This window comes from Canis lupus, chromosome 1 (genome assembly GCF_003254725.2).
Source record: "Canis lupus dingo isolate Sandy chromosome 1, ASM325472v2, whole genome shotgun sequence".
In the NCBI taxonomy this organism is placed as follows: Eukaryota; Metazoa; Chordata; class Mammalia; order Carnivora; family Canidae; genus Canis; species Canis lupus.
Genome location: NC_064243.1, coordinates 55,677,222 through 55,792,425, shown reverse-complemented (window position 1 = coordinate 55,792,425; position 115,204 = coordinate 55,677,222). Strand labels below are relative to the sequence as shown.

The following is a 115,204-nucleotide window of genomic DNA, read 5'->3' as shown; positions in this document are numbered from 1 at the left end:
CCAGTTGTCGAAGGGAGGCTAGGATGGTCTTCCACAGTGAGGGAGCCTGGAGGGGCCAGGAGGGGAGTGGTCCCTGGTTGGCTTCTGCATCCAGGGGTGTCAGCTCAGACCTCATCCAGGAGGATTTTGTGGGCAGGACAGCACAGAGAGTTGGGTCCTCTAGCCAACCCTGTGAGCGCTCAGGAGTCTCCTCCAGACACAAGGGATGAAGGCTGCCAGGAGCATGAGCTCCTCTGGGTCAGGTGTGGGGGCTGCAGACACAAATCCCTGAGCTGTTGACTGCGGCCGGCAGTTTATTCCACTGAGAAGTGTCGGATCAAGAGCCCCAGGGGCCCACTGCCCTGCACCATTCAGCTGGACACGCCCTGTGACTCCACGCTGCTCTGAAACCTACTGGGAAGTGGGACACAGCATCTTCAGCCCCGTAAACAGGCCTGGTGACGATACACACAGTGAGGTGTGCAGCCGGGATGCACGGGCAGAGGCTGGGCTTTGTCCCCACATTTTGTTCGCCCGTGCATGCAACAGATGGCTCCTTGCCCACTCGGTTTTGTAAGCCTACATGTCTTTGCTTAGTTTGCCAGGAGCAGACCCAGAAATGAGGGTTTGGGGGGAAGCAGTGAACTTGGGAGTTGGTGCCGGGAAACCCTCTCAGGGGTGCGGGGTGCACAGAAGCGGAAGGCAGGAGGGATGTGGTTCTGGGGTCTCCAGGAGCAGGACAGAAGGTGCCCTGCGAGCTACCCCACACAGTGGGAGTGGATGGGGACTTACATACCACCACCCGGCCCCGGTCGTCCTGGGGCCTGTCTCCAGCTGGGCCGCAGACTCCGCTGCTGCAGGACAGCCCCCCGGAAGCATGCAGCAGGGAGGGGCCTCCCCAGGAGGAACACCACCGTGTAATAAGCGCTGGCAATAACTTACTTTTCAGATGCACCTAGGATAGGAGATTAAAATACTTGGAAGAACAGAATAATATTTTAATCTATTTTATTTCAAGGGCAAGGACCAAACCTGTTTTTGATTTGTGGTTCCAGCAGAGGTTGAACATGATGGGTGTTTTTTAAAAAGTAGGTTAATCTGATGTGCCAGGTTTTTACTGATCCCTGGACGTGGTTCCAGCATGTTCCATCTATAACATCTTAGATTGATATTGGCCTTCGAGGTTGAGTTGCTCAACTCAGAAGTCACTTCCTGGGCAGGATCCCTGAGGCCACCCTGAGCCGTCCCGCGGGCCCTGGGTGGTCAGGCCTGGTGGCCGCTGCGTGAACACCAGCTCCTCTGAGGCCAGCAGCTGTCAGGGTGCCCAGCGGTCACTTGATGTATGTGCCGCTGAGACACAATGGGGCACACGGAGCCTATTTTAGCACGGTAAGTATACAGCAGCCATCTGAAACTAAAGTAAGGGTTTCCAGACATTTTTTTAGCCTCAGATGCAGATTCCTTTCTTCAAAAGAAATCTCACCCAGAAATGTAAACACATGCAACAGAGCATGGAGGACTGTCCCTCACAGTGGTGCAGGAGGCCGGCCTCCCAGACGCTCTCCCCAGGGACCTCGGGGCTTTGAGGGGTCCTGGGGGTGCGAACATAGGTCCTGCAAGCCTCTGGGGGGGCAGCCGCCCGGCCACACTAACGCCAGGAAGCCACCTCCTCCAGGAACCCTCGGTGCCCATCAGCCCTCTGGTGGCCCCAGCTGCCCACGGCCCAAGGCCACGGAGAATAGATGAGGGAAGGTGCTTGACCTTCGCCTGCACACCTCCTGCCCCTGCAGCTCTGGGAGGGCAGGGAGGTGTCCTTCCCCTTCTCCCATCAACAGCTGGCAGCAGGACCCCTGTCACGCCGTGGGCACTCGCCAGTGGCTTGTGAATTAATGAAGACAAGCTCGGGGACCGGGTCACTGTTACGTAACACACATGTAAACCCACATTTAAATTCACAATGTGGTATCCAGGAACCTCCCCAGGATGCGCTGGTGGTGGAGCTGAGAGGGCATGGGGGGACAGGGGTTATCGGGGGAGCGACACAGCCGAGGCCTCAGCACAGCTCACACCGGCCCTGACTCCAGATGTGAGCAGCGTTACAGTCAGCGGGAGGCCAGGATATGCCTGCAGGTGTGTCGTTTGCAAAGTATATAGGACAAGTCGCAACTAGACCAGGAAATGCACAAGGCTGAGCTGCTCTGCGAGGCCTGCAACACCAGGCAGAGGGGGGTCCGTTAGGAGCAACGATCCTCCGCAGGGCCGAGGCCTGCACAGGGTCTGTCTCTGCACCCCCTTTTCTCTTGGTTTGGCTTCATTACATGTTTGGATCCAAGGAACTGCTTTTGGATTCTGGGAATCAAAGAAATGCAGGAAGCTCACCTGGTTTTAAATCAAACCCGTCTTTTCTCCTGGCCTCACCCTCCCTAAACAGAGAGGGAGACCATGGCTCCCAATCGGGCCATAAATCAGCCCAGGTGCGCTCCCAGGCCCGCCAGCCTTCCCAGCAGTGCTGCCAAGCTGGGGCGGAGGCTCCCTAACGGGCTTGTGCATGGCGGGCCAGCCTCGGAGGATGCCGGAGCGAGGGGCAGGGATCTGCCAGCCAAGTGGGACCAAGTGTTGGCAGGCAGCCCCACGAGCCCCAGCCAGGTTTGGGGTCTTTGAGAACCTGAAACTAAGAATTGCCCTGGTTTCGAGAGGGCCACCTCCGCGGGACACGTGTGCCTGGCCCCCACCCCTGCACACGTGTGCGAACCCGGCATCGCCCGCAGAACCATGGCCTTCTGCTCGTGAGTGTGTGAGTTCCCAGTTCCGGGCCTGGGGCCCTCTGCCCCAGGGTTTCCAGCGGGGTGGGAGAACTGGCACGAGGGCGGTGCCCGACGCGCCGCACACCTGGCCTGGCACACCTGGCCCGGCACACCCACCTCCTGCCTCGGCCGGGCCTCGGAGGGTGGGGGGGCCCTCCACCCACTTCTCGGGTCCAGGCTGCAGTCAGAGCTGTTTCCTGCTTGCTGGGAGGGAGGGTTGAAATGATTTTCCCATAAGAAGGATTCTTATCTCTCCGAACCTGAATCAAGAGACTTTGTCTGGCTTTCCCTGGGGCTGTGCCAGGGCTACAAACAATCGGGCCTCCCCAGTGACCGGAGGAGATGCAAACTGGGTCTGGTGGGTTTGCTGGCGAGAACCGCCGGGGTGCTGTCCCCTAGCCCTGCCCGCAGAGCGAGGGGTGGCCACGGGCCCCGGATTTCCCCACAGATCTGCTGTGCGTCCGAGGGCAAATTCGGTGTGAGCCCCAAAATGTTCCCCAAGCTGGCCATCCCTTGGAGGCCACCATTCTGAGGCCAGTCCACCTACGGCACTGGGTACAGGGGTCACCTACAGCACTGGGTACGGGGTCACCTATGGCACTGGGTACGGGGTCACTCCCAGGTCCACGTGGGGTCCTGGGCAGCCACGAGCTTGGTCCTCCTCCTCTCGTCGTTAGGTGCGCCTGCGATCTCCATGAGGTTGCAGAAGGATTGTTCGGGGCCTCTCTGAAGAGGGAAAATCGGAAAACAAAACAGCCACTTTTATTATGGGTATGTTTATTTCCGATTTAGAATTATAAACTTGTCTCGCCGCTTCAGGGCGGAGGCCGCAAGGAGGGGGCAGCCCAGGCCCGAGCCCGGCCGCCCCCGCGCACTGGGGCACCCGCGCTGATGCAGACCGTCCGTGGCTCCTCTGCGGCCTCTGCTCCTCGAGCATTTCGCATGTTTTTCACATAACTTCGGTTTGATTAAAACCCCAGATGTATTTGGCCAACCGCATTTCCCTCTAATTTTTTAGCATATATTTATTTTAAGGGAAATATAAGCCATGCATTTCTGATTCACTCATTGTTCATCCACGCTGGCTGGCGGCGGGTGGGGGTTCCTGCGGGTGCCCGGGGCTGGCCCCGCGTCCTTAAAGCGAAGCAGCCACCCCACCGGAGCCCTGGGGGACCCTCGGGAGGCCGTCCTGCCCGGCGACGCTCTGACCACGCAGAGAGAATGTAGTACATGCCCGGCGAACATGTCTCCCAAATCTGAACGGGACAGAATTGTTGTTGTTGTAACTCAGAACCCGTGATTTTCAAGTGGTTTAGACTTGGAAAAGCATGTTTTCTCCACCCTGACAGACAGAAAGCTCAGGTCTGACAGAAGCATGTGGGGAGTGTGCCCCATGTCCCACACCCCGCGTCCCACGCCCCGTATCTCACGCCCTGCGCCCCCGCCACCTCCTCGTAGAGGCGTCTTCTCAGGTAACACCCACTCAGGAGGAAGAAGAAGGTGAACTTTTATTGAAAACGCTCAAGTTCGTGGAGCTGACACCCGCTGCAGGGTGAGGGTTGGGGTTTTGTGGTGTGGGAGTGAAGGCAACATCGCAGGCGAGAGAGAGATGTGTCCTCTCCCTCGAGCCCGGGACCGTGGCCACCACAGGGTGTGCTGCGAGGGTCCCCAGTGTTGGGTCCTCCATCACTGCTTGTCCTTGGAGGTTGCCTCTTCTTCAAGGTGAGGTTCGGGACCAGGAAATCCCCAGATGGTGAAGGGGCCGAGTCAGTGTCCAGGCCCTCCAAGGGGCCCTGGGCCGAGAGCTCCTGACAAGAGGACCACGGTGGTCCTGAGAGTGACCATCCCATCCCCTAAGAGGGGTTGCCACTTGCACACTCACAGCAGTCTCATCCTGTGGCCTGGCCTTCCCACAGCCTTCTTCCTGGACCACTGGACTTGCTGACTGGACTTGAGGGGCATTGCCCACCAGTTCCCCAGGGGAACCACCCTTGCCATTATTAGAATGTGTGCATGTTGCCAGGACGATTGCCATTGTTTCAGTTGGTCACAGGTTTGGTATTTGTACCATTCTGTGCTGTTATGTGAAAGTCACCTAGATGTCCCACTGATGCCAACATTTCAGCATCCAAACTCCACCTGCTGGGTTACTTCTTGTCCTTAGAGGCAAATATTTGGTTCACTCCCAGAGAAACTCACCAGGTGCCTTTCCTGGAGAGCTTGGCTCAGGTGCTAAGGGCTGAGAGACCCTCTATCCTCCAACACACTGACCTCCTCAAGGGATGGTCGCCCTACCTGACTGCCTGGTGACGGCTATCATCATAGGTTGATGGCAGGGGGGCAGGAGGGATGGATACTGAGCAATGCACTGTTTAAGGGTAGGCTACTCTGGTCTTTTCAGAGGGTCCAGGTCCACTCAGATGAATATTGGTCCCAGACAGCACACCACAAGCTGGGAAAGAGGGAGGTCCGGGCTGGGGCAGACCTGGCCTTGAACTTGGCCACAGGGCTCACTGGTTTGTGGTATCAAACAAGTGACTTATGCACTACAAAGAGTCTCTCTTCATTTGTAAAACAGGGTCAGTAACACCTACTCACAGCTCTAAATTATTAAATTCAGCAGGATAATGAATGTAGGGTACACAACACGGTTCCTGGTATCCAGTGGGTGCCCACTCTATGTGGATTGTGGCCTCTCTCCTAAGACCTCCCTCCCACCAGTGCTCAGTGCCCTGTTTCTGCATGCCTGGGCCTGATAGAGTCCCCACAGGGCACATCCGAGGAAGGGTCAGGCTAGTCTGGACCTGCCGCACCTCCAGAGGGGCCTCCCATAGCTGCCAGCAAGCAGCACATGACATAGGGGCTGTGATGGTCTATGTGATAGAGGCATTCCCACACAGGTGAGTTCATGGACCTCAGGTGAACTTCCTTCTAGAAAGTTGTCCCCCATTTTACCATTGTACATCCACTTGACAGGGTGGCAGACTTTGACCTTTACACATGGCTTTGAGGGTAAAGTAATCCCGAGCCCAGTCTGCAGATTCATTCTTGGAGGCAGAGAAGTATGGGACCCAAACTACAGGTGGTGAGCCACGCAAGCCCATCTCCTACCCGCCATGTCCCCGTTAGCCAAGAACTTAGGACACAAAGCCACACCATTCTATCAGAATGCCAGATTTCTCTCCCTTCATATTCAGTGCGTTAACGAATTTTGTTCCAAGCGCTAGCAGCATCCATATGTGTGTATGCACATATGTGCCCATGTGCACACACACACGGAGAATGCCGGCTAAGCATCAAGTAAACTTTACTTAGCCTCAAATCAAAGCACCCACTCGCTCACTCTTGCATTCATTCCTTCCCTGTCTGTTCTAGAACCAACCACCCAATGTTTACTGTGGCCAAGAACTCCTCTGGGTCCAGGGGTTATGAGACACCTAAGACATATTTCTCCTTCAAGGAGCTTACGGGGGGCCATGGTGCACAAGAATACATGCCCTGGAAAGTGCTGCCTGACCAGTGGAAGGTGAGGAACAAGTGAAGTGTTCTAAAATCTTACAAGAGGAAGTGGACACATCTGGGGGAGCAGTGCTGGACTAGGACAGGAGGAAAACCCCATGGAGGAGATTGCAGTGGGACTGTCTCCTCTCACTTACCCATTTATTCAATCTACCTTCACCACATGCTTCCTGGGAGCCAGACACCGGCCCTGGGGCTGCAAAGGAGAAAAGCCAGTGTACTCATCATGGAACACACTATCCATGGAGGGACGTGATGAGTGATACTGGCGGGGCTCACAATGCATGCAGAAGGAGGTGAGACTTTCCCCGAGACTGAAGCACAGTCAGATATCATTGCCATGAAGGGGAAGGCGTGGTGCTCAGGGCACCACCTGGGAACCACCCCGAGTACCAGAGTGCTGGTCGACCATTGACAGCCCCATGTTGTGCTGAAAAAAACCTTCCTACGGGTGGCAAGGGAACTATTGAGAGGCTTTAAGAGCAGGGGCTACCCTAAGGATGGACAGAACTGGTCACACTTCTGGGAGGAGAGAAGAACATCATCAAAAATAATCGGGCAGAAAGTTCCCATGGAGAGCTCAAAGGCCCGCTATGGCCAGGCCCTCACACAGGCCCCTGGCTTAGAGTCAGGTCTCCATACATCTACAGTAATACTTGGAGCTGTTACCTAACAAAGTGTTGGAAATTAGTAACATCACAGAGCAAGTGATGCAGCCCATAATGTTGGGACCCAAATGGGCAGAGAAGTTTGGGAGCCCCATGTACTCATCTATTTCACAGTGGGACCTCCACTCAGCCTTGCATCAGATGTCATTTTTGGTACAGCTCCAAATTTAAAATAACAACACAAAGTTAAAGACCCATCACCGTCCTGTGGAGGCATGACATATTTATGTGTGTGAAGGTCACATAAATACCCTTGGTAGTCATCAGGCTGCGTGCCAGGAGGAAACAGTTGGGGGCACTTACTAGCAATATTATTCATGAGCTCACTTCCTGCTCAGTAGCCTGCCTGTTTCTAGAAGGATGTCTGGTGCCCATGTGACCACAGCAAGTGATTTGTGGCTGCTTTATTTGATTCTTTAATTTCCTTCCGATGAATATCACTCACTATCATGCTAAGTACCCCCAGTCTAAACCTTGAAGGTGAGTAATTTTCTAATAAGAATCCTCAATCTGGCTTAATCCACTTAGCATGATACCCTCTAGTTCGACCCATGTTGTCACAGATGGTAGGATCTCAATCTTTTTTATGGTTAAATAATATCCCTCTGTGTGTGTGTGTGTGTGTGTGTGTGTGTGTACGCACAAGCACGCGTGCACACTATAGCTCCCTTATTCATTTGTCTGTCAGTGGACACTTGGGCTGCTTCCATATCTTGGCTGTTGTGAATAATGCTGCAGTAAAATAAATGAATGGACTAAACAGAAAGCAGAAACAGACCCATAAATCCAAAGAACAAACAGATGGTTGCGGGCAGGGAAGGGGGGCAGTGGGACATACTGGCTTCCAGTTATGGTGTGGATAGGTCACAAGGATGAAAGGCACAGTCCAGGGAATATAGCATCCTGTGGTGACAGATGGGAGCTACACTTGTGGTGAGCACAGCATAACTAGCCCAGGCTTTTCACATCACCACTGTACACCTGCAACTAATGTAATACTGCATGTCAACTACACTCAAATAAAAATACAAATTAAAATTTTTTAAATTAAAATTAAATACAGATGCTCAAACTTGGCTGGAGGCACCAGCAGGAAGAAGGCCAGTCTTTGGCAAGCCTCAGCAGCCCACTTGGTGACAATGGCTGTGAAGGCTGTGCTGGAATCTCAGTGTATGTGGGTGTCAACAAGACGTTTTCAGCTGTGCATCCCCTCAACATGAACACTGAGGCAGTAACTCACCCCGGGGGGGCAGAGAGAATCCTGACCACCCAAGGTGTCCACACCCTGATCCCTGAAACCTGTGAATATGCTACCCTGTGTGGCAGAAGGGACTTTGTAGCCATGAGAGGGTTAAGGACCCTGAGCTGGGGACCTTATCCTGGGCTGCCCTGCAGGCCCTCACTGTGACATCGGGGTCCTTACAAGACGGAGGCAGAGGGAGAGTTGGTCACCCAGTGCAGGATGAAGGGATGCGCTTTGAAGAGGGAGAAAGGGCCAAGCACTTCCAAAGGCAGGAAGGGCACAGACAATCTCCTGTAGCCTCCAGAAGGACCCACCCACATGCCCTCCCTATAACCCAGGACCCGGGTCTCAGACCACTGACCTCCAGGACTGTAAGGAAACATTTGTGCTATTCAAGCCCTCAAGTTTGTGCTAATCTGTTCCAGCAGAGGCCAGAGAGTCATACGCCCTATGTAATAGGAAGTCCACAGGCAGGAGGGGCCCAGGTTGCTGAAGACTGTGCCTGCCTTGATTTACCTGGATTTGCCCCATTTCCGTGTCTGTCAGGTCAGCATGACACTGCACCAAATTAGACAAAATTCAAGGGACAGAGGGAAAATCTCCCCATATATGTTTTCTAAGAGCAAAAAATCTTTCTCAGACCCTCTCCAGCAAACTTTCTTCATATGTCATTGCCTGACACGGGTCACTGGCATGTTCAGAAAGGTCTCTGAAAGGAGACTTGGCTTGCCATGGTCGGCTTGGACAGGGCTCCCAGCCGGGGTCAGTTCTGCCCCCAGGGGCAGTGCAGGGGCTGGGCATCTGGGAGGGATGGTTCTGGCACTAGAGGGTGGACAGGTTAGGGGTGCTGCTGAACAAGCTACAGCCCACAGCCCACCCCCCACGAGGAGGACTTCCCGCACACATGCTCACATTGCCTGGGGCGAGTCTGGAGCTGGGGCAGCTTCCTCTGAGAGACCCACTTGTACTCCAGGGCTGTCTGAGCAAATCCCACATCCTGGAGGATGGAGACAATGGCCGGAAGACCTGTCACAGAACACGGGTCCTCCCCTGGGTGGTTGGCTCTGGTTCTGGTGCTGGTCTGCCAGGCAGAGGGAAAGCAACCGGGAAGCAAATTTATCTAAGAGGACACACATGACAAGTTCTCACGGCCCTGGTTGGGGGGGGGCACCAGCAGGTGCCCTCGTCTTTGCCCTTGGGTCCACAGATGGCTAAGGGTCACCAATGAAGCAAAACGACCCCGCAGAGGTGGCTCAACTCCCGAAGTCCTGATGGGATTTGGCAACCCTGGCCAGGTGAACATGAGTAGGTGTTACTTCCAGGACAAGAGAAAGTCTGAAAGATGTGCTCATCAGACTGGACAGCTGGGCAGAGAAGGCTCGCTCCTCCATCCACAGAATGCAAGCCCATAGCCTGGCCTGCAGGGCATGGGCCCCACATGCTTCAGGGACCCTGTCCTCCAATGTGACATTTTGGAGCTGCCAGGCTGGGAGAGGCACTCTTGGGGGTGAAAGTCATGCAGACACAGGTTCTGCTGCATAAGCAGAGCATGTGGACGAGGCTTTGCTGAGCTCGGCCCAACGTGACGTGGAAATGAGAAATGTCAGAAAGAGCGTCTCGCCACAAGCAGCCCGGGGCGGGCACCAAAGTGTCTCAATAGTGGGATTCCAGGGCATACGAAGGCCTTGCAAAGGGGACAAATGTCATATTTAAGGACTTCCTGATTTTTAACTCTTAAATTTGCAGCTGAAGTTTGGCAGGATGAACAGCAAATACTGAGGACAAGCAGTAGAGTGATCCCCCGTGTTCCGAGGGACCTTGACTTGTCTGCCTCCATCCGTGGTGGAACATGGGGCTTCCCGGCCACCCAGGAGCCAGGAGCCATGGAGGAAAAGCTCCCCGCATGACAGTAGCAGGGTGTTGCTGTGTCTTCTGGAAACGGCGCCAGGGACTGTCCACTGTCCTCACTCCCAAGGGAAAGATGGGGTGGGGGGGGTGCTCTTCATTCCTAATTCAATCACATGTGCATGCTGTTTTACGACAGCCCTTTGAGAGTTTTCTTGGGGGATTAAATGGGTACTTGACTAAATTCAACAGATTACTTAGCATCTTGTGGTATGAAAACATAAAACCAACAACAACAAAAAACCCTAAGAGATGCCTTGATTTTACAAAAATGCATTTAACGATGTGCACATGTGCCAGGGCCACCTTGGTGGCACCAGCCTTTCATTTTTAAATTGTAACTACAGAGAGATTATAAACATCAGATTTTATGAGGCCCTAGAAAAAAAAATACATTAGCTTAGATATCCTAAATCATCAGTGTACGGACACCGTTACCTGATAAATGTAAGATGCTTACAAATAGACATATGGAGAAGAGGATTTTTAAAAGACGGGAAACCCACTTGTTTCAGCCTCTTTGATCACACTGACCTGCTTAGGGAGCCAAATGGGCCAAGAGTCGGGACGTGATGTCAAACCTTCCATTCCACGTGGCTCCCAAATTCAGGGCCACAGGTGTTCACACTGGATCACTGTGCTGAGTGAGGCCACATGGCAGAGAGAACCAGTCACACTTGAGGGCTGGGTGAGGCAGGTGAGTGCACCCCCGGGCCCCGTCTGGGTCACGCCACCCAGAGACAGCTCCTCCTTGACAATTTTAAAAGTCAGCACACGATGACACGTGGTTAGCCTGGCTTTTAAGACACAAAACTGGATTCACCTTCGAATCTTATCACTAACTACCCAGAGGACATTTCCCAGTAAGAATCCTCATTCTTACCCTGAGGATGGAGGCAAACCGTCCGTCTGGAGGATCCACCCTGGCTCCTCTATCACCTCTCCACATTCAAGCTCTTGCATGGACGTGAAGTAACAGCCATGGTGGCCATGCTACCATCAACCTTCCCACCCTGATGGATACTCCCCGGACATGGCTCAGTGTGGAATGTAGAGGCTGTAGACTCCTGTCACCCAGACCCCTGTGCCTCTGGCCTCACACTGCAGGATCCATGACCCAGGAGAGGGAGCAGGAGCCGGGGGTAGGCACAGGGGGCTCCTGGGGGTTCTTTGCTTTAGGAGATGGAGAAGGTTCCTGAGAGGGGCCTCAGGGGCTGTGACAGCTGGCAGGCATAACCCTTATCACCCCCAGCACCTGCGAGGTGTTTAGGGAAGCTCTCTCTCTAATCCACAGAATTCTGTGAAGGACCCGCTATTATGCTCAGTTTGCAGATAAGGAAATAGAACCTTCCAGAGATCAGGTGACTGTCCAAGTTCTGAAACTACAAAGCAACAGCACCAAAATTCCAATCTACCTGGTTTGACCCCACACCTGAGCCCCCTCACCTAGCCCAGCGACCTGTGTGGGACGGTGGCTCGGACCCATAGCCTGGGCCAGGGGAGGGTCTGAGGCCCTGTCCATTCTCCCAAGGAAGCTGGTGGTTTTGCTTGGCTGGCGAAGGGCCAGTCCGGGGTTCCTGCCAGCCCCGTGCTTCTGTGAATGAGCAACAGGCTTTCCGAGGATGCAAGAGCCCTTCACCCAATGGCTCACAGGGTCCTGGCACCAGAGTGTCTTGTGCAAGCATTATTCTTTGAAACCCCAATAACAAACCAGACAGGAGCAGAGAGATCTTGTTGGGGCGAGCTGGCCTGGTGGGGGCATGGCCAGACCTCTCCCAAGGGCCCTACCCTGAGACACTTAGGGAAATGCAGGAGTTCAGAGGGACACAGCTTGAAAATCTCCACCCTGGCACCCTGGAGCTCCGAGTAGCAGTTCCGGCCTCTCAGCAGCCGCCTGCAGGGTGTGCATTTGGTGGGCCGTACAGAGGACAGAGGAGGGGGCACACCCAGATTTCTGTTCTCACACCTGACCTGAGGAGAGATGTGCCCTAAGTCCCCTGAGCAAGAGTGAGGGAGGAGGTTCTCCATCATGGAGGAGCCGGGGACATGGGTTAGCTCCAGCAGACGGCAGACTCCAGAGGGATCCCCTTTCACAAAATCCCTCTGCACTGCAGCCTCTGAAAGGAGAAGGAGAAGTGCACGCCCTGTGGGCATTGCGGGGTCTGGAGCCCCCCTTGGTGGCTCTGTCCCCTGGCTCTGCCTGCCACACCCTGGTCATCACATGTCTGCCCAGCTGTGCTGGACCTGAGCCCCATCCCAGAGGCCACAGGAAGTGGGATGCAGGGCAGCTCAAGCAGCTGGAAGGACCAGGCAGTCGGTGGGAAGGAGTCGGGTTTCTCTCGAATTCCACTGATCTGGAGCGCACCCTGCTCTCAAGGCTCTCAAGGCCTGTGTTTGGTTCCGGTCCCGCTTCGGGCATGGGTTCAAGCCACGGGTTGCTTTATCCCTTCCGCTCAGGCTGAGCAGCTTCTGGGGAAGAGGCCATGGAGGTTCATCTGGAAACAGAGTGCGGTGTGTCCTGGGGCTGGAGCCCCTGGAGGGAGCCGTCCACAGGATGAGCCAAGACCCATCACCCTCCGTGTCATGCTCCCACACAGCCATATCTGGCGCCCCCCAATCCACAATGGGGGAATACAGGCCCAGAGCAGGTGGACCTTCCCGGCTCTACCCCTGGGCTTCCACCATGGCCAGTGTTGGTGTCCCATGACTCAGGCATGAGTGGCTCAGTCCTTCCCCACTGGGGACCCCCGCCCCCCACATTACCACCTGGAAAAGCCACAGAAGGAGTTCTGGACTTGAACAAATATGTGAGAAAGAACCACTGAAACCACTTCTCACCTAAAAACATTCTCCCAATTCACTGTCAAAGATGGTTGAGAAGCATCAAATTTCTGTTACCTTCATGCTTAGCATGTGTTACATTCACTCAGAGTATATTACCAAAGGAAGGAGAGGTGCTTGGTTGGCCAACCAGTCCCCTGTCCTCCTCGCCAACAGGAAGAGCCCAGAGTGGGGACAGACTCTGAGTCTCGAGGGCAAAGGAAGAGCCAACAAGTGGGGACAGACTTTGAGTCTCGAGGGCAGAGGAAGAGCCAACGAGAGCCGCCAAGGACAGAGGGACCTCAGAGCATCCCCCGCACATGGCGCAGGCGCAGGTCTCCGTGGAGAAGCGGGCAGGATCACACGAGCTGCGTCCACCCCCTTCTCCAGAGCTCTCGGGCTGAGCCACGATGGCTGAATGAAGCCACAACCCCAGTCATTTCCCTTGAAGGGCACCTTCATCCACGTTCCTAAATTAAAAAGGGAAAAAAAAGTTCTCTTCTTTTGATGCTGTCAGTTTTCCGATGAAAGGGGGAGCTCCGGATACTGGTCTTTCTGGGTGAATAGAACGTCGCGTTGCTGGAAAGATGAGTGCTCCACGTGGAACAAGTCAGCACAGGTGCCGGGTAACCGGGAGCAGGTGGGGCCGGGCTCTCCCTCCAGCTCCGCGCCCACCTGGGCCACAGCCCCGCCTGCTCCTGCTGGGGAGGAAGCGCCTGGCGCTCGACAGGTATTAAATCTTATCAATAACCGCCTGCGCGCCGGCTTACCCCGCTGCGGGCACCTGTAAAGCAATAAAAGGCTGTGGGAAGCGCCGCCTCCGCTGCACAGCCCCAGACCGTTGCTCAAGATCAACGGCGTCTGCTCGGGAGGAGCAAACATTCACATCAAAGTAGCTGCATCCTCCAGGAAACCGCACACTGGCCATAAAAGTGAGCGCGAGGGGTGAATGGGGCTTTGTTACCTGTCAGGTGCCGTGTGTCTGCCGCCCGTGGACTTTCAGCCGCTCTGAGAGAGGGGCTCGAGCTGTCACCCGCCTGGGGGGAGGGTTCCAGAACTGCCTGCCACTGAGGGACGGACGCAAGCCCCCAGACCCACACATCGGGCCCCAGGACAGCCGGGCCCCGCCTCCAGCCACCTCCGTGTCCCACAGGCCACAGCCCGGGGGCCTGTCCACACTGTGGTGTGCCACAGCCAGGATAGTCCACACTGTAGTGAGTGTGCCACGGGCCAGGACAATCCACACTGTAGTGAGTGTGCCACGGGCCAGGATAGTCCACACTGTACTGAGTGTGCGACAGGCCAGGACAATCCACACTATAGTGAGTGTGCCATGGGCCAGGATAATCCAGTGTAGTGAGTGTGCCACAGGTCAGGACAGGCCACAGTGTAGTGAGTGTGCCACGAGTCAAGACAGGCCACACTACAGTGAGTGTGTCATGGACCAGGATAGTCCATACTATAGTGAGTGTGCCACGGATCAGGACAGGCCACAGTGTAGTGAGTGTGCCACGGGCCAGGATAGTCCACAGTGTAGTGAGTGTGCCACGGGCCAAGATAGGCCACACTGTAGGGTGCCAAGGGCAAAGATGGTCCATACTGTAGTGTGCCCCCAGCTGGGGTCTTCTCCCGATGCACACATGCATGTGTGTGTGTGCACTGTGAATGGGTGCACACACGTGCATACACATGTGTGAGAGCAGTTGTGCACTCCCTGGCACCTGAGTGTCCCTGACTCCTTGGCTGCTGTGCCTCAGAGCAGTCATCGTCGACAGCCTGTCCCTGCAGCTGAGCGGGGCGGCTCCTGGCCCGGACGCGTCCCTGCACCCTGCTGGCCCCCCTGCTCCATGGGCGGATGGAGGGAAGGTGCCTGCGGCTCCCAGCTGAGCCCCGAGGGAGGCCCCCAGCCGAGAGCAGGGCAGGAACTGGCGCCCCCGCCACACAACCCTGGACAATAGTGCCATCTGGTGGCCACTCCCCCTGCAGGGCCTCCCCAGGTTCTGACCCTAAACCCAAGTCGGCACAGAGCCCCGCTGCCCCTGGGAGGGAGCACACGCCACCCTCACCTCTTGTGCCCAGGGCCCAACACAGCGCCCCTTACTTGCAGATAAAGGTGACTTTATGTGTGCAGGTGCTACCAAGGCAAGACGGGGCCATCGTAGAGGAGGGTGGACCCTAATCCAGTGACCGGCGTCCCTCCAGGAAAGGCCACGTGAGAGACGAGGGATGCGGCCACAGGCCGAGAGGTCCGGGGGCCACGCAGGGCTGCAGACAGCATGAGGGCCCCTCCTGGAGACCCGAAGGAGCACGGCTCGCCCCCCTCCAGAGCCGGGGGGCTGCGTTTCCGTGACTCAGGAGCTCTGTGCTCACGCGGGAGGCGTCCCCGTGGAAGAGGAGGCACACCAGCAGGGGCAGTGGGTGCACAGACGGGAGGACGGGGCCCCAGGGTGCGCGAGGGGCCTGGCCCCAGGATGCAGCAGGTGGGTGGGGGACGGCAGGTGGAGCACCGCAGCTCGGCGGCCCGGGAGCACGGTGCGGGCGTGAGCCATCCCCATCTGCAGCCAAGGAGCAGCCCGTCTCCACAGCAAGGTTCCGAAGTCTCCGGAACACCCGATCCTGCAGCTTGCTGTGGCTGTTTCCTCGTCCGGAAGGTGGGTGCCGGGGACGGCGCCAGCTCGCCTCCCATTCGTCCTTCCGAGGACCGAAAGGGCCCCACGCAGAGGCGGGCCCAGGCCGAGGACAGCGGGGCACGGGCAGCAGTCTCAGGACCGCGCACCCCTAAACCGGGGCCTGGAGCGTCAGAACTAAGGGGAAAATCCATGCAGAGCAAGACGCCCAACGTGGCAGGCTGCACGGGAGGGGACAGGATTCTCGTCCGCCCGGGCTGCCCCACGGCGCTGCCTGGCACGGGCCCCACGAGCTTGGAGGACACACGGTGCCTCCCCTTCACCAGGAGCACGTGGCAGCTGAGTGAGTCGCGCTCGGTGGCGGGCCTGGCTCCCCACGGCCATCCTCCCTACAGAGGCGGGTCCCCGGCCAGGCCGGCAGGTGGGTGCTCCCGGGGGCTGCGGTGGCAGGGAGCTGCCCATGACTCCTCGGCCGCCGCGGAGCCTGTGGGGCCCAGCGGGAGACGTCGCGGTCGGCCACCCCACGGGTCCCCCCCGGCTCCCGCGTCCAGATCCCTGGCGCACGGAGCTCCGGCACAGTGTGCAGTGCCTTGGGCCGTGCGGGTGACACCGTGGCCCGTCACCCCTGAATCCGCTCCAGATCGAAGGAGATTACAGCGACGCCGGGACAGACGGACACGGACATTACACTGAAATTCTTAACGGGGCCGATTTTGCCACCAAGCCCCGTAAACCACGAACACTCCGAGGATCCGTCACCTTGACGGCAAGGGCACCTGGCTGTTCCCAGGTGACCAAGGTCGGCCTGGGACGGGTCACATGACGCTCCTCTGAAAATCAGGTCCACCAGCAGTTTGCAGGGTGGCCTGCGGTCCTCAGGCTGGACCCTGCAGCAGCGGGCCAACCCGGTGACACCTGTGACCCGACCTCTTAGGGGGGATCATCCCCCTTCCCCTCCCTCCACCTCCCCCAGCCCTGGGCAGGCACAGGCAGGGAGGCTGTCGGTGAGCTCGGCAGCAGATTCACTGTCTCCCCGGGGCGGCTCTCCTGCTGAGGCCTGTGCTGCTGTCCTCTGTCCTCATGTCCTCTGTCCTCCTGTCCCTGTCTTCCTGTCCTCTGTCCTCCTATCCCCCTGTCCTCCTGTCCTGTCCTCTGTCCTCCTGTCCCCCGTCCTCTGTCCTCCATCCTCCTGTCCTCCTGTCCTTTGTCCTCCTGTCCCCCTGTCCTTCTATCCCCCTGTCCTCCTGTCCCCCATCCTCTGTCCTTTGTCCTCCTGTCCTCCATCCTCCTGTCCCCCTGTCCTCCTGTCCTCTGTCCTGTCCCCCTGTCCCCATCCTCCATCCTCCTGTCCTCTGTCCCCCTGTCTTCCTGTCCCCTGTTCTGTCCTCCTGTCCTCCATCCTCCTGTCCACTGTCCTCCTATCCTCCTGTCCTCTGTCTTCCTGTCCCCCTGTCCTCCTGTCCTCTGTCCTGTCCTCCTGTCCCCATCCTCCTGTCCTGTCCTCCATCCTCCTGTCCTCTGTCCCCATGTCTTCCTGTCCCCTATCCTCTGTCCTCCCATCCTCCATCCTCCTGTCCACTTTCCTCCTGTCCCCCGTCCTCTGTCCTCCTGTCCACTGTCCTCCTGTCCTCTGTCCTTTCATCCTTCCATCCTCCCATCCTCCCGTCCTCCTCGTTCATGACAGGAATGGGGTCTAGGCCACCTGGAGCTTTCTCACCCAAGGACTCCCAGCAAGCCAGCTTTGCAAAACAGCTTCATCCACAGGGTGTTTCTGAACCACCACGCCCTGCAGGTCCTGTGAGAAGCCCCAGCTCCTCCACCCCTGGGGACCTTGGAAAGCCCCCGCCTGCCCTGGGGCAGCTAGATCCCAGTGCCCCTTCCCTGGGCACCTGCTATTGGCAGGCCCAGGAGCATCCGGATCTCCCACCGCCTGAGGAGGGGCTTTGGCCGTCGTTTGCTGTGGGGAACTTTCCAACCGGAGACTGGAGAGTTTGCAGGAAGAGTGAGGAGGGTTGGAAAGGTCACCCCTCTTTCTACACGCGGTCCCAGCCCTGGGTCTGAAGCTGCTCCCTGGAGGCTGGTGGCGGCTCTGCATGACCCCACGCATGAATCGCGTGGGTCTTAAAGAACTTGAGCACAGTTGACACACAGTGTGACATTGTTTTCAGGTGTAGAACACGGGGATTCGACAAGCTTCTGCATTATTCTGTGAACCCCATACGTGTGGCTGCCCCCCGTCCCTGTGCACACTGCTGCGGCGTCCTCAGCTCTCTCCTCCCCGTGACTCGTTCACCCCACACCTGGAAGCCTGTGTCCCCCACTCCACTCCACGCACTTCCCCCACCCTTCGCCCCCTTCCCACTGACAACCATCCATTTGTTCTGTGTCTTTATAGGTCTGATTCTGCATTTGTCTATTCATTTGTTTTAACGATTTCACACACAAGGGAAATCACATGGTATCTGCCTTTCTTGGACTACTTATGTCCTTTAGCCTCGTGCCCCCCAGCTCCTTCCACGTTACCATAAGTGGCACAGCCTCGCCGCTCTTGGTGCCTACGTAATATTCTGTGTATGCACAGCACCCCTTCCATATCCGTTCATCTGCTGAGGGACACTTAGGCTGTTCCCATCTCTTGGCTGTGTGAACAACACTGCAATAAGCATAGGAGTGCATTTATCTTTTCAAAAACAGCTCCACACCAAAGCAAACAAACAATCCAATTAAAAAATAGGCAGAGGACCTGAGTAGACGTTTTCCCAAATGACCAAGAGACACATGAAAAGATGCTCAGCATCAATCGTCATCAGGGAAATGCAAATCAAAACCACAGTGAGAGGGATGCCTGGGTGGCTCAGCGGTTGAGCATCTGCCTTTGGCTCAGAGTGTGATCCTGGGGTCCTGGGATCGAGTCCCACATCGGGCTCCCCGCATGGAGCCTGCTTCTCCCTCTCCCTGTGTCTCTGCCTCTCTCTCTGTGTCTTTCATGAATAAATAAAATCTTAAAAAAAAATGCAATGAGCTATCACCTCACACCTGTCAGAATGGCTAAAATCAACAACACAGGCAACAGCAGGTGCTGGCGACGCTGAGGAGAAATGGGAGCCCTCGTGCACCGCCGGTGGGAATGCAAACTGGTGCAGCCACTCTGGACAACGGTGTGGAGGGTCCTCAGAACATTAGGACTAAAATACCATATGAACATGCATCTGATGGAGACTTCTGGATCCTACCACCTCCAGGCAAATATTTTGATGAATTATTAATGAAGCGATCACAGCCCCTCCGGAGCTGTAGGTCAGTTTGTGAGCACTGCAACACAAGATTTTTGAGTCCACGTTATTGAAACAATAAAAAAGTAGTATTTCTATTATCAATAAGTTAAAATAATGCCAAATATTGAACAGAAGGTTTATAGACAGAACAGATACCCGCTCATGTTTATGTTCATTTTCTCACTGCACGGGAAATGCTATCATGTAAATACATGAACTGCATGTAACCAGGTATAACATTGTATTAATGGTTCAGTCATATAAATAATACAGAATATATGCTGCTTTTAACTTTATAGTGTAGGAATGCAAATCAACTGCAACACAACATGTGAACACCTCTGTTCGGGGTCTGACGCGCATGATCTGATGAGGAGAAGTGTGGTGTTGTGTGTGCTCCGAGTACACTAGAGGAACAGGGGACCAACCCGTCCACCCCCAGCATCCCAGCAGACGTGCGCTCATCCATCCTAGGAGCCCCTTCCTGCTCTCAGCGGGAGAAGCAAGAGAACCAATAACTGTAGAGAGAAGCACATTCCCCGGGGCCTCCGAAAGTGCCAACAGGAAGCCGTGCTAAGCACTTGTCCTAATGGAAATCCCCAAGGAGGCCTGGGAAGAGCTTCTCCATCACGGAACGGAGCTAAAGGGCAGATTCGTGTCAGGAAGAATCTGGGCACCTCACAGCCCAGGCTGTTCCAGGCACAGGGGGACAGTAAGGGACAGACCTCCTGCATAGTGTGGGGGGGGGGGGTCGGTGAGTGGAGCCAGGGCAGCCTGCAGGGCCGGGGGCAGGGGTCTGGGCAGAGGGGGCCAGTGGCCACGCTGCTGGTGGACGGGAGAAGGCACCTCCACTGTGGTGGGAAGACTGGAGGGTCTGGAGAGCCAGCATCACGAGCGGGGAGACAGTGCCCAGCCCGTGGCAGCTGGGAGGTGGGCTTCACCTCGTGGCCAGAGGACGCGGCCCACGGAAGCCAGCTCCAGCTGAGAGGGGAACCACCGTCCCTGGATCCCTCCCCCCACGGCCATTGTAGGGGAGCAGCGGGGATGGCACAAAATGGGGGGACACTGGGAGCCTCTCCAGGCAGGCTGCACAGTACGATTTTGTTGGCTTCATGCCACGTGGCACTCTAGGGATTAAAAATCTATCCAGCCTGGTCCTGGTGGCAAAATTTTATCTAGGTTCTGATCCAGAAATCCAAGTGGATCCATAAAAGAGGAGCAGATCCTTTCCCACAAAAAAAGGGAAACGCTTCTAGTCTGTGTCTCCAAGCACCCCCCCAGGGAGACCATCTGCTCCGTCCACTGCCCCCAACAAGAGCCCCCAAACGGACCCTGGGAAAGGTGATCAGCACTGCCAGCCTGTGTCCACAGCTCCGTCTGAACAGGGGAACGCAGAGCCTTTGGGGTCCTCAGACCAGACAGCCTCCGTGGCCCCTGGTGCCCAGACACCTCCTCCTGAAGCCCCCGCTGGAGAGACACCTGTGGCCCGGCCACACGTGGAGAGACATCTACAGCCTGGCCCCATGGAGAGACACCTATGGCCCGGCCATGCGTGGAGAGATACCTACGGCCCAGCCACGCGTGGAGAGACACCCTGCAGTGCGGCCACATGTCTCCAAAGAGCTTGTGTCCTCGCCCACCTGCTGGAACGCTCCATGGCTCTGGGAGGAGGAGGCACTTCGTGCCCTGGGAATAAAAACTCTTGCATGATTCACATTTCTCCACCTCTCTCTTGAAATTCGAAAGGAGGTAGAAGAGACAGATGGGTGACAAACTCTTCTTCTGACACGGACGGAACAGGACCAGGGATGGTCACCGCTAACCCACAGACAACCGCACAGCCATCTACATCCGGGGCTCAGAGCCTCTCTTGCAAAACACCGGCCACTCCGACCCCACACTCACCCCTCGGTTTTCGTGGCAGTGGCCAGAAACTTGCCCCAAAAATAACTTAATAAAGCAGAATTGCAAAATACTTGGAGATTCACCATGAGCCAACCAGTCTGCAAATAATTTTCAAGATGAAAACTGAAAACAGTATTACTGTGAGTGGGGATGGGATTTGACTTAAGTGCAATTATAGTAAAAGGCCTGGTTTGCACCTAGAGGTTCAGACGGAGAACAGAATTTTAATTTGCACGGTGTTGGGTACATCTCGAGCCCCCACAGCATAAACTTGGTAAAGGGTATTGATAACCTGACGGAGCTCTTCCCGTGTTGGAGCCCATGGGCACGGCCATCACCTTGGCGGAGGCTCCCCACGCTCCTGGGTAGAAGGCGTCATGTTCAAAGGCGTGCAGATCTGTCGAAGAAGCAGCTAAATGCGAGGAGAGACCCTGTGTCACACGGCGAGACAGGGGTCGGGCCAAACCTGGGCACGAACCCCGCTTCCCTTCTCCAGCCTCCCGCTGCATGGACCGCCCGAGCACGGCTCACCTGGGGCGGAGGCCGGGGCCCGCGTGAGCACGAGCAGCCAGGCTAGGGGGTGACCAGGCTCGACGGCTCCCGCCCGGCAGCCCACCAGCTCACGAGCATGCAGAGAGGCTCCGTTCCTCCAGTGGCCTCGGTCCCCGAGTCCCTCAGACCCTTCTCGGCCCGTGTGCTCTCCCGGTGTGAGGGGTCAGCCCCAGGGGTGCTTCTGCATGGGGCGCCTTCGGGGGCCGCTTTCTGGGACGGGTAAGTGTGTGCCCCGCAAACAGAGCTCATGCAGGAGCCTTCCTCCTCGTGCCCACTCCCTGCAGCTCTGCAGCAGCGCACTTTTCTTAGAATAGCATTCACGGAGCAGGGCTCTAAATAGCTTACGTGTTAGAGGAACCTTGATTTTTTTCCGCACACAAGGTAAGTATGCATGTTTTGCAATAAAAATAGTCAACAGAGAAAGTGTAAAGGAAAGAGGGAAACAGCCCAAAGCCCCACGATGCGGCCGCCACCGAATAATCATCATCCTGACATATCTCCCCACATCTGTTGTTATAGACTTTTCCACCCAAATCAGATGGGAATATACACGCTTTTCGTGGCCGGCCTGACCCACCTCAGTGGAGTATGCAGACGAGTACGTGGCCATTGGGTGGCCGCTTGCAGGGTGTGTAGGGAGGTCTGCAACCAGCTCCTTGTGTCCTGGGCGAGTGTCTCCATCCTCAGGACACACACCGAATGGAGGAGGAAGGTCACCAGGTGTGGCCAACAGGTGACACCGCTCTCCGTCCCTCCTAATCTCATCCGTGGCACCAGGTGTCTCAAGCTGTTTGGTGCAGCACACTCAGGTGGGGCGAGGCGGGGCCTGTGCTGGCGGTGGCGGCCACGTGGAGTGTCGGGACGCACACATGGCCCCCCCCCACACACAGGCCTTCACACCCTTTCCACGTCCCTGTCTACCTTCCTGAGACCAATGAGGCCATGGGAGGAAGGAAGGAAGCCCTGGGGAGGGGCCTAGGCTCTGTGCACTCGGCCCCGGGTGTGTGCCAACAGGTCCACACTGTGCTCAGTGGAGAGGGGGCGTCAGGCGCTCCAGGGGGCACAGACTGACTCCTCCCGCTCACAATCCTGCCTCCCAGGCCCCCAGCTTCTGTCCAGGGAGGTAGAAGGTCATGTTGTCAAATGTGGAACTTCTGGATTTTCTTCTCTTCTCAGAGGGGCCAACAGTCAAGTGGAGCATCCAATGTTTGTCCGGAGGGTGTCTGTGCTGGCGGGTTTGTGCACAGTCCTGGGCCACAGGTGCATGCTGTTGAGCAGAGGTGAGGGCAGGCCTGTGGCTGAAGGGGGGCAGCAGAGGCCCTGGTGGGGGTGCACTGTGCTCAACTCTCAGGAAAGGTCAGAAGCCCTGTGGACCAAGGGGTGGTATGAGTTCTGTAAGCAGCCATGGAGTCAGGGCTCATGGAACACATACCTCGTCCCACCATCCACCCAATCACTTGTCTGTCCTGTGGAGAGACTGGGAGCATCCCGCCTCCTTGCTCCCCATCTCCTACCCAAGGCCACCCCATCCCCACCTAAGCCCACCCCCCTCTCCTGCCCAAGCCCACCCCTGCCCCCTGCCAGCCTCCCTCTGTTTGCCCAATGGTCGGCCCCAGGGGGTGGCTCCTGCCCTTTCAGATACCCTCTGGGATGGAACCCCCTGACCAGAGTCTGTCCTGGCCACCCCTCAGCCCTGCAGCCACACAGTCCCCCGGGTCCCTTCTCTTGGCTCCCACACACTCCCCCTGCCTCCCCCCATAGACCCCCCCCCCACATCACCCAAGGGAGTGGCATGTGGTCCCTTTGGGGGTCTTCCTGGGAAACCTTCCTTTCAGGAAGGCCAACCTGAAAGTACCCCGGGGGCCACGTGTCTCAGCAGGAGCCCCAGCTGGGACTCAAGAGACAGAAACCATATAACCCAGCATCCCCCATGGAGCTGGCACCATGGCTGTGATGCAACCTGGGCGCCCAGGCCCCATCCTCCCAAGTGCTCACTGAGAACCCCAGCCCGGCCGGAGGGTCAATGTGTCACCCCAGATGCCTGCTCCTGGCCACCCTCCATCCACACAGGACAAGGCTCCTTGTCAGATGCAGAAAACCCACTTACAGAGGTAAACAGATAGAAGCCTTGGGGACATAGGGGATAATTCTCCAGGAGAAACCAAGGGCAGGCCTGTAGGTGACTGCACCCTCATAGGGACCACCACTGCCAGCCCCTCTCCCAGCCAGGCCTGCCACACGTCCAGGAGCCTCCCTGCCTTCCCTAGGGAAGAAATTCCTCCCCATAAATCCTGGCCTCATCTCCCTATCTCTGACCCAAACCCAAAGAAACAAGCCAGCATCCACACAATCATCTCCAGGTCAGCCTGAAGCATCTGTGCTGACACCTCATGGGCTCCAGGCCTTCCGAGGAAGAAGGAGTTTGTTTACACCAGGATAGTTAAGGGTGCACATGGGAAGGTCCCTCCATAAAAAGGAGTGCCTTCCCGCTGAGATGCACCCTGTACTCCTCCCCAAATGCCTTCCCTGGGGTCACCATGAGGTCCAGTGAGGGCCAGAACCCGCCCTATTCATCCTTTCAACATATAAACCATCACAGATTTAGAGACAACACTCACCCTCTGAGTGCAGGACAGTCTCCCAGGACCACCCTCAGGATCACCTCCCAGTACCAGTCCTAGGACCACCCCTAGGACCACCTCCAGACCATCTCTCAGGACCAACCCCAGGACCACCCCCATCACCACCTCCCAGGACCATCCCCCAGGACCACCCCCAGGACCACCTCCCAGGACCACTCCCCATGACCACCTCCCAGGACCATCCCCCAGGACCACTCCCCAGGACCACCCCTAGGACCACTCTCCAGTACTAACCCCCAGGGTCACCTCCTGGACCACTTCCCAGGACCATCCTACAGGACCACCTCCAGGACCACCTCCCAGGACCACCCCCCAGGACCACCTCCCAGGACCATCCCCTGGACCACTCCCAGGACTAACTCTCCAGTACTAACCCCCAGGGTCACCTCCTGGACCACTTCCCAGGACCATCCTACAGGACCACCTCCAGGACCACCTCCCAGGACCACCTCCCAGGACCACCTCCCAGGACCACCCCCAGGACTAACTCTCCAGTACTAACCCCCAGGGTCACCTCCTGGACCACTTCTGATGGTCATTTCACAGGTGGGACCACATTTCAAGGGGTCCTTTCAATCAGTTGTTTCTAATGAAGGATGCCCACTCCCCTTCTGGAGATGGTGTGCTGTCTCTGCAGCTGCTTATACATAGTACCGCCGTGGACCCCCTCATAGCAGCCACTGCCTGCCCTCCCTCCCCAGTGGAGGCCGCACTTGTGTCTTCTGATTCACCCCAACTCGATCGTGTTGTGAAGACGACGGTGGTGGAGGGTGCTGGGGAGCCCTCTTCTTCACCCCGTGCCCCTGAAGACTGTTTCGTCCCACCAGCTCCCCCGCCAGCCTGTGCGAACCACCCCTTCCCACCCCTCCCTCCAGGCCGGGGTTGCTCTGCCCCCTTAGACTGCTTTTCAACACCACCAACCACGTTACACAAAGCTCGATTTCACGTGCCAGAAGAGCTCTGGCAAACAAAACATATTTGTATTATATAAATAAAGAGCATGTTCAAGAAAGTGTCAGGCCTGCCATCACCAGCGCCTGGATCCCATTTCCAATATTGGCTAAAATTTGAAACCATCAACTTTGTAAAAAAAAAAAAAAAAAAAAAAAAAAAAAAAGCTTTATTTTTTTTCACTCTGGGGAATGGAGTGGTTCTTGATTGTCCTCAAAGACTGCCTTTTAATATTATGTTAGAAACGTGCTTCTGAATCATGGGTCCTAGGCGTGAAGCACTCTCTGAAAGCATGAAGATGCAGTGAACTCCGTCTCAGGTACATGACGTGAAGTCATGTGGGCACTGCTCTGTCCCTACTGTGTCCACGTGAAGAACATGACCTGAAAGCTCTGAAACGCCCTGGCTTTTCTCACCGGCAGCGTCCGTCATTGTCTTGAAGGAGTCTCGGGACACGTGTGTCGCTCTGAGCGAACAGCAGCTCTCTTCAAGCTCCGGGATGGGAATGTGCTGATGTCTGCAGCCCCCACCCCCCGGCGTTCAGACGGATGTCTTCCTTTACAGAAGGAAATTCATTCTCCTCATCTCACATCCTCCCGGGCACCAAAGTAGACACAGAATTGCCGGCGTCGGGCCACCAGCACAGACGAGAGAGCTGCAAAGCCCCGCGGTGGACGTGAAGGCACGCAGGTGCACACGGGGTCCCCGTGAAGGAGACAGCACCGCAGGACCAGTCACTGGGGCCAACAGCCCTCCAGGACAGGCCACACGGGGCACAAATGATCTCCAGGTGGGAGCCACCAAGATAGGCACAGGGTCTTGGCGTCGGTGGCGGCCACACCAGGTTTCCAGTGGGGTCTTCACACCCCTATGGGCCTGGAGCTACACCTGGCTGCGTGACGGGTTCAGCCAGGTGCAGAGCATCAGTGTCTGTGCTCCTGAACTGTGTAGACAGCTGAGCCTGCTGTCCAGAGGAGACTACGAGTGGACAGCATCTTATAAATCACTAGCCGGCTCCTCCCACCATGTTCTGGACGCCACATGAGGACCAGACGTACAGGACGGCCCTGCTCCAGAGGGGAAGAGGGGGCGTACCGTAAGTGTGCATATGTGCACGTGGACACACACTCCCTGTTAGTTCCGTAGAGAGTTGATGGGAAAATAAATGGAAACTCCCTTTAAGAGAAGAAAAGTTTCCCTTTAGGTGCAGGAAAGGAGCCGGGCAGGAGGGAAGGAGTAGAAATGGGACTTTCCTGAGTGTTCCCTGTTTATGGCTTCAGCCGGAGAAGTATATACATTTTTACAGATAAAATGTAATAAAAGAAACTAGCAGTCGTCACCACTGAAAAAAAAAAATGGAACAGACCGTAGTCCATGTTGGACACATAACTATGGGAAATGACCACAGGGAGCTTGTTTTTTTTGGTGACTTTATTGGTGTACAGTTGACATACCACACATTGCACACTTAAAGTGTGCAATTTGGTGAGTTTGGCTGCATGGACCCATGCGTGAAGCCATCGACACGGTCAAGATAGTGAACTTCCTCCTGTCTCTCGGGGGTCCCCAGACAAGGATGGACCCACTGTCTCCCAAGAGGAGCTTGTGTTTTTCTGGAGGTTCATCTACAAGGTCACGCAATCGGTACTCTGTTTGGGTCTGGATGCTTTCGCTCTGCAGTTATTCGGAGGCCCCTCCGTGTCAGTTCAAGGGTTGATGGTCTCACAGATTGCTGATAGCATCCCACTTTGTCAGCATTGCACAATTTATTTTTTATACATTTACCTCCTAATAAGGATTTGGGGTGTTTACAGTCATTCGCTGTTACAAATAAAGTGGGTACACTTTCTGTGTCCCGTCGTGGTCTAGATAGCTCCTCCTCCTCTCTCAGGTGGGTACGAAGGAAGGGAATTGCTAAATCACAGGGAATTGCTAAATCACTTTAATATTTTGAGAAAACACCAACCATGCTCTGTGGCTGTGCCGTCCTGCATCCCCGCCAGCGTGTGAGTCTCGGCCCTCCACACCCTCGGCCCCAGGCGAGCTCATCCTTTGCGGATCTCAGCCTCTCTAGTACGTGTGTCGTGGCGTCTCGTCGTGGTCTTCCTTTGCCTTGCCCTGACGACCAACGACTCCGACCATCTCTTCACGTGCTTACTTGCCATCCTTCCATCTTCTCTGGAGGAGCTCACAATTTTTGACTGTTTTTCATCAGGTTGTTTGTGTTCTCGCTGAGCGTTGCGAGTCCCTTAAACACTCTCAAGATTCAAGTCCGTTACGAGATACAAGATTTGCAAATATCTCCTTCTTCCAGCAGCATCTTCCAAAGAGCAAAAGTTGAACAAGTTCAAGTTATCAATCGGAGTGTGTGTCTGTGGGTATTTTACTCTGAGATCACGCTCTGAGACCCTAAAGAACCTGTGCTTTACCCAGAGGTCTTAGAGATTTCTTCTGTTTTCCTCTGGAGTCCGTCTTCTCTGATTATACATTTATGTTTCTGATCTTTTTGGAGTTAATTTTTGTATGTGGTGCAAGGCTTGGACCAAAGATTTCTTGTTTGTTTGTTTTTGGCATCTGGATATATGATTTTTCCAGATTCTTCTTATTCCAGTGAATGGCCTTTAAAAGCTTTTCAAAAATCAGATGTCCATGTATGTGCAGATCCACTTCCACGTTCCTGAGTCTGTCCTACGGGTCTGCCTGCCGCCTCTCTGGCTGAACCTAGTGCTCTGCTCTGTTCACAGTAGCTCCGTAACAAGTCTTGAAATCAGGTAGCATTTGTTTCTCAGTTTTGTTCTTCTTTATTAAATTTGTTTTGTTGCTCAAGATCCTTTGCATTTCCAAACGAATTTTCGGATCAGAGGCAGCCTGGGTGGCTTAGCGGTTTAGCACCACCTTTGGCCCAGGGCCTGATCCTGGGGACCCGGGATCGAGTCCCACGTCGGGCTCCCTGCATGGAGCCTGCTTCTCCCTCTGCCTGTGTCTCTGCCTCTCTCTCTCTCTCTCTCTCTCTCTCTCTGTGTGTCTCTCATGAATAAATGAATAAAATCTTTAAAAAAAAAAGAAAGGAAATATACTAATATAAATAACAATGGAAAGAAGTAGAAATCCTAGACTTTTTTGTTGTTGTTGTTGTTGTTTTTACTTCATGAACATCTAATTTACTAGCTAGTTACAAACAGGAAAGAAGAAAGCTTACAAAAGGAAGAAGCCCGGCTGACAGCACGGCCGTCCAGTGATAAGAATAAACAGCACCCGCAGTGAGACGGGGAGACCGTGTGCCCCCGACAGGTGCGGCAGGAGCGCAGCGTCACGGCTCTGCCCGGAGGCCTGAGCCCAGCCTGGACTGAGGAGCATCGATGGCAGGATCCTCACAAGGGCCAGACTCAGAAAGCAGAGACAGACTACAGACCCGTTCCAGACTGAAGGACGGACTCTGGAAAGCGACACACCATCCCGAGGTTGCTGGGGCCTGGCTTTGCTAGAAAAGACACCACGGAGGCAGCAGGTAGATCTCGTCCCAGGGCTGTGTCTCGGGAGGCGGCGATGCCCGGGGGGCCCCGGCCCCCCGCCTGGTGGTTATGGGAATCACGGCTGCACGGAGCGCGGCCCGGGGGGCGGGAAGTACACACGCACACATCCGTGGGAGCAGTGCCAGGCTGGCAACGTGCCCCTTGTGGCTTTCAAGGACGAACAGTGCTCTGTACGGTGCTTCCAACTTTCCTGTAAGTTTGTCATTATTTGAAAAACAAATGGGGTTTAATTTTTTTTAAGATTTTATTTATTTATTTGAGACAGAGAGAGAGAGAACACGAGCAGAGGGAGCAGCAAAGGGAGAAGCAGACGCCCTGCTGAGTAGAGAGCCTGATGTGGGGCTCGATCCCAGGACCCTGAGATCATGACCTGAGCTGAAGGCAGACGCTCCAACGGAGCCCCCCAGGTGCCCCTCAAATGTGGTTTTAAAGAAGCCAGTTCATTCTATTCTCCCAAAACGCTGGGATTTCTGAGAGCAACTCCTTCTGTTCTAGGAGAGAGCCCCTCAAGGGCCTGCCAATGCTCTCATTCCAGAAGCAGAAGAAAGAAGGGCATGTCTTTGTGGGTTCTGGCGAAGGCCACCACACGTCTCCAGCCTAAGCCTCATGTGCCCTCTTCGTGTGGTCAGCCCCAGTGTACACCTGGTTAGACTGTCACGTCATGCCTTCCCTTACTTGTCTAAAGTCCTGCTGTATCAGGAGCAGGTTATGAGTAATTCCTCTGCCCCATCACGGGCTGGCTCCTTCCAAGTCCTCTGGGCACAACGGGTGCGCTGATTGCTCCCCTGACACGGAGGAGGGCACCTCGGGATGGCAGGGGGCAGGTGCCAGTGCCCGCACCGGACAGAAGTCCTTCCTCCGGGCAGCTGGGCTGCCCCGTGCAGGTCACCGGAAGGCCCCTTGTGAGCACTGAAAGAAGAGCTATTTTAAAATGTAGGTACCTGCCCTGAGGCGCCATTGGCCACCCCCAGAGCCAGAGTGGTTTAACGGAGAACCCGTGCCCCCCGTCACCGCACAGAGAAGGCTCCGTTCCCCAGCCGCTCAGGTTGGAGACGCCGGCTCACGGGATCTCTGCTCCATGAACCCGACGCTCTCCGACCTGCTGCTTCCCCCAGCTCCGCAGTCAGAGGTGCCTCTTTAAATTCCGCACGAGAGATAATTTTGTAAAGTAGACAACTAATATCATAAAGAATAATCTGTTTTCATTAACAGTGTGGTATTTGTTGCCTAGACTACAAAAACAACTGAATAGCAATAATCACCATTTAAAAACTAGATTTTTTTTTTTAAAAAAAGAACATTTCGCTGCGATCACCAAATTGTATATACAGGCAAATGAAAGAGGCTAATTCAGGTAATCACTGAATAAAATCACAAAACTCTCCCTTTGCATAAAATGTTGGCGTCTGGTTGGTGCACGTTGGCTACTTCTATCGACTGAGTTACCAGGCAGTTGCTGAGCTTTTATATTGGAACGACACCAGCCACCTAGAGGACACCACACCCCGAGAGGGTCAACCGCGGCGCCTGTGATCTGCTCGGAGCTTTGCTGGCCTCAAGGGTGTTCTCACGCGCGCCCGCTTAGGCCAGAGCACACATGAATTTCTGACAGCCGCGCTCCGACGGCCTTGCTGGGACCCGCAGTCAGAGGGGGGCCCCCCGAGGAGCGCCTGGAAAAGACAAATGCTTCCAGGAGGGCCTGAGCCGCGAAGGCAGATGGTGCCGGGCACGTCTAGGTTCCTAGACGTGCTTTGTCTTAAGCCACCACCGTGGGCGAAGACTCTAGATCACAGGAGGATGTGGGCCAAAGGAAAGACAGAGATTTTCGAAATATAGTTTTGTTTTCGGAAAGGAACAACAAGCCGGCCAGAGCGCCCTGGCCCCAGCTCCCGGCCCCCAGGCTGCCTGTGCCCCCACCCTCAGCTCAGGTGCAGATCCCTCACTCTTCCCCAAGGCAGAACCTGCACCTGCCACGGGTCTCATTTGCTGCCGCCCGCCCCCCCCCAGCCACTCCTCAGCGGAGCCGCTCCTGCGCGGCGTGTGCCCGGCCCACCAGCGTGTGGCAGCCCTGCCCGCGAGCAGAGGGAGCTGTCCCCGGGCCACACGCCTTCTCCAGCAGGGACCCGTCGGCACCGCTGTGTTCCACGTCTGCATGTTTTACGGTTTCATCCTCCACCCCACAGAGAGTGCTCCCTCTAAAGCGGTCAGGGACCTCTGATGCTGAGGGTGGTGACCTCGGCTCACTGGCCTCTTTCTTTGCCTCCTCCGACGGCACTGACCACGAGCTGGCCCCCCTTCTCTCCCCTCCTTCCCGTGGGGCAGACTCTCCTCTCCTTCACCGCACCCCCTCCCAGCCACCCCCTGCACACTGGCCTGTTCTTGCTGTGACCAAGGCTGAGCCGTCGCCTGCTCTGGGCTGATGGGCTCCAGATCACGTTCCGCACCCCAGTTCTCGAGCCTCGCCACACAGCCAAGCCCTGGCCAAGCGTCTGCATCTGCCTCACCCCCCCCCCACCAAGGCATCCCCGGGCACAGTCACTACCTTCTTCCTGCACCTTCTCTGACTCCGAGATCCATGACTCATTTCAGAAGCTGGAGACCCACGTCCTGCCAGTCACATGGGCCTGCCACCTGCCCCACATGGGCTGGGGCTTCTCCTGCTCCCTCACCCCATCCTGTGCTTCAGGCTCACCTCACCCTCCCGCTGTTGTCCGAGCAATCACCATGAGCCCCCCACGGCCTCTGGTTGTGCCCTGCCTCCCACTGAGAGCCACGCCCCGCAGGGCCCCCCATCACGCAGTCCCACCAGTTTCCCGTCACCCACAAGTCCAACTCCTATGCATGGCATCCTCTCTACTATGATATGCAAGGTGCAACTGGCTCGTGGTCTGCAAGGGTCCCTCACATCCTGCCCATGCTTGGGGTCAGCTCAGCCCCCATCTCCAGAGCCTGAGAGGTGAGCAGGTGAAGAAAGTGCATGGGTCCCCCCACCTGTGGACAGTGGTTGCTGAGGGACACAATAACCCAGGTGGGAGAGTCAGGAGTGACCACCCAGCTCATAACCATTCCCACGAGCTGGACTGTCCCTGCAGATACAACAGGACTGTGCTGAATCATCAGCAATCCCCTCTCGTGCTTGTTCCTCCACCTGAACTAACCTGTTCACACCTTAATTATCGTAAAGCAAAGGCAGTCGGCTGTAGGGACAGCAAGGAGCCACAGGGGCTGTGTCACGCTGCGTCCTGAGAATGCCTGCAATTGTAGTTTGTGCTCTAGGCCACCAGCATCTTCACAGGAATGACCGCCCTCCTGCCCCCGTGACTCCGATGGGGTATCCCCAGCCCCACCCCCCGCCCACATGCTGCAGGCCAGTGGACCCACCACAGCTGTGGTGTGTGGAGGGGTCTTGGTGACTGTCACCTGCAGGCCACCCCAGCTGGCACCCCCCCTCCCACGGGGGTCCCCAAAGAGGCAGACAGTCTGGAGGCCACAGGGAGAAGGACGCATGATGCACACTGACCTCTCCAGGCCCCAGGCCAGGCTGACTGTGGCGTTAACACACTGCAGTGGAGGAGACACTTCCAACACCTGCCTCACAGGTGAGGAGCAGGAAGCTAGAGGAGCTGAAGTAACTTGTCCAAAGTCAGGGGGAGTTCTTGCTGGGCCTGAGCGGGAGTCCTAGTTCTGCGTTCCAACCTATAGGGCGGAGGAGGGCGTGGGGGCAAAGACGGGGAAGGGAGGCACCAGCCGCCACGGCAGCAGGAGGGACAGCCTGCAGGTGCAATCAGCAGGTGGCTTCTCCAGAGGCGCCACCAGGAGCCCACGGGGACCCACGGCATCCCAACACTGGGAGGTGGTGCTCCTGTAGCCAGGGTCAGAGGTCAGAGAGCTTTCCCCCAATCTCCTCCCAGGGGCAGGTGCCCTGCAGCCTCCTGCGTGCTCACCAGGGGGCGCCATGCCCACGCTGACGGAGCTGACCGCAGGGCCACAGCCCACCCAGAGGTGAGCATCGGCCTGATTTCAAAGCAGGAGCTGCTTCCACGTGCTCTGCTTGTCAGAACGAGCCCATCTTGGGGGCTTGTCCCAAATGTGAGGTGCTCCCAGCTCCGTGAGATCAGAGCCAGCAGCAGCTGCAGAACTGAGGGGTGAGCTGTCCCGGGAGGAGAAGGAGGCCCTTCCAGAGGAGATGGGACGGCCCTCGGCTCACGGGACAGGGTGGAGGGCGCCCCAAGTGTCACGCCGGGTGAGATTCCTGGTCCATCTCTTTGCTCTGACTCAGGCCATTTATTATAACTCAACATGGCCTGACACCTGGGTGGCTCAGTGGTTGAGCATCTGCCTTTGGCTCAGGTCGTGATCCCGAGGTCCGGGGATTGAGTCCCACATCGGGCTCCCCGCAAGGAGGCTGCCTCTCCCTCTGTCTGTGTCTCTACATGAATAAGTAAATAAAATCTTGAAAAAAAAACAACAACATTGCAAATCAAGCAAGTGAGACAGAGTTTGCATCCAGGACACCAACTTTCACTCCTGGATCAGGAAAACACCACAGAATGCTCTCTGGGCCAGGACGCAGCCGACCTCACGTTCCTGAGGCCGGTGCTTTCACAGCTGGTTTTGGGAAGCAGCCTGAAGTGGGCGCCTGGAGATCCAGTCTGAGGACCCCAACCCGGAGGAAGGTCCTGACCAAGGAATAATCACAATATGTGAAGATGGTCGTCCAGGGCCTTCGCCTTGGTTCCTCACTTGTAACACGAGGGCGAGGACGCCCCCGGCTTCTCAGGGCTCACCAAGCTTTAAACGAAGTGATGTGGGGATTCCTGGGTGGCGCAGCGGTTTGGCACCTGCCTTTGGCCCAGGGCATGATCCTGGAGACTCAGGATCGAATCCCACGTGGAGCTCCCAATGCATGGAGCCTGCTTCTCCCTCTGCCTGTGTCTCTGCCTCTCTCTCTCTCTCTGTGACTATCATAAATAAATAAAAATTTTAAAAAAAATTTAAATGAAGTGATGTGTGTTAACGCTCTCCTGAAAATGACCCTGACACCCAGAGAATATCACAAGCAGGAGATGTGAGCACGTTTTCCTGTCTGGGTGACAAATACTAACTCATTTATTCAGCAGGAAATGGGTCGGACGACAGGAAATAAATCAGAACGACACAGCGGGCGTCCTCGTCTTGGAGATGCGTTCTCCGCTGACCCTGGACAGAAGCCGGCGATGATGTGGTGCTGCTCTGGGGTCACATTCTTTCGAGTGAGATATTGCGATAAAATCTAATAATGACACTATGTTTGTTCTGTTTTGCTGTTTCCCGTTGTCAGGACAAAGAACAGTTGTCTCAATCTGAAGTTTTCTCCTGCTGCTTTTTCCACAGATCCCTGGCACATGGGAGCAGTGTCCCCCCTGGGGGGCCGTCCTTGTAAGGTGGGGGCCTCAGCAGGGTCCCGCAGGAAGCCCACCCCTCACAGGGGACTGAGGATCGGCATGGCCCAGACAGAGCAGGACAAATTCATGCAGAATTCAAGCTCCTGAAGCTAAAATGCAGATCAAAGGGGCCCTGGGGGGCACCAGGTCCCCAGCACCAGACAGACGTAAAAGCAAACCATCCCAGACACGACACAGCCCAGGAGCAGCAGAGCAGAGCCCAGAACCCAGCGACGGGAAGCCTCTCAGCAGCCATGTCACACTCGAGAAAAACCACAGCTTCAAAAATGCACAGAACCCAAGAACATAAGTGGGGAAATCTTTAAAAGAAAGTTTAGACAAAGGATGGACCCTCACTGCACAGTGGCACCCCAGGGGAGGAGAATCCTGGGCTTGGGGTGCAGGGAGAGCCCACCACAGCTGGCTGGGCAGGGAGCACGCAGAAGCCCCCACTGCTGTCCACACTGCACCCAGGGCACCCTTCCCTCACCAGCAGCCCACGCGCGGGCTGAAGGCCTCCCTGTCTGCACTGGGGCCCCAGGACAGGCCTGCCGGGGGGGAGCGGCTTCACTGCATTTCAGGCAGGCCTCCTGCCCTAGCACCTGAGGGGCTCCAGGATCAGAATTTGAGAACCAGCTGCTTGGAAAAGTGGCCAGGGTCTTCCCTTCTGAGCCCTGTCATGTTCATGTGCCCCTTCAGGGACCCACAGCTATCACTGTGCACCTGCTGCTGACCCGGTCCTCCCCTGGCGGACGGGGGGCGTGAGTAGAGTACAGAGCCCCTTGCCCCTGGGTAAGACTGTGCTTGTGGTACAGGGAGGCAGGGGGTAGGAGAGCCCCCCGCAGATCCTCAGCCCCAGGAAGGCTCAGCCACTGGAGGGAAAGAGAGGGGCCCCTCCACCTCCACTCACGGGGCCCCTGCCCGGAGCCACACACACACACACACACACATACACACACACACACACACAGGCTCCGCAGGCGGGCACAGACCTGGTGCGGAGGGCAGGGAGGCCTGTCTGCCCCGGGCCCCCTCTGAGCTGGAGGTGCCCCGCGCTCTGGGACCTCCTCCTTCTCTGCAGGCCCGGCCCGAGGGGTTGGCGCCCTGAGACACCCCAGCCCAGTGGTTGAGCATAGGCCTTTCTGTCACTCACCTCCTCTCTTCGAGGCGTCCTCACCCGGCAGCTGATTAACAATCCCAGTAAAAGGTGAGCTGTCAGCCTGGACCCCACACCCTCCGCCCAGGGCCTCCTCTGTCTGGAGATGTCACTCAACACCAGGGCCCCAAAGACGAGCCACACCCGAGCTCCGTCCTGTCTCTGAGTGAGCCCCACCTCCCACACCTGCCCGCGTTCACACTTGCAAAGCGGGTCCTCCTTCCAGACGGCGCGCACCTGCTGGAAGAGTCTGGACCAGCTCCGGCTCTCTGAGCTTCCACGCCATGTGCAGGTCCCACACCCGGTCCTTGCCCCACATCACACCTATGGCAAGTGCCACGCTGCTGACTGGCCTGGAGTAAACACTCAAATGGCAGTTATTTTTCTCACTACCTAGATTTCAAGCCTCTCACAGACAAGGCCGTTCTCTACCCTTCCAACGCTGCTAACATCGGCGATTAACATCTACTGGGTGCTTGCCCCATGCGACGCCCTTTTCTCAGGACTTCTGTATTTCAGGTCACTTACTCTTCACACCCGCTCCTTGAGGTGGGCTCCCTCGGGGGGCCGCGTGCAGATGTAGAAACCGCAGCATTGAGGCCCGATGTCCCATCCCCGGATCGTGGGCCGAGACCATAATCCAATGGATGCTATGGAAGGTTCGTTACAAATGCTGTGGACTCAGGCCTTTGTGGGTCTTAAAATAATTTCTTCATATTCTTGGAGATGATGGAAGCAGATTCTCACCATTTATAAGAACCCTAAGAAACCCCAAGGTGCCACCCCTTGGTGCAGCTCTACATGGTGGCCTAGAATTCAAATCATCCCACGACTGGCAAGTCTGGTGCTAAGGTGGCAGAGCCAAGAACTGTCAAAAACCAGAAGGCACATGTCTCTCTGTCTTCTGTTATTCAAAGGGAAGGCCTGACATCCAGTCCACAACCTCACTGTGAAATTGAGCCATAAGCCACGATTGCAGGAAACACCCTCTGAAGAGCACCTGCCCAGATTTGAGTATGTCATTTGATGAATAAGGGAACACTCCCTTTGCTAGGAAGCCTGTGGGGCCTGAGCAACACTTTCAGACCAAAACGGATAAGCGCGTTGGCAGTTGAATAACCCACTAAGCCTGCCAGCTGAAGGAGCTAAACATGTCTCTGAGCACAAGTCCTCAAAACCTGTCAACGACATCAGCGTCTCCAAGAGCAAATAAAGGTCACGAGATCACCTTCGTCATCCCACGCCAGAGTCTGTGCGGCTCGCCAAGCAGGAGCCGGCCCACAGGGTGGGACACCCACGCAGGTGCTGGCCACGGGCACCAACCACGGGCGCCGGCCACAGGCTCCAGCCACGACACCCACCCCCATGCATTGGCATCCCCCGGATGGTTTCACGCGAGGACAACTTTTCCTGCATCTCCAGTCTGAGCACACGGTGCTCCCAGAGCACCCTCCAGCACGTGGCCCCAGGAGAACCTTGGGGAGGCTGAGAATTCGAGGCTCTGCAGGCTGAGGATGGAGACCACCCACAGCATCCCCAGCGATACTCAGGCTTCCCACACAACGGTCACACGCAGCTGTCTCAGCCCTGGGGCGGCGCCCTTGGCCCTTCTGTGTGCTCCATGATGCTTGCTCTGGGCACATGGTTTAATTCATGAGACTGTCGTGGGTGTTGAGAAACAAGAAGGTCAGCACATGACTGATCCAGCTAGAGTTTGCCTCCTTCCATCTTGTCTGTCCAGCACCCCTTGAGGTGGTGGGAAGTCTGGGACACGAGGCTCTGAGGGCCGCCCACATGCCACCGGGCTCTGCTCCCAAGGACAGCGCATTGGGGCTCCACCTGCAGCCAGTGGCCCACCACGCGGCAGGACCCCGGCTTTCTCACCTGTGTCAGCCACGGAGCTGAGCTTCCTTAGAAGGTGCTCCCCTGGCACACCTGCCCCTCGCAGGGTGGTTGAAAGCACATCTTGCTCCTACCTCTTCCACCCACGGGACTATCTCTTCTGCAGAAGGAGCAGGATTTTGTGAGGCGGAGAGGCCTGTGAGCCAAGCCCACTGCTCCATCAGAAGGCGGCTGCGTTTCCCCCACTCGCAGAAAATGGAAGCAGAGGGAACAGTCCCCAGAGAAACAGAACAAGTGGCCGGAGGGCCTGCGTGAGAAGGGCTCTGACCACAGCCGTGTGCATGCTCCCTGCCCGCACCCCAGCAGCACCAGGGCTGCGGGTGTCCACGGGGTGGGTGGCAGGGCCCAGGATGGGGCCACCAGGCCTTGGAGGCCTCGGGGAGGCTTTGGGCTTCTCCCAGAGATGTCAGCTGGTGCAGCCCGGTGGACACCCATGTCCCAATACCGCCAGACACCCAGGGCAGCCCACACACCACCTGCCACTGCAACCTCAGGGAAAGCTTTCCTTGCAGAGAATCTAGGGGGATCAGCAGAGGAGCTCCATGGAATTCCTACTCGCAGAAAATGAATTACCAGGTTGGTCAACAGGGATTCTCCTCTGGGAAGTACGACCTCAAAGTCTATTATCTCCTTCCTTGCATGGGCCGACGTCAGACACACGTGGGTTCTGAGTCTGGCCTAACACAGGCTGAGCCAGTTCCCACCTGCAGGCCCTCTTGCTTTTCAGGACTATCGAATTCATTATTTAATATTCACATGTAGTTGACTTTGTTAAGTCACAATTTTTTTAATTAATGAGCATTTTAAAAGTAAGAGTATTCGGTTTAGCAGGATTGTGTGACGGTGGCCACTTCCTTGTGCAGCTGGAGAAAGTCACAATGAGCAGACTTCCTGCGAGGCGGCTTTTGGTGTGTTTATTGAAAGACATACGTGCGCAGGTGAGCCATCACGGAACAGCGGACATACGTACCAGCAGGTGTCTGGAAGAAAGCACACCTATGATTTGACAGAAGAGTTAATGTAAATAATCGTTAGCTACGTATGAAAAGGAAAAGCTGTCCCAAGACACTGGGACATGACCCGGGCAGCAGCTACAGGAAGGAACTGGCCCCAGAAGCCGAGGAAGACGAGCTCACAGTGGGGCACGGGGGCCTGGTGAGGCCAGGAGCTGCCCTTGGAGCCCAGAGCTGGGGCTTGGCTGGGAGGAGGGTGCTCTGGGGTGGGCACAGGTATGGGATCCCTGCTCCTCTGAACCCAGGGTGAAGAATGGCTGCTGGGGATGGATCCCTCGGTGGCTGAGTGCTTGAGCACCTGCCTTTGGCTCAGAACATGATCTCAGAGTCCAGGAATCGAGTCCCACATCAGGCTTCCTGCATGGAGCCTGCTTCTCCCTCTGCCTGTGTCTCTGCCTCTCTCTCTGGGTCTCTCATGAATAAATAAATAAAATCTTAAAAAAAAAAAAAAAAAGAATGGCTGCCAGGGAGACGCTGCAGGTGGCACTCTATGAGGAGAACATCCCTTGTCTGCCCCGACATCAGCCTGGGCCTCACTGGAGAACTGGAGAAGGGACAAGGTGAACAGGTGGGCGAGGCCTGGCCGTCCCCAGAGCCATCCGGGGTGGTCGAGGCCCAGACACAATCGCTAGTGACCAGCACGGAAAGTGTTGGGACATAACCCAAGTCCAAGTTGGGATCCATAAATAAACTGTTTTGTCTACACGAAAAAAACACCGAACATGCATAAAACCGATGCCCTAAATGGTGGTGAGAGGCACCGGAGAGCTTGCCCGAAACACCCAGTGGATGGACAGCGTGGGACAACGATCCCACTTGTAACCTGAAGTATAAGCCCCCAGAGAAGATTGTAAAAAGCAGACCCAACGTGGTCGTGGCAATTACGCTCTGGGAGTTGAGATTTGGGGATTTTTTTCTCTTTTCTCCTTCTTTTGCTTGTCAGTATTTCCCAAATGTCCCATGATAAACATGTCTGACTTTTATAATAACAAGAAAACAATAAAACATTTCTAAAAATAAAGTAAGTGACACATGTATGCAAAACAAGCCGGCCTGGCTGCAGGTGCCGCCGGGCCTGCCGAGGCTCCGGGTCCCAGGAAGCGGGCGGCCCCACTGCCACAGCTGGCTCAGCGGCCCCCAGGCCCCCACATCCCTGAGTGGCGGCGGTGCACGTGTACGCACCTTGCCCACGATGGCAAATCAGTGCTCGTGTTTAGAAGATGCTCACCATGGACACTCCTGACTGGTTTATCACCTTCTCGAACGTGTTTGAATTGCCTCCTTCCTTCTGTTTCTTCAGAAAGGTCAGAAGTTTTCCCCCCACGTACTACGTATTTGTTAATTCGTTTGCTTAAGGCCCACCTTGCTGGACAAGAAATGTCACAGCTGACGTCGGCGTGTGCGTGCACAGATACACGACAGAGGAGCCCCAAGACACGGTCAGTATTCAGCCTTCCTCAGCAACTCCATGGGTTCCACCCAATAGAAAGCGCCACTCGATCCTGAAACCAAGCTCTGCAGGTGTACGTGGATTTTAGAGTCACTCTGCTTGCTCCTAGCTGGAGCCTTATGTACACGGCGCAGGTGCTAAGGGAACCCTGACTTGACTTAGATGAAACACGCTCCAGCCTCGGCTGCCCCCGGCAGCTGTAAGTTCCTCCCAAATTATTGCTTCCTGCGCCCCCGAAGCCTGTAGATGAGCCTGACGTGACTTCTTCCCATTGGAAACATCCTACACTCACGTACTCCTTCATTCTCTATTTATACGCTCCGGTTAGGGTCAGTTAGTAAATGTATTAAAAGATTTTCGTAATCTTGTAAATATTTAGTGTACAAATATAACCGTATATGTTCGCAATATGATAAAGAAAGGAAAAGATTCCTATTTCTCCAACAAATACTGAGATTCCCAGTAAAACCTTATTTATTAAAAAGCAAAACTATTTTTAAAAAATATTCTTATGTGGGATCCCTGGGTGGCGCAGTGGTTTGGCGCCTGCCTTTGGCCCAGGGCGCGATCCTGGAGACCCGGGATCGAATCCCACATCAGGCTCCCGGTGCATGGAGCCGGCTTCTCCCTCTGCCTATGTCTCTGCCTCTCTCTCTCTCTCTCTGTGACTATCATAAATAAATAAAAATTAAAAAAAAATTTAAAAAAAAATTCTTATGTGATTTGTAATACCTTTTCCTTAAATAAAATGTGTCCCGAGCATTCTCACTATCATCTCGTTGTGTACTGAACATCTTTGGATACCCTCCTGGGTCTCACCGTTTTAACTACTCGGTTCGTAATTGCAAACCTTCTCATGTCCCTCGGTTCTACATCCCTTCCAGAATGTGCTTGAATTTCGTCTCCCATTCATCCTCCCGATGTGCAGTCAGGACACCGCAGGACGTGTCTGCAGCTCCACTCCCCGGGAAGCATGAGAAGAGTTCCACCACTAGGTAACATCACCGGCACACCTGCTGCGTGTCCAGCACCGTTTCAACTGCTCCATTGCTAGCTCTTTTCTTCCTTATGATTTTTGTTTGCAGCAACTACTGTCACGACCTTTATTGCACAAATAATGAGGCTGATGCTTGGAGAGACCAAGCTGATGGTCATGCAGAGTCTCTGAGCTTGTTCCATGACATGGAGAAAAGGCAACACTGATGTCAAAAATGTCCATGAGGATATGAGCCTACAGATGAGGGGTCCGGTGCAGGGAATCGTGGGGGCCACGGGGACCCCAAGTTCCACACACGTCCCCTTAAATTAGAAGGTTAACATGGAGTTTGCAGTCGTTGATCCCTGGTGGTTACAGACCAGCCAAACCCACGTGCTTATTCACGCACTCCAGGATTTAGAGGCCTCAGCTACCGAAGTTGTTGCTCTTGATGCATCGAAATAATCCCAGTACTGTGCCCCTTCTCAAACAGCTAACCTGGAGACCCACCTCACCACACACGGGCCAGGATGTGCAGCAGCCGGAGCTCCCTCTCGTGCAGGCCGCGTGTAAAACGTACAGCCTCTTTGGAAACTGGCAGCTTCTTACCGGGTGACCGTGAGTCCACCCAGTGACGTGGCCACTCCTAGGATCCCTCACCTCCGAGACGTGGAAACTACACCCACAAGAAGTCCTGCACATGAGCAGCCACTCAGTCCGTTCACAACGGCAAGGACTACAAACAACCCAAGCGCCCACCGACCCATGAGCGTGACGATGGGCCAACACGCACAGATGTCAGAGACGTCTCACTGAGTGGAAGAAGCCACCACAGACTGCACACCCTGCAGGATTCTGTAAAGCAGAAGCGATGAAACTCATTTCTGAAAAAGAATTGTCACTTGGCGGCTTCTGGGGTCCAAATCAGCCCACACTTGGAATCAGTCTATGTCACTGCAGTGCGTGCTGGGCTTCAGGATAGCTTCATACAGTCAGGACGTCACCTGTGCGCAGGGACAGCAGGGCCCGGGGTGCAGACAACAGGGGCCAGGGCAGGGAGAGGCAGGGTGCAGGGATGCAGCCCGGGGAGCCCTGGCCCTGCTTCTGGGAAGGCCACCACCAGAGAGTCCAAACAGCTCTCAGAAAAGGACTCTGAGGGACCCAACCCACGCCTCACAGCTCCACGGATTTCCAAACAGAACCATGGAAACAAACAAAAAAAAAAATCTCTCCTGTTTTTCAAAAATAACTTCAGCTTTTCACGCAGTCACTCACCGCCTGTTCTTTCCTACGGACCAAACAAAAATGTCAGTGTTTTCCCAAGTAAGTCGATTCTCGGAGCACGGAATCTTAGAAGCTGCTTCTGTGTGGACACGCACTTCCAGAATGTTCTATATAAAATAGCGTTAAATGCATCAAAGATCTTGGCTGTTTATGCGTTTTTATAGCAAAGGATCGTGGCCCCTAAGTAAGTACAACCGGGTGGACAGCTCAAAGGGAGCCTAATTCATGGGCAAAAGCAACGACAATATATTGTCTGCATTTTTTTTAACACAGACTGAGCAGAAAGTCTGGGTGTTGCTCGAAAGGCTGCCTGCCCAGGGCAACTAGCTGACATGTGAGGTGTCGGGGTCAGGGACACGGTCCCCCTCAGGGGCCTCCCTTCAGTTGTGACTTTCCCTGCCTCCACAGGCTAAGGGGTGCTGGCTGGTGAGGGCAGTGGTGTGGGGGATGGTCAGGAGAGCAGTGTCCTGCAGGCCCCTCTGCCGCTCCAGGGCCAGGGGTGTGAGGTTCTAGGGTGCACACCCACCTGAACCCTGCCCGACTATGAATCGGTCCCCACCTTGCCACTTCCAGATGATTCTGTTGCCTCATCCAAGGAGGGGCTTGGCCAAGACCTCCCCTCACCTGTGGTCACACCAGTCAGGAGGGTCTTGGCACACAGCACACCTTCGGGGAAGCCTGGAGGAACACCTACCAGGACGTGTGTGCTGGGTTTGTGCCAAGATGTATCATTCCGCTCAGGACGCTGGCCACTGCTTGGTGGCAGGTATGGAAAACCCATAACCCTTGCCTCCCTGGAACGGGGGTTGCAACTGGTATCTGCCCAAAACTGCCTCATGACTGTAAACAACCCACTTGGTCAGGTTGCTTTATGACCCCAGGCTAGGATTTTGTGAGCTCTAAGTAACACCCGTGATGAGCCACCTCGGGAGAAACGAGGAGGTGAGCCCCGTGGGGAGCACTCCTTTGCCATCTGGGGAAGATCTGGGTGTGCTGAGCATTACAGGACACTGAGGTCCCTGCCCAGGGCCCTTGAACAGCCATCCCCTTCCACTGGGAAGAAGGCAAGAATAAGAATAGGAGGACCCACAGGTGATTTCTTTCCACAGATTTCCCTCCGGGTGATGCACACGGCCGTCACACCGTCCACCACAGCCAGACTCTCTGATCTGGGGTCAGCTCTGAGGAACCCCACACAGATGCGCAGCGCACACCAGGGCTCCATCTGCTCCAGGGAACCCCACACAGGTGCTCAGCGCACCCCAGGGATTCATCTGCTCCAGGGAACTCCACATAGGTCCTCAGCGCACCCCAGGGCTCCATCTGCTCCAGGGAACCCCACACAGGTGTTCAGCACACCCCAGGTCTCCTTCCACTCCCAGGAACCCCATACAGGTGTTCAGTGCACCCCAGGGCTCTGTCCCCTCCCAGGAACCCCACACAGGTACTCAGTGCACCCCAGAGCTCCATCTGCTCCAGGGAACCCCACACAGGTGCTCAGCACACCCCAGGGCTCCATCTGCCCCAGGGAACCCCACACAGCTGGTCAGTGCACCCCAGGGCTCCATCTGCTCCAGGGAACCCCACACAGGTGCACGGTGCTCCCAGGGTTTCATATCTTAGGGAAGGCAGCAGTTGTCCTGATGCTCACCCTAACCCCAAGTGCTGCCCTGAGCAGCACCACGGAGACTGTCTCTAACTTCAAGGCGCACCTGCAGGGCTGAAGGCAGAAGCTGGGCGTGGCCTCAGGGCGGCCAGGGAGCCCCTCGGAGGCAGCAGGAGCTGTGCGGACTGGCCTGCTCCCGGATGGGGCTGGAGTACCTGAGAATACGGTCTGTGGAGCTCAGATGCCAGGAGCCCCACCTCTAAGCCCCACCTCTTCCTATGTCACCTCACTTAACAGGTAGAGAGAATTGGCCCTAACTGCTTCCTGTAACTGTGTGAGCTAAAGTACATGAGAATAATCAGCAAACCATGTCTCTGCCAAGAATTAAACAATCATCTAATTTAATCCAATACAAAATTGGTTCACAGACGTGTCTGATACAGAAACTTGCCCCAAAGTTTTCGATTTCCCAAAGATTAAAGAGTGTCCATGCCTTCCAGTTATCACTGAGTGCTTGTGAATGATGGTATCGTTTCTGTAAAATAGTTAACTGTGGACACGTGTGCGGTAATTTTCCGGACTTCCCGCCTGGGGGGGTGTGTCCAGAAAGGACTGTTGGATTCAAACACACGGTCAGGAAGGCAGGAGTCAGCAGCCATCATCCTGGCCAGGGCACTAACACCCCACTGCATTTTCAATAATTTCAGTATACTTCTTTCTAAAATATGTAATTCCCACTTAAAGAAAAGATAGCTACTACAATTAATTGACTCAGGATCCTATGCTGAACAATTTTTGTTTTTATTGTGTTGCTAATAGCTCCATGCATTACCGAGCTGTCATTTACGTTAAGTGGTCCCAGATTCCTCCTATTTTACAGTATTTTTGACAACCCTCCTCACATCTCTAATAAAGAGCTCTTACACACTCATAATAAATACCCCAATTAAATTTTTGACAAAAGCTTTGAACAAGGAAGACATACAAATATTTTACAGACATCAAAAAAGATGTTCAATCTTTATATTAAACCTAAGAATCGTATAAAACTGGAAGGAGTGGTAATGGTAACACCTTTTTTCTGGGGGTGGGTAGGAGCTAAGCACTTTTATTCAGGATGATTTAGAACAGTGAGAAACAATTCATTATGTAAACGTCCAACAATAGGGGATTAGTGAAATATAGTATTATATAATCACAAAATGGAATTTGTATGTATTAACAAAATAGACAAAAAGTGAAATTAAAAAGATTCAATTTGCATTAAAATTATATTTACACAGAAATCTCTGGAAGGATATAATATATTCAAAACTGTGCACAACAGGGTGAGCTTTACGGACAGTTTTCTCCTGCAACACATTTACTTACCTATCATTACATATCTCTTTAATAATCGGCATAAGCAATAAGGTTGTTTCCACACGTTTCTGGAGGTGACCACCCAAAAGTAGGGAGAACATGGCCACCGCCTCATGAACTCAGATTAAGACCATATAACTCATCTTCTTCCAAGGCCCACCTCTGGTGGAGAGGACACACACCATAACCTGCACGCCAGGGCGTAACAAGTGGCCTAAGGTGCTAATGCTCACCTCGCTGAGACTTGCAGAGATTTACGACATTGTAAACTTACTAGGACAGCCCGATGCGGACATCTTATAATAAGCACATGGACCCTCGAGATTTATCTGCAGCACATTATACAACGGAAAGTATGTGAAAGATGATTACGAACCACCCCGACCCAAGTGATGGATGGCGCTGGATCCGAGAACCATCTTCTGCACTACCGCTCACGGGTAATGATCTGTAAGGTAGAGTCTCCTTTATTGTGGGATGATAAAATATACCACAATGAAGTTGTAGGTTGGCTTTATCTTTAGTTCAATTTCTTCCTTAAAAAAGGTTATTATAGATTTACTATTTTAGTCCTGGAACAAAAATGACCATGCGTTACTAATCGGCTATGAACACAGTGTATCCTTTGGTTTTTAGCAGGGGACACACACACACACACACACACACACACACACGCACGCAAATAAATTATGCTTTGCCGTCCATGTCTACACTACCGTGTCCCAATAGAAGGAGAAAGATAGACATCTAGAGCCTTCATCACAGATTGTCCACCATCTCAAAATTCCCAGGGCAGTAAGCTAAGCTACCCAGAAAGTCATCAGGAAAGGAATTAAGACTAAAGTATTACTGAAATAATACTATAGGGACAGAAAACAATGAATAAATAAAGGGAATTAAGATAGGACTTCATTTTTAATAACTAGGGAGACTATGGAAGGAAGCCCATGTACCTGGCTACACGATATGTGCTTTCCATTGCAGAAATTCAGTGACATTGCAAATCGGGCCACACCAGATCAAGTCAAAACACCTGAGTCTGAAAGAGTGCTCTCGTTTTATGAGGTTTATAGTGGCTCTAGACAAAATACAACATGGAAATTTCAGTCCTGACAGCCCTTCCTCACCGATTCCAACTTATTCCAACACGCACAATGGTGCCTTCTCTGTGGTTTGCACAGGGGGGAGCCCTTTCTTGGGGAAAAGCTTCTCTGAAGTTCAGTGGCACATCGTGCGCACAAGACCTGCCTTCCTGCTGCCCATCAAAATGCAAGGACGGCAAGTATTGCTTCCAAATCACAGAACCCACCGTTTTCGTGGGAAAGCCAATATACAGAGATTGCTTAAGGCACATCATGAACATCAAGAAAATTAAAAACTCATATGAATGTGAATTCAGACTTAGTAAATCATCCTTTTAGTTTTTTTTAAAGCCACCGAAGCATCATCACGTAACAAACCCTCGTTATCACAAATGTGAGCCTTGTCAGACAATGGCCACCATCGGCTGCAGGCTGAGGGAGGAGCACAGTGCTGAGCGAGTCCCTCCTGGATCCGGAGCCACCAGGCTGTCCTTGCGTCACTTGTGCAGCATACCCTGCTAAAGTGTCACTATCTCCACGGGGGACCGCCACCTTCCTCAACAGATAGGATCCTTCGGAGGTGCGTGTTACACAGCACTGCTGGCAATCTCCCCTAATCCTTCAGGTGCACGGTGCTCCCAGGGTCACTGCACACAACAGGACTCCAACACAGGAACCACATGGCCGTGGAGCCAAACAAAAGGAACCTCCAGCCTCTGAGCCGTAGACACACGCAAGTCCAACCAACGAGTCTCCTTGGTGGTGAAATAATGAGGCTCCAATCATTTTTTATGAGATTATTTTATAGGTAAAGAAAAATCTATCTGCTGATTGAGGCACTTAAGCATTACCTAATTGCATAATCCCCACTTGCCTTTGGCAAGAATATAATTATTAATTTAATACGGTTGGTTTGCATGCATAGAAGCCAGTGTGTATTTGCTACAGCTTCATTAATGTGTCATTCCCTTCAATCAAAATAAATAAGCTGTTACAGTCTTTATTGAGTCCTAGGTGAGGAGCATCTGTAACTGTCTTCACGTTGAAAATTTCCTTTGACTACTGTACAAAGGTGGTAGTATCATGGCTAGAGAGGCTTGAAGATAAAATTAAGCTGGTAGCTTTTATGTTATAAGTCAAGGAGAATCACTAAATTTTTTACATGTTTATTTGGTTACATGAGTAATGCTTCTAGAAAAATAAAAATGGGTGGCGTCCTCCTCTTGATTTCAGCTCAAGTCATGATCTCAGGGTTATGAGATGGAGCCCCGCATCTGGTTTCATAACCTCCCCGCCAATAAAAAATATATAAAATAAACTTAAAAAAACATATAAATAAAGAAAAGAGATGAAGTCACCCGTAATCCCTTTACTCAGATAGAACTACTTTTTGTAGTTCACATGGATAGCCTTTCACAGTCCCCTGTGTATGAAATACACACACATACACATTCCTGATGGAGCCACAGTTGTTTTATCATCTGCTGTTTTGTCTTAATAATATATCAAGAACACTTTTCCATGTTAATAATTTACTCACATTTATTGCACTGAACTTTACCCTCAGATTTGATAGTAAGTGATGAGCATCAGAACAGACATACAGGTCAGATGAAGGACTAGTTGCAGGTGTACAGGTGGCATTTAAAAGAGACAGCATTTCCATTCAGTGGAAAAGGGAAATTTGTTTAAGAAAAGCTGATGTGAGGGGTGCCTACGTGGTGTAGTCGGTTGAGTATCTGACTCTTGGTTTCAGCTCAGGTCATGGTCTCAAGGTTCTGGGATCGAGCTGTTCTGAGCACAGAGTCAGCTTGAGACTGTCTCCCTCTCCCTCTACTCTCCCCACCCCCTCTCTCTAAGCTAAATAAATAAATCTTTGAAAAAAGAAAGAAAGAAAAGGTAATGGGGTGGGAATAATTAACTAATTATATGGAGGAAATGTTAGAACCCTACATCACATCAGATGTAAGAATAAATTCCGGTGGATGAACAATATATATGTGATATCAGAATAATTTGCCAAGGGGCAACTGGGTGGCTCAGTTGGTTGAGCATCCAACTCTTGATTTTGGCTCAGGTCATGATCTCAGGGTCATGGGATCAAACTCTATGTTGAGTTTCACACTCAGAGACGAGCTTCTTGAGATCCTCCCCCGCCACCCCTCCCCTGCTTTCTCTAAAATAAATTAATAAATATTCTTTAAAAAAAAGAATAAAGTTTGCCAAAATAATGACTTCATGTTGAAATAAGAAAGAACTGAAGTAAGAGAATAATCACAAAAAACATTAAGAAAAAAAAAGAAGAACATATTCGGTCTGATATGCCAAGGATACCACAAAGTTGGAGGAAAACAATAGATTGAGGGGGAGAACATGTCCAACACATACGATAAATAACAGTCAAAACACACAAGAAGTTCCGGAAAACAGACAGGCGAAGATGCGAGCAAGCAGGCCCACTGGAAAACGTAAAAGCTCTTAACAAACACACAAAGAGAGGCACCTGGGTGGCTCAGTGGTTGAGCATCTGCTTTTGGCTCGGGTCTTGATCCTAGGGTCCTGGGATCAAGTCCCACATCTGGCTCCCCATAGAGGAGCTATGTCTATGTCTCTGCCTCTCTCTGTGTCTCTCATGAATAAATAAAATCTTAAGCACACACACACAGAAAGAGATGCTCACACTCACAAGGAATCACAATGTTGTTCACAGAATAAACACTGAGATACTTTATTTTTACCCTCAAAAGTAATTTTAAAATGAAGACATTCAGTATCAGCAATGATATAGGTTTGGAGATTGCACTAACACATTGCTGGTTATTGCTACGATCTTTCTGAAAAGAAAATCTTGCAGTGTTAAGATAAAAACATAGATGCTCTCAGATATCAGAAATTCCACTTCTAAGAACACAACCTATAGAAATAAAAGCGACAATAGCAAGGCCACATGTATGAGAATGCTTTCTGCAGTATTGCTATGGTAGGAAGAAATGAAACAACCAAATGTTCATCAACTGAAATATGATTGTGTCCATAGAGTGAAACATGGCTCATCTGTTAAGAGTTGGATACTGATGGAGCTATAGCGTAATGAGTGTAATGTAAGAACTGAAGGGATGAGATAGATGATGGGTAGATGGAGAGAGGAGAGAGAGAGAGAAAGCGATGGAGAGGTGGATAGACAGAGAAAGGTCACAGACAGATGATAAATGATAGATAAATGGATGGATGGATGGATGGATGGATGGATGGATGGATGGATAGATGGATAGATGAGTGGGTGTGTGGATGGATTGATGGATGGATGGATGGATGGATGGATGGATGGATGGATGGATTGGCAGACAGATGACAGATAGAGATGAAGTGATCAAGGTGGGAAGTGTCAGAAGTGGTCATGTTGGAAATTAATGCCCCTCAGTAGGATGCATGACAAGAGAACAGTATCACTTCTGTGATATTCTCATCTTGGATGCATAACCTGAACCAGGAGGAAACCTAAACAAAATGAAACCAAGGAGCATCCTACAAAATAACTGGTCCATAATCTTCAAAAGTGAAGTCATAAGTCAAGAACAGTTGAGCTCTTCTCCAGGCTGATAGAGACCAGCAGGATGGGACAAGTAAATGCATTAGTCTGGACAGGATTGTTCTGACCTGAAGGATGTTGATGGATAAATGGTGAAACCTGAACTGAATTTTAGATGGTGATTATGAAGCAACATCAATTTCCTGATTTTAATTATTAAACTTTGCATACTTAGGATAATCCCTTTTGTGTGTAGAAAACACACACTAAGGTATTAGGGGTGATAGGGCAACAGGTAATCAGTGCATTCTCAATGGTTCTGGGAAAACAGGAGAAAGTTCTTTATACTGTACATACAATTTTTTCATAAGCTTGAGACTGCAAAAATGTCATTTAAAGGCAAAAATTTCTGGTGGATTCTAACATAAAATAGTATGGAGCACATGTCTTCCTAATAAAACCAGATGAAAATGATAGTAAATCAATAATAATCTACAACTACAGCCATATGTAAATGAATGAAAATACCCATCTAGGGGTGCATGGTGGTGGTGCCACAAATACAGCCCTTTACATCTGACGTTGGGGTGTGCACAGCACCCCAGCCAGCTCTGCATTCTTTGACTCTACCATGAAACCAAACTCAACTACCATGTACACCTGCCTATTGTCTCACAGGTGAACAGTATCCATGAATCCTCAGCCACATGAGAGAAATCTACAATAGGAAAGAGAGAGCCAAAGGTAAACAAAAAAGCTGACACCATACAAGACAGAGGTAATTTAAAACAAAACAGAAAATTAATCTCCATAGATTCAAGAAGTTACAGTATTCACAAAATTAAAAAATGGTATGACATAAAAATGATCCTGAGAATAAGATCCATCTATTTTTAAAATTTAATGGGTATATATCTTTACAGTGCACTACATAAGCACTAATAGTTTAGACAATGTGATTAAGAAGAGATGATAAAAGGATAAAACTCAAAAGCTCTCCTTCTTCTCATTCTGTGTCCTTATGTAACAAAATCCGGAGGCTGGTAATTATGTAGTGAACAATAACAGGTAGCAGCAGATTTGCTGGTTGGGAATCGAGGCTTTGGCTCGGGAGACTGGATTCCTGACATGCACACCCAGGTTCTGACTGGTTCTCCAAGGCCCAGGAAATGGCATTCACTGTAGGTGTCAACAAAGAAAGATAAAGTTCAAAAATGGACAAGGATTCCAAGTTCATGGAATACAAAGGACAGGATCATGAAACAGGAATGAGGTAAAGGATGGGAAAGCCGGAAAAATTACTGACAGTTTGCGAGGGAGTCTGGGGCCTTGGTACAAATCCAATTCCCTGCTGGGGACCCCAAAAATGTTCCTTGGGCTCAAACTCCTTCTCAGGGGCACTTGTGATAGAGGATACCACTTTGATTCTGTGTGTGAGAGAGAGAGAGAGAGAAAGAGCAGAGCCTACCACTGTCACAATTTAACAATGAGTAACGAGGAGAGTGAAAACTAGACCCCTTTCCATCTACGGCAATAAGGACAGGACACGATAGCAAAAGAAATAAGTACAGGATCACTAAAATGCCTTCTATTTCTCTCATTCAAGGACAACCTGAGATTCCATGCACGAGTCTTCCTCTCTAAAGCCATTCCACACAAGAGCTGTCCTCATACTCCTCTGCACAAAGTTCCAAGTACAGATGTAGCCCAAGCAGGCAAGGTGAACCCACAAGCCATTCAAAATGATGCACACTATCTAAGGAGGGGCAGGCCCCAATGTTTTCCTAATAACAAGTTCTTGCCCACCACAGACAAGGTCTGAGCAAGGCCAGATGGGTGAAGGAGAGGTCATGAGTGAAGAATCCATTTCAAGAAATTAGAAAAAGTAACCTAGTAAATTATACCCAGGGTAAATAGACTGAAGCAAATAATGAGGAAGATAGACTGATGGATGAGAAAGCAAACAAAAAAACAGAGAGGATCACCGAAGTCAGAAGATGGTATTTTTTTTTCTTTATTTTTTTGTATATATTTTTTTTAATGAAGTTCAATTTGCCAACATATAGCATAACACCCAGTGAAAAGATGGTATTTTGAAAAAACTGATAAAATTGCTAAAGCATCACTAAAGTTGATCGGGCGGGCGGGGAGGGGGAGCGGAGAAGAGAAAGTACAAATAACTAAATGACAGAAAAAAAGCTGGACAGGGAGCACACATCACTAAAGATTCAATAAATATTTGTAGACAATATTATTGGACACTTATGTCAACATAGTTGAAAACATGGACACAATGAGAAGAAAATTATAACAATCATCTGCAACAAACTGACACAAGAAGAAACAGAAAGTCTGAGTAATTACATGGACTGAGTAATTCAAGGACTTTGGTTCATAATTTAAAACTTTTACACCAAAAAAAACCCCAAAAAACAAAAACCCCAGGCATAATGGCCTCATTAATGTTCTACCAAACATTTAAGAATGAAATTATCTTAATCTTACAAAAACCCTTACACTGAATATCAAAAAGGAATATTTTCACTCGGTCTGTGAGACCAGCATAGCATTGATTCTGAAAACCTGCGAAAAAAATTTACAGGAAAGAAGGATGGGCTGACCTCACTCATGAAAACAGATGCAGAACTCTAAAGCAAAATACTATCAGACTAAATCCAGCAACATATAAATGAGGAAAATACCTCATGACCAAGTTGATTCATCCCGAAATCCAAAGTTAGCTTTACATTTGTAAATCAATTAACCTGACTCATATTAATAGGAAAAAAATGAAATAATATAATCACTAAAATAGTAGAAAACACAGTTGGTAAAATTCAATATCCATTCTAGGAATGGAAGACAATTTCCTTAAATCTGATAAACACTACTACAAAACATAGAACAAACATCGTTTTCAGTGGTGAAATGTAGAAAACCTTCCCACAACCCTTGGAAATGATACATGGATGCTTGACATAATCACTATTTTGACATTATACTGAGGTCCTAGCCACTGCAATAAAGCCAAATAAATAGATAATAGATAGATAGATAGATAGATAGATAGATAGATAGATAGATAGAGATAGATAGATGGTATAGTGGTATAGGATGGAAAAGAAAAAAATGCAAAACCTCCATTAGTCAGAGATGATATAGAAAAAATCTTTTAAAATCTACAGATAAGGGATCCCTGGGTGGCGCAGCGGTTTGGCGCCTGCCTTTGGCCCAGGGCGCGATCCTGGAGACCCGGGATCGAATCCCACATCAGGCTCCTGGTGCATGGAGCCTGCTTCTCCCTCTGCCTATGTCTCTGCCTCTCTCTCTCTCTCTCTCTGTGACTATCATAAATAAATAAAAATTAAAAAAATCTACAGATAAATTATTCAATTGATAAATGAGTTTAACAAAGTTATTAAATACCTTCCCAGTATTTCCGTATGTCATCAACAAAAATAAAGAAAAATTTTAAAGGTAACATTGACAATACTATCAGAAAAAAAGAAAAACACTAAGAAAGGAGGGATAAACCTAGTGAAAAATGTACAAGACCTCTACACACAAAAATTATAAAATAATATTTAGAGACACGGAAGAAAATCTTTATAGATGATGGGGTATTCCATGTCCATGGATTAGGATAAATATTATAAAGATATCATTTCTCTACAGATTCAGCTATAGAGTTAATGTGATCCCCATCAAAATACCAATAGCCTTTTTGTAGAAATCTACCGGCTGATTCTAAAATTTATATAATGGGGATCCCTGGGTGGCGCAGCAGTTTAGCGCCTGCCTTTGGCCCAGGGCGCGATCCTGGAGACCCGGGATCAAGTCCCACGTTGGGCTCCCAGTGCATGGAGCCTGCTTCTCCCTCTGCCTGTGTCTCTGCCTCTCTCTCTGTGTGACTATCATTAATAAATTTAAAATAAATTTAAAAAATAAAATAAAAATTAAAAAATAAAATAAAATTTATATAATGCTGTCAAGTGCCAAGAATACTCAAGGCACCCTTGAACAACAGGGTGGGGGAATCATACTTTACTGGGTATCACCACATTATAAAAAGCCACAATAATTAGGACAAGTGCCAGGATAGGCAAACTAATGAAATAGAAAAGGGAGCCCAGAACAGACCTACATATATTTACAAAAACTGTGGTACTGCATAACAGTTCAAAAAGGACTATTTTTTTCCAATAAATACTGCACTAGGATATGTATTCAAGAAAAAATAGTGATCCCCCTACATCATACAATACATAAAAATCATTGTCGGTGGACTGTAGATCTAAACGAAAAAAAAAGTGAGATAATACAGTTTAGAGAAGCAGCATTAAATAATATCTTGAAGAGTTTAGGTGAGCAAAAATTTCTTTAAAATGACACAGAATCAATTATAAATAAGAATACAGAAAAATGAGGAGTTTCTGTTCTCCAAAAGACACCAATAAGTGAGTCCACAGATGAGAAGAAGACAGATAACCGAACAAGTCTCATATCCAGTCTAACCCTCTCTCTACCTCTCTCTTCAGAAGAAAATGAAAGGGAAGAATCATAAATTGGTTCCAGCCTAATGCTGTTTCTCCAGCAGGAGGGGAGGGAGCAGGGTTTGGGGTAACTGGGTAATGGGCATGAAAGAGGGCATGTGATGGGATGAGCACTGTGTGTTTTTTTTTTAATTTTTATTTATTTATTCATGAGAGACAGAGAGAGAGAGAGAGAGAAAGAGAGGCAGAGACACAGACAGAGGGAGAAGCAGGCTCCATGCAGGGAGCCCAACGTGGGACTTGATCCCGGGTCTCCAGGATCAAGCCCTGGGCTGAAGTGGTGCTAAACCGCTGAGCCACCGGGGCTGCCCAGCACTGGGTGTTATATGCAACTGATGAGTCCCTAAATTCTACTTCTGAAACTAATATAAATGAATAAATGAATAAATGAATAAATAAATAAATAAATAAATAAATAAATAAATAAATAAAAAGTCTAGCAGTCCTTCCAAAGATCTAACACAGTAGTTACCTACTCTGAGGTCTACACGCAAGGGACGTGAAAATATCCCGCCAGCTAAAAGCACACAAATCTGTCCCTAGCAGATTATTCACAGCAGCCAAAAAGTGGAGACACCCCAAATCTCCACCAATTAATGAATGGATAAATATAAGTGGTCTGTGCACACAGTGCAATATTATCTACCAACAGAAAGGAATGAAGGACCCAGGGGCTCTACAACATGGGGCAACCTTGGGAACACAGAGCTAGAGAATAGGGCGGGTCACAGAGGACCCCGTAGGGTGTGATGCTAGTTATAGGGAATGTCCATAACAGGGGCCCTAGTGGTTCCTAAGGACAAGGGTGCAGGGGTGGTGGTGTGGGGGGGAATGGAGGGTGAGGCTAATGGGTAGATGGTTTCTTTCTGGAGTGGTGAAAATGTTCTAAAAGTGATCGCACTGACAGTTGTGAATAGAAGCAGAACCACTGAACTGTCCGCTTCAAATAGGCGCATCGTCGTGATCCTTGCATCTCAGTGAAGCTATTATTACGTAAATACATACACACGTATGCATTCGTATCTGAGGATTCCTACTGCAGATATACATTAGGAAAGGGGATAATATGTTTTTCAAATCCATAAGGAGCTTAAAATGGTAACAAGGTCCTTACAATGTGGCACCGTCCCAAGAATTCATCTTAAGTTTTGTTTTTTTTAAGCCTTCAACCACCTCTGAGCGCCTTGGTTCCCCTCGCGGCCCCTCCCGGCTCCCCGCTGGGGTCCTCCTGGGCCCTCCCCTGCAGACTCGCCCCGGGCAGGGGTCCCCGGCCCCCAGGGGCGCGCCGACGGGGCGGGCCGGGGCGGCCGCTGTGACCTCGGGGCGTGTGCAAACGCCGCCCTCGGCGGCCACCGATAGGTCCCACCCCACCTTGGCGACCTGCGGGGCGGGGGCGGGGACAGGCGGCGCAGGAGGCCGCGCGCGCGGCCGGGAGGCTGGGAGGAGGCTCCGGGAGGCCGGGGAGGCCCGGCGCGGGATGTGGGCGCAGGGCGGCCCTCCGGGGCCCGCGGGCTGGGACCGCCGCAGGGTGGGCGCCCGGCTGCGCGCGGCGCTCGCGGGGCTGCACGAGCTGCAGGGGCTGCGCGCCACTCAGCAGGCGCGCGTGCGGGGCGCCCTGGCCCTGCAGCCCCCGCCCGGCCCCGCCGCCCCCCGCGGCCCCGCGCGCCCCGAGCACCCACGCGGGCCCCGCGCGCACGAGTTGCGGCTGGAGGCGGCGCTGGCGGCGCTGCAGGAGCAGCTGGTAAGGAGCGCGGGGCGCGGGGGGCGCGCGGGGCGGCGGGGCGGCGGGGGCGCACGGGGCGTCCTGGCGCGCTGGGGCCCTGCCCCCCGGCAGACTGTCCCACCGATTCTGGGGCACCCTCTGGGATTTCGGGGGCTGCAGCTCGGTTCCCGGGAGCCGGCCAGGAGGCCGGAGCATAGGGAAAGGCGCCCTGGGGCTGCACCCCTCCGCCGCCTCCTTCCCCCCTCCCCCCGCGCAGACGGATTTGGGGAGCATTCCTGTTGGACTTCCGGTGCCTTTGGTATAAGAACGCACTAGTGGGCTTCTCCTGGTGGGGGGCTCCTTGGGATCCTGCGGTCACACCCCGGGTAGCAGGTGTCCCCGCTGCCAGGTTCAGACACAGCACAGGCCGCGTGTGGGGCGCACCCGCATCCTCCCCACACTGTGCTGGGGTTCAGTGTTGCCCTGGCCTTGGAACAAAACCTTGCGTTCAGCGGGTATCCCGTGAAAGCTTCTTTGACTTTAAATTGTAACCTGACCTGGAAAGTGAGGCGTGTCCTGAATCCCAGACACAGTAGAACCAGGACCCTCTCAGGGCTGCTTTACCTTTGTGTCTTCTTCTGGCTCCCCGGCCTCCTCCAAATGCCAGCTCCTAGTTAGAGGACCGAGGGCGCTCCATGGTGGCTCCTCCGCCTCTTCATCTGCTGTAGGCTTGTACCTCGCCTGTTGGAAATAGCTCAGAAAGAGTTTTTCCAGGACTGCAGTATTTTTTAAAGGAAAAAAAAATAGGCTGTACAGAAAGATTCCTATGTGCTGGAGTTAATTCTAGCACTCTAAGCAGAATTTTTTTAAATTTAGAAATTCAAATCTGTTCTGTTTAAAAGCTGCTGTCTTAACAAAGCAGCCAGGATGGATCTGCAGCCTCAAGCTCAGCTCAGCTTAGTCAGGTTACAGATTTGTTAAGTGTTTCTAGATTACAGAATCTAGAAGTCCAGCGTCTTGAGATGCCTCCCAGGACTCCAGTCATCTTCCCCAAAGTGCAAAAAACAGGGGCAGATGGAAAAGAACCTGGGCCTTGACTGTGCAGCCTCCCCTCTGTGATTGAGCTGCTGCCACACAGAGGGCAGGAACGTGCTTTCGAGGGGAATCATCACTCGTGTTTTACCCGGCCTGAGGGGTCTGTCCTGGTTACTTGCACAGTACACCACCGCCTGCAAAGATGTGTGGCTCCCGTGAAAGAGCAGGGAGCTGGGCAGCCAGGTGACCCAGCGGTTTAGCACGGTCTTCAGCCCAGGGCCTGATCCTGGAGACCCGGGATCTAGTCCCATGTCGGGCTCCCTGCATGGAGCCTGCTTCTCCCTCTGCCTGTGTCTCTGTCTCTCTCTCTGTGTCTCTGTGTGTCTCATGAATAAATAAATAAAAATCTAAAAAAAAAAAAAAAAAAAAAAGAGAGCAGGGAGCTGCTGAGATGCTGCCCTGAAGTGCTCGTCAGAGGGGAAGGAGCACAGCTGATGATTAACTTGACTTAAGTAATACACAAATCAGACTTGCGAGTTGTCAGCCTCTAATTACAAGTAGCCTTTGGAAGAGATCAAACAGGTTTTTTTGTTTAATTTTTTTTTTAATGTGGGGACCAGAAAGAACACGCACACTTTGTCTTCAAACTTTGTTCTTGGCATGGATTATGTGATCAAAAGAGAAGAATAATTGAATTTGTGTGACATCAGCTAGGGCTTAACACTTCCACATTTTTCTTGCAGGGAAAAAAATAGGAGTAATACTAGTTCCATGATGAGGAGTATAATCAAAGGCCTTTCACCCGCAGCACAGCCGCGGACCTCACAGCGGCCCGCTAACTCGGGGCCCCTCCCGCGCCCACGCTGGCGTGGACGGAGCGGCACCGTTCAGGTGCGAGGACAGGAAGGACTTCTATCTGCCCCTCGGAGGCTTTGCCCTGCAGGGGTTCCCCAGTGGGAATGAGCTTGAGCCTTTCTGGGGATTTGAGCTGCGATTAGGACCTTAGCAGATGAGCAGGTGAACACTTATCAAAACGGGCCACACCCAGAGTCACAAAGGAGCATGCAGTAGGTGCTCAGTAAGTATTTGGTGAGCAAATAAAGGAGCGACTTGTGTTGCTCCAACAGAAGAGAACATTTACTGTCTCCCTGTTCTAGACTTCTGAGCTAATGATGCCCCCGGGACCTCTGAGCAGAGCAGCTGCTCCCCTCTGGCCAGTCCTGAGCTTCCGGGGGTTGTATCTTCCGGAAGGTTTGGCATTTCCTGAGCAGCTGCCGTCCCATTTCCTAGGAGTCCAGTGCCGGGTGGACCCTGACGTGGTCGCCTGGGGTGCTCCACCTCCCAGCAGGAGGCGCTGCGGGGTCAGTGGGAGAGGTGCCTTTAGGTGCAAGTGAAGAAAGGTTCTGGGGACCCCGCAGGGAAAGCTCATCCTGAAGAATTTCCCAGGAGTTGACTCTGCTGGTTGTGACTTGTCCTCAGGCCGGCAGCGTGCAAGAAGTCCTTTTCACTGGCAGATTCTGGCACTAACTCCTGCAAGGACAGGCTGCCTCTGCAGCTGCAAACGCGATGTCTGGTGTGTTCCCTGAGTGGCTACACTTGCTTCGGGGACTCAGGGCAAGGGAACCTGCTCAAGATCCCCATGAAGGCAGGGCATCGGCGGGAACTGAGTTGCGTCTCCGTCTGTCGCCAGGCTGAGTGGTGCCCCCACGACCCCCTTTCCAGCCAGGCAGTAACGTGTCCCCGCCTGCCCGCAGGGGGAGCGCCCCGGGATTCACCTGGGTGATGTTTCCTCTGCATGCTCTCAGCCTTTGAGGAAGGAGAAAAAGTAAATAGACGCCACGTGTGTATCATGAACTTGAGGGCATTTTTCATCTTTGTCCTTTGAATCTGCCGTAAAGGCTTGAGGAGCCCAGACTCCTGGGTCGCAGTTGGAAGCCAAAGACAAACAAGCAGAGTACAGGTGTACACGCAGTACACCTTCCAGGGGAAGGGATAAGCTCAGTATTTGTTTTTAGTGGCATTCAGGCTTCTTGCCTTCAGAAAACACCTTTGCGTACTGTGGGAGGCTTGTCAAGATGCAGGTTCCCAGGTGTGGCTGGGATCCCGGGACTCTGCACTTACACTCAGGGAGGAACCTGAGGAACCGCAGGTGTGCTCTCCCTGCCCCCAGGGCCCCTTACACGGGTTCGCTGCCCTGATGGTGAGCCTGGATGCCGGAGACTGAGGTGGGGAGGAGGGGGCCGCTCTGATGGGGATCCATGTGGCTACCACAGTCCTGCTCACCCAGCGCAAGGGGATTTTTCACATTTCCTCTGCAGAAATACATGCAGAGAGACACTCTGTGGCTGGGTTGCAGTGGATTCTACTCTGTCCTGGCCACAGAAGGCGCTTACGACTGTTGGCACACAGTTAGATGCCAAGAAGGAGTTCATGAAAAGCAGAGTCGTAAAAACCCCAAGTAAGGGACCAAGGAAGGGTAAACTCTGGATGGGGAAGCCCTGTGGACGGGCAGGTGGGTCCTGAGGATGCAGCAAATCATCTGTGAACACTCGAGAGCCTGTGTGCCTGTGGCCTCTGGACATGAATCAGAAACCACCCACTGAAGGCCTGGCTGGCCAGACATTAACACAAAGCAATTAATCTCAGCACAAAGGCACAGAGATGACTTTGGGGGCGGGGAGGGGTTCAGAGGGAGGAAGGAAGCCAACTGGATGGCATCCTAGGTGCCGTCCTCCTCCAGGAGGTCGAGAGCATACTGATTTGGAAGAGAAGAGGTCAGACTGATGTTCGAAAGCATCGAAGAGGGACTGACTTGCCGGGGAAACGTGGCCTGACTTTATGGCAGGAGAAGAGTCATGTGCAGCAAAAATACACCCTGGCCCCTTTGCCTGAATCTAGTGTTCCTCACCTGGGTGGGGGGTCACTGGCCGGAAGCCTGTCTTTGCAAACCCCCTGACTCCCTCTGCTACTGCTGTTTACCTGGGCAACATTTTCCTTTGTAAAAATAGTCAAAGCTAGAAGCCAGGATGCTTAGGCTGGACTGGATGGTTCTGGGATTATAAGGTTTTTATTAAATTCAGGACTGGTTGCTGCCATGATATGTTTATGGACAGTCTTAGGGCTGCAAGACGCTGTTGCTGCAAAACTTGGAGCTTGCTCTGAGAGCCCTGGACTGGGCCCTGGAGCAAAGGGCTGCGGGCATGGTGGCCTGGCATGTGCCCTGGGCTCCTCACCCACCGACCCTCGCCTGGGCTGGTGTCCCAACACTGTGCCCACATGATTCCCTCGTAAGAATCGGAAATGACTGCCACCTGCTTCCCTCTTGGGCTGCGTTCTCCTAGTAGCAAAGAGGAATCCCCCCAGAGCCCCAAATTATGGAGCTCTGGAGAATTCTTCACTTTCTGTGTAAAAATTCGAAACACAATCATTTTCTTAAACAGGGGAAACTACATAATTGCATTTATTCATTGTTTGCCTTAAACTCAACTGTTGATAAAAATAAGAAGTTTATGCAACAGACCTTGAAAAGAGGGTGTTGCTTTATGATCGAAAAAAGGAATTCAGCATTTATTAAGCTCGTCAGTGCTCGTCATTCTACATATTTATTATTTATGTGTGGGAACGTGTGTGGATATGTACTATGAGCATTAACCACATACACACATTGTATGTGTGTAATTACTCACACGCATGTGTTTGGCCAGTGCTCAGAAGAACCCATTTATGGCTGAACCCAGAGAGGATAGAGCCTCTGAGGGGGAGCTAAGGTGAGAACCTCTAACCAAGAAGATTCCCAGGCAGATTCTGAGCCTCACTGAGTGCCCCATCCCCAAGGGCTCCACAGAACCTGTGAGAGGCACCTGTAATATGGGGGGGAGGGGGTGTATGCAGAAAGGGCCCGTTTTCTCTCCTGGCACTTTCGTGTCCCCTTGATAAGTTTGGAGCTCACCCATGGTCTGCTGAGTGAAAGAATAGGGCACACGAGCGTGGGAAAGTCGGTTCTCACATAAAACTCAGAACAACAGCTGAACCCGTCATCTGTGCCATGTGCCAGGGTAGGTGCTGCCTTGGGTCCCGATGTCATGCTCATGGTCTGCATCAGTCTTCTTATGAAGAAATACCTAGCTGAGGATTGCTGAGTTTTTAAGAGTCAGTGACTGGAGACGGAAACCCTGTTGGGGGTAGGGATTGGTGGCTCTTTGCTCTGGTGACGAGAGAGCCGGGGAGTTGGTTCCGGGGAGCGGTCAGGATGAGGCGCAGGAGCCCAGGATTTGGGGAGTCTAAATCATATGCCCAGGGCAAAGGTCCCATGGGGCACCGAGCTTGCCTTCCACAAACTCAGTTTTATTTCTCATGCTCTCCCTTCCTAGAACCGTTTGCGGCGCCAGGACGTCGGCCTAAAAACCCACTTGGAGCAGCTGGACCGACAGATCAGTGAGCTCCAGCTGGACGTGCGCCGACCATGCAGCGAGCTTGCTGACAGCGACAGCAGGCCCAGCTCAGGTAGCCCGAGCTCCGAGGTGGAAGCCGCCCCTTCCTGGCAGCCCTCCCGGGGTCCCCGCACCTCCAGGGCCCGCGCTCTGAGGCCCGCTGCCCGCCTGGAGCACCTGACCCCCAAAGGGCTGAGAATGCACCAGTTCATCCCTCTACCCAAATGTGCTTTGGAGAAAAAGGGGAGAGTGCACGTGCGTGTGCTCATGGAGAGATGTTTTAATGGGACAGGTCCTGCTGTTGATAACAGAAGCCTCCTGAGGGTCTCACCTGTGCCGGGCCTGAGACAGACCCTGGGCTCTGTTGAGGTCAGATCAACAGGGAGGTTGTGAAGAACTGTTTCATGAGGCAGCAGAGGTGTTTTTCTGAGCCTGCAGGTTTATCCCATCTCAAATCTGTATGATTTGTCAGACAAGGCGATAAGGACACCGTCCCCTTGCCTGCTGCCCTGTGTCTCTCACTTTAAAGCTGCAAGGAGGGATCCCTGGGTGGCTCAGCAGTTTAGCACCACCTTCAGCCCAGGGCATGATCCTGGAGTCCCGGGATCGAGTCCCATGTCAGGCTCCCTGCATGGAGACTGCTTCTCCCTCTGCCTGTGTCTCTGCCTCTCTCTATCTCTCTGTGTCTCTCATGAATAAATAAATAGAATCTTAAAAAAAAAAAAAAAAGCTATAAAGAGATGGTCACGGAGCCATTCTGACATGCCTGGTTCAGGCCACATGGTCCCTTCTGGCCCCACGCTGGATCGCATGGCCAACCCCAGAGACCGCATACAGCATTGCTGCTGTTTCTTCTAACGTTTTTTTAATTTGAAAAACCACGACCTGGTCTGGATGTGCACTGTGTGTGGCAGGTCCCAGCTAGAGGGCCCCCAGTGTGCTGTCTTCTTCCGATTGCCACTTGGGACGAGGAGTGGGTGGTGAAGGATGCCAGAGGCCTGCCCTGGGGCTAGAAGCCAGGTCACGTAGGGGAAGGAAAGCTGCTTGCCAAAGACAGGGGTCAGTGGGTGATGGGGCCCAGGTGAAGGGGGCTCCCATTGACCCTGTTGATGGGGCAGCAGTGGACAGTAATGCGGAGCCCCTGGCCACCTTCTCCAGTGCCACCCTTGATGAGATCCTGAGCCGCACCCCCAGCACAGGGCAGGAGAGGGGCCACTGCCCAGAGGTGCACTGACTGCTGCTCTTCGCCCTGTCCAGGCTTCTACGAGCTGAGTGATGGTGGCTCCTGCTCCCTCTCTGCCTCCTGCACGTCTGTGTGTAGTGACCGCATGTACTCCTCCTTGGGCACTCTGCTGCCAGCTGACCCCATGGCCAGCCCCGATGCGGGGGACTGCCGACCCCGCTCAGCCGACGAGACCACCGTGCACACAGTCCCCCTGCCCACATGGGGACCCCAGGCCACCGAGGAAGGCCTATCCCGGCCCAGGCCGGTGTCTACAGGTAAAGGAGAGCCAGGGAGGGGAGGGCAGATCCCATTCAAGGTGGTGGGGGCAGCTGGGGATGGCTGTTGCACCACTGAGCACAAAGCAAGGAAGCCCCCGTGTACATTTGGGGCTGGTGCTAATCCCACAGGTACTACAAATTACCTATAGGCTTTTTTTTTTTTTTTTTGGATTTTTGGATAGAGACAGGAATCAAATGCCCACTTCTGTCCATTATAGCAAGACTGCTGTGATAAAAAGCATTTTTTTCTTACTTTTTAAGTGAACATCTGAAAGTTATTTTAAAAATCCTTCTAGAACCCTTACACGACCTGACTGGCATCTGTCTGTGACTGGAATGGGCTCAGTAGCCAGAGCGCCCCGGAGAGAGTTCATTTCACACGTGGGTCCTTCTCAGGGGCTCAGAAAAGAACCTCTGTTTTTCTTTAGTCTGTCGCAAAAGGAAACGACCTCATCTTTGGACAGATTAGCTTTCTAGTACAAGACCTGGCTTAGTGCTGTCTGTCCTGGTGAATATTCCCATGACTTCCCGTCTGCGATGCCTTCAGGGGTCTGTCCAGAACCCACCGTGGGGTCACAGATACCTGCCTCTCTGGGCATCTCCAAACCTGGGGTGAATGAAGGCCTGGGAATGGTAGATTCTGAGTCCGACATCGCCTCATAGGCTGTGGCAGAGAGGGCACAGCCCGGACCGGGTGATGGCGTTAGGTGTGAGCCAGCCCTATCTGTGCTGCTCGTGACCTGGCATCAGAGTGCACGGCATGCTGCCCTCCCCTTGCCAGGCCTTTTGCCCAGGCCTGCACAGGGCACTTCAGGGTTATGGTGCTGCATGGGATGTGACCCTAGGATCATACTAGGGTCCCCGATTTACCTGTTTGCTCATTTCTCTCATTCCCAGGTGATCTTGAAAGAGTCCTACCACCTGAGGTGGTGTTCCAGAAAGCCAGCGCAGACCCCAAGTCCACATCTTTTCTCTACCAGGGGATGGACCTCCCAGTGCATGTGCTGGATCCCAAGTACCAGCGTGACCTGGTGTCCAAGGGTGGCAGGGAGGTATACCCATATCCCAGCCCCCTGCATGCTGTGGCTCTTCAGAGCCCTCTCTTTTCTCTACACAAGGAGGCCCTGCAGAGTAATGGCCACTCTCCCCGGAGGGAGCCTCTGCCCAGCCCTGCGGCCGCAGGCCCCAGCCAGACTGGACCTGTCCTTGAGGCTGGCCCAGCTGCAGCATATATAGACAAGCTGCTAAGGCTGCGGGGCCAAGGGACCCCCCCAAAGGGCGGTGTGGGTGAGCATGGACCCCCAAGATGTGAGGTGCCCCCATCCCTGCAGGTGCTTGGTGGCCAGAGAGCAGACAGTGAAGGTGGCCCAGAGAAGCTGGTGTGCACCCCAGGGAGAGCAGGGCCGGGTGGGATGGCCCAGAGGGTGGACACCAGCTGGGACAACCTCAGGCTTCGGGGACCTGCCATGCTCCTTGCAGCTGCCCCGCACCCCAGCAGCCTTCCAGAGGAGGGACCCAGTCCCTCAAGAGGCTGCATCCGTGGGGAGACCACGCTGGGTGCCCCTCAGCAGGGCCGTGGGCCAGCCCCCTCTCCCCGCCCCCAGACTCAGCAGCAGGCTCTCAGCTGCCAAGAGAGCACAGTCCTGTCACCTGCCGGGAAGGGGGGCAGGGCAAGCCCCACTCTGCCCCCAGGGCACTGTGCCCGCCCCCCATTTGCTGCCAGCGGACCTTCCCTCCTGGGGCTGAAAACAGGCCACCCCAAGATGAAGGCTACGAAGACCAAGAGAGGGGCCAGTGACAAGGTGCTGCGGTTTGGGGGGCAGCCTTCCCCCGAGGGGGCCCTCAGAGACCCCCTTTTGCCCCCAGAGTGGGGGGAGGGTCTCAGGAGGAGGCCCCCCCTGGCGGGGGCGACCCCCAGCCGGTCCTGCTCCGAGCCCAGACTCTACCCCGTGCCCCTCCTGGTGCCCCTGCTGGTGGCCCGACGGGAGAGTCGCCAGGCCCCCACCCAGGCCTTGTTCCCCGTGGAAGCCAGTGCTCTGGGCGCGGCGGGCGGGGAGGCGCGGAAGAAGCAGCGCAGGTGGCTGTCCTCCGTGGAGATCTCCGGCAGCCCGGGGCCCCACAGGCCGGCAGCGGGCAGGGCGGGCGGTCCCCGGCCCGTGTGCGCCCGCGCCCGGCCCAAGCTGCCCCGCCAGGACGCCCGGGTCAGGAGCGAGTCGGACGGCTCCGAGCCGTCGGCCGAGGGCGCCTCCCTGCCCCGCTCCACGGTGGCCGAGACCAGCGAGGACGGGGCCAGCGACCACACCGCCAGCCGCTTCGGGGACCGGGAGTCCAGCAGCAGTGACTCGGAGGGCGGCGCCTGGCCTGGGGCGTGTCCCCCGCAGCCCTGGAGGGCCCCGGGCGCCCGCAGGCCACCCCTGCCTCCGGTACCCAAACTGTGCCGCATCAAAGCCTCCAAAGCGCTGAGGAGAAAGATCCGAAGGTTCCAGCCGGCAGCGCTCAGGGTCATGACCATGGTGTGAGGCCCCCAGGAGGCTGCGCAAGGGACAGGGACCTCCTGAGGACCCACAGTGAGCGCGCGTGACCAGCACACACAGGCCCTCCCAGGACTAAGGACCGGGACCTACCTCGTTGGCCGTTTAGGACGTGTACGTGTGTCGTCTGGCCAACGTGGCTGATCTCTGAAGTCACAAAAGGGGACAGGCCCCAGAGAAGAGGCGACGGAGTGGGTCCCCGGGCTCACCCTGCGGCCTGCAGAGGCTCTGGGAGCATGTCCCCACCCCCGTGGATGCAGGGGAGACTGCAGAGCCAGCCCACCCGCTGCCTCTGTGGCAGCGTCTTCCCAGGGAGAGTCCCAGCCCGGTCCGCCTTGTGGTCCTCGTGGTCCCCTCCGGGCCCCATCTGCTCAGCTGGCACCGTGGTCACCCGCAGCCCTCCTAAACATTACTCCCAAAAGCATTCTCTTAGAGGGTGTTCTAGAAACCAGGGTGTGAGCCCTCCCCGTGAATCAACATGGATCATGCCATCATCTTCGTAAACCACCTCTCGGTGGTAGGTCAGCCAGGCCTGTGTCCCCACCCCGTGGGTGCCCTCATGTGTGGCAGGAACATGCATCTCTCACATGCGTGGCCCAAACTCTGGTTCCAACACAAGGAAACAGTGTAAAAGTGTTCGTGGAGGGGCGCCCGGTGGGCTCAGTCGGAGGAGCTCGTGACTCTTAGTGTCGGGGTCGTGAGTTCCAGCTCCAGCCCCGTGTTGGGTGTAGAGATGATTTCAAATAAAATCCTTTTTTTTTTTTAAGTGTTTTCGAAAAACTAGGCTTTTTTTGGTATTTATTTTTCAAAGAAACTGCCCCTTAACTTTTCAAAGATTTCTCAGGGAAGCTTCCTGCTGAGCATTGCAACATTTTTAATTCCTGAAGCAGCTTTATCTTGAATCCCTCCCAGCTGCCCCCCAAGTGCTTCCCTGGGCCCGGGGCCAAAAGAACGAGGTGGGGACATCTTCACTGTGGAGCCTGGGGGTGGCTGGAGACCTCGGCCCCACCCGGGGGCAAATGCACAGTCGGCCAGAACTTTGGAAGGAAAAACAGTAAGAAAACCAGCCAAAATATTTGCAGATCTATGGACATTCGTGTAACAAGCAACTGGTTTCAGGATACGGTTTAAAGAGCTGAACATTTAAAAAGAAAAAAAAACTGAACATTTTAAAAAGCGATCGACATTTTAGAACAAAGAGGGTCGGCCGGTCGGGGTGGTGGCTGAGGCGGTGATGGGGAGCAGGTCGCAGGGGCTGCGCCGTGTCCACCCCGAGGACGCAGGCATTTCAGAGGGGGGCATGAGGCATTCCCCGGGTCCCGGTGGAATTCCCACTTGTGCTTCACGGAATCTGCTTATGGACAGGAGGGTGGGGCTTCCTCAGCTTTTTAAAAACCGCATCTGTGGTTAAAGCATTCAAACCCACCCTTAACGGGTGGAAAGCTGTTGCACAGGAGGTTTCTGAGAACGGTCTAATTCTCAGCCCTGCGGTGCCCGTGATGGAAACTCGGGTTTTTCCAGGGCCCCGGGGCAGGCAGAGATCTGGAGACGTGGTTGGCCCCCTCCCTCCCTCCCTGAGAGTGGGGGGGGGGTGCAGTGGTGCCTGTGCAAGGGCACCCCCAGCACCCTGCTGGAGCAAGGCGGCAGTGGGCTTCCATCCATGAAGCACACTCCTGGCGTGGGTTGGAGCTTTGCACACATGAAGGGCATCAGATGCAGATTTCTCTCCCACCCTGTGTGGTCCCAGCGTCCTCATATTGTGGGACAGGACCTCCAGGCCGTGTCTCCCACCAGGACGCCTGGACTCAGCAGGGAAGGGACCCAGGGGCTATCAACCCAACACAGGAGGCAAAACTGAAGAGAACAGAGGCCTTTATTTGAGGCATCAGGGTGGCGACTTGGGGGGCTAGGGTCCACAAGCAACCCCCTCATAGGAGGAGAGCGAGGGGTCTTTATGAGAAAGCAGGCAGGGCTAATTCTGTGATTTCAATGACAAAGAGAGGAGAAAACGGATTTGTCACTGACCCTGGTCAGCGTGGTCTCTCCACCCCTGGCACCATCTCATCCACTGTCTCGTTGCGGTGGTTACTGGGCTCTGGGGCCCTAAGCAGGAGCCTCTGGTGCCAAAACCCCACGCTCTGCGGGGACCAGCCTCCCCTCCCTGACCCCTCGACCCAGTGCCCCCTGATGGGAACGCACCCCACTGGGTGGTCCTGGCTCACCCGTGCTCTACACGCCCCCCCGCACACCCCCCACATACACACCAGCTGTGCCAGGTGACCCACCAAACCAACCAAACCACAGAAATGATGCAGGCCCCAAACCACAAGCAGCGGCAGCCTCGGTGGCACAGGGGGTTCTCGTGATCAGTCACAGGTCCATGTGTCTCTGTCTCTCTGACTCTCCCTCTACGCGTCTCTCTCTCCCTCTGTCTCTCTGTCTCTCCCTCTGTCTCCATCTCTCCCTCTGTCTCCATCTCTCCCTCTGTCTCTCCCTCTCTCTGTCTCTGTCTCCCCATATGTCTCTCCCTCTCCCTCTGTCTCTCCCTCTGTCTCTGTCCCTCTGTCTCTGTCTCTCCCTCTGTCTCTCTCCCGGTCTCTCCTCCCGTCTCTCCCTCTCTCACCTGTAGAGACACAGACACACACCTCAGTTGCCCACGGCCCCAAGCTACCCGCTTGCTAGTGTGCCCGCATTCACTCTCAGGCGGGTTTGGAGTAAAGAGACGCAATCCTAGGTGCCTCGTCCTCCCATCTGCCTGAGGCCCAGCTGCCTCGACTTCCCCACACGTAGCCAACGGACACCACACACTGCACCGGTTAGCGGTGCCCAGGCCCCAGCTGCCCTCCTGTCCTCTCCGGATCGGCCTCCTCCTTAATCCCTTGGGGTTTGGCTCCAGGAGAACACGGACAGTGTTGACACCGGGCCTGGCCAGGGGGCCCACGACACCGGGGTCCCGTCCGCGGAGCGCGAAGAAGGCCTGGGGGGCGAGCGGCCCGGCAGCCGTGGGTCGGGGAGGAGTCTTCGGGCAGGGAGAGGGCAGAGCAGGTGCCTCCCTCTGGGGCGAGGAGCCTGCGTGGTCTCTGGGCCCTGCCCCGGGCTGGGCAGTGTGCGGGAACCAGGGGACGCGGCTCTCGGGGAGACACAGTCACAATTCAGAAAGTCGGCGGTAAGGAGCCCGCGTGAGGCGCCCGCCGTTGGGCCTGCCTTCCGAAGCAGAGTCTCTGCAAACTCAGAGAAGGGCGCTCGGCGGGGCAGACGGCCCAGGGCACAGCGCGCAGGCGGGAGGGCCCCTGAGCTCGCTGCCGCAACCCACCTGTGCGCTGGGTGTTGTATGTTCCGGGCATGTTTCTCCTCTGAGCACATGTGGCCCGAAGAGCTCAGGGAGGGGAGGTGGAGCAGAGACCCCCCTGCGCAGAGCGTGGCGGCCCAAGGGGCATCACGGGGCGGGGGGTGTCGCGTGCATCTGCAGACAGACGAGCCGCTCCCCATCCCTAAAGCAGCTCTTACACGGGACAATTTACAATCTGACATTTTGGATCATTGGAAACCACTTGTACCTTCCAGCATGACCAAAATGCAAGTGCTTTAGCAAAAACCAAAAGAGAAGAAACTTAAGTTCTGAAGATCAAAGTTAAGAGAAGGTAGAAACTGAATATACAGGAGTCGTTCATTCATAAAAATCAGAAAAAAACTTTAATCACATCAGAGAAAATACCCCGCTGTATTCTAGCATACTGTGTCATTATTGTCATGTGAGGAAACAGAATGTCTGCCTTTTATTGTGGACTGAACACCTGCGTCTCCCTGCCCCACGGCGTGCCCAGGCTTGAGGGGGCCTGGTGGGGAAGGGGGCGCTGGGAGGGAGGAGGTCAGGTGAGCACGCCCCAAGCTGGCTGCCCCTGGACCTGGACCTCTGGCCTCCACCCCTCGAGAGCAGTAGAGTCCGTGTCCTTGCAGCCACCTCCTCACTAGCTCAGGCAGCAAGGGCCAGGAGCTCTGCAGGAAAAAGAAACACACGTGTCCTAAATATTTCCCTTGTGATTAGGAGGGGAGCTGGGACCAACCAGAGTCTGAATCTTCAATCGGCCAGCCAAGTGTATTTACAGAGCACCTACTGTATACAGGAACTGTGCTGGCTGCTGTGTGTGGGACGGGGAAAGACAGCTGTGGAAGCTGTGTCTGGCTGGGGGAAATGTGCTGCAAGCTCGACCTAGCAGCCCCAAGGAGGACTCAGGGGGATGAGGAGACAGTGCACTCGGAGGCTTCCTTGGGATGGAATGGGCTGGGGCTGCACAGGGTAGAGGGGCCAGGGGCCAGAGCTTGTCTGCAGAGAGAGGGAGCTGGGTGGTGAGAGGCTGACAGGTCCCAGGCGGGGGGCCCCTTGGAGGTGGTCCTACATACAGGGAGGACTTAGACTTAGAGGTGGGGAAACGAAGAACAGGCAAAGGCCACTCCCTTGGTGGTGCAGCAGAAGGTGGTCCTGGGGCAGAGACCCAGGGCAGGCAGGGCAGCAGGGGGGGCGCCCAAGGCAGAAGGGGCTCAGCAGAGAGGCCATGGGCCTGGGGAAGCCAGGCCAGGAGAGAAGGAGGCTCCCCTGTGATTGGGGTGGGGAGCACATGCAGGGTTTTCTCTGGTTAGCTCTGATGTAGAAGCAGGAACAGAAGTCAGGGCAGCTGTCATTTGGGTGGATTGTTACAGAGACTACTGTCCAGACTCTCGACCTGTCAGTACAGGCAGCGGCCCGACTTCCTGCGGGTCTGAGGACGTGGCAGGCCTCTGGGGCTGGCTGTCATGGGGAGGGGGTGGGGGCCAGTTTCCTGTCTAGCGGCTGCAGGCTACAGGCAGAGCTCCATCTGGACCCCTGGCCTTGTCACCATCCATGTGTACAGCCAGCCTGTCAGAAGCAGCGGAGAACCTAACTAGGCCTGTGTTCGGAAAGGCCCACTATCTGGCTGTGCTGACCGGGGGCCAGGAAGGGGCCTGCGAGGAGCCGGAGGGCCCTGGCCAGGTCATGCAGCAGGGCCAGCGCCAAGGGAGGACGGGTCGCGGCGGAGTGTGTGCACCTGTGCATGACAAGACACACAACACAACGAGCAGAGGGCCTGTGGTTGGGAGCCCTCAGCCTCCCGCCGAAGGTGCCACACAACAACGATGCAAGATCGAGCACAAGGACACGTCCAAGGTCACTCACTGGTCACCAGAAAACTCAGGATTCTTGCTGAAGTAGGAGCGTGTCCGTCCTTCTTATTAGAAATAAGAGCTTTCTAATCGGTATTTCTATTTCCATTTTAAGATTTTTCATACTTTTCATTTTTTATTCCATCTTCTTTCCGTTTTTATATTTCCTGCAGCCACGACCTCCTCACTGAGGGTAAAATTCACCACGGACAAAACGACAAACCATTCACTTTACTGAGCTTCAACCTCACCTTCCTTAATTATTTCCCTCATCTCCACCTCTTGTCCCACTTGGGGACACACAGTAAAATCTCAGATTTCCGTCCCTGTGCCATGCTTCCCCTCCTGGGTGACAGGGCTGGTGGCTGCGTCTCCTACTCGGGACCACAGGAACGCCAGTCCCGGCTACAATCTCGGTCGTCCCCAGAATCCCGGGCTCATCGTGCCGCACGTCCCAGAGCCGGCCTGCGCCGACGGACATGCATGGTGATGACAAGAGCGACAGTGTCCGTCCTGAGACCTGGACGAGCTGCCGTGTGGACGTGTCCGGGCGGTTGGCGGGGAGCCCACGGGCGTCTGCAGGCTGGTGCACAGCGGAAGGATCTCCTTTCTGCTGATCCTGCGGCATCGGGGAGTCCTGCAGGCCGTCTGTGAGAAATAGTCACTTGTAATCCCTTCGTGACGCTTGGCTCTGCACAGCTAATCTGGCTTGTTAAGGACGAGGCACTCAGGCTGATCCTCCGCGGCCGTGAGGATTTCCGCCCTCGCTTGAATACGTCTGGCCCCGACTGGTCCAGCGTCAGCAGTTCTCTGAAAGCCTGGCACTCCCAGCGCGTCCCCTGTGGGAAACACGCCTTGCAGCGGGTCTGGGAGCTCCGGTGAGAGCGCAGCCTGCAGCCCGCGGGGGGTGCAGCTGGAAGCTATCGTGCTCACCGTGAATTACCTGTGCGTGGTCCTGATGGTCCCGGGAGCTGGCCCGTCCATGCCTCCTCCACGACAGTATTACCTGTGCGTGGTCCTGACGGTCCCGGGAGCTGGCCCGTCCATGCCTCCTCCACGACAGTATTACCTGTGCGTGGTCCTGACGGTCCCGGGAGCTGGCCCGTCCACGCCTCCTCCACGATGCCCAACAGCGCCAGGGCTCTCCAACTCCTGCATCAGTCTCCACTGGCGGCCTCTGAAGCAGATTGGGATGCCCTGCAGACTTGCATTGTGACGTAGAAACAAGCTATTGTAAAACCATTAAAATACAGGCTTCAGGATGCGTCTGACATCAGAGCTCACGGACAGGGCCTCAGGGGCTGTCCTGATGCGTCTGCGTTGACCATGTGTGGAGTCAATTCACCAAGGGGCCCTCCAGAAACATCCCTGTCTGGGATCACGGGGCGTCGCGATTTGCTGAAGTCCGTAAGCCAGAGAGGTCCAACTTGGCGGTGAACCTCGCTTGACCTGAGCTGCAAACACCACGTGATGAGAATGGCAGTTCCTGTAGTTGAATTTCACTTATTTTTTTATATCCTGTCGAATATCTTTTCAGTTTGCCAAAGCTCAAGCTGTTTGAGGCGGGGGACATTTTAGGATCTGGCGTCGGGCAGATCCACAGCATTTGTTTGTCTACACCAGAGCGTAAGGAACGGTGGTGAGTTCACCTCAGAAAGGCTGTAGATGTGACTGTGAGGCCAGATGGGAACCCTCAAAAGGAACATCACTTCCTAGCACACACGTCTTCAGGACCAATCAGGCTGGGGCCGCGGAAATCCATACCTGCCACCTGATTGGCTGAGTGACCAGAGATGATGGGAGGAACCCATTAAATATGAAGATTGTACTTACACATAATTTAGGGGAAAAGATAGTTTATCAAGGGATTATCAGAGGCCCACGGTGGAGAGGATGTCAACTCTGGGTTAAGACAGGTATTCATTAACTCTGAGATTTACGGCACAGTTGACCACGGCTGACATTTATTATCTACTATTTATTTTTAACAAGTGTCTATGATTAATGGTTAATGTTCACTTAGCACATTTTTACAAAGTGCTTCCACAGAAACCTTCTGGTGCTCAGGACAATTCTGTATTTGAAAGCTAACGGCACTACGGGAAAATTAAGAGGTGGATCTCTGGTGTGCGGAGTTGCCTGAGGTTGAGGTGGGGCCTCGTGAGTGCAAACCAGCCCTGTCATCCACGGTCACGCTCAGAGCCACCGTGTGAACCTCCACAGGCGTGCTCAGGCCTCACTCACAGCGGCGGCCTCTGCGGTGGCCCTGGAGCTCGGTGGGTGAGCGCAAGGCTCTGGATTCAGGAGGAAGCTTGGGTCCCGCAGCAACATCAACCTGCCCCTGGCTCTGTGCTCCAACGGGATTGTGGTTCTAGCACAGCCCTTAGAGCCTTCTGTGGTTGTTACAATGAACCCAGGGTGTGTCAGGACCTTCTGCTACCGCCGAGCTCTGAATTGGACTGCCGCGCGGGTACTCTGTCTCTTAGATTCTGTTGGTTTGCTGCCTTTTTCTTATTTAAAAACATTTTAAACGTAGAAGTGTTTCAAACCGGCAAGAAATGCAAAAGTCACATACCTGTCCTTCGAGTGCTCACCAACTAGATCTAACACAGGTGAACAGGTGTTGCAATACTTCCTTCCTACTCACTTGCTGACCCTGAGACAATCACCATGGAGGGTACTGAGCAAACCACAGTGACTTCCAGACGTGTGAGGAGCACACCCGCCCCCAGCAACTGCCACACGGAGCCCAGTCCTGCTCCCGCTGACCAGGCCATACCGCGTTGACCCCTCCCATGACAGGGGCCGTCAGATTGTGTCAATGGGCCATCCAATGGCCAAGAGCTGTCTAAGCATCTTTCCATCTTCTTGTCCAGGTGGGGCAAGTGCTTCCCCCAGGACATCACCACATCCCTCCCAAGTGGGGCATGAGCTTCTCCTAGTGGCTACAGCCAGTCTCCACAAATTTATCATCTTATCGTTTAGAAGGCTGGAGTCCAGAATGGGTCTTGCTGGGTTCAACACAGGTGTCGGCAGCGCTGGCTCCTTCTGGAGGCTCCCAGGGAGGGCTGTCCCTTGCCTTTCCAGCTTCTCCAGGCTGCGGACGGTCCCTGCTTCAGACTTGGCCTCCGTGCACAGAGCCAGCACCATCAGACTGAGTCTCTCCCTGCATTTCTCTAATTTTCTCTCTTGGACTCCTTCTTCCACTCATGTGTAAGATCCCTGTGATGACCTTGGCCCACCTGCTAATCCAGGATAATCTCCCCATCTCAGGTCAACTGACTATTGACCTTAACTTCCTCTGCAAATACTAATTCTCCCTTTGCCAAGTAAAGCCAAAGCTGACTCCCCATTTCTGGCACAGAGCTCCTAAAACCCTAGGAATTTCCTAAATGCTGAGAGTGACAGACATGTCTTTTGTGGTGTTAAGGAGGTGATTTTTGGAAAGCCACGTTGCTAGTTGAGATGAAAGGCTTGGAATGTTCCATCCCACTCCTGACCTGGGGGAGGGGAAGGGGCTTAAGGTGGGGTCCAGTCACTAATGGCCAATGATTTCATCAGTCAGGCCGGGGTGATGAAACCTTCATAAAAACCCACAGGGATGGGTGTGGAGAGCTTCTGGTCTGTGAAGAGGTGGGATCTGGGGAGAGTGTCCCATGGAGAGGGAGCAGAAGCTTTGCACCCCTTCCCCATACCTGCCTATGTGTGTCCTCTCATTGAGGTGTTCCTCTGTCCTGTTCTTTCACAGTGAACCTGCAGCTCCTCTGAGTTCTCTGAGCCGCTCTAGTGATTAAACCCAAGAGGTTGGGGGAACTTCTGATCTACAGCTGATGGGGTCAGAAGCACAGATGACAATGGGGCTTCAGACTGGCCTCTCAAGGGGGGCAGGCCAGTGGGACCAAGCCCCCAGCCTGTGGGGTCTGATGCTCTCTCAGGATGCTCATGTCAGAAAGGAGTGTTAGTCCATCTTTAAAAGTTATTTTATTAGCAAAGTGAGTTTATTCAGGAATGGCAGAGGAATTGCAATTCAGGACAAGCATGCTAGGGCAGACCAGCGACAAGTCCAGAGAGACAAGGGGAAGGTCAGCTTTTTTTTAGGCTTTAGGAGGAAACAGGGGAAGCCTGTTTTAAACAAAATGTCACTGGAGAAGGACAAGGGTCCGAGGTTGTGGACGTTTCACATTGGCTGCTGGTGGTAGTAAGTGCGTTGTTGCTCAGGGAGGGACCTTCTTCTGTTCTCTCAAAAGTGGAGATAAGTCCCTAAGTGACAAGTGTCCTCTCTTGCCAAGGGAAGAACCGCCTTCCTTTTGCCTGCTGGCCACAGGGTGCTGCACCACACCTGGCCCAGGGTGAGACTCCTACTCCGGAGCCTCAGGTGAGATGCTCTTCATCATTTTCACACATTGAATTGTAGGACCCCCAGCTGGGCCTGAGAATGGCTTGTCAGTGGTGTGGGGACCCCACACATTCACAGCTTCTGAGGATCAGGAGGTGAACATCTTTGGGAACTATCATTCTGTTGATCACTGTGGTTAGACCAGGTTTAGCTTCAGCGCCTAAGACTTTCTATTTTCTCACTTCTTGCCAAGATTTGGTATTCCCAAAGTACAGCATTCCTGTGAAAACTTTCATTAGCCAGAAAGGTGTAAAGCAGAGCAGTGATCACCTTCTTTTTATATGGAATTTTTTTGAGTGTTCCCAGGCTCAACAAATCTCCTCTCTGAGGCCTTCCTAAAACCTTAGGACACACCTTAATAATGGACACACAAAATATGTGAGATAAAGCCTGGAGGCACCCAGACACAGCCCCGTGCTCTGGGGGCTGGAGGCAGAGAGGCTGTGGTGACCCCCCGGACGGGAGCTCCGTCTGGGTGCACTGCCTTCCTGCATTGCAGAGCAATGCTGAATGATCTTTTCCTTCTTTGGCCTTCTTTTATAGAAGCAAAAATCTTCAGATTTCTTTCAGCAAGTGAAAACGAGTGGTACTGTAGGTCTTTCATAAAAGTGAAGTGGTGCATGGAGAACTTTCAAAAAGTGGAAATACCTGTATCGGACTTGATAATGTCTGTCTATCTGATGGATACGAAATGGTGTTTGATTGTGGTTTCAATTTTCATTTCTCTGTTTACAAATGAGATCGAATATCGTTTCATATTTTTATGAGCCTTCCAAGTTTCTTTTGTGAATTCACCGTACACATCCTTTCGTCCCGTTTTTCTAAGTTTTTTGTTGATGTAGATGAGTCTTTTTAACCTGGAGACCAACTCTTGGTCAATGGTAAATTGCAGGTGTTGCAAAAATCACTTCCTAGCTGAGGCTCGTCTGTAACTTGATTTATAATGCTTTTGTTGCATGCCAGGTTTTCTGTCAAAACAGTCACATTTATGGGTCTTTTCATTTACAGTTTGTGGATATTTAAAAATCTTCTAGAATTCTTCAGTGTGATATTTTAAAGATATTCATTCTATCTATTAAAAGTTGAGTTTGGATTTCCAGCATAGGTCTTCAGTTCACTGGTGTTTATATCTCTGAGTGTGAGGAAGAGCTTCTCCCGTATCTTTGCCCATCTTTCTTCCGTGGTTGTCTTCACCCTTCATGGGAGAACCCATCTTCTCATGCACCTGTCCATAGCTCCTGCTCCCTGAGCACCCACACGCATTGGACCATCTCTCCAGGAATATCTGTTCTTTCACTGTTCATTCTCCATCCTGCCAGGACTGACTCTTCAAAGCTGTCTTGTCACTTGGGCTCCTCAGACTTGCATGTGAACCACGGGATCTCCTTGTCAAGTTCTGCGCAAGATTTCTTATGGATTTTAGTGCTATTGCACTTAAATTTATAGGTTAATTGGGAGGAAACTGCCATCTTTATGATAGGCTTCCTATCTGTTAATATTTAGGTCTATTTTATGTATCTCAGTAATTTTTTTTAAATTTGTCATGTTTTGAGCAATTTTGGTTACTTTTCTCCCTACATACTCAGTTTGTATTATAAATGAGATTGGAATTTTAACTGATATTTTCTAATTATTTGATGCTGGTGTGTGTGTGCATTTGTGTGTATGGGTGTGTACATATGTGTTTATCTTATATCCAACAACCTTACTGAACTCTCATACTAGTTTTAAGAGTCTGCCTGTGGCTACTCTGGGATTTCCAGTGAACACAATCAAACCAGTCCGAGAGTTTACTTGAGCCCCAAATATCGCTACTCTTTCTTACCCAGGTTCTGAAGCAACTGAAAAATGAGTTAAAAATGCAAGCAGCCAGAAGTCCTAATATCAGCTCTGTTTGAGAAAATGCTAATAATAGAGAACATATTACATCTACAGACAAGTGGGCTTCCCCATTATGACTCACAAATCAGCACATTTGCCCACCTAGTGATCAGCCGGAGATGGAGAGCACACGTGCCCTGGAAGAGCCCAGTGACACACACAAGGAAGGAAGGGATAATCAGGGCTGCAGCATTGTCCTGGGGTCCAGTGCAAACAACAAGGCGGAGCCCTTGTGCCGTCCCACCATCTCCCTCCAACTGGTCATGTTATTTACTTGCTATAATGTCATTCTAAGTCCAGAAAAATTTAAATTGCAAATTCCTATCGTGAATTTTACCATTCACTACACAACTCAGTTTTTTTTTTAGTTTTATTTTTTAAAGATTTTATTTACTTATTCATGAGACACGTAGAGAGAGAGGCAGAGACATAGGCAGAGGGAGAAGCAGGCTCCATGCAGGGAACCTGATGTGGGACTTGATCTCAGGACCCCAGGATCATGACCTGAGCCAAAGGCAGATGCTCAACCACTGAGCCATCTCGGTGACTCACAACTCCAGTTTTAAAGGTAAATAGAAAAATATTTAACTTGTACAGGGAATCACTGATTATACAATGTGTATTTTGTAGCTTAGGCATACATGGAGATTTTGTTCTTACCGGAACAGTGAACTTCTATGAGAACGACTCCCCTGCTCTGCTTCTGTCCCTCCCAGCACCTCCACCTAGCACGCTGGTGATCCACAAGGGTGGAAGGTAGGGGAGCTGTGGGCATCCCTTCGTTCCCTCCTCTGTGTCCTCGTTCTCAGGGTAAACAGATCAACTGATTCAGGGAAGTAACAAGAGCACACCAGCATGAGGAGAGGAAGGGTGGCTTCTTGGGGAGGGGCTGCCAGCACCCCATTTACTGTACCAGAGAAGCTCATTACCCTGACTCCCACCCCCACCGGCACCCAGATCCCTGGCTCTCGGGGCATCGTGATCCCTCCGTATGAAGGGCGAGGCCAGGAGCAGAGCAGACACACGGTGAGCTTCCTCTGTCCACACATGCTCCACGGCCGTGTGGACTGAGTGCAAGGTGACGGCCGAGACTGTTAAGCACCCCAACACAGCAGCGGAGCGCTGAGCCAACTGGACAGGCCACAGGCCCTGAGGGAGGTCCTGGCTCCAGCCTCACCTGTCGCAGCTGTGACAGCCATCCCTGAACGGGGCCCAGGCTGGGGCCATGAACAGGTATGAAGAAAGGAGTTTTAGGTAGCAGAGTTTCTGCTACGTGGAGGAAAGGATTTCAGAGGGAATTGGAGAAGAAATTGGTATAAAAGAAAGAAGACGTCTTCCTAACCAATACTGAGTATGAGTTCTAACCTTGCACTTGGGGTTTGCTTTCCCAGCATCACCACCCTTGCCGGGAGCCCCAGCACCATAAAACAACAACCAGAACCCAAGAGCGAAAGAGGCCAGGGAACACACATGTTCCTTTTTTTTGGATTTTGTTTATTTGAGAGAGAGAGAGACAGAGAGAATGAACAAGAGGGAGGAGCAGCCTCCCCACCAAGCAGGGAGCCCAACATGGGGCTCAACCACAGGACCCCAGGATCATGACCCAAGCCGAAGGCAAACGCCCAACTGCTTGAGCCCCTCAGGCACTCTCACATTCCATTTTAAAGAAAGTCCTAACATCTCACAACTTCGGTGTGACTTTTGGCAGATATGCTATTTTTAGGTTAAGAAAATGTTCTATTCTCGCATATATATATATATATATATATACTATTGCAAGATAGTGTGAAATTTTAATACTTTTGAGATCATTGTTTTTCTCAAATTTAACCTGTTAACACAATGAATCACAGTGATAAAATGTCCATTGTTAAACCAGTCACACACTCATGGAATGAACAATACTGGTGATGAAGTTTTTTTTAACGTTCACACTTTAAATCATTTTATTGGGGAAACTTTTAGGCATAACACTTCTGAAGTGCCCGTCACCCAGTTTTAACACGTGACCCTCCTATTCTCTGCTCCCACCCTCATTCCCACCGCCACCCAGATCAGGGGTTTTTGCCAAGTTCAGAAATGAGGAATCGTTTTGCTAATACTCCATTTAGGATTGTATCTTATGTTCATAAATGAGATTCTCTTCCTGATCGAGGCATATTTGGCTTTCTTACCAGAGCTCTGCCAGGGGATAGCAGGTGCCCCGAAGGTTTCCCTCTTGTTAGATTCTAGTCACAAAGTGTAAGATCAGGAATCATCTGTTTGTAAAAGGTTCAGCAGACCACATCGTATAACCACCTGGGCCTGAGGTGGCGGTGGGGGGATTGTGGATTGTGAACATTTATTCTTTCTCCTTAATGCTGCTAAGTCTCATCATATTTCCATAACTTTTTAAGTCATCTTGCAAATCTGTGCTCTGCTAAGGCACTTTCCTTTTCCTCCAGAGTTTTAGAGCTTGGTTACATAAATCCGCTGGTGATTTCCCCTTAAGCTTTGAAATGTAATTGCCGTGCCCGCGGTTGCATTGTTTCCTTTGTGTTATGGTGTAATCCTGCTGGCCCTGCTCAGCCTTGCGAGAAGTATAGCAAAGTTACTCATTTTACCAAATGCATTTTTTTCTGTTTAGCTTTTCTGTCTGGCCAGTGTCCCCAGAGGTATATCAATATAGTTCAGCTTTCCAAGCACTACACTCTCCATGCTCCTTCATATCCCACTTGGCCCACTTCTAGCCTCAGGTCCTTATTCCCTCCGGGGTCACCCCGTGGTTGTGACCAGTTGTGACCGAGCCCTCGCCCTAGGCTCATAGGCTTCCAGTCTCCCAACCACGCCAGCAAAGTCCTAGGACCCCGGTCGGCAATGCTTCTGCGGGTGCTAAGTGGTAAATGTTTGCAGTCTCCAGTATTCTCTCCTCTGTGACTTAGGAGTGATTCAGGTCTGTAAAAACTCCCAAACAGAAGTGGGTCATCTTTTAGCGACTCATTCCCAATTTGCTGTGAGGCCGAAGATCCTAGACCACACGTCGTGTCTCCTGCTTATCTAGACGCATCATGACCTCCTTGGGTCAGTTTTGGGTGCTTGTCGTCCGCAGGTTGCACCTGTATCCACACAGAAGTGAGTCCTTCAAGGAACAAGGGGTGGTGGAGAGGGAGTGAGCAGGGGGTGGGGGTGACTGGGTGACGGGTACAGAGGGGGGCCCTTGATGGGATGAGCACTGGGTGTTATGCTATATGTTGGCAAATTGAACTCCAATAAAAAAATAAAATAAATAAAATAAAATAAAATAAAATAAAATAAAATAAAATAAAATACATTCTATATTAAAAAAAAAAAAAAGAAGTGAGTCCTTCAAATCCTCGAATCCTCGGTGCCACGTCAACAGCCTCAGGCTCTGGAGGAGCCACAATGGAAGGGCTTAGGACACTGGGTTTGCAGACCTCCCGTCACATGGTTCTTGTCTTGTGAAGGTGAGGTGCGTCCTGTTGGGTCTACATTCCAAGAGCACTTTACTTTCCTGGAGGATGGTTCCCTTTACCATCTCTCACTGGCGACTTGCGTCCCCAGTGACACCTCTTTCTATAAAATCTATTGGGCCCATCGTGTGGTCATGAGCTTGTTGTGTTTGCATTTCCTGACAGACCTACTTACATCCTTCACTTCCACCGTTTCTGGTAGTTGATTGTTGGTGTTCTAGCCCTCAGATCGTAATGGATACGTAGATTCCTCTACAATTATTAAGCTTTATTTGAAGGTGTTTCCAATATCTTATTTTATGTTTGTTAATTACCATACTCTTTCTTTATTTTACTCCTATATAGTGTGATCTCACTTTTCAAAAGCCCCTTCCATTCTGTGTACCAGTTGGAAGGTACAGATTTTAATATACAATTTCTCTTATTTTGGTGGCCGTCCTTCACACTCTGACAGAGAGAAGGAAGTTTGACGTTTCCTCCCCTGTCATGCAGGTACCATGGGCTGCTTTCGCTCTGGGCACTTTGTCCAAGTGGCAATGTGCTTCCTCCCTATATTAGCCATACCTATTGGAACCTCCTCCATCAAGCTGTCATGATTGCCACTGTGTGTCCTTGCTGGTCTCCAGAACTGCATTTACAACTTCTGTGACCAGCGTTGCTTCTGGGACTCTCTCTTTTCTTATGGTTTCATTTTTCCTCCTCCTAAAGAATAACTTTAGAAATTCTTCCGGTGAGGGCTCATGGTCTCATTCTGTGCCTGAAATTATCCATATTTTGCAGTCACCCTGAAATGGTGCCTTGCCTGGGAAGAGTGTTGGATGGACTGAGTGTCTGTGAGACACTGGCCACCATCTCCCAGCCTCCTGGTCTCTCTGTAGCCACAGCTCCTTGTCTACGTTACAGATGAACACATCTTCCAATCAAAAGTATCTTATAATTGTGTAAGATAGGAAAATAATAACACTCATTAGCCTTAATGAAATATGGCCTTCCTGACGAACAGTCTATGACTAGCCTATCTTTCCGTTGAAGGAAATCTCTCCCTCCTTCTCTCATCTTTGTAAAATTTCTTTCTCCTTCCTTCCTTCCTTCCTTCATTCCTTCCTCCCTTTCTTCCTTTCCTCCCTTCCTTCTTTCCATTCCTCCCACGCATTCATATTTTCCTAAGATGTCTGCTGTATATTTAAATTTATAAAATGTTTTCCCCCAGAAATCCTACGTGTTTGCAGCAGAAAGGCCTTCCACTCACTCTGCCTTTTGCAAGGATGTTACTATATTCAGTTGGCATGCTTCTCAACTTTGGCGTGGCTGAAATTTGGGGTTGGATGACTCTCTGCTATGGAGAGAGGGCCATCTTATGCATTTTGGGATGCTCAGCAGCAACCTGGCCTTCACTCCTCAATGCCACTACCCTCTGTCAGCTATGTCACTAAATATGCCTGCAGTTCCACCCAGGGATGCAGACTCACCCTGGAGAACCACGGTACTGAGACCACGGCAGGAGCAACCACGTGCTGCATGAATGAAGCAGGCCGCCTGTGCTGGAATGGAGTCCACTTCCTGCACGGTGACTCCCAGGATTAAATATCTGCCCTGTCACAGGTGCTTACCTAGTACATGTCAGTACATGTCCTCCAGTGACTGGCATATGTCATACTTGGGTGCAAGAATCCATGTGCAGGAAGGACGTTTCCAGAGAATGTTTCCCTTAGTTTTTGACATGTCTGCCTTCTGCTTATGAGCAGGGGTTTCTAGTTTCCAGGAATAGGGACTGAGAAATGAAAGTAAAATGCATTTTCAAATGTCTCCTTCCACCCTAAGTCCTATGAGAAAATTCTCCCACTTGTAAAGAGAACTTTGTGGAGTGACTATCTTGGTTGTGCTATTAGGTTTCTTCCCGCTTCGTCCACGTTGCAGCCTTGTCCACACCATGCAGTGGGGTCATGCTCTGGGACCTCAGAGAGCATCTATCCAGCTGTCCACCTGCACAGAAGAGGCACAGAGCACAAGGTGGAGCAGAGCCTTCAGCCAGGGCTCCAGCTCCCGGGTGGGGGCCCCTCCTCACCTCAGGCCGATGAGAGCCAGAGCTCACTGTCGGTAGACGGGCTTCCCTCCTTTGTAGGCTGGCATTTTATATCTACAAACAGGGAAAGGCATCTGCTGATGCACCAGATGCATCAAAACCGAGGACAGGATAAGCAGGAAATGGTGCAGGATGAATAAATATGTTCAAACCAAAATCAAGGAAACAAAGGTGAGTAACAGAAAACAGCTCCGAAGCCAATTATTATCTCTACTGTGTGTCTGTGGACGTGTCTCTGTCTCTCACCGCTCTGATCAGGAAGGGGAAAGTGGAGACCCTCCCTGAGGTCAATCAGCCCAAGCCCCTCAGGTCAAAGGTCAGAGTCAGGGAGCTGCCCGACTTCCTAACCCCTCGCATTTCCAGGAAGGCTGTGTTTATGGCAAATAGATGATGGGAGCCAGGAGCTGGGGTGACAGTCATGGTGGGCGAGGGAACGATGGGTGTGTTCACCCTGTGGGTGGAGGTCGCAGCTGCGAGGAGATTTCATACGCTCCCCCCATCATGGTGACCCTGCCCAGTCCCCATCCTCCCTTCCCACCCACACCGAGTCATGTCCTGGCACCGTCTGTCCTGGGAATGCTTGCGGGCAAGCCCGTGGGGAGTCAGGCCTCGGCATAGAAGACACAAGGGTGTCCTCCTCCTGTCAGTTGCTGACCTGGGGCCAGGGAGAAAGCAGCTCTGAGTGTCTGTCTTCAAGAACAAACATCCCTGCGGCAGGGGAAGCTGGACGGGACACAGTGAAGGACTGGACCCCTGGGTCGGGTGGCCACTGGGCCTCATGGCCTGGCGGTGACCACACGGGTGTCCCGGGTCATCCTACGGGCTATGCCTCCAGTAGCCAGGAGCGGCTCCAGTGGCCGACAGCTGTGTGCAAGGCCACGCCAGGAACTGACCCACGGCAGTTACAAAAACCAGTTCTGTGAAGCCAGATGTGTGATGTTTTCAGAAAAACATGTGCGAGTGGTGATCATTGCACTCCTGGTGAGCTCAGGCATGAACGGGTCCTGGTGTCCCATATGCTTGTCTCTCCTGCTTTCTTCGGCACCCAGGGCCTCGTTGGAACTTCCAAAGCAGGGTTTTGAAACTCATGGTGCAAGAAGGTCTCAGAGGTGGGCTGTTTTGGAGACAGAGCCTGGGAAAGTAGGGGCTGGGGCCCAGCTTGCTCAGGACAGGACAGGACGGGACAGGGTGGAAGGGCATGGGGACCGCCAGGACGGGTGCTGCCCCAGAGCTGGGGAGTGGGCAACATCGCATCACTCAGTTTCCCGGTTCACAGGATGAGGGGGAGGCCAGTTCTGATGGAATGGGTACAGGACGCGGGGCCTGCGTTCCAGGAGCACAGAGAGGCCATCCCCCAGCCTGGTCTTCAGGATCCACCCCCGCTAGGTTCCAGGTCCACGAATGCAAATGTTTTGCTGGATATTTTCATTTTTACACCAAAATAACAAAATGGTAGCAAAATGGTTTACCCTCCAAAATAAGGTTCCCATGTTGAGTCAAAGACAGTGATGAGGTTAGAAACTCCTGCGTGGCCTTCCACGTCCATCAACAAGGAGGAGCCCGCGTGCAAGCAGAAGGCCCCCCTGGGTGTGCTTCACACCCAGTGCCCCACAGGCTCTGTCCTGCCTTAGGGTCGGCGCGGGAGCTTCTGAAGACCCAGCGGGTTCTCAAAGGCCCACTGTGCTCTGGCCGGGAAACAGATCCGTGTGGACACGGTGCCGGGAAGGCAGGCACGCCTGGTTTCACTTTCAAACCACTTCAAAGTGGAGGCGAGAACTGGTTTCCTCTGGGGGAGGCAGCACAGGACATCAAGTGGTCATGCCACCCGCATCCCTGAAGCAAATGCACCCTGGCCCTAAGCGCGTCCTTCCAGTCCTGGCCTCCTCGTGGAGGCGGGAGTGGGTGTGAGCAGACCAGCAGCTGCCGGGGCTGAGGATGGAAACAGGAGGAGACAGATGCACCCTGGCCCCCCAGGCCTCCTGACCTCCCGAACCCAGGGACCCACGCCCCCCACCCCAGAGAACCCAGCTGCTCAGCCCAGAGCTCTCAACCTTCTTTCTCCCCAGAGGACACAAAGGTGCCAGTACTGCCTGAAGGGGGAGTGGACAGTGACCCTGAGCCCAGGGCACTGAAATTCCACCCCGTGAAAGCCCTCTGTGTGAGGGCACGCAGCCTCTCTGCAGCTGGAGGACCAGAGCGTCATGGAAACATGGCCCTGTCCACCTGTCGCTGCTCAGCTGGGGTGGGATGGCCTGGCAGGGGCCGTGGGGCCCATTTTCAGGCGGGGGGAACACTCCAAGTGCTCTGACTGGCCTCGGGGGAACATCACAGGGAACAGAAGTTGATCCTTTTCCACCTCTGGGGCTGCCTGAACCGTGCTTGGGACGCAATCCCATTGCTGATGCAGCTTGCTTTTATTCTCTGTGGCACCTGCCCCTTGCAGCATGGACACCATCTGCCTCTACAAAAATACAACATGTGTCACGTGCGATGGATCCAACTCTCAGGATGTTCTTTCATTCCATGGAAAATCCAGCAGACTGATTCACAGGCTTAGTTAGCATTTCTACATATGGCAGGAGAGGCGTTGGATCTCCGGGACTTTGTCCATAGATCCTGTACTCTCCCTTCCAGTCGGCTGAGACCTCGGGTCCCCGTGAGGAAGGCTCCCTCCTGTTTGGTCTCAGGGCCCCGGAGGGCAGGCTCTGTGATGAACATCCATCCCTTTTCTGGTCATCTCACATCGTACCCCCCACACTCTGGGGACTCTGCTGCAGGGGGTGGTCTTTATGGACAGTGCCATCCTCTGCGATGAGGACAGAGAGGCTGGCCACATCACTGGGCACATGGCTGCTCACATGGGCCTTTCTGGGATGCAGGCCTCGCCAGGACATGGCCTCCAGCAAGCGACCAAACACCAGATGCGGTCGGGACAAGAGGCTTTCTGCTCCATCACCTCTGATTAGGGGGTCTTACAAAGAGAAAGAAACGGAACAAGATGACAATCAGCACACACTTCACCCAAAGTCATGACGTATCAGGAATCTAAATGAATAGTGTAGAGACTAGTGAAAGGTCCCACAGACGCCCCGTGTAACGACACGTTAACAGGTTTGGCCTTTGTGTGACGTGGGATGCTCAGGCGGACAGTTCGGTTATTACAGAGTTGACTCAGCTAGGATGGCAAAGGCGACCCAAGCAAATGCAAGAAGTAACAGTAAAACAGAGATTCACCTGTGAAAATTCAGCAGTAAGTAGATAGAAGCTTCATTTCTTTCCATGGCTCCTACTCGGGGTTTTAAAAGCAAAGTCAGGGATCCCTGGGTGGCTCAGCGGTTTAGCGCCTGCCTTTGGCCCAGGGCATGATCCTGGAGACCCAGGATCGAGTCCCACATCAGGCTCCCTGTATGGGGCCTGCTTCTTCCTCTGCCTGTGTCTCTGCCTCTCTCTCTCTTTCTTTTTCCATGTGTGTGTGTCTCTGTGTGTGTCTCATGAATAAATAAATAAAATATTTTTAAAAAAATAAAAGCAAAGTCATAGTTATTTTGAAAGCTTCTGGAGGACATAACATGACACAGATCTTTGGAAATTGTTGTTGTTGAGGTTTGAAGGTGGAGAAAAGCTGAACTGAATGGTCTCCAACGCACTCGCTTCACTGCTGCATTTACTCTATGATAACCAGTCAAGTGTGCATTAACCCCAACTGCATGGCCTTACAAAATCAGGGGCTCACATATTGTGACAAAAAGGCTTTAAAAAAATCTCACTGAGCCAAGATGAATGGATAAAGAAGATGTGGTCTATGTATACAATGGAATATTCCTCAGCCATTAGAAACGACAAATACCCACCATTTGCTTCGACGTGGATGGAACTGGAGGGTATTATGCTGAGTGAAGTAAGTCAATCGGAGAAGGACAAACATTATATGTTCTCATTCATTTGGGGAATGTAAATAATAGTGAAAGGGAATAGAGGGGAAGGGAGAAGAAATGGGTAGGAAATATCAGAAAGGGAGACAGAACATAAAGACTCCTAACTCTGGGAATCGAACTGGGGGTGGTGGAAGGGGAGGAGGGTGGGGGGGTTGGGGGTGAATGGGTGATGGGCACTGAGAGGGGCACTTGACAGGATGAGCACTGGGTGTTATTCTGTATGTTGGCAAATTGAACACCAATAAAAAATAAATTTATTATAAAAAAATCTCACTGAGGCTCTCAGCTGCAAGCACCGTCAGCAAAGGAGAGTCTGCTGTTTGTTGTGTAAGCACCGTGTGGGAAGGGGCTCCAGTTCAGGGCCCCCAGACCTAGTGCACAGCCCCTGTTTGCAGACCCTGCCCAGTTTAGACTCTTGCGGGGATTAAGCTCTCTAAAGTTAAACAGTCGATTAAGCAGGGTCGGGTTTAGTCCATCATATACGTTAAAGATTAAACCAGACCTTTCAGGTCAAACATTGTGCAGTGGAGTTGTCAGCCACGCAGTGGGGAGCTCGTCCCAGGCTTCCAGCAGGGCCCACACATGCTGCTGGCCACCTTGTCCGCTCCGAGAAGAGGGACGGGAGGAGGCCCGCTCCTTCAGCCTGAATGTCAGGGAGTCCCTGACACCATGCAGTGGCACCTACAGGGGATCCGGGTTAGGGGGCTTTGGACGTGGGAATGTCCTTATACTCTGCGGGGCACTCGGCCATCAGAGCGGGGGTGCTTGGGTGAGGCGGGCTGACCTGCTGTGGGCCTGGACAGGACTCCCTCACCCACCTGGGGGGCTGGGGGCCGCCAAGAGCTGAGAAGGCTCCTGGAGAGCCATGCTGCTCTCTGCTGCAGCGGGGAGTCTCCACCCAAAGTGCCGGCTGAGCCGAGGAGCCTCCCTGCTGCCCAGCACCAGGGAGCAGAGCCAAGACCATCCACAGGGGAGAGTGACCCGATGGTCCTGCTTTCTTCTTTCTTGGGACTCGCAGAGCCAGTTGGATGAAAATAAAATCCCAGAGAGTGAGTTCTGTGCTGAAGGACGGCCAGAAGGGGGGAAGGCCAGCATTGGGGCCCCCCAGGCCAGGCTCTGAGTGTAGCAGCCCACCCTTCCCAGGGCTGCGGCCCCCACTGCATCATGATGCCCCACCTAACCAGGGCTGAGGCCTGGGACAGGGCCAGGGCACTGCAGTAGCTGAGGGTCTGCCCCACCCCCCGGCCCCGCTGCGCGCCTGCCCTGCCACCCCTCCTCTGGTGCATCAAAGAAGAAAATTTTCACCCTTACTTTTCTGGGTGGGAGAAGAGGAAGCAACCTAGATTATAAAGTGTACAGGGACCAATCCATTGGAAGAGCAGAAGTGGGACTTCCTTATTCCAGAACCAAGGTGGGGGCTTCCCCAGCCCAGGCCCAGGCCCCGGGGCGTCAGCCCAGAGCAGCTCAGCAGGGCACAGCACCTCGAATGCAGCTCCAGCCTCACCTTTGATGGCTGCAAAACCCAGACCCAGTGAGCATTCAGCATTCGTTCAGACAAAAGAGGGTGGATATGGTTAAATAGTTTGGGAGGAAGGTGAGAACACTTAGAGCAAACGCCGTGTGAATCACACACGGCGTTCAGTGGTTGCATGCAGGCCCCCGGAGAAAGGAGTTGTAATTGCAAAAATGTCTGAATTGTTATTATATAAATAAGGGATTTCCAGGAACTGTCTTCTTCCTCTTCAGAAGCTGCACGGGCTTGCTAATTTGACAGAAAAGCCTTGTCAGGAGGCTTATTGCACACTTCTTCATGGGTCGCGGCTTTTCCAGAAATTCAACATGAAATTTCTCATCGCCGCATTCCATCTGCAGTGTAATAAATACCACTTCTCACCTAACACACTAAGGGCAGGTAAGTTAGGCTTTGTGCATAGAGAGGGTTTCATAATAAATGTGACATTTTCGCGGTGGAAAGGGCTGACGGCCCGGGGCCGCACGCGCCCCACACAGATCTCCAGGCTCCGCCCCCGCCACTGAGCAGATGGTGTCCCCGCCACAAAGAGCCTGTGTCTCAGCAAGAAGGGCGAGGGGATCCTTTGTAGTGGGGGGCCCCTTATCAGCCCAGCGGGGGACCAGGGAACTGAGGGGAATGGGGATGAATGAGCTGGTGTCTGCGCTTTCACCCCGAAGCTAGGAAGAACCTTCCCCTGAATGGCAAGCGAGACAACCGGCTCGCTGCAGCAAGAGGTCCAGCGGCCTCCCTGGGACAGCTGAGGGGTGCCCTCGCTGAGAATGGGGCCCCAGAGGGCGACTCCCACCCACCGCCCCAGTGCGGACTCTCTTTACTTCTGACTCCCTAAGACAGAGATGGTGACTGCGGCCAATGGGAGGGGTAGAGGACGGGCAGGGCTTGGGTCACTCAAGCTCACAGGGAAGCCCCAGCAGGCCCTCCTGGTGTCACCCCTGCCCCCTCCCGTCCCCCACTGGCCCCATGCCCAGCCTCCCATCCATCCTCTTGCCTGCCGTTCCACCCGGCCTTGGGTCAGGGTGTCCCTAAGCCGAGTATCCTCATGGACAGAGGGCAGCTCGGGCATCAGGCCCCCTCGCCCCAGCCCCAGCCTCGGTCACATCCCCTCCTGCCAGAGCTCCGGGCTCCAGGCCCTCCCGTCAGCTGAAATCCCCTTGGCCGGTGGCCCCACACCTAGGCCGCCACTGTGACCGGCTTTTAACTGTTAGACCCTCTGGTGGGTGTTAAATGCTCTCAGTTTGGTTTCAATGTGCATTTCTCTAATGATTAATCGAGGTGCCTTTTCATATCTTTATTGGCCATCTGACTACTTTATGATGGGAGAGCCCAGAGGATTTCCCGAGGGCGGGCTATGTTCCGCTTTTTCTCAGGTCTGCACCGTGGTCCACGGGGGAGCTAGCAGGTGCACGTGTGCCACTCCCACAGACAGGGACCAGTGGCTCCCAGGCTGGGCCACGGCCACCAACCTGCTGCCCTCCTCTCATGGCTCTTGAAGCCTGTGGGGTCTAGCATGTCAGGGAGGGAGGATCCTTCCAGAGTCTCAACTAATGGGAGCTCTCTGCCTCTGAAATAAAGGGACTTGGAGAAGCAACAGAGCACAGAACACATTTTTCTTAAAGTGCAGGGAGGCTGTGAGTGTTTAGCAGAGGTGATGTTTGGGAAAGAACATGAGCCCTCGACTTACCCTCCTCCACTGTTGTCACTTGAGGACAGTCGCAGGGCTCGGGGCCCTTGCCTGGCTCGGATAAGCCCTGGAGGGAGGTGCCCCGGGAAGAAGAGCTCTGGCCTTCCTGCCCAGTCACCTTCCAGATGCTTCCTGTCCCACAGGGTAAACGTAGCAATCCCTGCCCCTATCAGACCTACCAGGGCCCAGGGCAGCTGGGAGGGCACATGGTAACCGGGAGAACCCAGACAAAACCCCAGCCTGTTTCACCATGTGGGTGCTTTCTCATTCACCAGAGTGGGAGCTTCTAGATGTTGTCCACAGACAAGTCCTCAGGTCAGTCCCGTCTACGAAGTGCAAATGAGAGGATTCGAGGATTAAGATTCTTAGGGCAATAGTCTGATCCCACCACCCCGTATGTCCCCAAACCATGGACAGATCCCGATAATATGCAGAAAAGCAAAACAGGCCACCCCAAAGTTGTCAGACTCCCCTGGGCAAGTCTGGGATGTGCGTCTGGACACCTGTCCCTCCTGGGTCCCTCCCCACCACCCCAGCGACTTCAAACCCTCACCTTCCTTCCCCAGCATCCTGGGCGGGCGAGGGTGCATGTTTGCATTCCCTGTGCACTGAGAACCAAGAAGATGCTTCCAGTCATTTGCGGCAGGAGATCCTTCCCCCAAACCCCGGAGAGTTCAGGGTGCCGGGGTCCCCATGCCTGCGGGGGCTTTGGGGGCTTCAGGAGACCCACGCCACCACCCCAAGAATCCAGACGACTCAGTTGAACCAAAAGGAATGTTGGGAAAGATGTTTTAATCGTAAATTGTCTTGTTTTCTCACGTTAGCAGTTTCGAGAGCCCTATGTCTCTTCCTAACAAAGATGATTTGGCTTCTCTGTGATGATACTTACCCACCAGGATCGGATAAAGAGTCAAGGAAAGTGTATTTCATCACTCAGTGGATAGTCTGCAAGTTCATAATCGCCGACCTCAGGAGTCACACAAACACACAGCATCTGGACAATAAAAACGTGTTCCTGTCCTTGGAGCTGGTCTCAGAGGACCCGTCATCCTGTCCAGACGATGGAGGATTCTGGATCCCTCAGAGTCCATCCACAGAAGAAAGAAGCATGTTTCTAGAGCTGAGAAGGGGGATTAGGAAGCCACTGGGAAGTTCTAGCTTTCTGAGACTAAACAAATATGAGTTTTGGAGCAAGAGATTCAAATAAATGAGAGTTTATATATCAGGTTTTGTTTTCAATGACGGCAGACGCCTCCGAATGACACAGTGGCTCAGAGAGAGGAGACTTTGCTCTGTGGGGACCATGTTCCCCTAAAACATAAGCACTGGCACCCGTCAAGCAGCTTCATCCCAGGGGCGATCTCACCCTCGCGTGGGGCATTCCCTGTGGTCGGGGGTCCTGGAGGCCCCAGGGCTCTTCACACGGGGCTGAGAGACCCAGAGCTGCCGCCTGCAGCCTCACCCGCCTCCCCGTCGTGTGCAACGAGAGATGGACCTTCACGGGGCCCGAAGCCTGGGATGGTGAGCACCAAAGACAGGAGCACAGGGTGCAGACGACACGGGCACGACTCAGCATTAGCGACAGGCACCTGCGTTGCATGGGAAGCTGCGAGCGCTCGGCCTCAGGGCTATTTCTTTCTCCTGCGTCTGCCGTCCAGCCTTGTGTGTACCTGAAACACCTTCCAGTGTGAGGAAACGGATGAGCCACACCATGCACCATCATTTGCTCAAGACATTTCTTAAGAGGCCTTTATTTTTACCTTACACCTCATGGGACACACTTGGGGGTTGCATGGAAACGCGGGTTACATGCACGTGCTGGGCATTACACGTGCTTCGTGTTTGAAATACCTTGTGTTGTGTGTGCTTTGCTCGCCCCTGAGGACTCTTGGGAGGAGCTTATAAGCCCGCACCTACAAACACAGGGAAGTGTGAGGGTCGGTTTTTGGGGCTACAAGGTGTTAGTGTCAGCGGTGGGAAAGGAATTGCCCCCCACCTGTGACCATCGGTGCACGGGCCCACGTGGCCTGCAGAACAGTGGTGCTCACAGGGCGGGCACGGATGCTCTGGGCCCGGGGTTGATTTTTAAGACGTGTGTGAACTCCAACAGACTCCCGAGGAATAAGTAAAATCTTCTTGAGTGTAATCATCCCTTGGGGAGGAAGTAATGTGCCCTGGGAGGGAGGTCACTGAAGGTCGAGAGGAATCAGGGAATAGCCCTTCACGGGCCTGCAAATGTTTGCTCTAAACAAATATTTTAAAAGTCAAAGATCCTGAAAGCACCATATGTCTCCCTCCGGGGATCAATTAGCCTTTTTCTCCTACAGTTTGTTCAGCAGGACGCTGGCCAGTCCAGGCTGCATCAGGGCGGGAAACGGGAGCTGCTGAGCTGGGCCCCGCGACCCAGCACGTGTGGTCGCACGTATTGCTTCCCCAGCGCAGGGTTCCTTGACCAAGACAGAAAAGGAGAGTTTTAAAAAGGATGCTTGATTTTCTGAAGGTGAGATTTTTTTGAGTTGAGATCAGACTCACGATTGTAGGGTGATGTGAGTAAATTCACCCTTAACTTTTTATGTTAGAAGACATTAACTCTGTGTTTGAAATACCTTGTGCCATGAGGGTGCAGCCGCTCCGAAGTGCCCCCAAGCCCCCAGCCACCACGCCTCCCCCTGCACCTCCCGGGGGCTGTGGGGTGACTCCCCTCCTCCCCAGCCTCCCCTGCACTCATCCCGGGTGTGGCACTGGGTGACAGCAACTTCACCGTGGCCCCAAGGCCCATCCCGGCCATGGTCCAGATGCTCAGGGCGAGCAGGGAGAGAGCACACCCCTCGCCCATCACCTGCGCTGTTCCAGACAAGAGAACCTGCTCCCCCAGTGATGTGACACTACCACGTGCCGACCCGCAAAGGTCGGTGCCACGTTCACACTTCCCGGCAGAGCTCCTCAGACCCCGGAAGGAAAAGTAGTTACTTTATTCAAAAGCTTTCCCTCTTTTTGGAGTTTTACTATCTGTAAACTAGAGCCATATGCCCTTCCTAGTAGAGACCTAAATGTGTTTTTATAAACGTCCCTAAGAACATGGACTGACTTAGTATTTTTTATTATAAGTAGAAACAATGAAATGAGATTTCTTGTGAAGGACAGTTTTGCATCACATGTAAGAAGATGAAATGGGCCATATCTACGTGGGTGGAAAACAGATGATCGTTACGGATGGGGGCATGGGTGCATGGGCAGGGAAGCCACCCTGAGCTTGAGGCCACTTGTAGCAATTTTCAGCCGTGCTGTGTGGGTGGAGATGAGGCACAGAGTCCTGGGTAACTGGCTGCACTGGCACCAGCTCCTGCTGACACCCCGTTTCCTCGGGCTCCAGCTCGCCCCAGCACATGCTCAGAGGACAGGTGACACGCCTGGGCCCCCTTGCTGATGGGTCTTCCAGGCTGGGGGTGTTTGGGGGTGCTGGAGCTGCAGAGTCGTCCAGCTGGAGTGGGGGAGACGCTGGCAAGGGCTGGGTTGGCTCTGCACTGGTCCCAAGAGCCAGGTCCTGCCATCTGTGTAGCCTGTTGGAGTGAAGGCCCATCCAAAGTGGAGGGGAAGGAGAGAGGCTGTCAGTCCGGGTGATGGACACTTACCTCGGTGGTGGTGAAAAACTAGGACAGAAGCACCAGCCCCACAGGCATGGGGCAGGGAACGGAGGCCACTCCCCTGCTGGGTGGCATGCTCCCCACTTTCTGCTCCCGTCTCCCCTCGCCTGTAACTGCATTGGCAGCCCCCTCTGCACAAGACCTAACACCTGCTCCACCCGCTGACATCTGTCCTGTGCTTCTCAGGGCAGAAGCTCTGGAGAGAACCTGCTTGGTCCAGTGAGCATTGGGCCAAGGTGAGTGATGAGCAGTTTGGTCCAAGGGACATCACTCGACCTAAACAGAATTAGTGGGCAAACAGCATCAATGCTATTTGATGTGGCTGTTCAGGGCAAGAAATTCTGGAGAAAGTATTAGAGAGAAATCGAAATATCAGACAAAATAAGGGCATCAGCAAGAGGTTATTAACTGTTAATCTTGTTTAGAACAGAGGAGTAATTTTAAATGTGTCAAATTATTGTAAGATAGAGTCCCAACCTGATGAGACTGGGTGAGAATTCAACGGTCTGAGCCAACCCCCCATGACCCCCTGAGACAGGGGCCACAGCAGACATGTATCAGCCCCAGGGATAGGGGGACGGGGAGCCTCACCCTCTTGGCCAGCCCAGCGGGCTGCACTCCACTACCTGCAGCCTGGCTGCAGGAACGGAAAGGCTTTCAACATTCCTGCTGGTTGTACATTTCAGACTTTTTAGATGAAATCACATTTTTTTTTTAATCACCAATATTGAAAGTCAATAAAGTACCAGGATGGAATTGTGATGGGTAATTCTGCATCGACCTGAATGAGCCAAAGGATGCCCGGATGGCCAGTTAAAGATCAGGTGTCTTTGTGAGGATGTTTCTGGAAGAGATTAGCCCTGGCACGAGTCGACTGAGTAAGGAAGAGGGTCGGCATCCGTGTCCATGGACCTCATCCAACCCTGGGCGGGCCTGAATAGAGCAAAAGGCAGAGGAGGGGCAAATTCTCTGCTGGAGCTGAGGCGTCCACTTCTCCCGTCCGCAGACACCAGTGCTCTGATTCTCTGGCCTCCTGACTCAGACCAGGACTTATGCTGTGTACCCCTCCTACGCTCTGTCCTCAGGCCCCCGGGTCTCAGACTCAACCTCACCAGTGGCAGAGGGCAGATGATGGCACTTCTCCGTCTGAACAACCGTGAGCCAAGTTCTACAGTAAATCTCTTACGTATCCATACATATATGTCCTTGGAAAATATAAGAAGAGCTCCACATTGCCCATAAACCTGTGACATGTGAGCATACAGATAACCATGTGTTAGCCCAAAAAACACTTTGGGAGGAGATATAATTCAATGACTTTACATATGACTTTAAAAATGTCATTGTCTCCTATTGCTTCTGCTCTGGGTTTTCCCTGGGTCTGTAACAAAATCCACTCTTCTTCCAGCAGAAAAGCGGTTCCAGAGTGCAGAAAGGAGGTTTGCAGCCTCAGCCCTGCAGGAGGCTGGTCATTGTCCGGGGACGGCGTGCAGCTGACAGCTTGTGTAGCTAGGATGCCGGTGCTGGAGCATGTGAGCTTGCAAAGGAGACCCTGCATGGTGAAGCTTTTCACTTAATACGTATATCAACAACTTCTTCCCATAAAACGTTGACTTTTGATCCGACCATTTAAAAATTGGGCTCCTGGTATGTTAGAAATAAAGCTATAACGATTCTTAAGGTGATGAGAGGAGACAAATAAAATCAGAAAAGGTCTTTTCTGCAGCACTGCCAATTTGGGCATCTGCGTTCAAGAATATTTATTGGCAGCAGTTTCAGTCCTTTATGATGGTTCAGAGCAATCAGGTATCCCAGGAGCTAAAGGAGGCGGACATTTCTTTCAGCAAAAGGTCTTTTGCCAGAAGCAGGCCCGGCCTCCGCAGCTTTCCCAGGGGTGACTCCACGGCTGCTCGGGTCAGGAACTCCTGAGCGAAGCCTGTGTCCCAGGTAAGCTGTTGGGCTGAGGTCAGAGGCCCAGGAGGAGGTGGGCTGTGCAGCCAGATCCGGGCGGGTGAAGACCTGCCTCGCCCGGTGCCCAAGAGTCCTGAGTGCCCAGTCACCCAGGTCTGGGCCCTGGGACCAGGAGGACAGAAAGGGCAGATCCTCCGGTTCCTGCTGCTTTTGGAACTCTTGAGCAAATCAGAGACTCGCTCCGTGGATGCTCGCCAGCGCCCTGCATCGGGCAAACAGATCTACCATTTTATTACCCTTCTGCGCTGAACTTGGAAACCCCCAAAATACGTGTTGCCGAGAGGTACTTGTTTCTGGACTCACACATGTTTTGCCTCTAAAAGAGTCTGTTTTCATCCTGCCCAAGGGCCAAAGGGACGAGCTTCTCTGGGATCAGGGTGCAACTGCGGCAGGCAGGGCCCCTCTCTGTCCACCAGCTGCTGACCTGCTGGCCTCCCTCCCCGCTGGGGTGCCGGAAGACACTCAGGAGTGTTTATTGAATGAAACTATGACCCGTTAGAGGCTTTAAAGCGGCCAAGCACTGCCAAGTACTGGTTGAGGTTCTTTCCCTCAACGGCCAGGACTGGGATCCAGCCCAGGGGGCTTCCTAACCTCTGTTCCTAAGTGTTCCTCACCCATAAGTCCAGTGCTCATCCTGAGAAAGCCCCTGAGCCATACAGAGCATGTGGCTGTGTTATTAGGTGGGTGGGGCAGGTCCTGGGAGGAAAAAAGCCCAACTCCCTCAGTGTTGGGGGACAGCAGGCACCCGACTTACCCTGCCCGGGCAGGTGCCCCTCTTGGGCACATGTCCTCCAGGAGCCAGGATGCACAGCTTTGCTCTCCTCTCGCCCCACTTGGTGAGTTTTACAAACAAGGGCACTGCAGAAGCGCTGGTCCTGTCATCACGATTTCTTACCGACACCCGAAGATGTTTGCAGGAGTCCGCTTCCTCACCTCTACAACGGGTGACATAAGACTCATCATTTGGGCTTCTCCTTTCACTCAGAAACAAAAACGCAAAAGCAGGTACATCTTTACAGCTGGATGTCATTTAACCCATTTGTTTATCCGTTTAAGTCATTTACCCTGCAAAGCACAATGTGCTATGCTAGCTGAATCCACCAGACATGGCCAAACCTCCTGTCCTGGGAGGCTTCTGGGTGGGGAATAGGACACAGGCACCTGCGAATAGGGAAGTGGAGTGGCCAGGCTCCAGCATGGCAGGAGGGCCCCATCCATACCTGCAGAGCTGCGCACCTGGGACCTCCACTGTCCTGCAGCATCAGTATCACCGTGAGAATGCAAACTCTTTGTGGGTGGAGGCATATCCTCAGCAACACACCTGCCCCCTAGCACACACCTGTCCCATCCAGCAGGCACCTATCCCACCTAGCACACACCTGCTCCCCACCACACACCTGCCCCACCCAGTGTACACCTGCCCCACCCAGCACACACTTGCTCCACCCAGCACACACCTGCCCCACCCAGCACACACCTGCCCCACCCAGCACACACTTGCCCCACCCAGCACACACATCCTCCCCACCACATACCTGTCCCACTCAGAACACACCTGCCCCACCCAGCACACACCTGCCCCATCCAGCACACACCTGGCCTGTGGCAGATGCTCAGTCTGTGCTTATGGAACACGTGAATGATAAGATAATGAAACTATGTACAAACACTTGTAGTAACTCAATAAATAATTAGGCAGGTTTAGAACCCGAGTGGTAACGAGACAGCTCCATTCTGCAAGGCGGTATCTGGGCATTCTTTTCTTTACAGAACTTAGTCTAAGGAGAAAACCATTTTAAACTCCTTCCCCAGCAAGTCAATAACCACCCCTCCCAAGGTCACCACACAGGGCAGAGCAGCCTCTTATCAAAGAAGCTCTGAAGGGCAGGGCAGGGCCAGGCACAGGGCCTCTCCGCTGTCCCTGTCCCCGAGACAAAGTCAGTGGGGCTGGAGAACAACAGAGACCGTGGGGGCATCGGCCGCAGACAGCCCCAGGCGGGCGGCTGACAGTCAGCAAACACCAGCAGCCGCTGCCGTCTCAAGTACTCCCTCGCCTCTGAGCCGGCCAGACTTCCAAGTGGGTTTGTTTGAGCTCTTTCAGAGATAAAGCTAATGATTATTTCTACCCCAAGCCCCAGACCGTGTGAGGCTTGCCTGTAACTGCACTGAGGTTCCAACCCATCAGTCGTTTAGAGATTCATGACCTTTGCCCCGCACACAAATTTCTGTTTCTATTTGCTGCTTCCTCGATCTATTTCCCAAACAGAAAAATGTTGCTCAAGCTTTATATTTTTAACACAAAATATACTCAATGAACTGTATTTGTGATATTTGCTGGCGTGACTGTGGACGAGCAGGTGTGCCAGCCTCTGAGGGGACAGGGAGTCCACCCACTGACGGCAGGCAGGGCTGCGGGCCCTACGTCCCTGGGGCCCTCTGTCGCAAGCCGGGAGCCCCGGAGCCTCTGGGGTCTGATCCATGCGTTCAGCTGTCGGGGTCCCGGCGAGAGCCCGTGGGGCCGGCGGCTAACGGTGATCTCGCCTTTCCTTGAGGACGGCTCCAGCCAGTCCTGGGGCATCTTTGAATGCACCGACTCCCGCAGGGGTGCGGGGCGCTGAATAAAGCTGGCCCCAGAGGTTACTTCCTGACCTTGCCCAGGAGCGCGCCAGGTGAGAGCCGCTTCACCTCCTGCCCCCCTCCCTCCACCTGCCCTGGGCGGCCAGGACCTCCCCTTCCTCCGAGAGCCATTTAGGGGGATACAAATCAACGCGGAGCTCGTCATAAATCCAACATGTAACATAAACAATGCAGGACACCCCCAAAGAGCCTTCACGGACCAGTGGGTAGGAAACAGACCAGTCTTTCGGGCACCGGGGTCTTGATCTCTGAACGTTACAGCTCTGACCTCTGTAATCGAGGCAGTTTTTGTTTGAATCTCGTCTACTGTCTTGATAGGTGAAGGAATCAAAAACTGACCCGAGTCAGTACGTGCCAGAGGATCCTTGCTTTTCAGACGGGCACCGATAGTCCAGGGATCGATCATTTTCCCCGGGGACACTTCCAAATTCAGTAGACCATTAGGCCCCTCAGGTGACATTTCTTTGCCACGAGTGAAGATAAAATCTTAGTTTCTACCAACAGACCTCATCGCGAGGAATGCCGTATTGTCCTTACGTTCACTCAGAAAGATGTCAGCGTACCCGCCTCGCTCTACACGCTCGGCTCCGGGCTCGTGATACAACTGCGGGCACATTCGACACGCACCTGTTCCGCTCTCAGGCTGCCGTGTACACTCCCGCACGTTAGCATCCGTCGTACCCGCACACAGGACTGAGGGCGTCCGAGAGACTGTTCTGTTTGTGCGTGAGAATGATCAGATCCGCAGCAGGGCTCCTGTTTCCCCGGGACATAACGCCGACTTCGTAGGTGCCCGGCTGTGGGTTCGGCCGCTGTCACAGGGGACAACCTGGATCTCAGGTTTCCTCCGCTGGACGAGCTGGTCACCGGAGGCAGGAAGCGCCGGCTCCCCCACGAGGGCCGAGTCCTTCTTCTAAGCATTGCCTGCACCGCTGGTGTGTGCTTGCACTAGGAATGCACGCTGAGATCCCATTCGCCCTAGCAACGCACAAAGAACAAAGGGGTGCGTCCTGTGTCCAGGCGCCCGGGGCGCACGAACTGCAGCCTCAGGTCTGGAGTTCAAAGTCTCCCACCTCCCGGACTGGCTCTGCCTGGCGGCAGGGAGCCCTGCCCGAGGCCGCGGGGCTGCAGGTGGGATCCGGCTGCCCCACTGGGTGCTGGATGGCATCTCTCGGCAGCTGTGCCCGCCACCCCTCGACGTGTGGCCCGCTTGATGGAGAGCAGTGGGTGACACCTTGCATTCAACCCACGGAGGAGCGATACAAACCCCGTTCACTTCCAATTGTGTATTTTTTTTAAGTGTTCTTGCCAATCCAGGGGTTATTTCTAATGACTCACAACCCGGGGAGTCGCCTTGAACATCCCAGAGGAAGCTCTGGCAGGAGGTTTCTCACGCAGGGGAATCTCACCACCAGCTGCCTCGTGGTTTGGGCTTTTTTGTGTGAACTGGGTTCGTGTGATCCTTTCATGAGTCATGCGTTTCAGCTCAAAGCCTTGCAGCTTTGAAGGGCCTGGAGTCTACTCAGCCCCGGAGCCGGTATTGTTCGAGCTTGGCGCGCGGGCAACAGGCACGCTTTTGTTTTCAAGCTTGACTGGCTTTTTCTAGCAGCACAAACCACCCTGAGCCTGCAAGCTGCTGTTTCTACGTCGGGAACGGCCGCCCCTCAGGCCTGCCGAGCAGGACATCCCAGCCTGTGAGAGGGCCGGAGCCCCGAGAAACTCCTGGAATTGAGGGCCGGAGCTCAGATGAGGACCTGGCTCGAGGGTGGCAAGGATGGGCACAGGCTGGTCCTCCCAGCCGAGGCTGTGGGGACTGCACGGGGCGACCGCTCATTCGTCCAGAAGCCACCCCCTATGCTGGCCCTGCTGTTGACGCGTGCAGTTTGTCAGCATTCCCGAAGCTCTGTTAGTCCCCCGGCCAGACGAGAGGGACGTGGGGACCGAGCCAGGGGTCACCGTCTCAGCAAAGTTACAGAGAAGTAGGTTTATGCTGCGCCCGTACAGCATTCACATTCACTCGTGTGTCAACCACCCAGTGTCAGAAGTACAGCCTATTCCTTTAGAACAAATGCTTTCCAGAAAATCAGAAATGTGGACACAGGTCTCTCGGTGCAGGGAGCTCCCCATGCTCCCTTCTGGATGGAAAATACCTCCAAACTGGGAATGAACTAGAACCTTCCCCCATCTCACTCAGCCAGGGGTGCAAGCTTCCACCCAAGGTGACCTTGGGCGACACACAAGCAGTCACAGTAACGGGGCTGCTTGTACTGACAGCAGGGATAGAAACCTGTGCCACACAGACAAGGAGACAGGGCCAGGGCCACATGAGGGGGGTGATGTGCAGACGTCCCCCTCCCCGGGCAGGACCAGGGCCCAGCAGAGGACTTCATCTGGGAGGTGAAGGGGCTCGACTCTGCTTCGTCTTCCAGGGGCTGGGGAGGCTCCGATAAGGGGACCACCTCCGCCGTCATGGGAAGACTCTGTTGCAGGTTCCATGGGCAGACTCTTTCAATGGGACAATTCGTCATTTGCAGCCTCTTGATGATGCATCTTCTCAGGCAGGGGATGTCAGAGGCCGTGGTTGGAGGGAGTCCTCAGGGAAGTGGGGCCTCGTCTTGTCTCCCTCTCATCCTCATCCCAGCTGCTCTCACTCGTTTCCTGTCTCCATGTCACACACTTGTGCCTGTGTCCCATCTTCTGGATGATGTCCTTGTGTTCCCATAGCGGCTCCATAGCTGTGGTCTGCGTGGGGCGGGGATGCTAGGGACCCTCCTCTGGGACAGGACCCGGCCTCAGGCTCCCAGGGAAGCAGGGACAGGACCCCTTCCGCCGACCACCGGGGTCAGGAAGCAGTGGGTGAAGCACCTTCGCCCTGCCAGCCTGCCTGCCCTGCGGCACACCCTCAACGGGATCCTCCTCCTGCACCCAAGGCTGGTGAGTCACTAAGGAAAGGGTGACCCCCTCGGTGTCTCTTCCTGTTGTGCCTCCAATGAGAATCTAATCAAACGAGTTCTGTCTGCTATTCTAGGTCAGTCGTGCCCAAACCCCTTGAGAGGCAGCCTCCTGCCTGAGGAAGAGCCATGCACCTGCCCCAGTTCCCTCCCGTCCGCTCCAACTGAGGAAGGGGGTTCTCCTACCACAGGCCCAGGATCCTGGAGAGTCAGGTAGTTCACCATCCTTGTAGGGGTGGATGACCAGCTTTCCAAAAGCAGCGCACGGAATGACCTGTGGGCGGCAGGGCAGGGGGGGCCCTGGACACCGCTGAGTGCGCGGCTTAGTCAGTGTTGTGCCACCTGCCACGGCGCATAGATGTCGCCCGTTTACCTAGTGTCTGTTAATTTGGAAACGAGGGATCTGTATCTAAATTTCAAGAGCATTCTCTGGTTCATTTTTCCCCCATTCTCTTGTGTTTTACATACCTAAGAAATTACAGGTCCAACGAATATTACATACATAGGGTCCATGCTGAATTGTAAACATTAATGGCTAAGATTAAAAACCCAGGCTGCAGATTTAATGGCTCCCAGGACCAGTGAAGGAGGCAATTGCGTAGAGATTGGTCTCACGTGTTAAATAAAAAACAGTGTCAATAAAAAGGCCAGTTTGTAGACTTGAAATTCATTATTAGCTTTGGAAGGAAAAAAAAAACCCTCAATTGCCTTTAAATGCCATTCACGTCCTGCCAGGACTTCTATTACAAGCCTATCTTCGTTGTTAGGATTTGAAGTCCGATTCAATCTACAGGCTGTACGTAATATTGCTACTGTGACCCGGTCCCTGGAATAGTAGGTGACATACCCTGCATTGGTGAGGACGCCCCACTAGGCCCACACAAAATTCACACCCGTCAGTGAGCCGGGTTCTTGGACACTGATGGCAAGTCCTGGATATGTCAGGATATTGTGAACCACGGGACGTAAAGCTATGATTTGTTCTGGGAAATATCCAGCATTTTGGACATTGTGCTTTTCTGAGTGTGAGTGAAATTGACACACTTGTGAAATTCGGTGGTTGTTTCGAGGACGACTCGGTAGCCTGGTCATCAGGTCAATGGGAGAAAAGCAGACTTAGCTCTCTCTCGATAGATAGCAATTTCTAGAATATTCAGTCATATAAAACCATTTATTTACTAGACTCTCTGGATACTTGAAACCAATGTAGATAGTGAGGGAAGGGTAATGAATTTGGAAAAATGAAATTATTCTTGATACTACGTGTGGACTCTTCCATTTCTGGGTTTGCCGGCTGCTTCCTTAGTCATCACGTTAAAGATGCTAGAATCGGAGCCCCAGGCAGCAGAGCTCCAGAGGGGGTGGGAGGGGACCTTGCTGGTGGTCATCAGAGAGGCCCCCGGGCCCAGGTCCCACTATCCAGGGAAGCAGCCCCTGGAGCACTGTGGGGACACATCAGCTACTGAGGGAGGAGCCTGGAATGGCCATTGAGGGCAGAGCACGGGGGACCTTCCCCACGTCTGTCTGCGGGAACAGGTGCTCCCATGTGAGGCCCAGAAGCCCTGGGCGGGTGAACCCGAGGTGGGACCCGCAATCATCAAAACATCACTGTCAGTGAATTCGCCTCCTGGAAAGCAGTTGTCTACCAGCTTACAACAGTCTCGCCTTATAAAGAGCCTTACGGATGTGGCTTTCCGCATCGATCCACAAGGAAATTCCCAGGGATCCTTGTGACAGCATTTGTGTCTGGGTTACAGGGACACCCTCCAGCCACACACAAGTGTGCTGGAAGGTCGACACGCTGACCACCGCAGGTGCGCGTGGCCCGCGTGGCCCCGCGGAAACACAAAATCAGTTCCACTTAAGAATGTCCTTCCTGAAGCCACACGTCAGGATGACCACCGACTTCAGGGCCAGCTTCCCACCCACCCTTGGAGACAAGAGCTGAACTGCCCACCTTGGTTTGTTTGTTTGTTTCTTTTAATGGACAGAGTTTTTACCTGACAAGCACCTGAGAGGCAGGTTACATTGTTCAACTTGAGAGCTGGCCGTCACTCCAAGGAAAAGAACTCATAGTATTGGTTGCTGATGATTAGATTGGAGATTTCAGGTAAAAATTAAGATTTTGAAACACTTTGATCCAACATTGTGAACTTGGGAGTGTCACAATATTTAAAGACTTCCTGGTGACATGGGTAGCAATAAACAAATGTGTTTTTTCTGGAAAGCATAACCTGAAAGTGGAAATAATTGCAGACCACCCAGCTGAGAGGGACAAGCGTATTTATTCTGAGCTTGCTATTGCCAGGGGGTCAGCCATCAGCACGTGGATTTGGAGGGGACTCAGGGCAGGTGGAGGAGGGGAGCTTTGCAGTGGAGAGCAGGAAGGCCCAGGTGTGCTCTGGGGAGGCCTGGGCTGGGGATCCTGTGAGGTTACCAGGAATGGGAGTCCCATGTGGTCCATCGGGACACGTCTGGCTTTTTTTGGTCGCTCCTAAGTTGGAAAGACGGGGGCAGAAATGAGAGCTGCTGTCCTTCATGGAGCCCAGTTGTGTGGGGGCGATCATTCTTGGGGCTGCCATTTGACCCCCAGGATTGGCCCTGGAGGTGGGGATCTGGCTTCCTGCAGCAGGTGGCTCCCAGGGCTGCTCGCTGTCGACTGGCTGCTGCAGGCTCAGCCCTACGTCTCCACGTGGTCTGGCCATGGCCATTTCAATCTGGTCCCTCCAAAGTGCCAACATGTAGAAAAGCCAGTAAACCATCTTGGTAAACCAATATCTTCCAATGACTAATGCATGACATTGGGAAATTGGAGGTGGATAGAAGATCCAATCAGAGTATGAGACCCACCAGTGATTTCCAGTGTGAGGGAGCGTGAAAAGTTCACTGATGAGGTTTCAGATTCAACATTTCCATTCGTCTTGAAGAAACCACAACTTGTCAAGTTTTTGTGTGGATTAAAAGAAGAACACTTGTAATAATCTGAAAAGATCCCTCCTGCCTCCCCCTACACACGTGTGTGTATGTGAGCATGTTCACGGGCCTGTGCACGGGCCAGACCTCTCCCCATGTGCCGCAGAGGGCGAGCCAGGACAGACGGGGCGCAGAAGTGACATGAGAGCCGGGCTGCCCCTCTGTGAAGCCAGAGATTTACACAAATGTGCACTAATGCCCCTCTTCTCACTAATTCCTTTCTCTTTTGGAAAACATAGCTAGCTTTAATAAAAACTATTTACTATTTATGCTACCGTAAATAGTAACACATATGCATTTATTATTTTTAATTGAATTGAAATACATATGAATAAATTTGTTTTAACTTCTTTTTTAAATATTTTATTTATTTATTCATGAGACACAGAGAGAGAGAGAGGCAGAGACAGAAGCAGGCTCCATGCAGGGAGCCCGACATGGGACTCGATCCCGGGTCTCCAGGATCAGGCCCTGGGCTGAAGGCGGCGCTAAACTGCTGAGCCACCCGGGCTGCCCTGTTTTAACTTCTAATACAGTAGATGCTGACACATAAATCCGTCACACACCCAGGCTCCCCAGGGCTCTCAGCCACGGGGAAGCTCCCTGGGTGGTTTTCAGTGGACACGAGGGTGGAGAACGTGGCCCCAGCACCTGTTAGTCCAGGTGGCTGGGGCCGGGGCCCAGGTGGTAGGACCCAGAACCACACCAGGCCCGCAGGGTCGGGACCTTGGGACCATGCAGAGGTGCCCACCTGCCCAGGCATTCTTGGGTGCAGGCAGTTTGGGAAGCTCTTGGGCCGGCCTGTCGAACCAGCTCACGTCGCGTGCCCACCCCTGCTGCCGCCTTGTGCACCGCGGGGGAGAATCCAGCAGGGCCCGGAGGAGCAGGCCTCGGTGGGAACACGGCCCCGGGGGAGATGAGAGCAGCGCCGGAGGGAGGGCTCCCGACCCGGTCCCAGGTGACAGATGCTCACGCGGTTCGGGGATCTGCGCCCCCGCCAGCACATGGAGCCCAGATGCTGGCTCGGGGCCCCAGAGCAACAGTGGTGTCGCTTCACACCGTTCCTCGGACTCTCCCCGTTCTCACGTGGGTCGGCACCTGCGCCCCCTGAGGCTTTAGACACAGTTCCGAGTCTGTATCCTGTAAATTCTTCCAATGGGTAGTTCGTGAAAACACGGATGCGGTGATTCGTTTAAATGTTTGGAAACAGCCCTGTCAATAGTTATTTCCCAGTACAGAACCGGGAGCCCCACCCCTGTGGCTACTTGAATTCAACTTTAAATCAAGTAAAAATAATTACAACAAAAATCCCACTCCTCAGTCTCCCAAGCTTCATCTCCAGCATCCACGGTGCCCGTGGATTCCTCGCGGGACATTCCCACAGCACGTAGGCTTCTACGGGGCACCAGTGGTCCTCGCAGATGGGAGTCTAACAAATGGCCAAAATTAGGTAAAACTGGGACTGCAAACATCTATGAAAGTGGAGTGCTGGGTTCATTGATGCTTTCGGAAGTGGAAAAATTATAATAAAAGATGATCTGCAGGTCCCCAGCTGCTAGGCCTTGTCCCAACATCACAGCACTGGACGAAATCTTGAATTTCCATCCAGTTCCAGCTCTGCGATGCTTACCAAAGCCCCACAGGGCAGAGTGGAGTGTGGCAAGCACACACTTGGGGTCACACAAACCTACGTCCAATCCCTGCCGCCTCGTTAGCGGCTGGACCACGACCACATCACCTTGTGTGTGCGGATCTCAGCGCGTGCTTACGGGATGGAGGCAGCAGAGCTTTAAATGGGATCAAGGAGCCAAAGCAGCAGGTGAAATTCAACAGTGAACGGGGTTGGGCCAAGTTCCTGAGGAAGAGGAGACTCTGCCCTGGCGCCGAGGCCTGAGTGCTCGGGAACGCCTCTGCCAGGCAGCACAGGCTTGGCTGGATTTCCAAGGTTCTTTCTCATGCTTTCCTTGTAGCTGTGCACACGGGCCCCAAGTTCCTCCTCGGGCTCCCTCCTGAGCTGACAGCTGCTCGGGCAGCTGGCCTGTGAAGTCCATGAACCTGCTTGTCTGAACCCCGAAGAAGGATCGTGAGCAGCGCACCAGGGCCTTGCTGCGCAGACGGGTGGACGTAAGCGGTGAGGAAGAAGCAGATGGGCTTGGTGGCCAAACACATTCAGGCCTCTGCAACCTCGCCAGGTGGCCAGGACCCTCCCGAACCGTCAGAGCAACTCGGAATGATTTGGACGGGAAACTCTCAGGTGGACGCCTACTGGTCTTCTTCACTCAGCGTCACTACTGGAGAACAGGACATCTTGGGTCCCCCGTGCCGGTTCACGGGGGGCAGAGGCCCCGCAGGCCTCCACTCTGGGCAGCATCACCGGGACCAGCAGCACCCAGGGACACAGGACAATGCTCTGGCACATCCTGTCTCCTCCCGGAGCCCCCCAGGCTGCAGGGGCAAAGCGCAGGGCTTAGCGCATCACCCCCACCTGTCCCAAGGCCCAGCACCTTCTCACGTGCCTACACCGGCCAGTGTTTGCTGGAATGGGGTGTGGGGAGGACAGGAACGGAGGCCTTGCAAGATGTGCATCTGGAAGACTCGTCTCCCCAAAGCAAGAGCCAACAGGCTGAAATCACTTGACAGGCTTGTGGCTGTCCTCGCCCAGGCTGGAGCGAGCTCAGGGTGTGTGTGTGTGTGCGTGTACAGAGAGCTCACTATTTTATTTGTTTTACATGTAAGGACTTGGAAACTTTAGAATCTGGAATTCAAACAGATGCCAAAACACGATGGAAAGAAATCCACTCTGCCGAAACCTGCAGAAGCAGCAGCAGCAGGAGCAGATCGTGCCAGGGCCGCAGGAGAGGGTGGGGTCGGGGCGAGGGGGCGAGGGGGCAAGAGGGGGCGAGCAGTGTGACAGTGCTGGTGGCGGCCTGTGGGCCAGAGTCACCTGCTAGCCGGGGGCACCGTCGCAGGGCACCTGCAGCGAGGGACACCCCGGCGTCGTCAGCCACGGAAGCAGGCTCAGGGCTGGCGCAGCGCGAGGGCGCTGCCGTCTTTGCGCCTTTGCTCCAAGTTGCTATAGTAACAACAAACACTTCTCTGTTTTGTTTTGTTTTTTTTTAAAAACAAGGGTTACAAAAATATTTGCCAAGATGTCCTTCTTGCACGTTGTAAAGCGTAGTAGTTGGCAGGTATGACCAACACCCTCTGCTGGGTCACCACAGTCCTCCTGATGCTCAAACATATATATATTTTCCCACTTTATGAGCAAATGTTACACAAATCTATAAACTTCACTTTATACAGATAAGGGCTATTCACCAAAAACTTTTAAATGATGATTAAAGATTAATAAAATTGGTATAAGGAATAGTTTTATAAAAACAACCATGTCCATGTGTTCAGGTGCTTACCTCATAAAGTCCATAAGGAGGAGATTTATATCTAGTGTGTGTACTAGTCTCCATTTTTTTGTTACCCTAGAGTTTCAAGCACACACACATTCATAGGCATGCACACATGTATGCATGCCACACATGTGCACACACGTACACATGCACACAAGCCATATACACGTACTCTCCAGAGGCAAAAGCAGTCTGTCCCTTCTGTGGTGACACACAAGCCAGATGAGTACTGGGCCCTCAGACTGGGGAGCCTACAGCAGAGTGCACTGGCCTGAGGCTCCGGCTCCCAGCTCCCAGTCTTCAACCCTTTCCTTTACAATCTGGCTTCATCGCACACCATGGAGGGGCCTCTCCAAGCTGCACATCACCCTTGTCCGCTGCCCAGCTGGCTGTGACCTCTTGGCCCAGGGGGTCACCCTGGTAGCACACAGAAGTGGGCTAAGCTCGTTGCCCCTAAGAATCCCATCAAGCCCGTAAACAGCCTTTTCTTCCCCACTTTCTCCTGGCCCTGGGTTCGCTACCTCTGAGAAGATGTAGACCATGAACAGCGTAGATAAAGCTGCTGCCAGTTGACGCCTGTACCCAATTAAACCCCAGACATCCGTAACAAGTGTGTGTGCCTGAAGTGTAGATAGATGTGTCTGCGTGTGCAGTTCCTACACCTGTACATGCAGCACACAGAAACACTTGTTACTCTTTCTATGACTTGGGCGCCTGCGTGTGTTTGCTGTCACGAGTATGAATTACCCATCCCTCCTGATCCTAGCAGAACCTAGCTGCCTGGCTACTCTTCTTTGTAGTTCATTGCTGCAAAGCCAGCTAAGCAACTGGTTTTTTAAAAAAATAATCACTCTAGCACTGTGTAGGCTGCATTATTACTTTCATCAGGAAAACAGCAAAAGCATCACTCAAGCAATGACTCCTTAGCAAGAACAAAGGTGTCAGAGACAGAGCTCCTAAGAAATCTAGCAGCTCCCCACCCCCCACTCCCAGGCAGAGGCCAGCGTGACTCTGCCTTCTGACCATGACAACAGGCTCAGACTGGGACCCCGGATCCCTGAGGACCTTCTTTGTGTCCTCAGGACCGTGCCTCCTTTGCAAGTAGGGTCCACTCTGGGAGGATGCCACTCACCCCCTGTGGGTCCTCGGGCCCCCTACTTGCCTGCTGTCCTTGCCCAGGCTGCGTCTGTGCCCCCAGGGCAAAGGGGAACCCAGAGAAGATGAGCAGGTGACCAGGGTTGTTGTGTTGGAGCCCACAGGGAACAGGGAACGGGGCTAGAATCCCAGAGGAGATGCTGGGGACAGGATGGTGTGGGGACAGCTGGCAGCCTGCTGCATGAGCTCCCCCTCTTCCCACACGTGGTGACAGGTAGCTTGTCCATCAGCCATCGGCCACACGGCTTGCACACCCAGAAGACTCTTTTCCACTCCTTTTCATGGGGGTCACTCCTGGGCTTACACAGTTGCAGGGACCTTAGCCAGAACACAGAGCGGCCGCCAGGGGCGAATGTTCATGAGGGAAGCCTTTGGGATGCCCTGTGACCCCACTCTACATAGCAGAGATCCTCAGAGCTCAGCTCTCAAGTGCAGTCTGGGCAGTCTTGAAACACCTTGATGTTCACCTGTGCGCACACACATGCACACACACACACACCTGACACCCTCGTCTCCCTCCAAGCCCAACCTCTGACACTCCAGCACGACGGCATTTTATTCATTAAAAGGAACAAAGATCGGATTTCCTCCTGTTTTAAAGACTTGTTGAGAATCCAAGGACAGTTTACTGAGAGATGACCTGGGTGCTGCCCAGTGATCTCTGGGCTGCTTCTCTGGCCGTGAGGACCTAGTGATCACTAAGGAAGGCAATGGACACCGGAAGGCCCCGCTCTTGTCACCTGCGGCCGTCTCATCTAGGACAGACACTCTCCTATGAGGTCAAGATGGGGGGCAGGGTCAAGATCCTTATCTGTCATGGATGGAATCAGAACACAACACAAAGCTAGCTAGATGAATGTGAAAGTGCTCACGCGGTAACGAATGAGAGCCTTCTGTGCTCTGAGCACCAACCCTTACCTAGGACGTGAATGTGTAACTCTCGATGCGAAAGCAAACCATTCACTCCCCACAATTGACCTGGGAGACCATAATTACCAGTATTGTCTCTGTTTTACAAATGAGAAAACTGACTCACTCGTTGGTTGTGGCGAATTGAGGTCAATGTATTCAGCAAAGCAGTGCACATTTCCAGGTATAGCCTCAAAATGTCAGACTTGTTTGCAGGTTGGAAGAGCAGAGGTGAGTAGGAGCCCTCGGTCGGCAGCTTTAGCCACACACCGTTCCCAGGCGAGTTATGAAGCATCACAGGGACACATTGGGGACAGAGCAGTATGTTCCTAACATCCCTGTCGGTCCCGATGGCTGGACCGCCCTGACCCGGGCTGGTTGGGTCTGGACACCAGCAGGGCCAGGCTCTTCTCCGTGAGGCCCCGGCACACATCTCCATCACCTGCACCGTGTCTGCTCAGGGCAGGCCAGGAATACCACCATCCCACCAGCCCCATCCTCTGAACTTAGAAATCTAACATTATCTTTGGAAATACGCAATGGACACCAGAAAATTGTGTTTGCCAACTTGGAGCATGGATTTCACTCCCCCTATGTTTCAGAGATCATAGACTGATCTCCATTTTAAGGAAAGGAATTGAACAATTGGCCAAGAATTTCTGTTATTTGATTATTGAACTTCCAGAAGATTTAGGACAGGACTTGGAGAATATGAATACGATGTCCACATTTTTATTTCAGGAATGTGCCTATTTTAGGAAGTAGAAGACACCCCTCTACAAGTTAGGGGAGAAGTATAATGGTCTCAAGTCGACTTGGTAGGTCCACATCTCAGTTAATCCTGCAGACAGCTTGGGCGACGATGAGTCAGGATGGTGGACAGACGTCTGTCCTGGGGGCACCATCGAATGACAGGGGCAGTAGCCTCGTTCTAGCGGAGACACAGGGCTTGAGGAGGCCTTGGGGCTGACCAGGTGCTTATCCAAGCCAGAACAGGGATTCTGAGCAGAGGGCAGGCTGGACACGCCGGGGTCAGCAGCCTGGGGAAGAGGAGCGCAGGGGAGCAACAGCAAGCATCCGTGAGGGTGGGGGACCGACCCTTACCCCCTGAGTGCATCCCCAGGTCTGCTGCACCGTGCAAGAGGCTTTTTCCTTGTGCTCACACAACATGAGAACTGAGTTTGTTCTGAAACCCCTCTCACCTCCAGGGTTCCAGGGGTGGGTCTCCATTCCTTGCCACAGAAAGAGCCCTAGAGAAATGGGGGTGTGTGGGAGGTTTCCCGTAACCATGGCTTTCCCAGTGAATGCTTGCTCTTCACGCAGGCGTGGAAGGCAGGTAAGTATGAGGTGCAGGCATGGGCATGCTCAGGACCAGGAAAGCAGGCTGATGGGGGTCTCTCTGCTGCTGCCTCCATGGCAGGGATCTTGAACTGGTGCAAGCATTTGTAACTCACTTTTTCCCTATTTGCAAATAAAACTGGCACTTCCTACTCCATTTATTCTGCAGGGACCTTAATGGAACGTGATCACAATCCGAGATCTGAGGCCTAGAAGCAGCTGCCACCAAAGAGCTCCTGTTGGAACCACTGATGTGGGAACAGGTAGGCCACACTGTCATGGAGGGGACGCAGGGCAGCCAGCTACAGGGGGACCTCCGTGCCGGGGTCACCGGGAGGCCAAGATCGACAGCACAGAACCTCTCGCGATGGAAGCCAGGAGTGTCATCCAGCACGGTCTTCTCCATCTGGGACCACAGAGAGGTTTTCCCACCAGGCACCTTTCTTGTCCTGACGCCCTTGCCTTATGACAACGCTCTTCCTCCTCTCGTTGCCTGGTTGGTGTTTCAAGTGTGGGAGCCCAGAACTGAGAGCATAATGGTTGCCTTTGCAAGGATTAGGACAGTCCCGTGAATGGCAGTCATAGAGATCCATTTGGAAGGAGGAAAAGAATGTAAGAGCATTTTGTCCGGTCTCCTAGAAAGCTCGGGGCTATGTTGCTGACAAGCCGTGGGAAGTGAGAGGTAAGCGAGGTCTCCACGCCCCAACTCCAGGGCAGCTTGTACCCACGATGACACGCAGGGGGCCTGCACCGTTGACTCCCAACAATAAATGCTTCACCTCGGGAAATGGCATCGTTGCCATTTGAGCAGCTTTGCTGCATCATCAGGAGCATCTTTCCAGTGCTAACTGTGGGTTATGATGTGTTTCTGTGGCGGGTCCAGAAACAGTCACTTAAGCAGGTCACAGTCTGAGCACAGAAGGTGTCACATCTAACCCAAGACCGGTCTTCACTTTCCTGCTCACTGATGGACACGGGTCACTTTTTAAGCTATTAGGTTAAGATCTTCACACTCAATCATTCTATCAGTCACACGGGTCATATATATCTGGATATGTGTATTTTTATAATCTTTAGGGGTGTCTTCTTTTACCTAGTCTTTGGAGATGCTACCCTGGGTCAGGTGCCCAGGTGTCTTATTTCTGGCCCTATTATTGGAGTCATGGAGTTACATTTTGATAATCTTTCTTTTTTAAGGAAGAGACTTTTTAGTCTACACTTACATTTGGGACAGTATCTCACACAGACGACGTGAGTGAGAAAACACATTTTATGCTTATCTGGAATGTTGACCAAAGTCCCCACTGCAAACTCAGAAAAATGGCCATGTGTCTACAAACAGCTGCTCCGGAGTGTGTGCTACCCCGAGTGCACCTTCGTGCCTGCGAGCCCCTCCAGTGGGCTTCCGCACCTGCAAGCACCCCAAGTGCGCCTCTGCATCTGCAAGTCCTGGAACCGGAGCCCCCGAGTGCGCCTCCACGTCCACGAGTCCCCGATCCCAACGCTCCGGCTCCCCCTGCGCGGGTGATATGCAGGCCCTGGAATCACGGATGCGGGAACTATTGCCTGCAACATGGAGCACTCCAGATGGAGAGCAGTCTGTCCCAAATATTTCTTGTGTGGGAGGGGGAAGCTCCAATTGTGCAAGTGTAAACAAAGGATAGGAAAAAGAAAAGGAAGGGAAGGAGGAAAGAAGGAGGGAGGGAGGAAGGAAGGAAGGAAGGAAGGAAGGAAGGAAGGAAGGAAGGAAGGAAGACGAAGGAGGGAGACAGGAGGGAAGGAGGGAGGAGGGAGTTGTGCTTTCATATTTTTATAGACCTATGTGGTCCCTGGGAAGGGTTTAAATCCTGAATTAAGAAAAAAAAATACCTGCCAGTGAAGAAATGACTAGGGCTACTTTTGGCCTGAAACCTAATACCTGGGGTTTTTGTTAAATCCGTTAAATGGATTCTGGACCACATTCCAGCATGGGGGTGGGCTTCCTCCCACAGCAAGCAGGGGGGAGGGGGGCCTACAATTTAGTTGTGAGAGCGTCTGCCTGGAGACAGGGTGGACCCCACAGCCCCACAGGATGGCCAAGACCAAGTCCAGGCTGTCACCTGTGCTCTCGACCCGCTGGCTGCAAATCAGAGGTTCCCACGACCCCCTCCTTGGGCTCAATTAATTTACAAGAGTGGCTCATGGATCTCAGGAAACCAGTTTAGTCACTAAATTACCGGTTTATTACAAAGAATATTAAAGGATAGGAATTGACTGCCAGATGAAGAGATACACGGGGCGAGGTCCTGAACAAAGGAGCTTCTGTCCCCGTGGAGTTCGGGGGCCGGCTTGGTGCACATAAACTCTCGCTGTCTCCCCTCAGGGAAGTTCTCTGCACCCTGTCCTGTTGGCTCCCGTGGAGACTTCGTCACACGCACAGGAGCAGCCAAACCATTGGCCACTGGCTGAGTCAACCTCCCCCCAGCTGGCTCCCCCCTGGGTCCCCTGGCAACCAGCCCCCCACCCCATCGACCCAAACCCTGCCATGGAGGAGAGGGCTGGTTACAAACAACAAGACACCCACTCCAGCTTTGTGGCTCCACGGCCGTTTTAGGAACCGAGGACAGGAGACCAAATGACAGGACTCAAGATGCTCCCCTGTCCTGTTGCCCAGACAAGCCCAGGGTTTCAGGAGCTGATGGACTTGGACCAAACAGACCAAACAGCTCTGAGGAATGGACTTAGGCCACCTGGATGACAAATGCACATTTCTTACCAGTTACAACATCCTACCTCAAGGTGCAGGGTCACAGGCACGTCGCCCTGCGGGACACTCAGGCTGTCATACGGTTTTGCCCACCAGAAGCACATACTTGTGGGAAGAAAACCATGTGCAGTTAGAATTTAAATCTATGGGGACAAACATTCTTGATGAGCCATGTGGGGAAGTGTGAGGGCTGCCATCGACACCCCCGCCCTCAGCCAGGTGGGAGGGCCTCCTGTGACACGGGCCACAGCCACCCGACAGGTGCACGTCCCGGTGAGCACTGCCTCCCTCCGGCTCACTTCCTGCTGGGATTGGTCCCCACGGCTGCTGCGATGTTTCTATGTCAGCAGGGCTGCGTGTGTTTAATGAGTCACTTATGAGGGCTCTTGAGCTGGTCCTGAGGACCCAGTGTGACTGCAGGCGGCAGTGGGGACGGGCGGTCCTGCCCAACTACCTTGATCAGGTCACAGAAAGCAGCTCTAGAGTCATTGGTGAAACCCCCAAAGGTGCTTGACTAATCGTCCTAGAAATTAAATTGCTTCCTTGCTTCCCCTGCCCCCACAAGGAAGGCAAGTTTCCTGGCTCCTGCTAATTTCCCCTTTGACCTCAGAGCAGAAACAGCACATTAACCACCTTGAGGCCTGGACCCCCACCAAGGCACCAGGGAGGCTTGACTGTGGGTCTGTTCTGTCAGAGCTCTCCAAGACGCCTCCCAAGGGGTGAGAAGCCACAGGCCTCCTTGCAGGCGCGAGGAGATGCACCCCGGAAGCAGGTGATGGTGGGGAGCCCACCCGACGCTTGGCTTTCACCCATGAGCCTGAGCAAGGCCTCTGGCTGCCACGCTCCATGCGTGGACGGCTCCGTCCCCCGGCCACCCTCTGCCATCACTCAGGTGGGACTCAGGGCTTGGGCTTGGACCCACACAAGGCCATTGCTCGCAGACTTGCCAACACCAGCACCGGCGTCCATGGTGCATCTGGCGCTGATGTGTTAGCCTGTGTCCTCCTTCCTCTGTCACTCTGCCACAGAGTGGGGGGGACCATACTCCTCTGCCTCTCCCAAGGCTTGCTCTCTCTGACCTCCAGCGCCTATTTTATCGCTAATGTGTTTTAAGTCTGTGCACCAGCAACATGCTCCAAAGAGCTTCAGATGCCAGGACACAGCTGGACAGGCAGATGGACAACAAAACATGGGTAACTTCCCACCACATTCGTTCAACCAGGGCCACCACACGCCCAGCCCAGCCCCGGGGGCAGTGGGCAGTTCTCATCCATGGTCAGGCATGTTAGTCCACAAACATTCATGACAACTCCACCAGAAATGGTTGGTTCTGCCCCATTTTACACAGCAGGAACCAGACACAAAAAGGTTATGCAACCACCCAAGGTCCCACAGCAGGCGAGGGGCTGAGACGAGCTTCAAACACAGCCCACCTGCCTCTTAGACCCTTGTTCTGGAGCATACCCAGCCTGGTGTGGTGACTGTGAGCACGTGTGTGCTCGTGTGTGTGCATGCGTGTACATGTGTGTATGTGCGTGTCGTGTGAAATTATATTCCAGGATGAAAGGAAATTCCCGATCCTGGCTTAATATTTTTAAGAGGAAAGGAGGTATATTTGAGGCCCTAATAAACCATGTATTTAAACAATAAACGTATTTTACCTTAAGGGTCTTCAGTTTCGCAAAAATAAAGGAAAACAGAGTTAGAGATAGCTTCCCCTAGTTCAGAATTCAGTAGTTTGTATCATTGTGATTAAGAAAGGTGATGCATAGATACCTTGTTTCTAAATCATTTGACTTCTTGGTTCTTTGTTTTAAATGTCTTTCTATCAGAATATCACACCCTTGGAGTTTGAACAATTCTAGAGGCTTTACTGTGTTACAGAGGGATCCTTCAAAAGTGAGCGCGGCCAGCTGTGCAAGGAGGAGCTGCACACCGAGCCTCACACACCAGGGGCTGTCAGGCTCCTGTTTGCTCAGGCTGCCAAGCCCCCGTCCACCCGGCCACACCCCAAGCAAAGTAGTGTTTTCTGAAACACAGGAAAGTTGTGTCACATCAGCACATGTGTGCTCACATGCGTGTGGTGCATGTGTGTGGGCATACGTGTCTGTGTATGAATGCACGCGTTGGGCTGTCTTCTTCATTCTTTGGCCTTTATGATGCCTGCTTCTAGAAAGAGTTCGTAAATTTTATTTTGTAACGAAGTCAGTGAATATTACCAATTAAAGTTGTAAAACACTGAAAACAATGAGGAAAGTAAAAATTACCTACAATCCCATCAATGGGATGTATTTACAAAACGGTGACATTTTGGTGTAAGTAGAGTGTGCATGCTATTGTGTGTGTGTGTGGTGAACAGGG

General features: G+C 53.2%; 2 protein-coding genes and 2 long non-coding RNA genes across 6 annotated transcripts; 2 read left to right on the top strand and 2 right to left on the bottom strand.

Annotated features, from left to right (window-relative positions):
- Positions 1–970: 970 nt before the first annotated feature.
- On the bottom strand, positions 971–56,926 carry LOC125755805 (uncharacterized). 3 transcript variants are annotated; one of them, XR_007413150.1, is made up of 4 exons: positions 56,086–56,926; positions 21,875–22,663; positions 21,038–21,157; positions 971–3,509 (listed from the first exon to the last, which is right to left on the bottom strand). It is a non-coding gene; the product is annotated as an uncharacterized LOC125755805 (long non-coding RNA). The 3 variants fall into 3 exon arrangements; XR_007413151.1 differs by lacking the exon at positions 21,038–21,157; XR_007413149.1 differs by lacking the exon at positions 971–3,509 and having other exon boundaries at positions 20,950–21,157.
- Positions 3,591–15,246, bottom strand: LOC125755804 (uncharacterized). Its single transcript, XM_049114591.1, has 2 exons — positions 11,002–15,246; positions 3,591–6,498 (listed from the first exon to the last, which is right to left on the bottom strand). Exon 1 carries the CDS (start codon positions 14,900–14,902, stop codon positions 13,826–13,828), a length of 1,077 nt encoding a protein of 358 aa, XP_048970548.1. The 5' UTR covers positions 14,903–15,246; the 3' UTR covers positions 3,591–6,498; positions 11,002–13,825.
- Positions 55,204–65,726, top strand: DACT2 (dishevelled binding antagonist of beta catenin 2). The gene is made up of 4 exons (XM_025422786.3): positions 55,204–55,500; positions 60,867–60,999; positions 62,184–62,426; positions 63,327–65,726. Exons 1-4 carry the CDS (start codon positions 55,237–55,239, stop codon positions 64,946–64,948), a joined length of 2,262 nt encoding a protein of 753 aa, XP_025278571.1. The 5' UTR covers positions 55,204–55,236; the 3' UTR covers positions 64,949–65,726.
- A 42,997-nt stretch (positions 65,727–108,723) lies between these two features.
- Positions 108,724–111,774, top strand: LOC112643804 (uncharacterized). The gene is made up of 3 exons (XR_003125908.3): positions 108,724–108,990; positions 109,501–109,577; positions 110,267–111,774. It is a non-coding gene; the product is annotated as an uncharacterized LOC112643804 (long non-coding RNA).
- The last annotated feature ends 3,430 nt before the right edge of the window (positions 111,775–115,204 follow it).

Excerpts from the sequence above, each read along its gene's own strand:
- LOC125755804 (XM_049114591.1), bottom strand. The coding sequence starts at position 14,902 with ATGGCACTATTGTCCAGGGTTGTGTGGCGGGGGCGCCAGTTCCTGCCC.
- DACT2 (XM_025422786.3), top strand. The coding sequence starts at position 55,237 with ATGTGGGCGCAGGGCGGCCCTCCGGGGCCCGCGGGCTGGGACCGCCGC. Across the intron at positions 55,501-60,866 it reads CGGCGCTGCAGGAGCAGCTG|AACCGTTTGCGGCGCCAGGA; the intron begins GTAAGGAGCGCG and ends CTCCCTTCCTAG. Across the intron at positions 62,427-63,326 it reads GCCCAGGCCGGTGTCTACAG|GTGATCTTGAAAGAGTCCTA; the intron begins GTAAAGGAGAGC and ends TCTCATTCCCAG.